This window comes from Fulvia fulva, chromosome 3, assembly GCF_020509005.1.
Source record: "Fulvia fulva chromosome 3, complete sequence".
In the NCBI taxonomy this organism is placed as follows: domain Eukaryota; kingdom Fungi; phylum Ascomycota; class Dothideomycetes; order Mycosphaerellales; family Mycosphaerellaceae; genus Fulvia; species Fulvia fulva.
In genome coordinates this window covers 3,513,289-3,652,217 of record NC_063014.1, presented here as the reverse complement: position 1 = coordinate 3,652,217, position 138,929 = coordinate 3,513,289, and the positions used below count along the sequence as shown (strand labels likewise).

The window sequence follows — 138,929 nt, the reverse complement described above, 5'->3', positions numbered from 1 at the left end:
TACTACCGGAGCTCTACTACGTCTATAGGTAGGGCGCCTTCGAAGGCTTCCTAGAGCTCTTCCTCCTAGGCTACCTCCCCTATTCTTACTACTATCTCGCCCGCTATCTAGAACTACTATAGTAGGCCGGTCCGTATTACTATTCGTACCGCTACTCGTATCCTACGCGCTATACCTATTATATATTAGAAGTCTATAGCCCTAGTCTCGAGGCGTATTACCTACCGGGCTTCTATAAAGCGTAGGTAGAATAGTACGACGTATTTCGGCGTCTAAATACGTCTATATTCGTATAGGCTACTATCTACTCCCGGTACCTTTCGGCGATATAGATAGTCCTTAAACCTAATATATTCCGAGCGGAGTAGTATCGCGACTATTACCTATAGGCGGGTAAGGGCTCGGAAGAGTATTACTCTATCTCGGCTAATAGGTCCTATCTTCGCCGCTACCTCGTCTTCTCGTCGGTACGCTCGTCGCTATAGTAGTTACCCGTTCGGGTGCCTTTCGCCTTTCTTCTAGCGCTCGTTCTAGATTCCCTATATATATCTACGGACCGCGTTCGCTATAGCCTTCCGTTCTTCGCTATTACGGGTAGCCTACGACCCCTTACTATACCTACGTTAGCCCGGGTGAACCGCGGACCTTTAGTATCGGGTTAGCGCGGCTTGGCTTTACTTTATAACTTTGCCGCGCCTCGCGCTCCTCTTTCGTAGTTTCGTAGAATAATAACTCTCTTATTCGGACCCTACGGTACGCGCGCCCTTATAGTTTGTTCTACTACCCTACCTAGATCGCGGATCTAGGTAAGGGACGCGTAATAATAGGAATAGATAGAACTATAGAACTCGAAGAACGCGTAGAGTCGTATTAGAATATAGAATACGACAAGGCGTATAGCGCGTAAGTACCTAGAGAACGTAACGCGGCGACATTATTAGTAGGTAGTCGCCCGCTCGTAGATAGTTAGGAAATAGGTATCGTTACGCCTCCCCTAAACCTAGACAATATGACTTTATAGACAAACGGCGGTATACTACCGCTACTAAAGCCTAAGAGTAAAGGTAAGTAGCGTATATCTCTTTTCCCCGACCTCTCCTCTTTTCCTTAGAGTTAGACATAGGACGATAACCGGCGGGTTATAGTAGACACCGGTGTCGCGCTATAATAGGAAATTGATAAAGCTTACTAGAAAGCCTTCGAGCGAGAAGAAGGTAGTAAGATTAACTTTATAGAACTGTTCGAATTTAAGCTCGAAGAGGACCTAGACGAGGTGTACCTATTACTCGACGAGGTAGAGTATATTCTCGTATCCGAATACTAAAATGTTATACTAGACAAACTTACGACCCTCGTATCTTAGTACCTAAAGACTACCTACGACTTCGTACTATAGGTAGTGAGTATAGCGATCACTAAAGCTAGATAACTCGATATAATAGAGCGAGCTAACAACCTCTAGAACACCTAGTATACTACGCTATATACCGAGTATAACCGTATCTATAAGATACTACGAAGCGAGGAGGCTATAATATAGCAGATAGCCGTAGACCTAAAGAGTAAGAAGGATTATAACCTAGCAAAGTTATAAGAGGCAGAGAAGAAGTATAGGGAGGCTAATAACCTATATAAGTAATTTAGCGAGATTTACGAAAAGGAGAAGAAGAAGGTATAGGATGCCGAAGCTAAGAACTAGGCTCTATAAAAGGAGGTTAACGATCTAAAGACTCGACTCTAAGCTACTAAAGACACTATATAGAATAGAGGTATAGGCCGCTCTAGTCGCCGACCCTCCTACTTACCTCCGCGCGAGACTTTACTCGAGTAGCTAATACGTAAGTATCGTAAAGCTACTAGTAGAGGCGGCGGCGGCGGAGGTAGTAGTAACGATAATAATGACGATAATAGTAATAACGACCGAGGACGTAATAGAAACCGTCTACGACCTAATAATAATAACGGTCGCGACTCTCGAGCGCGTAATACCCGTATATAGACTCCCCTAACCGAACTTTTAGAACGCCTATTTACTATTAACCGTACTCTAATACGCGGTATCGAGGTTAGTAAGGACGTACCTAACCCGAAGTACTTTAAGAACGGTAACGACCCTAACTTCGATAGTTAGTATAGTAGCGTACTTCTTAAGCTAACTATAACTACTTTCCGCTCCGAGGTAGACGGCCTACGTTTTATATATAGATAGACATAGGGTAAACCTTAGAGAAGTATTAAGCCGAGGATCCCCGTGCCTAGATAATAATTATTTAACGAGTTCAAGACTAGTAAAGAACTACTAGATTAGATAACGCGCTAGTACGGTACCCGTAACGAAGGAACTAAGGCTATAGTTAATATCGCTACCTATAAGTAGGAGTAGGGCGAGACCTTTATTACCTTCTACGCTCGCTACTCGAAGCTACGTGCTTAGATAGAGTAGACCGACGAGACTGAGCTAATACTATTTCGTAACCGCCTAAACCGTAAGTACTTTATTAAGACTTTTGGCGATAGGGAAGTAGATAGACGCTTATACGATATATAGGATGTTATTAAGGAATGTACGGTACTAGATAAGAGCTTCTACGAGACCGACCGACTATATCTATAGAAGGAGCGCCTACGTAGTAACCCTAATTCGAACAATAACGGCGTATAGGGCGGTAGTAATACCGTAGGCGCCGTAGCTACTAGTACGACCGCTATAATCGTCTAGCGACTACTATAATACGTAGGTACGAAGAAGAAGGAGGACCTACCGGTTTACTTATAGAACCTACCTTTATTAAACCGTAAGTAGCGTAAGGACCTTAAGAAGTAGGGTAAGTGCTACCGCTACCGTATAGGCTCGTACGTATTAACGAACCCCGAATGCCCGATATATAGTTACAACGGCGACTACCGCCCTCTACGTCTACGAAACAACGCGAACGCTAACCCGAACCTTAGCTCCCTTACTACCGACCTATAGTAATAGGGAAATGGTACGACCGCTACCTAAGCGTAGTAGATAGCGGTTAGTAACTAAACTTTCTAAGATAGAAAGAGTATAAGATTAAGAGATATAGAATGTAAGAGACGGACTATAGTAAGGAGCTTAAGATATCGGTATATATACTCGATAAGTAACAACTGGCTATACACCCTTATATAGTATTACCCGTAACGATATAATATAAAAAGGCTCGCGGCCTTATAGATTCTACCTCTACCTCTCTCTTTCTTAATTAGAAATTTATATATAAATATATAACTCCCTTAATCCCTTTAGTAAAGAACAGACGATTAATACTAGGAGATAGATCGGCTATAGCGTGTTAGATCATATATATAGCCCTTATAGACGTGGTTATCGGCGGTTATTACGAGTAAATACTATACTACGTTACCGACCTCGAATACGATATCGTCTTTAGACTACCGTAGCTCTAGGTATACAACCCGAATATCTTCTAGGAAACTAGCGAGGAAGCGTTTAGATCTAACTACTACTTTGGTCACTATCTATATAATAAGATATCGACAACAGTACAATCTCTAAACTATTTCGGTAGAACCAGACACAATATATAAGCCCTAATCACTATTTAGGGACACATAATAGAACCCTTAAGTGAATTAAGGGTGCTAGGAATATAGCTGGATCTAAAGCTTAGCTAGGGACTATAGGTCAAGAAAGTATAGGCAAGAGTAGACAACAATAGGCAATCAATTGATAGGCTTATAGCCTCTATATAGGGAGCTACATTTGCGAAAGCAAAGGTTATATATAAGGCTATTATAAAGCCAGCTATACTATATAGAGCCTAGATCTAGTTAGCCTAAGACAAGATCCTAAAGAGAATTGTAGATCCTATTAGCAGAGCCTAAGCCTCCTGTCTAAAAAAGGTGCTTAGAGTATATAAGTCAACTCTAATAAGGGTGGTCGAAATGGAGTCTAGCTCCTTACTAGCCAAGCTCTACCTTCACGTAAAGTAAGGTCGCTTTTCTTATCTCGTCTATTAACTCTTAGACTACCTCGTCTATCTCGTCTTTACTATTATAATACTACTACGCGATCTAGACTAGCCTCTCGGAGTCGTCGAGGTATACCTAGATATTAGCCTAGTAGGCCTTTCCCTAGTTTAGCTTAGGGGTCCTCGCTAGTATATATTATATCTATATCGTAATAGAGGTCCTAACTAGTATATAGTCTAACGATGCCTCGAGTTTGTGTTCGATCCTATAGTAGGTTACCGTATAGTAGTAGCTATCTAAGATCTAGGAGAGGTCGATCGTGCCTTAGAGTCCCCCTCTCTTCTAGGTACCTAGGTCCTTCGGGGTATTAAGGGCAATTACGTTACTCGCTATCAAGTCGATTACTTCGTCGGCTATAGGGTACGGCTATATAAGGCTTTCCTAGGAAGGGTAGTATATATCAAAGTCTCCTACTATAATATAGTACCCTTATCTCTTAAGCGTACTGTCTAGGTGTCTATAGACCCTAAGGTCGCGGCTAGACCTCGAGGCTAGCGGTTATATATATAAGTTGTATATCTAAGTACTACCTACGTAGAGGGAGGTAATATCTCCCCCGCCTTCTTCGTCTACGTAGTACACTACCTCCTAGTCGGATTCTAGTATATCCTTACTAATATAGAAGTACGTACGGGGTCTACCGTCGCTTCGTAGGTATGTCGTATAGCCTAGTAACTTATAGGTCGTTAGTCTCTTATAGTACGGGTTAATCTATAGCTCCTAGATTACTAGGACGAAGTAGACGTACGGGTCCGCCTCGTATAGGAAATAGTTCTAGACTATATCCCTACTATAGTTGACGTTATACTAGATAATACTAAGCGTATCGAGGCTAGTTATTATTAGTAACAATCATTTCCTCTATAATGTCCTATGTCCTACTACCTTATACGTCCTAGTCTACGCCTATCGGCTATATACTAAAGGGGAGCCGGGCCTAGTTAGATTCCCTCGCCGTAGCTAGTAGAGTACGTAGCCTCCCGTACGCCCTAGGTTACGTATCCTTTATATTATTCTCGGCCCTAGGGCGCTTATACCCGACCGCCGCTAGCTAGTTCCGGTATAGACTAGCCTTACGGTCGCCGTAGAATCTTAGGGCGACGGTTCTGTTTATAATTGCCTTGTTTTTCGCTAGTTTCCGCTATAGGCATTCCGCGCTATACGATAGGTAGTGCCCCGGACAGTTCGCGTACCGTCTCGTAGTCGATATATAGTCCCTAGACATATAGTCTCCTATATAGTTCGAGCAGGCCTACTTGTTTATATACGTATAGGTTTAGTGTCTATACTATTAGCATTTAAAGCATTAGAGGACACGAAAGGATAAGGAGTGCTTTTCTACTATCTTAAGGCTATATTACTAGATCAGGCCTTATTCTATCGCTAGATCCGCCGCTTTCGCGTCTTATAGCTATACTATTAGCGCCGAGGCCTTCTTACCTTCTAGCCATTTCCTATAGAGCCAAGTCGCCTTCTAGATTAGAGAGTTAAGAGTGACCGGGTTGTCCTCTTAGAGAGTACGTAGGTGACCTTAGTTAGTTAGGTCGAACTCCTTAGGCATATCGTAGACTAGGATCGTAAATTGCTTCGTTAAGACCTTCGCTAATACCGTAACCTTAGATGCCTACTATAGCTATGCCTCTAGGTGCCTCCTAGTAGTAGTAGAGCTAGTATAGATCTATAGAGTACCGTGAGACTAGTAGTTCACTACGACTACCCCTAGTTAATTAATTCGCTAGGCGAGCTCCTTGTTTAATAGCTTCGCTACTTCGGCCTAGTCTTCCTTTACTATAATACGGATTGTAACTATATCGTACGTTAGGCGGGGGCCTAGTATCGAAGCCGCGACCGATACCTAGCTATAGGGGCGTTGATTCCGGGTGGCCTTATTAATCGCCTAAGACGTCGTCCTTATTTCTTATTGCCTTCGGTAATACGATAGTACTAGCGCTACACGTAGCTAAGTGATCATTACCTATAGAGACCGGTATAGGAGCTAATCGTTAGTCTCTATACTTTTTGCGTCCTCTATAAGTTACTACTAGTTATCTTAGGGGAGCTTTGCCTATAGAGCCGTAGGCGCCGGTAGTACTATAGCCTAGGCTACTATTGCCTAGGAGTTGCCTAATATAGCTAGGCACCTCCGCGGCGTTTGGGGCTATAGAGCTAAAGAAATAGGGTGAAGAGAACTTCAAGCTATCTAACTTAAATAAGGTAGAACTCCCTTAATTCTAGGGGTAGTAGCCTACTTTATAGATCGTTAAACTCTCTATTACCCTATCAAACGACCTTCCTCTTTCTACTACGCCTTTCTGAACCCGTAACGACGCTCTAAGACGTAATAATACCTATTATAAACCCTGTCTCGTCGAAGTTATAGATGTCCTAGTTAAGGATACTATACTTCTCCTTTATATTACGTATAAGTAAGAACTACTTCTCGATAACGTCTAGATCTTCTATTAGGCCTCGCTAACGATCGTATCTACGTGTTATACGAACCTTTAGCTCACGATACCGCCTAATAAACCTGTCTGTCTAATTAAGACTAGCGGGCTTAACACCCTTCGCTTATAGTAATAAATCGGCTATTACTCGTATACTAGCCTTTAATAGCGGGAAACCTCTAAGATCTAGCTCGTGTATATACTTAAGTATCACCCTCTCTTCTAGCTCTATAATCTTCTTCGAATTAGGCTCGTAGTCACCCCGAGGAGGTCGTCTATTTAATCGATACCCTAGTATAGTTCGAGACGCGTCGTATACCTTTATAGCAAGTCGATTCGTAATTGTCGCGTCGCGTTTCGTGGCCTAGACAGCTAAGGTCAGTTTGGCCTCGTTTGAAGACAATATACGCTATAATAGTAGTTATATAGCTATATCTATAGAAGTGGCACAGTTCTTAGCGAAAGTGGCCCGCTCGGTAGTATAGCCCGCTCGGTAGTAAAGTACGTTACAAGTATATAATTACTAAAAGCGAGAGTATTTTAGGTAAAGCCGCCTTATATATAGCGGAACGCGTACGTCTAGCGGAGGAGAGAGGGAGGGTAATATAAAGGGCGAGCTCTTAGATCTCAGTACGGGCTAGGCCCGTACTTCCGACCGTAGACTTTATCGCGGGGCTCGATAGTTCTCATACTCTCTCTATATCGAACTTACTATATACTATAACGCTAGCCTAGTTAGACTCGACGGAGGAGAACTATCGCCTCCTTAGAGATAGGTATAAGAAATACGAGGAGTAGGTAAAGAAGTATAGCACCCGGTTCGCCCCTAAAAAGTACTAGCTTAAACACTTTAGTAAAGCGACAACGTACTATAATATTAAGGCCGCGGTAAGAATCTAAGGACACGAGACTAAGCTATTAGCGGAGCTACGAGTACTAGGGATCTAGCTCGACCCGAAGCTAAGCTAGAACGTATAGATTAAGAAAGCCTAGAGTTAAGTATAAGTTAACGAAGCCTCGATAAAGAGGCTTACGGCGTCTATATAGCGAGTAACATTTAATAAGGTAAGGGTAATATATAAGTCGATCGTCAAACTAGCTATATTATACGGGGTATAGATCTAGGGGACAGGAGGCGTAGGTAAGCCGATCCCGAAACGGATAGAGTAACCCCTAAATAGGATATAGGTAGGTAACCTACGTAGAATACTAGGGGTATATAAGATAACGTTAATAAGTACGGTAGAAATAGAGACGGGAATACTACTGATCGGCTAATATATCCGGGGAATAAGAATTTAATACGCGGTAAAGACGACAGATTACCTAGTATAAACTACGATCTAGAAGGTAAAGAATAAGAGAGAAAGCCGCTACCGGAGAGGGGCCGGACATTAGATAAGCTAAAAAGAGGATGACCTTACTACCTTTACGGCCGTATAGATAAGCACCGAGTAGCTAGTACGAAAAGAGGAGGAACGTAGGACTCGCTAGGCCGGCGGGAGTAAGGCTAAGACCTAAAGCCTAGCGGAATAGATAGTAAGCTACCTATAGGAGTAGGACTAGAAAAGGAAGCCCCCTAAGACAATAGGCCCGATAGTACTCCGAGCCTTCTAGAGACACAATTACTAGGTATATAGGGACCTAATAAGGGCCGAAGCAAGCATAGCGATCCAAATCAGGTCCAAGTATATTAGATTAAGGGTCTACCTATTTAGGAGACGCGTACTAGATATCTAAAGCCTAGCCTACTAGTATAGCTACCTATCGTAAAACCTAGAATATATACTACTACGATGCCCGTAGTAGGCGAGTAGTAAGGGAAATTAGAGGTACTAAGCGGAGAGGAGAGACTATAAAGTTAATTATTAGGGACAAAGGTAACATTCGCCGAATCTCTCGGTAGATATTATAGTAGGGATACCTCTAGTAGTTTAGCCTAGCTAGCGAGACGGAGGAGTAGATAGATAAGAGGCGGAAGTTAGAGGGGTTATATATAGGGTAGTCATTAGGGTAGGCCTATAACACTAGTGTACCCTTAATAAGGGAAATCTAAGATAAGAACGAGGGGGAAAAGATAGGCGGGAAGGAGGAGGGGTTTTTACTAATACGGTTTCCCCTCTATATATACGAAAACAAGATAGTATAGCTATATAGGCCAAAGGCCCGATTACTATATTAAGCCACCGTTATTACTATTACCGTTATTAAACGCGTCGATACTATCGATCTCTGCGCCAAAACAAGACATATTCGAAAGCTCTTATTAAGGCCATTCTAACGATATACAAAGCAGGCCACTGCCCCTAGGACTAAGGGAGTTCTACCTCATTCAATCTAGATAGCTTAAAGCTCTCCTCACCCTATTTCTTCAGCTCTAAACGCCGCGGAGGTGCCTAGCTACATTAGGCAACTCCTAGGCAATAGTAGCCTAGGCTACGGTACTAACGGCGCCTACGGCCCTATAGGCGAAGCCCCCCTAAGACAACTAGTAGCAACTTATAGAGGACGTAAAAAGTATAGAAACTAACGATTAGCTCCCTTACCGGTCTCTATAGGTAATGATCACTTAGCTACGCACGGCGCTTGTACTGTCGTATCACCGAGGGCAATAAGAAATGAGGACGACGTCCTAGCCGATTAGTAAGGCTACCCGGAATCAACACCCCTATAGCTAGGCATCGGTCGCGGTATCGATACTAGGCCCCCGCCTAACGCACGATATAGTTACGATCCGCATTGTAGGAAAGGAAGACTAGGCCGAAGTTGCGAAGCTATCGAACAAGGAGCTCGCCTAACGAATCAACTAACTAGGGGTAGTCGTGGTGAACTAATAGTCTAACGGCACTCTATAGATCTATACTAGCTCTGCTACTACTAGGAGGTACCTGGAGGCATAGCTATAGTAGGCATCTAAGGTTACGGCATTAGCGAAGGTCTTAACGAAACAATTTACGATCCTAGTCCACGACATGCCTAAGGAGTTTGACCTAACTAACTAGGGTCACCTACGCGCTCTCTAAGAGGACAACCCGGTCACTCTTAACTCTCTAATCTAGAAGGCGACTTGGCTCTATAGGAAATGGCTAGAAGGTAAGAAGGCCTCGGCGCTAATAGTATAGCTATAAGACGCGAAAGCAGCGGATCTAGCGATAGAATAAGGCCTAGTCTAGCAATATAGCCTCAAGATAGTAGAAAAGCACTCCTTATCCTTTCGTCTCCTCTAATGCTTTAGATACTAACAGTATAGACACCAAACCTACATGTGTATAAACAAGCAGGCCTGCTCGAACTATATAGGAGACTATATATCTAGGGACTATATATCGACTACGAGACGGTACGCGAACTATCCGGGGTACTACCTATCGTATAGTACGGAATGCCTATAGCGGAAACTAGCGAAAAACAAGGCAATCACAAACAGAACCGTCGCCCTAAGATTCTACGGCGACCGTAAGGCTAGCCTATACCGGAACTAACTAGCGGCGGTCGGGCATAAGCGCCCTAGGGCCGAGAACGATATAAAGGATACGTAACCTAGGGCGTACGGGAGGCCACGTGCTCTACTAGCTACGGCGAGGGAATCTAACTAGGCCCGGCTCCCCTTTAGTATATAGCCGATAGGCGTAGACTAGGACGTATAGGGCAGTAGGACATAGGACGATATAGAGGAAATGATTGTCGATACCGATAACTAGCCTCGACACGCTTAGTATTATCTAGTATAACGTCAACTATAGTAAGGATATAGTCTAGAACCATTTCCTATACGAGGCGGACCCGCGCGTCCACTACGTCCTTACAATCTAGGAGCTATAGATTAACCCGCACTACAAGAGACTAACGACCTACAAGTTACTAGGCTATACGACATGCCTACGAGGCGACGGCAGACCCCGTACGTGCTTCTATATTAGCAAGGATATACTAGAATCCGACTAGGAGGTAGTGTACTACGTAGACGAAGAAGGCGGGGGCGATATTACCTCCCTCTACGTAGGTAACACCTGAATACACAACCTATATATACAACCGCTAGCCTCGAGGTCTAGCCGCGACCTAGGGGTCTGTACACACCTAGACAGTGCGCTTAAGAGACAAGGGTGCCACATCGTAGTAGGAGACTTTAACATATACTACCCTTCCTAGGAAAGCCTTATATAGCCGTACCCTATAGCCGACGAAGTACTCGACTTGATAGCGAGCAACGTAATTGCCCTTAATACCCCGAAGGACCTAGGCACCTAGAAGAGAGGGGGACTCTAAGGCACGATCGACCTCTCCTAGATCTTAGATAGCCACTACTATATAGTAACCTACTATAGGATCGAATATGAACTCGAGGCGTCGTTAGACTATATACTAGTCAGGACCTCTATTACGACATAGATATAACGTATACTAGCGAGAACCCCTAAGCTAAACTAGGGAAAGGCCTACTAGGCTAATATCTAGGCGTACCTTAATAACTCTAAGAGGCTAGTCTAGATCGCGTAGCAGCAATACAATAGTAAAGACGAGATAGACGAAGTAGTCTAGGGGTTGATAGACGAAATAAGAAAAGCGACCTCACTTCACGTTCCGCTTACCTAATTAACGATATAGTCTAAACTATACTAGACGCCGGAGTGCACTACGGTAGTAAGAGAAGCAAGGAGAGCCCGCCGGGTATAGACGAGCAGCTATAGCGAGGAGGCCTAGAACGTATATAGGGAGGCATACTAATAGAAGAAAGCTATAATACGGAGGGAGAAAGCAGTCGGCTAGAGGGCTATAGTAGAAGAAATCGCCGGTAAGCTAGAGAGGATATAGAAGCTAGCGAAATGGGCCCGACAGGACCCTATATAGGGCCCCTCCTTCTCTATCCCAGCGCTACAATTGCCTAGTGGCCCGGTTAGCGACCCCGAGGCTAAGGCGCGTCTACTAGCTAGCAAGTTCTTCCCGCCCCTAGTCGAGGCTAATCTAAGCGACATAAATAGCTCTACTCCCCTAGCCCCTAGCATCGCGGTCTAATAGGAGGTGTCCGAGGGAGAAGTTGTCGCTATACTAAGGAAGTTGCCGGCGAAGAAAGCCCCGGGGCCGGATAGGATCCCAAACGAGCTACTAAAGAAGTGTAGAGATCAACTAGCCCTAGTAGTTATAGCGATCTTTAACGCCTGCCTATAGACCGGATACCACCCGATAGCTTTTAAACAATCGACGATAGTAGTCCTACGTAAGCCGTAGAAGGAAGATCATACGTAGGTAAAGTCGTACCGCCTAATTGCGCTCCTTAACACTCTTAGGAAGGCGCTTAAGAAGCTAGTTATAACGAGACTCTCCGAGGCGGTAGAGGAACACTCCCTACTCCCGGACACCTAGATAGGTACGCGCCTATAGCGATCGACGCTATCCGCGATAGAACTTATTACCTCTTAGGTAAAGGCCATCTAGTATAAGAATAGGGACAAGGTAGCTTCCTTACTTAGCCTAGACATATCGGGAGCCTTCGACTACGTGTTATACCCGCGGCTACTCTACATCCTAAGGTCGAAAGGACTCCCTAAGTAGCTTGTCAACTTCGTACGGTCCTACCTCTAAAACCGCAGTACGTCGATCCTAGTCGGCTAGTACAGAAGCCTATTTCAAGCAGTCTATACTAGAATCCCGTAAGGCTTAACGCTAGTACCTATTCTGTTCCTCTTCTTTATAGCGACGCTACTCCTAGCCCTAGAATCCTAGAACACCGCTGCGAGCGGCTTCGTAGACGACACAAACATCCTAGCGTAGTCTTCCTCGACTAAGGAGAACTATAGGCTACTAGAAGAGAAGCACAAGATCTACGAGGACTAGGCTAGGAGGCACGGGGCTCGGTTTGCCCTAGAAAAGTACAATCTGATACACTTTACGCGCCGGCTACGGTTCTACAATATACAAGCTTCTATCTAGATATAGGGGCACACGACTAACCCGGTAAATCAGCTTAGGATCCTCGGACTATAGGTAGACCCGGCGCTACGGTAGAGGAAGCACGTATAGGCAATATTACGGAAAGCTAAACAGAATATAGTATTATGCTAGAGGCTCACTACGTCTATATAGGGGGCGGACTTCCGGTAGTCACGACTTCTATATACGGCTATTATACGGCTAGTCCTTACCTATAGCAGCCAAGTGTAGTCCTTAGGCGAGAGGGCCTACCTATCGAAGGGACTCGTCGCGCCGCTAGCGAAGATTCAAAACTAATGCCTAAGGAAGGTCACCGGGGTATATAAGTCGATACTAACGAGGATGCTTAAGCACGAGACCGCTATACCGCCGATCGACCTATATATCTAGGGACTACGGACCTTCTACTTAGGCAAGTCGGCATAGTACCTAGTATAGAAGGTCATCGCTAGTGTAGTCGTAAGGGCCCGCGAATCAGTACTAGCGTATAGGGGCATTCGACCCGGAAACGAGCCGAACTACCGGGCAAGGGACGAACAGCTATTAACATAATAGGAAGGTAAGAAATCGTTTGTAGAGCAACTATAGAAAGAGAGGTGGAACAACTAGGTTGTAGGGCATAGTGGACGCCCTTAGCTAGCGGGACAACCTAAGGAATAGTCAGCTATAAAATCCGCGGTCAAGCACCCCCCGAAGCTTATCTACTACCGCCTTACGAGGGTATAGAGTAGCATAGCAACCCAACTACGAAGCGAACACATCGGCCTCTAGGGGTACCTATTATAGAGGAAGGTTCTAGGATACACGAATACTAGCTGCCCCTACGGCTATCGCTCCTAGAACGTACGGCACGTACTCCTCGTCTGTCCGAGGTGGTCGCTAGGAAGGGGGGAGTGGATAGTAAAGGCGAGGAACCGGACGATTAGGGCACTTCTTAACAACGCTAAGGACCTACGGCGCATTACGAACTAGATACTAGAGAAGGGCTGGCTAGAACAGTACCGCCTAGTAGGAGCAGTATAGGAAGAGAGGACACGACGCAGCGCGACGAGACCGGCTAGGAGCGGGGGCTAACGGGGTAGTGACATAGACTACGTACGTTCAGAGGGAAAGCTAATCTAGATAAGGAGAAGTTAGGGGCGGGAAGGGTTTTCACCTATTCGGGTTTCCCTTTGTACATAACAATAGATATATACCTATATAGGCCGGATAGGGTCCTAGAACAGGGGAATGACAAATCTATCTATATAGGCCAAAGGGCACTATAATAGTATAATGAAATATCTATCTATCTATATACTATAACGAACCTTAGTATATACGTTATTTACCTCGTAATACTTATATAGAAATAGACTACCTACTAAAGTAAAGTAGAACCTGCCTATTAAGCGGTACGTAGTAATATTATCTACCTATAAGGTATTAATATAGCCCGTAAAGTTAAGGTCGTAGTTACTACCGCCTTAATATCTTATACTTAGGGTTAGTATACTAACTAGATAGTCGATAAGCTATAGTACGGCGGTATAGTATTTGTCTATAGGATTTACTATATAGCGTAATAGTAATCTAATTACGTAGTAGGCGTCTAGCCGTGATATTATAACGGGCTATAGCGTCTTACTAACTACTTACTAATACGACTTCTTAAATAAAATAGATACGATATAGTCTTCTAGGGCCTTAGTCGTTATTACTACTCGAATATAGCGAGGATCTATAGGTATCTTCGGTAACTAATAACCTAATAGGCCGTACTTCTTCTTAAGTCGGTCGAGGTGAGCGTCTTATACTATATAAATAGTACGCTCTTCGCGGTTACGGATAATACGTATACTAAGGTAGTAACAAAGATCGCTAAGGTCTCGTATCTTAAATTAGTCCTTAATTAGTATAATAGTCTTATTAAGGAGAGTTATATTACCTAAGATAACTATTATATTATCTACGTAGATAATGATAATCGAGCCGTTAGTATACTTAAATACGTATACGTCGCTCTATAGAGGTTTAAACTAGAGAGAGCGTAAGAACTTACTAAGGTCTTAAAACTATAAGAGTAGTAACTACTTAAGGCTATAAAGCGCTCTTACTAAGTAGCTAGTAAACTATATCCTTACTACTCTTATCTTCGAAGCCGTATAGCTATTTAGCCTATACCTTATAGTCGCTTATTATAGCGGTTATAAAAGCGGTAATAATATCGTATTACTTATACTCTAGATTATAGTAGGTAATAAGTACGAAGAGGTCTCGTAGCGTAGCTAGCTTTATAATAGCTACGTACGTCTTGTTATAACCCTTACCTTAAATCTATATATAGCCCTCTAGTATCTAGATAGATAGATTATTTATTCGCCTGTTTTAGTACCCTATAGCCTATATAGGTCTCTCGCTATTTAGGTCTATTTATGTAGGTAGGAAACCCGATTAACGGATAAAAACCTCCTCGTCTTTACCCTCCTCGTCCTTTCCTGTCTTGTCCTTTCGTTCTCCTTCCTTTAGGGTACGCTAGTATTATAGTTATTACCCTATAACTACCTTGCCCGTAACCCTAGTAATGTCCTCCTCTCGATTCCCTTTCTCCCTTCTATTTTTCCGGCTCTTCTCTCTCTCTCCCTCCTCTCTATCTACCTTTCTGTTTCTAGTACTAGGGAGAATTGCTCCAGGTAGTCCTCGTTAAGGATCTATCTTGTTACTCTCCTTATATTTTATCTATTCTAGATAATAGCCTAGTATTACCTATCTCTTACCTTCGCCCTCTACTAGCTTCTCCCTTTTACCTACTTAGTACAGTTCAGTACTATATACTCCGGGTTTTAGGATAGGTAGCTATAGGGGTAACGTTTAGAATCGTATCCTAGGACTCTTCTTTAGTATAAGTATACTCTTAGCCCAATATACTTAGAGCAAATCTAGATAGCTATACTTGCTTCCCACCTCTTTAGGTCTTTGTAGAGAAGGTAGTTATACCTCCCGAAGGTCCTAGCCGCTAGTAGGTCTCCTAGCCTTACCGGTTTTTAGTTCTAACGCGTTTCCTATAGGTGACCTACGATCCTTTCTACTTAGCTTTGCTTCTTTTTCCCTTTGTCCCCTATGTTAGCTTGCTCCCTTAGAGCTTCTCTCTGTTCAAGGGCTACTAGGATTTCCTATAATGTTTTTAGGTCTGCTTCCTTCTATAGGATTATATATAGCCGGTTAGGTCTTCTCCTCCTCTCCTACTAGGTTCTTATCCTTTAAGTAGCTACTTAGATAGTTCCCTAGGCTGGGTATACTAATGTCTTCTCTACGTATTGACACCTTATGCCCTAGAGGTACTCCCTAATAGGGGCTGTACCTGATTTCATTTCTATTGTCCTATAAGGGGTTGACTTATATACCCCTAGTACTCTCTTTAGGTAGGCTACCTACGCTCTATTAAGGGGGTCCTCAATTCTCTTCGGGATATGTTTTTCCGCTACCTAAATTGCTACTCTATATAGTATTACGGGCTTGACAATAGCCTTGTATATAGTCTAGGCCTTTGTAAAGGTCGCCCCTAGGTTAACGTAGTAAGTCTCTCGATTAATTATCTATTAGTATTCGCTCTCGCTTACGCTTTCTTTACTTATAGTCCCTAGCTAAGTTTCGGGTCTAGCTATATCCTAAGGACTCTAAGTTCCCTTGTAGGATAGGTCTCGAACCCCTAGATATTTACTAGTACTACTAAGTTATGTTTTGTCTTTACGTTACTAAAATAGATAAGTTAGTACTTGTCCGGTACGAATTTCGCCCTATACTCTCTTACCTACTTTTCGTATTATCTATATCTCTTCTCTAGAAGTACGTAGTTTTCCTCTATAGAACCCGACTACGCTAGGATATTTCTATTATCTAGAAACCCCGATACTAAGGTATTTACTACTTCTAGGAGTAGGGTCAGGTCGGCTATAGAGAGGAGGAATAGAATTAGAGAGAGTATAGAGCTCTATAGGATGCCCGTATTCGTAATTAGGGTCTACGGGGCTTTAAAGGACCCTAGGAGGATCTAGGTTGTTCTGTCCTTAAGGAATGACTATATAAAGTGTACTATCTAGGCTAGGATGCTTTTTATTCTAAGGATATATAGGAGCCTTACGTAGAACACGTTGTCGAAAGCCCCTAATATACCTAGTAAAAGTAGTAAGGCTACCTTGTTATTGCTATAGTGCTAGATGTGTCTAATTTGCTCTATGATCAGTTCGACTACTATAAGGGTAGACCTCTTTTATCTCCCCCCTATTTACGTTGCCGGGAGGAGGTTATGTTCTTCTACTATTCCGGTAAGCCTTATAGCTACGACCTTCTCTAGGAGCTTCCCTAGTATATTTAGCAACGTAATTAGTCTATATAACTTCAACTTAGTATAGTCTTCCTTTTAGGGTTCCCTTAGGACGTAAGTTAGTAATTGCCTAAAGGCCTTTAGGTAATACTCCTACTTTATATAGATAGATAGATAGATTTGTCATTCCCCTGTTCTAGGACCCTATCCGGCCTATATAGGTATATATCTATTGTTATGTACAAAGGGAAACCCGAATAGGTAAAAACCCTTCCCGCCCCCGACTACTCCTTGTCTAGTTTAGCTTTCCCTCTGAACGTACGTAGTCTATGTCACTACCCCGTTAGCCCCCGCTCCTAGCTAGTCTCGTCGCGCTACGTCGTGTCCTCTCTTCCTACACTACTCCTACTAGGCGGTACTGTTCTAGCTAGCCCTTCTCTAGTATCTAGTTCGTATTACGCCGTAGGTCCTTAGCGTTGTTAAGAAGTGCCCCAATCGTCCGGTTCCTCGCCTTTGCCATCCACTCCCCCCTTCCTAGCGATCACCTCGGACAGACGAGGAGTGCGTGCCGTACGTTCTAGGAGCGATAGCCGTAGGGGTAGCTAGTATTCGTGTATCCTAGAACCTTCCTCCATAATAGGTACCCCTAGAGGCCGATGTGTTCGCTTCGCAGTTGGGTTGCTATGCTACTCTGTGCCCTCGTAAGGCGGTAGTAGATGAGCTTCGGGGGGTGCTTGACCGCGGATTTTGTAGCTGACCATTCCTTAGGTTGTCCCGCTGGCTAAGGGCGTCCACTATGCCCTACAACCTGGTTGTTCCACCTCTCTTTCTATAGTTGCTCTACAAACGATTTCTCACCTTCCTATTGTGTTGCTAGCTGTTCGTCCCTTGCCCGGTAGTTCGGCTCGTTTCCGGGTCGAATGCCCTTGTACGCTAGTACTGATTCGCGGGCCCTTGCGACTGCACTGGCGATGACCTTCTATACTAGGTACTGTGCCGACTTGCCTAAGTAGGAGGTCCGTAGTCCCTGGATGTATAGGTCGATCGGCGGTATAGCGGTCTCGTGCTCAAGCATCCTCGTTAGTGTCGACTTATATGCCCCGGTGACCTTCCTTAGGCATTGGTTTTGGATCTTCGCTAGCGGCGCGACGAGTCCCTTCGATAGGCAGGCCCTCTCGCCTAAGGACTATACTTGGCTGCTATAGGTAAGGACTGGCCGTACAATAGCCGTATATAGAAGTCGTGACTACCGGAAGTCCGCCCCCTATGTGGACGCAGTGAGCCTCTGGCATGATGCTATATTCTGTTTAGCTTTCCGTAATATTGCCTATACGTGCTTCCTCCACCGTAGCGCCGGGTCTACCTATAGTCCGAGGATCCTAAGCTGAGTTGCCGGGTTAGTCGTGTGCCCCTATATCTGGATAGAAGCTTGCATATTGTGGAACCGTGGCCGGCGCGTAAAGTGTATCAGATTGTACTTTTCTGGGGCAAACCGAGCCCCGTGCCTCCTAGCCTAGTCCTCGCAGATCTTGTGCTTCTCTTCTAGTAGCCTACAGTTCTCCTTAGTCGAGGAAGACTACGCTAGGATGTTTGTGTCGTCTACGAAGCCGCTCGTAGCGGTGTTCTGGGATTCTAGGGCTGGGAGCAGCGTCGCTATAAAGAAGAGGAACAGAATAGGTACTAGCGTTAAGCCTTGCGGGATTCTAGTGTGGACTACTTGAAATGGGCTTCTGTACTGGCCGACTAGGATCGACGTACTGCGGTTTTGGAGGTAGGACCGTACGAAGTTGACAAGCCACTTAGGGAGTCCTTTCGACCTTAGGATGTAGAGTAGCCGCGGGTATAACACGTAGTCGAAGGCTCCCGATATGTCTAGGCTAAGTAAGGAAGCTACCTTGTCCCTATTCTTATACTAGATGGCCTTTACCTAAGAGGTAATAAGTTCTATCGCGGATAGCGTCGATCGCTATAGGCGCGTACCTATCTAGGTGTCCGGGAGTAGGGAGTGTTCCTCTACCGCCTCGGAGAGTCTCGTTACAACCAGCTTCTCAAGCGCCTTCCCAAGAGTGTTAAGGAGCGCAATTGGGCGGTACGACTTTACCTGCGTATAGTCTTCCTTCTGCGGCTTGCGTAGGACCACTGTCGTCGATTGTTTAAAAGCTATCGGGTGGTATCCGGTCTGTAGGCAGGCGTTGAAGATCGCTGTAACTGCTAGGGCTAGTTGATCTCTACACTTCTTTAGTAGCTCGTTTGGGATCCCATCCGGCCCCGGGGCTTTCTTCGCCGGCAACTTCCTCAGCATAGCGGTAACTTCTCCCTCGGACACCTCCTGTTGGACCGCGATGCTAGGGGCTAGGGGAGTAGAGCTGTTTATGTCGCTTAGATCAGCCTCGACTAGGGGTGGGAAGAACTTGCTAGCTAGTAGACGCGCCTTAGCCTCGGGGTCGCTAACCGGGCCACTAGGCGATTGTAGCGCTAGGATAGAGAAGGAGGGGCCCTGTGTAGGGTCCTGTCGGGCCCATTTCGCTAGCTTCCACATCCTCTCTGGCTTGCCGGCGATTTCTTCCACTGTGGCCCTCCAGCCGACTGCTTTCTCCCTCCGTATTATGGCTTTCTTCTGTTAGTATGCCTCCCTGTATACGTTCTAGGCCTCCTCGCTATGGCTGCTCGTCCACACCCGGCGGGCTCTCCTTGCTTCTCTTACTACCGTAGTGCACTCCGGCGTCCAGTATGGTTTGGACCATGTCGTTAGTTAGGCAAGCGGAACGTGAAGTGAGGTCGCTTTTCTTATTTCGTCTGTCAACCCCTGGACTGCTTCGTCTATCTCGTCTTTACTATTGTATTGCTACTACGCGATCTGGACTAGCCTCTTAGAGTCATCGAGGTACGCCTAGATATTGGCCTAGTGGGCCTTTCCCCAGTTTGGCTTAGGGGTTCTCGCTAGTGTTGCGTTGTATCTGTGTCGCAATAGAGGTCCTGACTAGCATATAGTCTGACGACGCCTCGAGTTCATGTTCGATCCCACAGTAGGTTACCGTGTGGTAGTGGCTATCTGAGATCTAGGAGAGGTCGATCGTGCCTTAGAGTCCCCCTCTCTTCTAGGTGCCCAGGTCCTTCGGGGTATTGAGGGCAATTGCGTTGCTCGCCATCAAGTCGAGTACTTCGTCGGCTATAGGGTGCGGCTACATAAGGCTTTCCTAGGAAGGGTGGTGTATGTTGAAGTCTCCTACTACGATGTGGCACCCTTGTCTCTTGAGCGCACTGTCTAGGTGTCTGCAGACCCCTAGGTCGCGGCTAGACCTCGAGGCTAGCGGTTGTATATATAGGTTGTGTATCCAGGTGCTACCCACGTGGAGGGAGGTAATATCGCCCCCGCCTTCTTCGTCTGCGTAGTACACTACCTCCTAGTCGGATTCTAGTATGTCCTTGCTGACATAGAAGCACGTGCGGGGTCTGCCGTCGCCTCGTAGGCATGTCGTGTAGCCTGGTGACTTGCAGGTCGTTGGTCTCTTATGGTGCGGGTTAATCTATAGCTCCTGGATTGCAAGGACGTGGTAGACGCGCGGGTCCGCCTCGTGTAGGAAATGGTTCTGGACTATATCCTTACTATGGTTAACGTTATACTAGATAATACTAAGCGTGTCGAGGCTAGTCATCGGCATCGACAATCATTTCCTCTGTATCGTCCTGTGTCCTACTGCCCTATGTGTCCTAGTCTACGCCTATCGGCTGTGTACTAAAGGGGAGCCGGGCCTGGTTAGATTCCCTCGCCGCAGCTAGTAGAGCACGTGGCCTCCCGTACGCCCTAGGCTACGCATCCTTTATATCGTTCTCGGCCCTAGGGCGCTTGTGCCCGACCGCCGCTAGTTAGTTCCGGTGTGGGCTAGCCTTACGGTCGCCGTAGAATCTTAGGGCGACGGTTCTGTTTGTGATTGCCTTGTTTTTCGCTAGTTTCCGCTATAGGCATTCCGTACTATACGATGGGTAGTGCCCCGGACAGTTCGCGCACCGTCTCGTAGTCGATGTACAGTCCCTAGACATATGGTCTCCTGCACAGTTCGAGTAGGCCTGCTTGTTTGTGCACGTGTAGGTTTGGTGTCCATACTGTTGGCATTTGAAGCATTGGAGGACACGAAAGGATGAGGAGTGCTTTTCTACTATCTTGAGGCTGTATTGCCAGACCAGGCCTTGTTCTATCGCTAGATCCGCCGCTTTCGCGTCTTGTAGCCATACTATTAGCGCCGAGGCCTTCTTGCCTTCTGGCCATTTCCTATAGAGCCAAGTCGCCTTCTAGATTGGAGAGTTAAGAGTGACCGGGTTGTCTTCTTAGAGAGCGCGTAGGTGACCCTAGTTAGTTGGGTCAAACTCCTTAGGCATGTCGTGGACTAGGATCGTGAATTGTTTCGTTAAGACCTTCGCTAATGCCGTAACCTTAGATGCCCACTATGGCTATGCCTCTAGGTGCCTCCTAGCAGTAGTAGAGCTAGTATAGATCTGTAGAGTGCCGTTAGACTGTTGGTTCACTACGACCACCCCTGGTTGGTTAATTCGTTAGGCGAGCTCCTTGTTCGATAGCTTCGCAACTTCGGCCTAGTCTTCCTTTGCTGCAATGCGGATCGTAACTACATCGTGCGTTAGGCGGGGGCCTAGTATCGATGCCGCGACCAATGCCTAGCTATAGGGGTGTTGATTCCGGGTGGCCTTGCTAATCGCCTAGGACGTCGTCCTTATTTCTTGTTGCCCTCGGTGATACGACAGTACAAGCGCCGTGCGTAGCTAAGTGATCATTACCTGTAGAGACCGGTAAGGGAGCTGATCGTTAGTTTCTATGCTTTTTGCGTCCTCTATAAGTTGCTACTAGTTGTCTTAGGGGGGCTTCGCCTGTAGGGCCGTAGGCGCCGTTAGTGCCGTAGCCTGGGCTGCCATTGCCTAGGAGTTGCCTAATGTAGCTAGGCACCTCCGCGGCGTTTGGAGCTGAAGAAACAGGGTGAAGAGAGCTTCAAGCTGTCCAGATTGAATGAGGTAGAACTCCCTTAGTCCTAGGGGCAGTGGCCTGCTTTTTATATCGTTGGAATGGCCTTGATAAGAGCTTTCGAATGTGTCGTGTTTTGGCGCCAAGTAAGTTATATAAGGTTCTTATACTAATTAGGGCGGTCCTTTTACGGAAGGAGCGGCTTCTTCCTACTTTATATACTAATAAGGAAGGAATCGTATTTAGTAAGCTAGCTACGAGATAAGGTAATAAGTCTTAACCGCGCTTTCCTACTTACCTAGTACTACCGTATAGCCTCGTTTCGAGAGGTTAGCCCGGAGTAAAAGCTTCCCTCTACGCCCTCCCTCCCTATTTACTCCTTAAGCTAATATCTACCTCTATAGGCCTAAGCCCTTTAGTGCTCTCTATTGACCGATATACGCATCCGTCCTCTCGGGCTATATAGATAGTGTTAGCCGTCGCTACTAGTATATACTACGCTCTAGGTTTTAACGCCCTTCGCGTTACCGTAGCCTATCTCTAGAAAGCGGCCGTCTATACCTCGTAGGTTTGCTCGGGACACACACTACGCCGGGTAGCGTACTCCTTACGTTTCTACCTACTAACTAATATAAAGTTCCTTATTACCCTACCCTCGATCCTCCCCGATTATAGAACCAATCTACTTATATTATACGTCTTTTCCCCGTCCTAATAGCCGTCTTTTCCTTGCTTAGGCTATCGTCTTTTCCTCGTCGCAATCTACTATATTAGACTAGGTACGTTGTGTAGCGGGATAGGTAGTGCCTTAGGCAAAACCCCCGTTCCTATACTAGGTGTTTAATAGGCCCTTATAGGCTTCGTCGCGTGTCTACCTACCTACCGTATTACCCGCTAGCAAACACTAGATTGTTTCGTAGTCCGCTCGACGCCGTCGTATAGTCCGCTTAGTTATTGTTCTATAGTCCGCTCGTCTAATGTTCGTCGCTTAGCCCGCTCGGTTTACGGTCTCCGGAGGTAAAAATTCTATACTTATACTAGAGGTGTCCTGTCGAGCGTATAGGCTACGGTTCCGCGCCCTTCTTATAAAAGAAGAGGGACTCGCTCCCGATATAAGTACACGCTCGTTAGATAGTTTTCATACCCGTTTTACTAGTAGTCCTCTGTTCGCCGCGGCTTCGCCTACGTTACGCGCCCGTCGCGCCTACGACGCTCTAGCGTAAGAATACTTAGCTCTCTCGTAGTAAGACGAGAGGCTCGTAGCCGACATTACGTATAGGTAATTCTCGTCGTCGACCCTATAGCTTATATATTTATTATAAGCTAATAGAACTAGCAGGTATTCTTATCGAGTAAGTTACTAATAATAGTATCTAGTATACCTTCCTTAACCTTATAGTTAGAAGTATATATCTCTTTACGCTTTACTATAGCCTATATCTTAAAGAATAGTAAGACTTAATAGATAAACTAATAGATAGCTTAGTAAGTAGAAATCTTTAAGTTAGTAGTACTTAGCTTATAGAGCTTAAACTTAAAGTCGTTAGTAAACTTCTCGATATCCTTACTATTATATTTAAGTACTATATATTCGGAGAATAGTATATATTTAGTAGATACCCCTTCGCTAGTATATTTCTTCTTAAGATAGTCCTATACGTCCTTAGATATCTCGTAACTAACTAGTAGCTATTAGATAGTTTAAGAGTAGTTAGTATAGATAAGGAAGTTAGCTAACTAGTCCTTCGAGTCCTAATTATCTTTAATATCTTCGAGTAACTTACTAGTAGTAGTATTAGCTATAGAGACTATAATAGGTCGAGCGCGGTCGCTATTCGTATATCGCTATACCTTATTAGTACCTAATACGTTCTTTATTATATATAATGTTAAATAGGTACGAGTTACGTAGTAGTAGAAGACGGCAGATTATACAAAAGACGAAGAAGGACCTAATAGGATAGCGTGTATCTATATATAGTATCGCTAGTATTAGTGTAGGTAGATACTAAGTGTCCGGATGTTTACTAGCCTATAGGCTAGCAAACCCTAGTTACGTAATCTAGTTATATAATATACCTACACCTATATACTTGTCCTACGGCCTATATATTCTTAACATATAACTATATTAAGTAATTATCCTTACTCTTAAGCTTAGAGATATTAGTAACGAGGTGTAGGGGCGCGCGTACTATAGGGTCCGAACGAGATAGTTATTGTTCTACGAAGCTACGAAAGAGGAGCGCGAGGCGCGGCGAAGTTATAAAGTAAAGCTAAGCCGCGCTAACCCGATACGGAAGGTCCGCGGTTCAGCCGGGCCGACGTAGCTATAGTAAGGGGTCGCGGGCTACCCGTAATAGTACCCCCCCTCTCAAAACACGCCTTAGTCCTCTAAGCGTTATCTACCCTATAAGGCTACTTACCTATCGAGCTCTATAATCGCGCGAACGCCTAATTATCCTCTAGTACCCTATCGTTATCCGATAATATCGTATTCGCTCTATTAAGACTATCCTCGACCGGCTTCCTTCGAGAAACATATTACCTAGTTAGCTAGCTTGCCCTAGACCTAAGTCTGTCTTCGGCTAGTACTCGCGTATAATCCTTATAACTAAAGTTAGGTATTATTATAGGCTCTATAGGCTCTACTCGAGTATCGGTATAACTACCGGTACTATCGTAGAGCTAAGGGCGGTAGTTAAGACCGGAGACCCTAGTTATAATAGTAGGCTTTCCCGTAACCTAGCTAATATAGCGGTGCGTAGTAAACATATACGGAGTAGATTCTATTAGAGGTAAGGCTCGAGGCGACTTATTCGTAAAGGTGTCTTTCGGAATAACCCTAATCGTATTAAGCCCGAGTACCTTAGTAGCTAGTAGGGACTAGTTAGATAGAGCTACGAAGCCTATAGGCGTAGACAACTCCGGCCGGTTATAGTAAAAGTCTATAATAGCGGCGGCTACGTGTTTAAGTATGTCCTCTATAGGTTACTAGGTCTTACTATCCTCCTCGTTCTAATATCTAGCCTATTTCACCTTATACTATATATCTACCTTACGCTTATACCCCTTCTTTACCTTACCTACCCGCTTACGGGTATATATATTAAGGATCTTTTCTACCTCGTATATATACGTAGGTACTACTACTATATCGGCTACTATATTAGCCTCGATAGTATTAGGTTCGATAGTTATTAGTAGTAGCGGTACTAGATACTACCCTTTAAGTAGTAGGAAATCGGGGTGGTCGGCTCGTTATAGTAGTAAGGTGTAGAAGTAGTTATTAAGTCCTACTAGAGCGTCTAATAGTTTTAGTCGATAAGAGAGTCTAGCCGGTATGACTTCCGTAATCTAGTAAGGGCCGGTATATCTCCTGTCTAGCTTCTTAGATAGTCGAGTCGTACGGATGTTCTTAGTACTAAGATATACCTAATCACCTACCTTATAGTCTAGAGGAATGCTTCGGTAGCGGTTTGCTACTTCTACTTAGAGAGCTTATAACATTCGTATATTCTCTTAAAGGTGCTTATAAAGCTCGTAAATTCGACGTATAAAGGTTTCTACTAATCGCGTATCTAGTCGCTAGAGAGTGGTTAGTCCTCCCTCCTTTCTAGCGTTTAGATCAACTCGCTCTATAAACTTAGGGTTATAGCCTAAGGTAGCGTAGAACGGCGACACACTAGTAGTCTTAGATAGGTGATTATTGATTACAAACTAAGTAAGGTATAGCTATTCTACCTAGTTATCCTATGCCTTATTAGTAAATATACGAAGATACTGTTCTATCGCCTAGTTAGTACGTTCTAACTGTCTATTAGTTTCTAGGTAATACGAAGGACTTAGCTTACGATTTGTACGGAGTATCTTATAGAGTTTCTTCTAGAAGGTAGTAACCTACTACTGACTACGGTCTAATATAATAGTATTAGGAAACCCGCGCCGACAGAATATATATTTAAGGAAAAGCCTTGCCGTATTCTATACTATTATTGCGCTAATAGGGATCAGCTCGACTTCCTTAGTAAGCCTATCGGTAACGGTTATAATATTATTATAGACTATACCGTTAAGAGTACTATCTAGGAGTCCGATAACGAAGTCGACTATAATGTATTTCTAAGGCCGATCTAGAACAGGAAGTGGCTATAATAATCCTAGTGGCTAGGAGTATAGAGATTTTGTTATACGGTAGGTACGGTAATTCGCGGTATATCTACGTACGGATCTCGCTAATCTAGGCTAGTAGAATTCACGTATCACGAGTTTATAAGTACGAGCTCGTCCTAGATAGCCTACTACTAGAGCGTTATAGTTTATCTTAATTATCCTAGTCTATAAGGCTTAGTCATTTAGTACCTATAAGCTCTAGCCGTCGTATTAATTTCGAGTATATAGTAGGTCACTCTCTACTTTATAGTGTACTAGGTAAATCTTCACTCTCTATAGTAGTATAGGAGTACGGTCTTTCTATAGGTCCTTAATCGCGGTCATCGGTTACGTACGCCGTCGACATTCGATACTCGAGTTCGGCTTCCCGCTAACTTTTACGTATCGCCGGTTATTTAGTAGGCGTATCTCGTTCTATAGGTATAAACTCTTTAGCTTTAGGGTTTCGCTATACTAGTTCCTCTTCTTCCGGCGTATCTTCTACTATTACCTATAGTAAGGCGATCTTAAGGAATCGCTTAGGAGGTAGTAATGTCTAATACTAATACTAGTTCCGAGGGTCGTCTACCCCCTACGGAAGGTCCTAGCTACGCCTCGTTAGGCTATCTAGCTTTATACCTTAAAGTCCTAGACGGTATATTATCTTAAAGTTAAACTATAATAAGAACTTAGCCTAACGCGCTTCGAGCCGATTTAGCTACTTTGTCGTTATAAAGTATTCTAGGTTCTTATAGTCGGTATAAATCTTAACTAGCTATAAGTCCTTATTATCTACCTCGTAGGCGAGCTCGGGTCTCTATTCCTTAAGAGCCTTGATAATAGCTAACAGTTCCTTATTATAGATTTTATAATTGCACTCCTATAGACTTAACTTCTTCGAGTAGAAGGCTATAGGATATAGTACACTATTCTCGTTATACTACGAAAGTACGCCGGCGTTTATAAAATCTAAAGAATCTGTCTCTACTACTATTTCCCTACCTAGTACGTAATGTACGAGTATGCCGGCTCTACTAAACGTAGCTTTCAAATTGTTAAAGGCTCGTTAGTAATCTAGTGACTATTGAATCCTTCTGTTCTTATAATTGCTTAGTCCGTCCGACTTAGTTAGGTTTGTAAGAGGAGTAGCTATACGCGAAAATGCTTCGATAAACCGCCTATAGAAGTTAGTAAATCTAAGGAAGGCCTACATATCCTTTAGGTTCTTAGGAGCTTCCTATATCTAAATACATTCGAGTTTCTCGGGGTCTATCTCGATGCCGTTAGGGGTTATAATTAGCCTAAGATACTTCACCTTCTATTAGTAGAATTCGCTTTTGTCGATATCTACTATAAGTCCTGTATCGTATAGCTTAGTAAGAACCTTCCGCACGTGTTTAATGTGCTCCTCTAAGGTGTTACTAAAGATAAGCACGTTATCTAGGTAGGCCGATACAAAGTCGTCTAGGTGTTCTTATAAGACCTTGTTAATATATAATTAGAACGATACTAGTCCGTTATATAAGCCGAATGGGAACACTAGACACTCGTAGATACCGTATCGTGTCGTAAACGCCGTTAACTACTCGTAGCCTTTAGCGATCCGTAACTTATTAAAGGCTACTATAATGTCTAGCTTCGTAAAGTACTTCTTGCCGTATATACGGTTAAGCGTCTCTTATATTAAGGGAATCGGATACCGGTTCTTAATAGATAGATATTTCATTAAGCTGTTATAGTGCCCTTTGGCCTATATAGCTATGCTATCTTGTTTTTGTATATATAGAGGGGAAACCGTATTAGTGAAAACCCCTCCTCCTTCCCGCCCGTCTTTTCCTCCTCGTTGTCGTCTTAAATTTCCCTTATTAGGGGTACGCTAGTGTCATAAGCCTGCCCTAATAACTACCCTATCTATAACCCCCCTCGCTTCCGCCTCTTGTCTATCTACTCCTCCGTCTCGCTCGCGAGGCTAAACTGCTAGAGGTATCCCTACTGTAGTATCTACCGAGAGATTCGGCGAATGTTGCCTTTGTCCCTAATAATTGACTTATAGTCTCTCCTTCCCGCTTAGTGCCTCCAATTTCCCCTGCCTCTCGCCTACTACGGGCATCTTAGTAGTATATGTTCTAGGTTTTACGATAGGTAGCTATACTAGTAGGCTAGGCTATAGATGTCTAGTACGCGTCTCCTGAATAGGTAGGCCCTTAATCTAATGTGTTCGGACCTGATTTGGATCGCTATGCTTGCCTCGGCCCTTGTCAGGTCCCTATATAGCTAGTAATTATGTCTCTAGAAGGCTCGGAGCGCTATCGGGCCTATTGTCTTAGGGGGCTTCCTTTTCTAGTCCTGCTCCTATAGGCAGCTCGCTATCTATTCCGCTAGGCTTTAGGTCTTAGCCTTACTCCCGCCGGCCTAGCGAGTCCTACGCTCCTCCTCCTTTCGTGCTAGCCATTTAGTGCTTGTCTATACGGCCGTAAAGGTAGTAAGGTCATCCTCTTTTTAGCTTGTCCTATGTCCTACCCCTCTCCGGTAGCGGCTTTCTATCTTATTCTTTGCCTCCTAGATCGTGGTTTGTACTAGGTAACCTATCGTCTTTGCCGCGTATTGAATTCTTATTCCCCGGATGTACTGGCCGATTAGTAGTATTCCTATCTCTATTTCTACCGTGCTTGTTAACGTTGTCTTATATACGCCTAGTACCCTACGTAGGTTGCCTACCTATATCCTGTTTAGGGGTTGCTCTATCCGTTTCGGGATCGGCTTGCCTACGCCTCCTATTCCCTAAATCTGTGCCCCGTATAATATAGCTAGTCTGACGATCGCCTTATACATTACTCTTACCTTATCGAATGTTGCTCCCTATATAGATGCCGTAAGCCTCTTTATCGAGGCTTTATTGACTTGCGCTCGACTCTAGGCTTTCTTAATCTATACATTCTAGCTTAGCTTCGGGTCGAGCTAGATCCCTAGTACTTGTAGCTCCGCTAATAGCTTGGTCTCGTAGCCTTAGATTCTTACCGCCGCCTTTATATTATAGTGTGTTCTTGCTTTACTAAAGTGTATAAGTTAGTACTTTTCAGGGGCGAACTGGGCACTATACTTCTTTGCCCACTCCTCGCATTTCTTGTGCCTATCTTCGAAGAGGCGACAGTTCTCTTCTATCGAGTCTAACTAGGCTAGAATGTTTATATTGTCTACGAACCCCGATACTAAGGTTTACGGAGAGGTAAGTAGGGGGATTAGATCCGACATAAATATTAGAAACAGGATAGGGGAGAGAGTAGATCCCTAAGGTATTCTAGTCTCTACCTTCACCGGGTCGGACGTATACCTCCCTAGGACTAGGTATGTCGTCCGTTCCTAGAGAAAGGAGTAGACGAACTTCGTTACCTACTAGGGGATGCCTTTCTATTATAGGATATATATTAGCCTTTAGTATAAGACGTTATCGAAGGCTCCTACAATATCGAGGGATAGTAAGGACGCCGCTCGGTTCCTACCGTAGTACTAGAGGGTCTGAATTTGCTCCGTAATTAGCTCTATTACTATTAGTGTCGATCGCTAGCTTCTTCCCCCTATCTATATTGCTAGGAGTACGTAGTTGTCCTCGGTAAGCTACGTAAGTCTCTAGGCTACTATCTTTTCTAGGACCTTCCCTATCGTATTTAGAAGTGCTATTGGTCTGTACGACTTGGGCTAAGTATAGTCTTCCTTCTATAGCTTGCGTAGCACTACTATTATAGACTCTCTGTACGGCTTCGGGTAATACCCTAGCCGTAGGTACGCGGTAAATAGGTTTATAAGGCTCGGCGCGATCTCTTCTCTACACTCTTTTAGTAGTACGTTTAGTATCCTGTCTAGGCCTAGGGCTTTTCGTCCTTTTAGCTTACTTATAACTCCTGTTACTATATTAGAGCTAACCGCCCAATCTATGTCTAGGGGTTCCGGGTATATACTCGGGTCGATGTCCGTAAGGTCTGCCTCTACTTACGTCGAAAAGAAATGGTCGGCTAACGCTTTTGCCTTACCCCGGGGCGTAGCCTAGGCAATCCCTTCGCGGTCTACGATTAGGGGGAAGTGAGGGGCTTGTTGCTCTTTAGGTAGTCGTGCCTATTTAGCAAGTCTCTACATCTGTTCCGGGTTTTCTATAACGAGCCTAATCGTCGCTCTCTAGTCCTATAGCTTATCGCGTCTTATCTGTGCCTTCTTCTCTTATGTCGCGTGGCAGTATTGCTCCTACGTCTCTTAGGTGTGCTCCTTCGTCTACTGTCGCCTTGCCCTTCTAGCCTCCCTTACCTTCGTAGAGTATTTAGGGGTCTAGAAGGCCTTCTACTACGTTAAGGGCCGGAGTAACGGCGTGTATTGTTCCGCTACTTGCTATATAACCGAGGTAATCAGTTCCGCTACTTAATCTAGCTGAGCTGTCGTCTCGAGTTCTCTATACTATAGTAGGTTCGCTATTAGGAAGCCTCTTATATCGTCCTAGCGTGCCTTCTTCTAGTTACGGCGTAGTTCGTTTACTAGCTCCTCTATCGCCTTCACCCCTAGCGTCGTTTAGAGAGGGATATAGTCTAAGGAGGCTTCTAGCGCGTAGTTCGGTCGGCATTAGACTAGTCTCTCTTCAAGTTCTCGTAATAGGAAGTATAGGTCGATCGTGCTTATACTAGTACGGGCCTTCTACGTCTCTATTCCCTTTAGTATTACTAAGGCCATTCCGTAGCGTACGGTTATGTCTAGTAGCTTCCCCCCTAGAAACGCGTATAGGGGAGTGAATTCGAGTCCCTACTATAGGTAGTGGAGGTTAAAGTCGCCGAGGAGTACTTACTTCGTGTCTTAGCTTAGGGTCCGCTCTAGGTAGGCGAGGGTTCCTAGTTCCCTACTCGTCCGACCCCGCGGTAGCGGGTTATAAACGTTATAGATCTAGATAGGGCCTTGTGTCGTGTCGATCTAGATTGATGTTATGTCTCCTAGCTTGCCCTACTACGGTAGTATAACCTTCTACGACTCAAGGTCTATAGTCTTACTTACGTATATATATGTCCTCGGGATAACGCCTCGTTAGCCCGCGATTACGGTATAGTATCTCCGGTCATTACAAGTGGCTAGGAGTCCTACGTAGGGGTTGATCTATAGTTCCTATACCGTAATAACGTAGTGCCGTAGCGGGTCTAGCTCTTATAGAAAGTGGCGCTAGACCTTGTCCCTACTTTTGTTTACGTTGTACTATACGATAGTAATATCGTCGTATAGTATTATTCGTTATCCGTAAGGTCCATTTCTGTGCTAACCTACTATGTCTCCTAAGCCTATATCTCGCTGTCCGGCTAGCCCTAGGGCCGCTAGGGCGCCCTAAAGATTCGCATTTAGCCTAGTTCGTTAGTAGCCCGGTTAAGGTATCGAGGCCTATTAGGAGGTAGATACGTTTACGGTTAGGTTCCCTTGTTCGTCTCTTCTACCCTCTTCCTTTCACTCGGCTCGAAGCCCCTATATACGGTAGGTCCCTCCTACTATCGTTAGGGGTACCTAGCTAGTATAGAGATCCTTGCTTGTCTCGCTCGTTCTTGTGCTACTATTCTAGCCGGGCATTGGCTTAAATACGCTAGGTGCCTTCTACCGTAGTATACGCACCTACTCTCCTTTTTTGGGCATTCCCTTCCCTAGTGTAGGCCTACGTAGTAAGGACACCTTAGGGTCTTCTCCCCGTAGTTTAGGGCTATATAACCGTACTGTTAGTATTGGAAGCATTATAGTACCCTATAGCTACTCTAATAGATCTCCGTATCTATTCTCTCGTAGTTCTAGAATAGCCTATTGTCTAGTATCTAGTTAGCTTGTTCCGCTGTCTCTACCTAAATAATAAGCGATGAATACGTCTTTTCTCGGTCTACTGTCTTATATAGCTATGCCGCCTTCGTTAGTCGTACTCCTAGGGAGGTGTTCTAGTTCTATACTTAGAGGTGGGGAAGGTCTTCGACCTTAAATGTCCTAGGGACCCCGTAGGCGATAACGGTATACTATTAGTAGGAGACTCGTGCCGACTTCGCGACTTTAGTAGTCCACTCCTTATAGGTCTCTAGCTTTCGTCTATTAGACTCTTATACGGTCAAGAGTCTTACTACGCCTATTGCCTCTACCCTCGCCCTAACTACCTCCTTTTGGCCGATTCTGTCGACAATCTCCTTGCTTATTAGGGCTGCGATTTCTTGTTTCTCCGCCGGATTAGTAATATATAGGCGTACCGCCTTACTTGCCTTCGGAGGGGGTTAATTCCTACCTACTACTACTACTGCCTATATAGTTAGTTTCTAGGCTGCCCTCTATATTACTTATTAGATTGTCTTCGGGATTTGGTATAATAGCGCTTTTAGCGCTCCTAGTAGCTATGCTATAGTGTTCTTATATGCCCGGGCTAGGTGTTCGTCATCCCCTAGTAAGTTCTCCGCCTCCGTATATAGGGTCGTCTACGCTATATTGTTTGTCGTTAGCCTCTACTTTCTATATAGTGGGCCTTAGCTTGTGTCCTAGGTTTTTTCTTAGTTTGTTCCCCGGTTTGACTCTTAGTATAGAATGTTCGCAAGGCTATAGCTCTCGTTAGTTGCTATCCTTCGCTATTGTTCGGGGTTGCGCTTCCTAATTAGGCAGTTGTCCTCCGTAACTCCGCAATTCTAGGGTCTGCCTTTAGGGGAAAGGGACCTCGGTTTTAGGGTTTTTTGTATTACGATTACGCCGCCGCTAGCGTAGGCGGGTCGCTACTGCTTGAGTAGATTGCTCGTCTTAATAAGGGCTGTCGATTAAGGGCTAAAACGTATCCCCTAGTAGAATATCAATTGGAGTCTACCTATTTAATAGGTTATAAGCCCGAGCTCGCTTACCGGTTCTTAATAGTAATCGTATTCAATCCTCTAGAGTCGATATAAACACGTAGCCTACCTCTAGGCTTACGTACTACTAGTACTAGTATAGGAGACTAGCTCGTCTTTTGCCCTACTTTCCGTACCTTCCCTTTAGATATTTACTCGTCTAGCTATTTCTTAACTACCTCGTTCTCCTTCTTAGCTAGGCCGTAGGGCTTGCGGTATAGTGGCTCTTATAGACTATTAGGCTTAATATAAATCTTATGATCTACGCCTAGTCGGTAAGGTAGGAGTCCTTTATAATCCTTAGCTAAGAAAGCGTCCGTAATATCGTAGTATATTGGCGGTAACTTCTCCTTCGGGTTGTAATTAAACTGCTTGTTTAAGAATTGGTCTAGATTATTAGTAGCTATTACACTTAGCTTAAGCTCTCTACCGTTGCTCTTACGCCTAGTAGGTATGATATAGAAGCACTTAGCCCTAGGCCGGTGCGCGTATATCCCCTACGCGCGTTAAGAAACGCCCTAGTAGTCTACTTCTTTATCGTCTATATCTTTTAGGTTATATAATAAGACGTCTAGCTCTACCCCTCCTACTATAAAGCTCGCTACTTCTCTAATAAAGGGCTCTAGTCCGTACCGTATTAGTGCCTACTTCTTCTCCTTCTCGTAGATCTCGCTAAACTACTTATATAGGTTATTAGCTTCCTTATATTTCTTCTCTAGCTCTTATAACTTAGCTAGGTCGTAATCCTTCTTACTCTTAAGATCTACTACTATTTTCTATATAATAAGCTCTTTACTTCGTAGCATCTTATAGATACGGTCGTATTCGGTATATAGCGTAGTATACTAGGTGTTCTAGAGGTCGTTAGCTCGCTCTATTATATCGAGTTATCTGCCCTTAGTAATCGCCGTGTTAACTACTTATAGTACGAAGTCGTAGGTGCTCTTCGGGTGTTAGGATATAAGGGTCGTAAGGTTGTCTAGGGTAATATTCTAGTATTCGGATACGAGAATATGTTCTACCTTATACCTCGTCTAGGTCGCCGCCTAGGTTCTCTTCGAGCTTAAACTCGAATTGTTCTATAAAGTCAATCTTACTACCTTCTTCTCGCTCGAAGGCCTTCTAGTAAGCTTTATCAATCTCTTATTATAGCGCGACACCGGTATCTACTATAACCCGCCGGTTATCGTCCTATATCTAACTCTAAGGAAAAGAGGAGAGGTCGGGGAAAAGAGATATACGCTACTTACCTTTGCCCTTAGGCTTAGGTAGCGGTAGTATACCGCCGTTCGCTATTTATAAAGTTATATTATCTAGGTTCGGGGGAGGCGTAACGATGCCTATATCTTAACTATCTACGAGCGCGCGACTACCTACTAATAATGTCGCCGCGTTACGTTCTCTAGGTATCTACGCGCTATACGCCTTACCGTGTTCTATATTCTAATACGACTCTACGCGTTCTCGAGTTCTACGGTTCTGTCTATTCCTATTATTACGCGTCCCTTATCTAGATCCGCGATCTAGGTAGGGTAGTAGAACAAACTATAAGGGCGCGCGTACTATAGGGTCCGAACGAGATAGTTATTATTCTACGAAGCTACGAAAGAGGAGCGCGAGGCGCGGCGAAGTTATAAAGTAAAGCTAAGCCGCGCTAACCCGATACGGAAGGTCCGCGGTTTAGCTAGGCCGACGTAGCTATAGTAAGGAGTCGCGGGCTACCCGTAATACGAGGTTATTTAATATAACATTGTCTTCCTTAGTAATAGTAACTTCCGGTATTATACTAGTCTACTAAATTATAGGTATTAGTTCTAGATCTAGAGTATTATCGCGACTATATAGTAGTACCTCGAGACTCGAGTCTAATATATCGGTATCTATTAATATAGAAGGACTAATTATAACGGTACCTTAGCTAACGTAAATAAGTAGGAAAGGTATTATAAGTATTATATATTATAGATACTTCTATTAGGTAGTAAATATTAGTATTAGTAAGTAGTTACTTCTATATATAAAAGTAACGAATCTCGAGTTAGTATTAGCGGTAATAGCGAGGTATCGTACGGCGATTATAGTAAGTTAAATGTTAAGATATAGTATCTCAAAGGGAGTCAATAATTAGGAAGTGATCTAGTAGCCTAAGGTATCTATAATGACTTAGCGTATAGGGAGATACCTTCTCTCTCCTTTAGCTTAGATAGATATCTAATACAATCAACATATTGGTTCCTAATATATTACTATATACTCGTGCTATTAGTTAGTTGAAGATTGATCTCTTACTCTACTCCGCTACTATCTACCCGTACCTGTTCAATAGGTTATAAGCCCGGGTTTATGTAGGAATAAGAGCAACCTATATTAGTACAGGTTACTTATATCCCTTGCTATCGTAGTAGAAAACATCTAGGAATCAGAAGTCTACCCCGTCTATCCTATTAAGGAGCTTAGTTCGATACTAAGTAATAGGTAACCTAGACAAGGACTCTATACGGCTTACTTAAAGCCAATACCTTGAAGATACTCTATAGGCAGAACTGTATCGAGATACTATTAAGAAGGACTTCATGTAAGTCATTTGAAGCTCTGCTAGGAGAGACAGACCTATGTCCTAGCCCCGAGACCTTACACCGCTCCTTCTTTACTTTACTAAGTAGGCCTTAGTATCTATACCTACGAACTTTCCTATTCTATACTAGAAGCCTTAGTAGGATCTGAGCTACTACCTTAGAACATACACACCTTGTTTCATTATATCTAATTTATTATAGATTTATACTAAGAGAAGATAGAGGAGAAGGGAGGCAAAATCCCAATTCTTAGGAGGGACAATTAGAAGAGATAGTTTAACCTTTAGAGATATAAGATAGAGAGCTAATTAGCATTCTTTACAATTAATAGCCTAATAGAAGTGTCTTTTAACAACATTAAGGGCAAGACTCTAAAACTCTAAGAAGAGGCTATAACTAAAGAGATCCTTAATACGCTAATATAGACAAGACATAATGTAGTATATAACTTCAGTATCCTTAGTAGGATTATAGAAGAAGATGAATTTGAGCTTAAGGGCTTATATAAATCTAGAAGAGCTACTAAGAAGTAGGTATATCTCTAGAACAAGTATAGCCAGGTGCTACCAACCTATATACATAAGCTTATAAAGCAATTTGTGACCTTTAAGATAAGTGAAGAGTTCACTATTAGATCTGTATAGACACACCTAGTTTCTCTTAGAAAAAGGATTGCTAATGTTGACCTAGAGGGTCAGCATTATAGGAAAGCTAATATAAGGATGACCTAGCTCTTAATCTCACTGCTACCTAACTACTATATAGCTAGGGATACTATTATAGCTTAGCTAAAGATAGATTATAAAAGGACCTTAAAGATCCTTAAAGCTTAAGAAGCTAGGTTAGATCCCTCTAAGGCTAAGTATAGTATAGTAGCCACCTAGGTCAAGCCCTTAGGTCTAGTAAGACCACTCTCCTGCCTTCTCTATAAGAAGGATCATCTGATCAAGGACTACCCTAGTTTGCCTAAGGTAAGAAAGGTCTCTAGATCTTATTCCTAACTACTATCTTCCTAGAATATAACATATATCAAGAAGAAGAGAACTCTACTACCCACTTTAAGGAGGACACTAAGAGAGAAGTCCTCTATAGAAGAACTTAAGAAAATAGTGAAGAAACTCAGCTCTAACATACTATCACTCTAGAAGAACTAGGCCTAGTCTTATACCTCTAAAGTAAAGAAGACTAGAAAAGGTTTTTCCGCCCAAGAGTCACGTGACTTATACAGCTCATCCCTAGAGACAATGTCTAATGATAATAAGTATGATGAAGTGGCTTACTTAACTATAGAAGTCTAAGGCAAGTTCCCCTCGTTAGAGTGGTTACTTAACTCCTATACTTCATCCTATATAACTAACTAAAGCTACCTCTTGAGATCTATAACTCCCTTAATAAGGAAGAAATAGATCAAAGTAGGAGGTGGGTTTTTATTAGCCACTTATATTAGGAATATAGAGATGAGTAGGAGAGCTAGTAGAAAAGTTGTTTTAGAAGATGTCCTACTTATACCTAAGCTAGGAGTGAACCTAGTTTTATAGAACTAGTTTAGCAAGCAGTTTAGTGTACAACCTCTATCATTTTCTCTTATTTCCCCCTCTAGTAAGACTATTGTCTAGACACTGCTCCTTAGAGGGGTTCTATTCATTAATAAGATTTCTCCTCTCCTATAAGAACGGGCACATTACTCATTATATGCACTACTAATAGGGAATGCCTTTATGACTGCTTAATTAGAGACCAACCTAAAGTAGTAGGAGCTTTAGTATAGAAGATTTATATACTTTAGGAAGAATTTGCTCTAGAATCTTTATAAGGTAATAGACTTAAAAGAACCTATTCCTATCCCTAAGGATAGCTTTCACTAGTATAGAGTATATTTAATAGCAAAGATAAAGAAGTACAAAGGCAAAGTTATAGAGAGAAGACCTAAAAGACTTGCCCTTATATCTATTGACATATATAGCCTACTACTAATCTCAAGACTAGGATTCAAATACTAGCTTAAGATTGTTAACAACTTCTCTAGGAAGAAGTGGACCTTTCCTCTTAGGAAAAGAGAAGATACTCTAGTTGCTCTCTAGAACTAGAAGATCAAAGTAGAGAGGAAATCATTAGCGTAGCTAAAAGCAGTAAGACTTGACAATATAAAAGAACTTATTGTATTAGTAAAGTAGTAGGAGAAGGATTTAGGGATTAGGCTCGAGCCGACTAAGGTATACAACTCTCTACAGAATGGACTAGTTAAGAGGTCAATACAAACCTTAGAGGACTCTATAAGGGCAATGCTTAAAGAGGCTAAAATGCCGGTTGAATTTTGGCCTAAAGCACTAGAGGCCCAAACTTATATAAGGAACAAACTGCTAAATGGCCTAGATTACGATAGGTTTAAGGTTTTACTAGATAAGGCTTTTGATAGTATCAAACCGACCATTAACCATTTAAAAGTTTAGGGATACAAAGCTATTGTCTATATAGACACAAGATCCTAACCTAAATAGGCAAGAAGTGACAAGCTAATAAATAGGGGTAAAGAAGCAGTGTTTATTAGTTATATTAAAAATATAGCTAAAGCCTAGCTCTTTTAGGAACTAGACATAAGAGCTGTTAAACAACATACATATATAGACTTCTTTAAGGACTAGCCTAGAGGTGATATAGGTCTTAATGTTCTAACATTAAATCTACTAAGCAGTGCACTAGCTAGGAAGCCCTTAGGAAGGCCGAGGAAGAACGTATCCTTAGGACAATCTACCTACTATTTAGGCGTCTATTAGAGTACCCCCGAAATAGATCAGCTAATTAAGAGCCCTAAAGTCGCTTAGCCGAGAAAGCTGTTTATACAACTTCCCTAACCTCCGGAGAACGTAGGGGAATTTCAGAAAATCGATTAGCTAATTAAGAGAAGCTCCCTAGATCCCTAGGAAATAGACGTTACTAGGTTTTAAGTGACGGTCCCTAAATCATCCCTTAGAAAGAGAAAGGCTGACTATAATGTTAAGGGCTATGATATGAAACAGAAAGCCCTAAAATCTATAGTCCCTAAGCCCGAACTAACTACTAAAGTAGGAGAAGCAATAGACCTCTTAGAGAACCTTACTGCTTTTCACTAAGCTTTCTTTATAGCTATACAATCAGTAGACAGTTCAATACTATAGGATAGCGAATTCCTAGAAGAAGTTAAGGAAATGGCCTTTGTAGTAACTATAGAAGCTATTATATATAAGTAAGAGGTCCTAATTCTAGAATCCTACAAGGATGCTATAAATAATAAGAAATGGGGACATCTTTAGAAGGAAGTAATCCAAAAGGAACTAGATGCTCTATAGAGTAACAACACCTAGGAAAATTCTGTTCTACTAAAAGGAGTAAATCTAGTTACATTAAGATAGGTCTTTGATATTAAGAGAAGCATTAGTAGAGCTATTGAAAAGTTCAAGGCTAGACTAGTTATAAGGGGCTTCTTACAGAAGTTTAGTATTGACTTTATAGAGACATTTGTACCTATAGTAAGACAGGACACCCTTAGAGTGTTTATAGCTATTGTGTATAAGAAGGATCTTCATCTTTACTAAGTGGATGTGAACAATACATTCATAGAAAGCACCCTCTATAAAGACATCTTTATGTTACTACTACTAGGAGTTGAGCTTCTACTAAACATAGTGTTCAAAATCCTTAAAAGCTTATATAGACTTAAGCAAGCAGCTAGAGATTAGAATCAACTCTATGTATTAAAGCTTAGAGAGATTAGATTCACATAGTCAGAAGTAGATCTATGCCTACTTATCTATAAGAAGAGGGAGATCATAATCCTTATATATATAGATAACATTCCAATTGCTACACTAAAGTTAATAGATATTCTCTAGTTCAAAAGAGAACTTAGTAAGATCTTCAAGATCAAAGATCTAGGTGAACCTAAAAAGATCCTTAGCATAAGAGTCACAAGGGACAGGAAGAGAGGAATCCTAAAACTTGACTAAGGACACTTTATTAGGGACAGCCTAGCTAAGATAGGAATGAACTATAAGAAGGCAGCACCTACACACTCACCTATAGACAGCTATAAGGCCCTCAAACCTTCAAGCCACATAGATAAGAGGTGTGACAAGGCAGAGTACTAGAGTATCGATAGTACTTAGATATAGCTAGTAACAATTATAAGGGTAGACATTGCTTTTGCCCTAGGAAGGATGAGCTCATTTATAAGTGACCTATCCACCTACTACATAAAGGCTTTGAAGAAGATCACTAGGTACCTAAGATTATACCCTAATCTAGGACTTTAGTTCTTAAAGTCTAGAAAAGGACACCTTATTAGATACTGTAATTCTGATTATATAATAGACAAAGTAGACAGAGTCTCAATCCTTAGGTATATCTTCTTCCTCTATAGGGCACTAGTTTCTTAGATGAGCAAGAAGCAAAAGTCTGTAGTAACATCTATAATAGAGGCTAAATATATAGCTATAAATATATATACGAAGCAGTCCTAATTCCTAGCTTTACTACTAAGAGAAATGGATTGCCTAGAGTTAGTAGGAGACTGTTCCTATTAACTAAGAATCACTAGAAACTAGGAGACTGTATCAAATTTGAGACTAGTCTAATTAAGAGGTGACAATCAAGCTGCCCTCACCCTAGTAAAAGATATACATATTTATAACAAGTCGAAGCACATTGACATTGCCTATAACGCTATTAGGAAACTTTAGTAGAGGAGGCTTATTGCTATTAAGTACACCCTAACCTCTAAGATAGTTACAGACGGCTTTATAAAACCAAAGACTAGTCTATACTTCTAGAGGTTTATAAGCTAGCTGAACCTATTATAAAAAGGTCTAAGTACTATTAATAGGAAGTGAGTAGACTGTAACCTCCTATACGAGATAAGTAGGAGTGTTAAGATGTAGTATCTCAAAGGGAGTTCACAATCAGGAAGTGATCTAGTAGCCTAAGGCATCTACGATGACTTAGCTTATAGGGAGATAGCTTCTCTCTGTCGCGATCCGAGCGTGCATATAGGCAACATCCTATTATTAAAACTTAAGGCCACGTACGCTAAGAATTAGGTGACTAATTAGTCACCTATAGCCTCTTTAAGAGTAACACTTATCTATTCTAGATAGACATATATAATATATAACCTGCTTTTGAAACACCCTATATAAGCCCGTACAATAACTTCCTACACTTCTAACGTAATAGTTATAAGCCCGATTAGCGCTTACTAATATTCGCTACGATAAGGAAGCCCTAAAGTAGAGTTTGTATCGTTATAGCACTACTACTATAACTAGTATAGTAGTATCCCCTAGGCCTAGTGAACCCGCGTAGAACTTTTACTAGCCTACAACCCATTTTATAGTTATAGCTACTACCGAGACGCCGGTGACTACCGGTGCCCTACCTTAGGGTACCGTGGTTCTAAAGAGCTATAACTAATAGGACAAGTTTGACCGTTAGCTAGAGCTCTACGTAGAGTCTTTAAATGTCTAGAAGTATATAGATCCTTACTAACTAAGTAACGAGCTAATAGAGCCTACTTACTTAACGTTTAAGGAAATCTAATAAGCGTATACGGTACGAGACGCTATATTAAGAGATCTTATTAAGCTACGACAAATAGACGTAGACCGAAGGTAATGGATATACGATATCTTTACTACTACACGATCAAAGCTCATTACCTACCTTATCCGTACGACGACAGAGCTAGGGCAAGAGCTAATGTACGGCTAGAACACCCTTAGAGCGAAATACTAGGCTCTTAAGGATTAGTATAGTCTAGACGATATACTACGTAAGCGGTAGCTTACGCTTAAGCTGTCTAGGCTTTAGAAGGCTAGCGTACGTAGAATCGATAACTAGTACTTAGACTAGTTAGTTTTGTAGACTAAGATGCTTAAGTATAACTACGCCGAGTACGACGACCTTAGTAGACACTTCTTACTTGCTATTTAGTAGAAGTAGGCTCTAGCCTACAGTGCTTCTCTATATAACGAGTAGAAGCGTAACAAAATATTACTATAAAAGCTTACTAAGCGTTACCTCGAATAGATACGCGATACCGTACTAGTAATAACTAACGGTCGATTAGTCTTCGTAACCTTCTCCGGAGAAACCTTAGTAGAAGCAGAGGATGAAACAGCACCTATAGGTACTAGTTAAAAGGAGGGTGACCGTAGTAGTAGCCGTAGTAACAACCGTAGTAATAGCCGCGGTAATAAGGGTCGTAGTAGTAGCCGCGGCAACAAGAATAAAGACAAGGACAATAATAGGCTAAGCGGCTACTAGAACATCACCGGCGAGCCTAAGGACACCTGTTATAAGGGCCTGTTCTTATACGATATAATTAACCCCGACAAGCGCCTAGTAAAGGATTAGCGCTTAGAGTAGTAGAAGAAGTACTAGAAAAACTTTATTAACTACTACTTAAGCGACGACGGCGAGCGTCTGCTTAGCGTGTTGAATCGTAACAATCGTAAGGACTAGGAACGTAACAAGGCTATTACTAATACGAAGAAGGTATTACTAAGCGATAAGGGCTTTATTGGCCTTACTATTCCTTCTAGCTCAATTAGTAAGTTAAGCGTCAACTTTAGGGATTGCTAGGTATATAATAACTGTTCAGACACTTATATAATCAATTATTATGACTAGGAGGGTATAGAGTTTATTATAGAGCGCCTTACTACCTTAGAAATCTAGGCTAGAACAACTACCTTTCTAATTATAGCGTTAGGGCGTGTTTATATATTAATTAGGGGCCATTTATTCACCTTACTAGATGTGGCTTACTGCCTAGGCTTTTATATAAACGTCATCTCTTATATACGTATAGAAAGAGCCGGACTCTAGTAGTACGGACGTAGTAATTTAATATAGTACAACGATACTAAATTGATAGACCTATACCGCCCTACTAGTACAATCCCTTTCTTCAAGGTGGTCATACTACCTAAGTTACCTATCATTTACTAATAGCCTATAAAAGAGGGCCTAGTACTACCGAAGGTCACTAAAAAGATACGTAACGCGCACTTTATTAGTACTATTAGTAGGGGTGCAAACATCGGCGATGAACCTACTAATAGCGTAGTATCTCTAACTACTTAAGAGGATAGTGACCGTACCGTTCTCGTAGTTATAAACAGTACTAGGGGCACTTAAGGTATAGCTACGTCTAGTAGGACCCCTATTAAACACCGAAAGCTCTCTAGCCGCTAGTAGCATCAAATCTTGGTCATATTAGCGCTAAACGTATTAAGTAGTTGCCGCTTAGAGTTAAGGGGGTGATTATTAACGATAGTCTAAGCGCACCCCTTACTATACATTATAGAGTATATAGGCTTAGTAAAGCTTATAAGGTACATAATCGGTCTTAGCCTATTAAGGTGATGACCCTATACGGCTATATAGCTATAGACTTAGTAGAATTTACTGTCGCCTATAACGGTAATAGGTACCTCGTCTACTTCTACGATCTAGATACCTATAGACACTTCTAGTTTACTATTAAGAACAAGGATTAGCAATCGGTATTAGCTTGCTTTAATAGCCTACTAAGCTTTATCAACTTTATTAGTCGTAGGTTCGTATACTTCTATAGCGATAACGAGCCCGCTATTAGGAAGGTGTTTCGCTTAGTCATCAATAACAACAAGATTAAATAGTACGTAACCGCGGAATACGCGCCTACGTAGGACCTAGTAGAAAGAGCTAGAGCTCTAATTATTACTATAAGTAGAACTATTCGTATCTACGTACGATTACCGGAAAAGCTTTAGCTAGAATATACTATAGTAGCGGTATATATCCTCTAGCGATCCCCTATCTAGTTAAAGGGCTAGAAGACCCTATTCGAATTAGTAATAGGACGAATTCCGAACGTAGGTCATATAGTAGTATATAGCTCCCTTATATACGTGTTTATCTATAGACTAGATTAGCCTAGTAAGAGCGAGAAACTCTAAGAGAGAGCGCTTATAGGCTACCTTATAGGATACGACTCTACTAATATCTACCGCGTATAGGACCTATCAAAAGATAGGGTTATACGAGTTAAGGACGTCCTCTTCGATAAGACTACGTTCTATAACCTATTACGCCTAATAGTAGGGTATACGACCCCTATCGAGAACATCGTAATAGCGGAACCGGCTAAAGAGCCTAAATAATACTACGACCTATATGTCGCTTATCACGAGTAAGACATAGTATAGGCCGAGGGGGTAGAAGAATAGGCTTAGTAGCCGTATACCTAATAACCTCGAGACGCCTACTAAAAGCTCCTTAGGTAAGAACTATACTAGCCGTAACACCGCGAGTTAGTAATATATAACTAAAAAGACCAGCAAATCGAGCACGTAATAGATCACGTGACTCAAGACAATATATAGTAGTTAGTACCTAACACTACTAACTACTACGGCACCTTATAGTAGTAGATAATAGATGCCCTTACCGTAGAAGACCGTAAGGAGATTATAGGCAATACGGACCCTAATCGCGAGCTATATCTATTCATATTTATACTACTAGAAGACGCGTTAATATATAACGCGTCTAATATACTACTCTTCCCCCTAGAGCTAGAGCTCTACACACTAGAGGAGTCTAACTATATAGTTATAGAGAATAGAAAGCGCCTACGAACTGTCGCGATCCGAGCGTGCACATGGGCAACATCCCATCATCAAAACTTGAGGCCACGTACGCTAAGAATCAGGTGACTGATTAGTCACCTGCAGCCTCTTCAAGAGCAACACTTGTCCATTCTAGATAGACACATGCAATACACAACCTGCTTTTGAAACACCCTATATGAGCCCGTACAATAACTTCCCACACTTCTAACGTGATAGTTATGAGCCCGGTTAGCGCTCACTAACATTCGCTGCGACAAGGAAGCCCCAAAGCAGAGTTTGCATCGTCACAGCACTACTGCTACAACCAGTGCAGTAGTATCCCCTAGGCCTAGTGAACCCGCGTGGAACTTTCACCAGCCTACAACCCATTTTGCAGTTATGGCCACTACCGAGACGCCGGTGACTACCGGTGCCCTACCTCAGGGTACCGTGGTTCTGAAGAGCCATGACCAATGGGACAAGTTTGACCGTCAGCTAGAGCTCTACGCAGAGTCTTTGAATGTCTGGAAGTATGTGGATCCTCACCAACTGAGTAACGAGCCAACAGAGCCTACTCACTTGACGTTTGAGGAAATCCAACAAGCGTACACGGCAGGAGACGCTACATCAAGAGATCTCATCAAGCTACGACAAACAGACGCAGACCGAAGGCAACGGATGTACGACATCTTTGCTGCTGCGCGATCAAAGCTCATTACCTACCTCATCCGTACGACGACAGAGCTAGGGCAAGAGCTAATGCACGGCCAGAACACCCTCAGAGCGAAATACCAGGCTCTCAAGGATCAGTATGGTCCAGACGATATGCTGCGTAAGCGGCAGCTCACGCTTGAGCTGTCTAGGCTTCAGAAGGCTAGCGCACGCAGAATCGACGACTGGTGCTCAGACTGGTTAGTTTTGCAGACCAAGATGCTTAAGTGCAACCACGCCGAGTACGACGACCTTAGTAGACACTTCCTACTTGCTATTCAGCAGAAGCAGGCTCCAGCCTACGGTGCTTCTCTATACAACGAGTGGAAGCGTGACAAAATGTCACTACAAAAGCTTACTGAGCGTTACCTCGAATGGATACGCGACACCGCACCAGCAACAACCAACGGTCGATCAGTCTTCGCAACCTTCTCCGGAGAAACCTCAGCAGAAGCAGAGGATGAAACAGCACCCACAGGTGCTGGTCAAAAGGAGGGTGACCGTGGCAGCAGCCGTGGTGACAACCGTGGCAACAGCCGCGGTGACAAGGGTCGTGGCAGCAGCCGCGGCGACAAGAACAAAGACAAGGACAACAACAGGCCAAGCGGCTGCTGGAACATCACCGGCGAGCCCAAGGACACCTGTCACAAGGGCCTGTTCTCATGCGATGTGATCAACCCCGACAAGCGCCCAGCAAAGGATCAGCGCTCAGAGCAGTGGAAGAAGTACTGGAAAAACTTCATCAACTACTGCTTGAGCGACGACGGCGAGCGTCTGCTTGGCGTGTTGAATCGCAACAATCGCAAGGACCAGGAACGTGACAAGGCTATTGCTGATGCGAAGAAGGCATCACCAAGCGATAAGGGCTTTGTTGGCCTTACTGTTCTTTCTAGCTCAATTAGCAAGTTGAGCGTCAACTTCAGGGATTGCTGGGTGTATGATAACTGTTCAGACACTCATGTGATCAATCATCATGACCAGGAGGGTGTAGAGTTCATTGCAGAGCGCCTCACCACCTCAGAAATCCAGGCTGGAACAACCACCTTTCCAATTGCAGCGTTAGGGCGTGTTCATATGTCAATTGGGGGCCATTCATTCACCTTGCTGGATGTGGCTTACTGCCCAGGCTTTCATGTGAACGTCATCTCTCACACACGCATGGAAAGAGCCGGACTCTGGTGGCACGGACGCAGCAATTCAATGTGGCACAACGACACTAAATTGATGGACCTACACCGCCCTACTGGTACAATCCCTTTCTTCAAGGTGGTCACACCACCTAAGTCACCCATCATTTACCAATGGCCTACAAAAGAGGGCCTAGTACTGCCGAAGGTCACTGAAAAGATGCGCAACGCGCACTTCATCAGCACTATTGGCAGGGGTGCAAACATCGGCGATGAACCTGCCAACAGCGCAGCATCTCCAACTGCTCAAGAGGATGGTGACCGCACCGTTCTCGCAGTCATGAACAGCACTGGGGGCACTCAAGGTGCAGCTACGTCCAGCAGGACCCCCATCAAACACCGAAAGCTCTCTGGCCGCCAGTGGCATCAAATCTTTGGTCACATTGGCGCTGAACGCATCAAGCAGTTGCCGCTCAGAGTTGAGGGGGTGATCATTAACGATGGTCCAAGCGCACCCCTCACTGCACATTGCAGAGCATGTGGGCTTAGCAAAGCTCACAAGGTGCACAATCGGTCTCAGCCCATCAGGGTGATGACCCCATACGGCCACATGGCCATGGACTTGGCAGAATTCACTGTCGCCTACAACGGTGACAGGTACCTCGTCCACTTCTACGATCTGGATACCCATGGACACTTCCAGTTCACCATCAAGAACAGGGATCAGCAATCGGTGTTGGCTTGCTTCAACAGCCTGCTGAGCTTCATCAACTTCATTGGTCGCAGGTTCGTATGCTTCTACAGCGACAACGAGCCCGCCATTGGGAAGGTGTTTCGCTCAGTCATCAACAACAACAAGATTGAATGGCACGCAACCGCGGAATACGCGCCTGCGCAGGACCCAGCAGAAAGAGCTGGAGCTCTGATCATCACCATGAGCAGAACCATTCGCATCCACGCACGATTGCCGGAAAAGCTTTGGCCAGAATGCACTGCAGCAGCGGCGTACATCCTCTGGCGATCCCCTATCCAGTCAAAGGGCTGGAAGACCCCATTCGAATTGGCAACAGGACGAATTCCGAACGTGGGTCACATGGTGGTGTATGGCTCCCTTGCATACGTGTTCATCCATGGACCAGATCAGCCTGGCAAGAGCGAGAAACTCCAAGAGAGAGCGCTCATAGGCTACCTTGTGGGATACGACTCCACTAACATCTACCGCGTATGGGACCCATCAAAAGATAGGGTTATGCGAGTCAAGGACGTCCTCTTCGATGAGACCACGTTCTATGACCCATCACGCCTGACAGCAGGGTACACGACCCCTGTCGAGAACATCGCAACAGCGGAACCGGCTGAAGAGCCTGAACAATACTACGACCTGTATGTCGCTCATCACGAGCAAGACACAGCACAGGCCGAGGGGGTGGAAGAACAGGCTCAGCAGCCGCACACCCAACAACCTCGAGACGCCCACCAAAAGCTCCTTGGGCAAGAACCACACTGGCCGCAACACCGCGAGTCAGCAACATATAACCAAAAAGACCGGCAAATCGAGCACGTAACAGATCACGTGACTCAAGACAACACACAGCAGTCAGCACCCAACACCACTGACTACTACGACACCCTGCAGCAGCAGATAATGGATGCCCTCACCGCAGAAGACCGTGAGGAGATCATGGGCAACACGGACCCTGATCGCGAGCCATATCCATTCACATTCACACCACCAGAAGACGCGTTAACACACAACGCGTCCAACACACCACTCTTCCCCCTAGAGCCAGAGCTCTACACACCAGAGGAGTCCAACTATGCAGTCACAGAGAATGGAAAGCGCCTACGAACGGCCTACTTCCACCATGCACTGCACCAGATCATGGTCGCTAATGTAATCATCGGCCAGATGTCCGGCATACGACCCAGAACACGCGCCTATCGCGACAAGAGCGATCGAAGCCCTACACGAAGAGGCAACAGCCCTCTAAGGCGTGTCAACACCACTACCTCCATGCACCGCGATGACCTTCCGCCCGAACCTTCTAACTACCGAGCCGCTATGAAACACCGCTTCTCCCAACAGTGGATCGAAGCTATGGCCAAGGAGTTTGCCAAAGCCCTGGCAACAGGCACATTCAGATGGGCAACAAAGGAAGAGAAGGATCAGGATGCTCAGCAAGAGGAGGGACTTCAGCCACTACTGCCGCTCAAGTGGGTGTACAAATACAAACTGGACGAGCACGGCATGCTGAAGAGCTTCAAGGCTAGGCTATGCGCAAGAGGCGATTTGCAAGGAACACACTTAGACACATACGCCGCCACACTGCCAGCAAGCATGTTCCGCCTCTGCTGTGCTATGGCCGCGAGCTTCGACCTAGAAGCCGAACAATTCGATGTTGTCAACGCCTTCCTGAACTCGGACCTGCCATACACCATGTATCTGCAACCACCTCCTGGAATCGACAGGCCATCCCATGGACACGCCCTCAAGCTGGTCAAGGCCCTCTACGGTCTGAAGGAGTCCCCTTTATTGTGGTACAACTCCCTAACCGAGACGCTGGCCTCCCTTGGACTAGTACCCCTGTCGGACTCCGAATGCATCTACCATGACAACAAGGTTATGTTCTTCTTTTACGTTGACGACCTGGTTATGCTCTACCACCGCAAGCACAAGGCCCATGCTGCCAACATCAAGCAGCGGCTGCTTGCCAAGTACGAGATGCACGAGCTCGGTGATCTCTCCTGGTTCCTAGGAATCAAGGTTACGCGCGACAGAAACAAGCGCTTGCTGTGGCTCTCTCAAGAAGACTACATTGAGAAGCTAGCCGCCAAATTCAGCATATCCACGAATGCACGCAAAACGACAGTGCCAGTAGATCAACACCTTGATTGGACCGTTCCAGAGGGTCATCAACCCACCTCTATCGCCATCCTTGCGTACCAACAACGTATAGGATCCCTCAACTTCGCCGCCACACACACGCGGCCTGACATCGCCTTTTCCTTGTCCATGCTATCGCAGTATCTGACCAAGCCAACTGAGACACACCTCAAGCTTGCAGATCAGTGCTTGCGCTATCTCCTGGAGACCAAGAACCTCTGCCTTGTATATGGCGCCAGCAAACACATCACTGGCCTTCACAGCCAACCAGAGCACCTCGGTAGCAACCACGAGTTCTTTGGAGCATCGGACGCGTCCTACGGCATGAATAATGACAGGACCAGCTCAAATGGCTGGGTCTTCATGCTGTTCGGTGGACCAGTGGATTATAAGGCATCTAAACAAATCACTGTCACCAAGTCCTCAACAGAGGCTGAGCTACTCGGGCTTTCGCAAGCCGCCTCAGAGCTCATACAGTGGGAACGAGTCTTCGCTGAGATACACCTTCAGTTCAATCAGCGCACCCACTTGTACTGCGACAACACGCAGACCATCCGCCTTGTCAACCAACAAGGGCAAAAGCTTGACACGAAGCTACGCCACGTTGACATCCACCACCACTGGCTCCGACAGCGAGACCAGCGCGGAGACATTGAGATCAAGTATCTCAGCACCAACGACATGCCTGCAGACGGGCTGACCAAGCTGCTTCCACCACAGAAGCACAAGCACTTCGTCAAGCTGCTCAATATGGCTGAGGAAGGCGTGGACCCACGCACCTCAGTGCCCTCTGCAGCCGCATCAGGAGGTAACGGGCCAACAGACGCCTGAGAAGCCCGCAGCAGCGGCCTCACCTCATCTCGAAACGAACACCGAACGGCTTCATCTTTACGGACACCTCTCTGGAAGCGCCAGCAGGCGCAAAACACGGCCACCAGCAGCGACCAATGCTGAAACAACGAGGCCAGGGCAAAGCATCCACCATTCACCGGTGCGGCCCTGGCACCATCATCAACAGGTGTTTCTCGGACTCCCATTGGCTAACAGCGCAAGGGCGAGAAACACCCCTGTCACCAGCAGCAGCGCGTCCAATCAGAAAGCGAGAAACGCCTCCAACTTGCTGCTAGCTACAACACTACCACCTTGTCACCACATCATCCGCTGCTTTCGCACCTCACACATAGCACACACTTGCCCAAAACAAAAAGGTGTCACCACCCTGAGGTGATGGACCTTTAAAAGTGCAGAAAGCAAGGCACCCCGAAGGTGCCTTTTCAACTTTCCGATACCGTTGCTCCGGTGTTACCCATTGGAGCCCCATTACACCTCACATGGTGCAAGCTCTGTCGTAGACAGCCCAGTGCATTGCGCCACTGACTAGTATCTCATACTCCCCAGGGGCAGAGCGAGCTCTCTCACCATTCGCCGGAGCGAAATAACTTGGCACAGAGCAATTATCGGACAATTCAATAAGTTGAGCGGACGACAATATATGTTTAAGCATACGATAGGACTAAGGCTACCCCTGGATTGAACTCAGGACCTCTGATGTTTGCCGGTGGGTGAGATGATTGCACACTCAAGTGAAAGTCCGTGCAACGGGACCATCACCTGAGCCATCTCACCGGCAACAGTCACACATTCTATGCTTTATTATATAGGTAACAATGGCAGCAGTGAAAGTGAGGAATGAGGGAAGGGGTACAAAGCTCACCTCACTCACCTCACCTCACTTCACTTGAAACAGCTGACTTACCCTCACTGCAGCAGCAGCAACACCGAGGGCCTGACGTCACTGCCATAGATAGGGGGGGTAGTTATGACAGGGTGCACGCGATCACATGGGAATCAGCTCATTCACTCCAGCGCACGAGCTGAGGGGTGTGTCGCGATCCGAGCGTGCACATGGGCAACATCCCATCATCAAAACTTGAGGCCACGTACGCTAAGAATCAGGTGACTGATTAGTCACCTGCAGCCTCTTCAAGAGCAACACTTGTCCATTCTAGATAGACACATGCAATACACAACCTGCTTTTGAAACACCCTATATGAGCCCGTACAATAACTTCCCACACTTCTAACGTGATACGAACGGCCTACTTCTACTATATACTATACTAGATCATAGTCGCTAATATAATTATCGGCTAGATATCCGGTATACGACCTAGAATACGCGCCTATCGCGATAAGAGCGATCGAAGCCCTATACAAAGAGGCAACAGCCCTCTAAGGCGTGTTAATACCACTACCTCTATATACCGCGATGACCTTCCGCCCGAACCTTCTAACTACCGAGCCGCTATAAAACACCGCTTCTCCTAATAGTAGATCGAAGCTATAGCTAAGGAGTTTACTAAAGCCCTAGTAACAGGCACATTTAGATAGGTAATAAAGGAAGAGAAGGATTAGGATGCTTAGTAAGAGGAGGGACTTTAGCTACTACTACCGCTTAAGTAGGTATATAAATACAAACTAGACGAGCACGGTATACTAAAGAGCTTTAAGGCTAGGCTATACGTAAGAGGCGATTTGTAAGGAACACACTTAGACATATACGCCGCTATACTACTAGTAAGTATGTTCCGCCTCTACTATACTATAGCCGCGAGCTTCGACCTAGAAGCCGAACAATTCGATATTATTAACGCCTTCCTGAACTCGGACCTACTATATACTATATATCTATAACCACCTCCTAGAATCGATAGGCTATCCTATAGACACGCCCTTAAGCTAGTTAAGGCCCTCTACGGTCTAAAGGAGTCCCCTTTATTATAGTATAACTCCCTAACCGAGACGCTAGCCTCCCTTAGACTAGTACCCCTGTCGGACTCCGAATATATCTACTATAATAATAAGGTTATGTTCTTCTTTTACGTTAACGACCTAGTTATACTCTACTACCGTAAGTATAAGGCCTATACTATTAACATTAAGTAGCGGCTACTTACTAAGTACGAGATATACGAGCTCGGTGATCTCTCCTAGTTCCTAGGAATTAAGGTTACGCGCGACAGAAACAAGCGCTTACTATAGCTCTCTTAAGAAGACTACATTAAGAAGCTAGCCGCTAAATTTAGTATATCTACGAATATACGCAAAACGACAGTACTAGTAGATTAACACCTTAATTAGACCGTTCTAGAGGGTTATTAACCCACCTCTATCGCTATCCTTACGTACTAATAACGTATAGGATCCCTTAACTTCGCCGCTATATACACGCGGCCTAATATCGCCTTTTCCTTATCTATACTATCGTAGTATCTAACCAAGCTAACTGAGATATACCTTAAGCTTACAGATCAGTACTTGCGCTATCTTCTAGAGACTAAGAACCTCTGCCTTATATATAGCGCTAGCAAACACATCACTAGCCTTTATAGCTAACTAGAGCACCTCGGTAGTAACTACGAGTTCTTTAGAGTATCGGACGCGTCCTACGGCATAGATAATAATAGGACTAGCTTAAATAGCTAGGTCTTTATACTGTTCGGTAGACTAGTAGATTATAAGGCATCTAAACAAATCACTATTACTAAGTCCTTAACAGAGGCTAAGCTACCCGGGCTTTCGTAAGCCGCCTTAGAGCTTATATAGTAGGAACGAGTCTTCGCTAAGATACACCTTTAGTTTAATTAGCGTACCTACTTGTACTACGATAATACGTAGACTATCCGCCTTATTAACTAATAAGGGCAAAAGCTTAATACGAAGCTACGCTACGTTAATATCTACTACTACTAGCTCCGATAGCGAGACTAGCGCGGAGACATTAAGATCAAGTATCTTAGTACTAACGACATACCTACAGACGGGCTGACCAAGCTGCTTCTACTATAGAAGTATAAGTACTTCGTCAAGCTGCTTAATATAGCTAAGGAAGGCGTAGACCTACGTACCTTAGTGCCCTCTATAGCCGTATTAGGAGGTAACGGGCTAATAGACGCCTAAGAAGCCCGTAGTAGCGGCCTTACCTTATCTCGAAACGAACACCGAACGGCTCTATCTTTACGGACACCTCTCTAGAAGCGCTAGTAGGCGTAAAACACGGCTACTAGTAGCTACTAATACTATAGACGATAACGAAGCTAGGGTAAAGTATCTACTATTTACCGGTACGGCCCTAGTACTATTATTAACAGGTGTTTCTCGGACTCCTATTAGCTAATAGCGTAAGGGCGAGAAATACCCCTGTTACTAGTAGTAGCGTACGCACGCGATAAAAGTAGCGCGTCTAATTAGAAAGCGAGAAACGCCTCTAACTTACTACTAGTAACAATACTACCACCTTGTCACTATATCATCCGCTGCTTTCGCACCTTATATATAGCACACACTTGCCCAAAACAAAAAGGTGTCACTACCCTAAGGTGATGACCTTTAAAAGTATAGAAAGTAAGGCACCCCGAAGGTGCCTTTTTAACTTTCCGATACCGTTGCTCCGGTATTACCTATTAGAGCCATATTACACCTTATATAGTATAAGCTCTGTCGTAGACAGCCTAGTATATTGCGCTACTAACTAGTATCTCATACTCCCTAGGGGTAGAGCGAGCTCTCTTACTATTCGCCGGAGCGAAATAACTTAGTATAGAGCAATTATCGGACAATTTAATAAGTTAAGCGGACGACAATATATGTTTAAGTATACGATAGGACTAAGGCTACCCCTAGATTGAACTTAGGACCTCTAATGTTTGCCGGTAGGTGAGATAATTATATACTTAAGTAAAAGTCCGTATAACGGGACTATTACCTAAGCTATCTTACCGGTAATAGTTATATATTCTATACTTTTTATATAGGTAACAATAGTAGTAGTGAAAGTGAGGAATAAGGGAAGGGGTATAAAGCTTACCTTACTTACCTTACCTTACTTTACTTGAAATAGCTAACTTACCCTTACTATAGTAGTAGTAATACCGAGGGCCTAACGTCACTACTATAGGTAGGGGGGGTGGTTATAACAGGGTGCACGCGATTATATAGGAATTAGCTCATTCACTCTAGCGTACGAGCTGAGGGGGTGTGTCGCGATCCGAGCGTATATATAGGCAATATCCTATTATTAAAACTTAAGGCTACGTACGCTAAGAATTAGGTGACTAATTAGTCACCTATAGCCTCTTTAAGAGCAACACTTGTCTATTCTAGATAGACATATACAATACATAACCTGCTTTTGAAACACCCTATATAAGCCCGTATAATAACTTCCTATACTTCTAACGTGATACTCTCCCCTTTAGCTTAGATAGACATCTAATATAATCAATATATTAGTTCCTAATATATTGCTACATACTCGTGCTATTAGTCAGTTGAAGATTGATCTCTTACTCCACTCCGCTGCTATCTACCCGTACCTGTTTAACATTAAATATACTTATATTATCGAATAGTAACCTTATATATAGTAGTATATAGCCGGGCTTATAACTATATGTTATAACAAATGTATTAAGATAGTATATAGCGAAAGGAAGAAGAGGAATAAGCTTAGTAGGTGAATGCCTGAGGCACCCGTGCATGCCTACGTCATAACCCTGCCCCAGCCCAGTGGCATGAAGTGAAGCATGCGTGGTGTCGTGAAGCACGTCGTCCATCTCGCCTAGTGAAGCGTGGTGCGGATCGTGGACAATGCGCAAAGTAAAAGTTGATGGCCATCTCATCAAATTGTGGCGCACCGCTCGCAGGTCGCATTCGCGTCTGGATGAACGAGAAGGATTGTGGCGGTGTCTTCGCTTCCATCACTGTGACATCTTGGCCCCAGTGACTATGTCGACCTGCATGTCACACGTCTGTAAGCCGGTCGTAGAAGATGACCAAAGAGCTCGTGCATCGTGTGCGAGCCTGGAAGCCCAAAACGCGCACTGGGTGCAGGACATGCCGGTATGAGCTCTCCCAGGTCTCCTGAATGCACGTATGCCTTCCTGCTTACAAGGCTCAGGGAGCGTAGAGTCAAATGCGATGAGAAGCGGCCAACCTGTCAAAAGTGCTCCGTGTCGCGTCGTGACTGCCAATGGTTCGAAGCCAACGAGCCATCTTGCTCCTCTTCAAAGTCCCAGTCCCAGTCGCCAGCAAGCAGTGACACTGCTAGCCATGGAGTCCTGATCCCGATCCCCCGGAGACGGACACCGATTGCAGACGATGCTCCTCGAGATGTTCAGCCACACTCACTCGCCATCGACCTAAGTCCAGAGGAGCGTACGGCAGTCGGCTTCTTCCTATGTCGCACTGCACGCGATCTTGGTTACTCCTTCCCTTCTGTGCAGTGGATCAACCTAAGCATTCAACTCGGTTCGCAGGAACCTGCACTACGCCACGCGATGGCTGCATTAGGGTCGATGCATCAAGCTCGGAGGTGCTTCACCCACACCTCGCTCGTGCCTGTGATCGATGCCGGTCGCTATAAGCAGGCTCTGAACTCGTACAGCAAAGCATTGTACCACCTACAGCGACGTATGGTCTCTTCCACGACCGAAGACAAGAGTGTACGAACGACTATTGTGCTCTTAAGCTGTTTGATGTTCTTCTGCTTCGAACACCTGCAAAGCGAAACTGCTACTGCTTGTCTGCACATGCAGAAAGGATTCGACATCATTGCAGAGTCGAAGTCAGGTGGCGGGAATGGGGTTCAGATCAAGCAGCATCTCGACCAGACCTACACCTTGTTCAATGGCTTTCAGGGCATCGACCTCTCTGTACAGCAACGCCTGCATCGATCCAGACAACAAGCCTCGCCAACCTTCGTTTTCCGTAGATTAAGCCATTTTCCATCATTCTCAGAGGCCAATGACTATCTGAACGATCTGGAACGGGCTCGACTCAGCATTCGACGAGAGCTGCTCAGTCAAGCAGGCGAAGCCCTCGATGTGATGGAGCTTGGCACCATGGATGCCGCAGCTGCCCTCTGTATGCGCCATAGTCTGAGCCGAGTGATCGACTTATCTCCACGGCCAGACATCCTTCAGAATTTCCAATCCTTACAATCTGGCTACGAACAATGGTACAACGCCTTCTGCCATGCCGATTCCGACCTTGGCGGTGATGAGGACAGTGTGACTCTCCTGCGCATCACGTTTCTGACCAGCCGTTTCAATCTTGCTTCAAGCCGAGACACTGATGAGAGGACGTCGGATATGTTCGAAAACGACTTTGCTCAGATTCTTGATCTTGCAGAGAGATGCTTACTGGTGTAACCATCTACTGCTGATGCGCCCAGCAGTGAGTCTGCATATCTGAGCAACACAGGCTATGCCATTGCTTTGAGTACAGACGTACTCGCTCAAGTATCACTCTGCGGCTTCAAGTCAAGACGGACCGAAACCAGAAAGCGAGCGATGCGATTGCTAGTCAGTGCTAACAAGCTCGAAGGTGTGTACCAGAGCGCCGTCTTGGCAGGCTTCATCCGCAGACCAATGGATCGGGAAGAGGCTTTGGCTCGTGAGCTCACGGTCACGGCTCCATGCGAGAACTTCACCGAACATGATATACCTGCGCAGGCAAGAGTTGCGGATGTTGTGTTCGCACAAGTCGACTATCGACCCCGTTGCATCAACATGATCGCAACTCGTTACATAATGGATGATAGCGGAGAGCCCGCCATCGAGCTCACTGAGGACATGTTCGACATATTTGACGGGCACGACATATCACGGAGGTCGCTTCTGGTGTCGCTGGCGACCCCTTATCCTGCAGACTTCGCGTCGACTTCTGCAAGCGACATGGCAGGCATGCCTCAGCAGATCGACTTCACCAATGGCGGGTCTTCAGCACACCTGTTCCGCTCTCTCACGACAGCTGTATTCCTGCCACATCCAGCCGATGCCGAAATTCCTAACGCCACGGCATCTCAGTCGACACCTCTACACAATATCACGAACATAGTACTCAACAACGGTCTCAAGCGGCAATTCAAGGATTACAGGTCAAGCCCGTACGTCAGCTTCACAAATGGCTCAAGTCCGGCCGCTAGACCGATGCATGTACCACCATTATCAGGATATGGAATGCCAATGTGCTGATCGCTCAACAGAGGTCCAGTGGACAGTGTCCTTCGTTCCCGCGGTAATCCATCTTATGTCAGCTACAAGGCTGTTCGCATGTATCAAGACCATCTCCACGGCTCATGCGAAGGGCAACCCACTACATTGAAACAACAGGGATGGATGATGAACAGAGAGTAGGACACTTCGAGGCCACCGCTGGAGCAGCAACCATGAGCATGAAACGCATAGGGAAATACCGAGCCGCCAAGCTGAAGCAGCAGCCATCGGCGACGAGCGAAGCTTGGACGATCTCTGTCGCGGATGTCTTTGAGAACACAACTCAACACTATGCAGCTCCGAGAAATCATCTTCACGGGCACAGACACGATGCAAATGGGGAGCTAGATGACTCCAAAGATGATAAAGTGAACCAATTAGACAGACGCACACGTGTTGAAAAGAAACCCCCCAGAGTTGTACGAATGTTGTTCGTGGTGGTCGATGAGATGTATTGATCAAGCTAGGGTAACTCTCAACTTCGTTCAGGGGTCTGCGGACAACGAGAGGGTAAGAATAAGTGTGAATTCCTTTGATGGTGGGCTTGCTGCAGGACAATGGTTTGTACTCCTCTTTGTTCTTGAATAGCACCAACAATGAGCACCACAACGTATATTTATGCTTCCTACCTCCATCCATGTCAACCCCATACTTCCACTCTCTCGCTAAACCCCACCATGACAAGTCTCAACGACCTTCGCACTCGTCTTTCGCAGGCCGAAAGAAAAGCCGAGTCACGCAAGGAAGCCTGGGAACAAGCACAAAATGCCGAGGAAGAGGCCCGCAACGAATGCTTCATGGATCCCTCAGATGAGCAATGGACACAAGCACGAAGAGCAACTAGGAGAGCCTTTCTGGAGGTCGACGACGCACTGAAGAAGGTTAGGCTCATAAGACTTGAGATCGCACAACGACTCATGTCCATGCCATGGGCAGATGACATTGAAGAGAATTGGGAAGCATATGGCACTGCGCCGCCCACAGGAAGCCGGTTCACCAGTGCTAGTTCCTCTTCGCGTCGACGCGTACCCGCTGCGCCAACAGCACGTCCGACTGTCACGTCCTTCCAAGCTAAGATCGACCAGTGGCGTGTTGACTGCGAGGCCGCTTTCGCTGACTACGCTAACATCAAGGTCTTCCCTGCTCCTCCTACTGACACGAAGTGTTTCAAGCAGGCGTGTCGAGTAGAGAAACGCGCTCTTACCGCCTGCAGGTGCCAGATCCGCCACGCATTCAGTAGCGTTCCAGGTCTTGATTTCAAGAAGGAACGAATCGCTTGGCATCCAGATAGGTTCTCACCGTGTCCAAAGGGCAAAGAAGAGTTCCAAGCGATGGCCAAGGAGGTCTTCGTCGTGGTCGACTGGATGTATCGCCAATGGTAGGTCGGTTTTGAGGTTGTGTATTGAGCAGGCGTTAGGCTTTAGGCGCTCAGTGTATTGCTTCTCGATCGCGAGGTCGCTCCGGTAGGCATAGACAATGCGATAGTTGTACATTAAATTATTTTCTCAATGATGACACAATCTCGGCAAGCGGATGAATTAGGCAGTGCAGAAAAGTTCTGTCGTTGTCGAGTAGTTCGCTCTTTCCTCATAAGTGTCGATCATGCAAACTTTGTCACATGCAAACGCCACTCTCGCAGGGATGCTGTGACAACTGTGGCGTGAACTCTGCTCCACAGGCGGCTGTTCCGCACCATCGCCATTTTCCTTCCATATCGGCATCAAACACCGTCCATCATGGAGCCTCCCAGCGCCAATGATGAGACTCCGACCATCGCAAACGCCATCGCCGTAGCCTTCAGATTCGGCAGAGATGATGGCCTCGAGACCGGAATTGTAGAGGGCAAGATCTTCCAGGCAGCCAAAGAGTCTTCACACATGACCCTGCAGATCGTAAACCTGGCCCAGCAAAAAGAGCAGTTATCTGCAGACCTCGACAGTACTATCGAACAGTTTCGCGCTTGCGTCGATGCTCAGGTGAGCCCCTATGGTCGAGTGTCGGAGCATCACTGACGGAGCCACCTAGACATGGCAGCAGTTGAGGGAGAGGCTGTACCAGCTTAATGACGAGGTCACAAGAGTTCTTGCCAAGATGATGTTCGTTAAAGAGCAGTTGGAGAGATTTGAGGCTGAAGCCGGGGTTCTGAGAGATGAGGTCGACAATTTGAGAAGTGACCAGCAGACTCAGGTATCTCGATCACATGTCCCACATCTTTGTCATACTGACCTTGGCCCAGAACACATCGGATGCCAGCAACACAGAGGCCGCATAGCAGCAACAGAGTGACATCCGGCGTGCGCATCATCACCACAGACACCGGACCTCCAAAACATACTATGGCCCGAGTCAGACGACTGCCAGAATGTACGATTGCCTCCCAGGCTTGGTCAAACAGGCATCAAGGCCACCTTCATTTCATCTTCCGACCTAGAGTAACACCTGCTATGGCCACGCAAATGGGCAGCGATATCGACCATTCTGTCGAGTTTCCGAGGCTCTCTTACACCTCATCATAAATTTTCTATTGTCACACTCCCGCCTGATCCATCCATGGATATCAGACACGCTTTCCCCAAAACAAAGTAGAGAAATGCCGCCCAGTCTATGCTCTATTCCAGCAAGTGGTCCGCTGTCCGTGTTGCGCCCATGTTAACCCACTGCCGCTTACTTTGACTCGATCTTCTCCTTTAATGACGATGCCTTGACCTTGTCAAATTTTGCTTGCTGGAGCTCGAGATCGTTTTCCGCCTCTGACATCTCTTGTGCGGCTGCTTGTTGCGACTTGGTCAAAGCAGATTCTTGCTTCTGCTCTTCATCCTTCTCGTCAATGTTCTCCTTGTCGTCGACCTGTTCTGTCTGGCGACCAGCTGCCTTCTGCTCTTCGGTCTGCTGGTTCTCCTCCTGGATCAGCTCTTGCTGTTCCCTGATGACCTGCAGTCTCTGCTTGTTGGTGGTAGCACCTTCGGCAGTGTGGACCTCGAGCTCAATCTCGTGGAAAAGCTCATCTGGAATGCTTGAAAGGACAGCTTGAAGTGCGCCGAGCAAGCTGTCGAACTCGGCCTCCTTGCCCTGTGCATACATGAAAGCATTGCTGAGCACAAGAAGCGTGCTTGGAACACCATACTTGAGTCGCAAGTCGAGCCAGAGCGTGAGATCATCACGCAGGCGACCGGGGCTCATGCCGTGTGTGCGCAGACCACGGGCAGCGCAAGCCGTCTGAAGTTCTGGGACAGATAGCGATTCAACGCCTTCAAAGCTGATAGCCTTGTCGTCGCGCTTGATCTGTCGCATGCGGTGCCTGATTGTGTATCGCAACATGGTGTCGGTGCCGAAAGTGTTGAGGGCCATGTACTTGCAAATGCCCACAAGTTGTGGTCTCGATAAGTTGTCCAGTGTCAGATCGTCCTTGAATAGCTTGCAAACCTTGATAACGTCTGATTTCGTAGGCTCCTCTCCAGTGGCACGGATCTTCCGGAAGAACTCAGTAAACTCCTCCCTTTGTGCTGTCGCTGCTGAGATGGGCAGACCGGACTCCCTCATCGTCTGGCGCAAGAACTGAGAAACCTCCTTTCGTGAAGATCTCAGCCTGGTAGCTTTCGACTCCTTGCTCTTTGCGTTCTCGTATGTCGAAGGAAGCATGTTCGGGAACAGCCTCAGTGCAACGGGAAGGAGTAGTTCGGCGAACGGAACGATCACAAAGACGGAGAATGGCACCAACCGACCCAGATCCTGGACTGTTCTCGTAAGTTGACGATGTTCTCTTCGGGTCAACTCGTATCCAGCTGCCATCTTCAACGCCAACTTGGACGAAATCCTGACCTCGGTCGCCAACAGCTTGGTTCCATCCCAGTAGTGTTGCGCTTCATGTTTTACCTTCTGCCAAAGTGTCATCTTCTTCTTCTCTTCCTTCTTTGCAGCCACTTCCTTCTTGTTCGCCTTGTCTTCCGCTGCTGTTTGGGATGCGAGCTCATTCAGCGCACGCTGCTCTGCGGCCTTGGTTGGGGCGGCTTCGGAGGGTTTGCTCGCAGAGATGTCGCCAACCGCGTCTGCTTCGACTTGGGCCTCGTTGGACAAGGACGACTCCTTCTTTTCCTTGGGCAGAGGTTTCTTTGCCTGTTCGAGGTTGAAGCCTGGTGGCGGATGCCCCTCTCCTCCGCGCGGCGATGTGTCTGTCGATGCGAACTTATGCGGGACCAAAATGGCTACTGCTGGCATTTGTCTGGGTAGCCGAGCGGTGGCCCTCGAGAAGGCAGCTCTGTTCCCATGGCGTAGCAATAGGGGCGCAAGCTGCGCTGAATAACGTGAATTCATCATGCTGACCGGCAGCTGCGGATGATGCTGCGAGAGACGATACTGTGCACAGCTGTGGTAGTAGTAGTAGTAGTAGTAGTACAGTCAGGCAGAAAGGTAGTGGGTGTTGAGGCTGTTGTGTGAAAGAGATGCTGGAATGGACGCTGTTGAGAGAAGATGTTCTCAAACTGAGCTAAACGTCAGCGACAGGGACAGTAGACAGTACCAGATCACCAATCACATCGCCGAGATGTGCTGCGGGCCGAGCAGACACGGTCTCGACTCTCCGCCGTCCGGTCTCCGATGAGCTTGAACATCAAGCACTTTATGCACGACCGGTCGCTGCAGCAGATCTGATAACGTGGTCGTGCACTATTTGTATAACGTTACGATCATGCCGATCTCGTTGTCTGCACTACCGATCATCGAGACCAGACCACTGCAGACACAAGGTCGTGCTTGCCTCTCGTGCCTCGGTTAAGTTCTGCTCATGTTCGGACGTGCCCGCATATCCGGACAAAGGCACGTGAAAGGGTAATGCGGAGTACTGCCACGGCCCACGAGCTCAACGGCTACGGCTCTCTCCAAGCACCCCTCACACACCTACTTCACCCACCGACTCACCTTACACACACATCCCACCTGCTCCTCCCACCTCCTACCACTCTCCTCACACCCTACATCACTATGGCGCTGTACGATAGAGGCTAGCCCTCTCCAACGATACCGGGCTCAAGAGTCCTCAAACCTACGATCTTCACCCAACGCCGCCCACCCATAACCCACGAACTGATCGCGTGCCTACCATTCACCTGTAGATATCTTTCAACGACACTTTGGCCTGTCACGATACCACGACCGACGACCAACGATACGACATACCTTAGGCGACGAAGCCGCACTATCGCCTCGGTCCGGCCTTATCAGTACCCGTGCTATGACAACCTCACGACTACGAAGAGCAGCTCGCCTGATCCTTATTGGAGCGCCTGGAGTCGGCAAGGGAACACAGACCGATCGCCTGTTGAAGCGCTTCCCTCACCTGTCTGCGATCAGTTCGGGTGATCTGCTACGAGAGAATGTGAGGAACAAGACCCCGCTTGGTAAGCTCAACCCTTGCGCAGCTAGATCGTGTGAGACCGTACTGATTCTGTTGCAGGCATCCAAGCGGAACACCTCATGAAGACCGGCGCTCTAGTCCCCGATAGCATGATGCTGCGCCTGATCCGCAACGCTTTCACCACTAAAGGCTGGTTGGTACCAGAGTCAGGCCTCAAGCCATTCACTGTCAACTTCGACGCCGCGACAGCAAGCGAACCAATCCGTCAGGACAGCTACATGAATCTCCCACATCAAGAACACTTGGACACCGAATACCGATACTCCGAACATCCAGATGCCTCCTTCATCCTCGATGGCTTCCCACGAAATGCCGCCCAGGCCGCGCAGCTCGAGAAGATGATCCCAGTGAACATGGCAATCCACGTCCACACTCCGGCTGATATCATTGCCGAGCGCATGGGGAACAGATGGGTGCACGCTGCGAGTGGGAGAGTGTACAACACAACCTTCAATGCGCCAAAGGTCGACGGCAAGGATGACATCACTGGAGAGGCATTGATTCAGCGCGACGATGATAAGCCTGAGGTGTGGAAGGCCCGGTTGAAGACGTTCGAGGAGAGCAGCAAGAGTCTTTTGGATCACTATGAGAGGAGAGGTGTGCTGTGGAAGGTCAGTGGTGACAGCAGCGATGAGATTACGCCGAGGTTGTTTGAGGAGTTTGGGAGGAGGTTCGGTGCGTAGAGCAAATGCTACCAGAATGTGACGATCGGAGAGCATTCGGGGAATTTCGTGTACATGTGGAACGAGTAGTAAGGTTCCGCTCGACTACTGTAGTCTTGAGCGACCAGAGCAATGGTAGCAAGCATTGACAGCTTTTATTTGCGCCTGTATTTGATGTGTAAGTGTTCGCCGAATCAGTATGCAGCCTGGCTACAGTCCTGGGCATAGTTTTTACAACCCCTATTCTTCCACCTTTCCTCATTAGGAAGGATGTATCCACTGCTTGGCGTAGCTCACCACCTGGTGTGTCCTCCATTGTTGGCTATTACTGCCTCGCAGCGTTCTCGCATACTCTTGCATATACGTTGTATGTCCTCAGGTGTGAGCTTGGCCCATTCAATCTTGATAGCAGCTATTACCTCATCTCGTGTTGTAGGAAAATGAGCACCTACCCTATGCTTAAGCAGAGCCCATAGATTCTCAATCGGGTCGAGATCTGGTGAATTGGCTGGCCATTCCATAAGGTGTAGGCCCTTCTCCTTGAATAGACTCACTGTTGCCTTCGCCTTGTGGATTGAGGCGTTGTCTTGCATAACAATGCAGTCCTGCGAGCCTGTTGACACTCGCTGCTTCTCAATTGCCGTGTGGATAAGAGGGACAATCTGGCTGCGATACACCTCACCGTCGACAGAGCCCTTCTCGAATGTATGGACTTCCATAGGTCCATCTGCAGAGATATAGCCCCATATCATACAGGCTGAGAACTTGCGGAAGCGTGCTGTAAGACAGTGTTCGTGATAAGCCTCATCTGCCCTGCGTGTCACATAGACCTGTCCGAATATTCCACACCTGAATGAAGCTTCATCTGTCCAAAGGACCTGAGCGCACTGTTCCACTGTCCATTTAATATGAGCCCTTGCCCATCGACGCCGTGCCTCCTTGTGTTTCTCAGTCAACAACGGCTTGCGTGTTGCGACATATCGTGAGAAGCCCTCCTTCTCAAACGCAGCTCTTACTGTCCGGACGTCGCTAAAGATGCCCTCTATCGCGGCAATCTGTTCGTATCGCAGGCGGCGGCTATTAGCATCAGTGGTGGCTCGATGGACAAGTCGCTAACGCTCGGAGGTGTTGATCACAGGTGGTGGGCCTCTCGTCTTCGGTGTGGAAGGTGGCACTCTTTCAAGCCATGAGATTACTGAAGAGACAGAGCCTTTGTTAGTGTGAAGGGCGTCTGCAATCTGCTGCAGCGGCCAGTGGGCGTGTTTGTGAAGAGACCACATCTCGCCCTTCTCGAATTCGGTAAAGACGCGTCCCTTCGGCATGGTGGCGAGAGATAGCACGTGTGTGAGTGTGTGGATAATGAGATTGAAGGTAGCATCACCTTCTGAGATGGACATGGATAGCCGGAAGGGGTTAGCGTAAATACAGGGGTTGTAAAAACTATGCCCAGGACTGTACAAAGCCGGATCGCCAAGCGTCCTTACACCCGCCACGCCCTGTACAGGTGTCCGCCAAGTCATGCTCAGCATACCCGCAACGTAGTGATCAAACAGGCTCGGTCGAGGCTTGAGCCGTTATCGTCGCTCGTGTATGCAAATCTAGTTGTGCTCGCGTCAGACGCCGCGCCGATGGACCTCGAGCTCGACAGAGAGGACGGAAATGTTGGCGTATTTGGTACGATAGCAGGCATCAGCGCCGTGCTCGTGAAATTCGCAGGCTTCCACTTTTGCGGGTGTCGCTAAACGAGCTTTGGGATCGTCATTCTGTGTGAGGTTGGCCCTGGCACAGTCCAGCAAGAAGGCAGCAGGGTGATCTGCTTCGGAGCAAATATTGTGCCCATTTGACGATCTGACCACACGATCCACAACAAGTCTGCGTATCCTCGCTCCTTCAGCCGTCACCTCGTAGAGCGACTTTCTGTTCATTTCGTTAGGTACGGTGACTATTCCCTTGACCGGACGGGACATCGTGACGGCAAGGGCATCGCAGAGTGCGTCCTTGAAGTCACGATCGAGCAACATGTCTCCCAGGTGATAAGCTTTGATCAACAGCCCGTAGTCGAAATGCTGAACTGCGTTCTCTCCATCGTCGTTGTCCATCAGGATGCGCCGTCCGTGAAGCCAATTCAGCCACAAATTGAACACTTCCGGGCCATGCTCAGCCAAGTCGATCTTGCGTGTCTGACCTTCGCGCCACTCTTTCTTCAGCGCCGCCTTGAAGAACTTGGAGTTGTCGCACAGCAGGTCCTCATTGACGTGGAACACTGTGGCAGGGTCACCGACTTTAACGATGACGGGTTTCGCAGCGAACCTGTGTTGATTGAGTCAGTCCAGATCAGACATGAGATAGTTTGGACCGGACTGGATGATTTGTGAGCGCGGTGCGGAGCGTGATGCACCGCTTGTCTCTGGTCCTTGAGGGTGGTCATAGCGACAGATAATCAGGTCTGCATTGTATGTGCTGATAAGGAGTGGTGTGTCAGCTTCGACTCGCGGCGAGTTCAAGATGTCGGTCCGCGAGAGGTGACGGGAAGATGAAATCAACTTGACTTTGGAAGGGGCGCAAACACCACGTGTGCGCGCCGCACATCCTTGTCTCCTGCAACGCCCCTTCCCTTCTCCTCTTGCTGATCCACTCCAGACATACACTTCACCCTCGTGCACATCCACTTTCCCTCCTTCTTCCGAAGTAAAACAGCTCGATAATCGACCTGACCACTCCATTGGGAATGCCATGCGCTTCAGCGTTCATCAAGACCTCCGCGCGGCCACTCTTGTTCTCAGTCGCATCAGTCGTGAGCTCTCAGATCACGGTTCTGTAACCAGAAGCATTGATGGCAATGTCTCGCCGGAAGCTCAGGAGATAAGCGAGGTTCATAGGATGTGAAGTCTGCTTCTCCATGCCTTCAGGTGGAGCCATTGGATCTGCTCGACGTTGAAGTCGCGCGAGAAGTGTGACCAGATAGGTGAGGTGACGTCGAAGTTCCGTTGATTGCAGGCCTTGACGGCGTTGCAGACGACTGTCTCGATGTGTTGTCGTTGCTCGTCTCGTGGCCAATTGATTTCGTGTCTCAGGTCACTGAAGGCATAATGCGAGCCGTCCGTAAACTTCACTTCGACCGATGCGAAGGCTGTAGTACTGGTAGAGAAAGACAAGCTTGGGATCAGCAGACGTCCGGCTACATCGTATTTTCAGATCGATGTTGAGCTCCTTAAACCCCACAACTTCGAGCTTGTTGTTCCTCCGAAGCGGCATCAGCTGTAGAGTCTTCAAGGTGCATTTGGGTGCGCCGAGTCCTTCGTTGCACTGGATCGACGGGGCGTCGAAATCTCTCAAGCGGGCTGACTGGCAGCTTCTTCCAACATCGCGGGGACATTGTTCCCTCAATGCACGGTTGGGAATGTAGGGGTGACCTATCAAAGCTCTTTGTCACTCTTCGTAAGGTCAGCTTGAGTCAATACAGAAGTCCAATCACTGTGAAATTGCTGAAGGGTACAAGCCCGCATGCAAGGCTTTCAGCAAGGCAGACTTGAGCCCAGACGTCGTGGCTCCCTGGTCCCCTGCGGGCGATCGACAGCATGCCAAAATCTTTTCAGCAAGACACAGCAGCCACGTTCGATCCAGCAAAAACTTCAGAAGAAGCGATACGAGACCACGTCGAGGAGATCACCAGGCGTACCTACGACTTCATCAATGGAGCTGCTCTGGAAAGTGACCTAGTAATGTACCACATCTCACCGAGTGGGATCAAGACGACTGTACCCGGTGGGAATAGAAGACTGAGGATGACGAGCCAGTCCGAATTCATGCAGGGTGTATCTTGGATTAGGACTCAGTACCCGAGCTTCCATATCGAGGTAGAGAGTATGGACGTGACTCTTCACAAGCAGTATGTCTGGCTTAGGACTGCTGGGCTGCTGGAGGTCTGGGCAAATTGTGCATCGACTGGAGGGCCAAGGTATCATGACAGCACTAAACGATACGTCAATGTCTTCGAGTTCCGCTTCGGGGCGGGTAGGTGCGTTTGCACGAAGGAGATGGCGATCGATGGAATGCCAGGAGTTGCGTGATTGACGCACGGTCGACACTGGTTGGTTCAAGGTCCATATTCAAGTCGTTGTCCGGGTCAATTGCTGTGCAATAAGTAACATTAGCAACACATCTCTCAGCGGGACACGGTCATATGGGTTTGCATGCGTTTCTTGACATACCTCTTCTTCGAGCCGCTCGAGGCCTTACGACTCAACGTGGCACCTAGACGTCCGTACATATCGACACCCATGAAGACCGCTGCGACTAGTCAGATACTATGCATTGGCTGAACACACAATGTCTTAAGACTTACATAGAGCCAGATATGGCACATACAGCTTGCCTAGCTCGATCTTCTCGGCATTCGAGAAGCCGCTCCAGCTCAGGTAGTCTGCAATACAAGTCGCAGTGGTAATCGCGGTCTGCACTGCATATGCCAGTAGATGTACGGGCACCTTTGGGTCATCTTCGGAAAGTCTATTAGCTTGCGTTGTGATCAAGATGGAGTGGGACGTACCTCGCAAAAGTGCGGAAAGTGCCCACACGCTCAACGGAAGATGGTAGAAGAGCTCCATCCACATGTACAGGGTGAACCAGGCAGGCGGACTGACGAAGAATTGGTCTCGATAGGTTGTGATGTACCACTGCCGCAGGTCGATCATGAATTGCGGCTTGATGGAGGGAGGATAGAGCGGCGTGATATCGACACCTACACGTCACGTCAATGAGAATCCATTTGGGAGGACACCACGAATCTTACAGAAAATGATGGGAATGTGTATCAGAAAGAAGATGAGGTACGCGATGTCGCGTTTGCGGGACAAGATTGACGTGGCCATAACGTTGATGATTTCGTTGCTATCGCGTCGCAGATGAAGTTCTCAAGGAGACTTGTTCAAGTGGAGTCCTGATTGCCTTGTCGTCCAGAAGATGGATGCATGTGTATTATTGTAGGAAAGGAGGTCGCGAACGAGACGGCAGATTGGACCGTCTCAATCGAGACTTCTTGGCGCAACAAGGGCAACTTCAACATCAGATCCTGGCTCTCTTCTCAGCCATACATCGGCACGGAACATCTCCTCCCATCTCGACTCGGGGACAGACTGAAACTGCGACATCTAGTAAGTACGGATCGGCCGGCATTCTTGCGGCTTGAATACCATAACACTTGCATGAGCAAACGCCTTTTGTCCACTGTGCGGATGTTCACAACAGACTTCAGCAAAATGTCAGCCCATACTATCGCAAGCCTTGAACGCATATCGCGTGAGAAGCTGGCTGAAATGGTACGAGCTGAGGACCCAGAGCTTGCTATCATCGACGTGCGAGACAGCGACTATATCGGTGGTCACATTCTCGGCTGCCAGAACGTGCCAACCAACACTCACGATTACAAGATGCCCGAGCTGGTTCGCACTCTCAGAGAAAAGGATACAGTCGTCTTTCACTGTGCACTCTCACAGCAGCGCGGTCCGTCGAGCGCTCTGAAGTATTTGCGGGAGAAGGAGCGTCTGAGCGACGGGGACAGCTCGTCTCAGCAGAAAGTCTATGTATTAGACGGAGGTTTCCAGAAGTGGCAGGAGAAGTTTGTGCTCCTTTCATACTGTCAGACCATGTCGCTAACCATGCGTTGCAGGTATGGAAAGGACACAAAGCTGACCGAAGGCTATGTCAAAGACTTATGGGAAGAATACTGAGCAAACCCCGTCATGTTGCAAGACCATACTTCTCTTGGAGCGGTGAAGAACTGTCTGGAAGAGCGAATCTGATTGCTTCAGAAACATTGCTCTTTTGTGAACGGAGACATAAGAATTAGCACGCAACGGTCCAGAAGCTGAATTTTGCCCCGAAGTTCGGTCTACTGAGAGCTGGGCACAAAAGGAAGATGGAAGCAGTCCAGGTTCAATTGCCAGATCCAGAGCGAAAAGAGACGTATGCTATTTTGGTGCATGTAATGTCAGGCAGCTTGTCTGGAAGTGCATTTGGCCAGTGCACCGGCATACGATTTTTGTTTCCTGATGGCTCGTCACATATCAAGGTCTACGTTCCAAGAGGCGTATACGTCAACATGTACGATCGATGGCCGCCTATGTCACATTCCAGAGACTGGTGCATGGACGGCATGATGAGTCCAGCCGGGCCAAGGTTGTTTGTAGGTGTTGGGCAGGATTGCAGTGTGAGCATCATACGGACAAGATCAGGTGCAGTAAGTACGGTGCTCGAGTAGCGCACAGAATATCCTGCGCATGAGTGTAAAACATGGGCGCGAGCTGACATAAAACACATTATTAGTCGCAGCCTATGATATCTGTACCTCTACAAGATCAGACAGGCGACTCATCCCAGCCAGGCACCTCGTCTGCAGACCAACCAGGCCAATCTCACACGTTGGCTGCATTCGGCTCGATCGATGTACCACAGGTCACAGTATCACCGTCGCGTCCGGGTGTAGGTCCCGCGGATGTCGATGGTATGCTCGCTAGGCTGAACCGGACACTTGAGCAGGCGAGCTCATGCCACAAACTGGCGCGGGCCCAGGGTCAGAGTACGCGTCTAGCTGAGATCGTAGGTCGATTGCAATCATTGGGCTGCCGCTTCTTTTGAGCGAGTAGATGCTTCACAATGTATGGTGACCGACAGTACACTGGCATCGTGTGTTGCGTGCTGGACTACCTCAAGGTAGCATGCAGTCTGTTCTTTTTCTTGTCAGCTCCTCAAATTTTGAGGGCACATAGCAACGCCTCAAACGCACCAGCGTACTACCTGCGTGATCGAAAGTGATAGCTAGCATACCTCCCGGGCTCGTAGTACAGCCTAGACGCTCAGAAAGTGGGAGGTCGGTAGAACCTTGGCTGATGGGCCGTTTCAACCTGTGAACCACAATATCCCGACCGGTGCACCCACCCCGATCTGCCACAGTATTCTTTGTTCTAAGCCGCCTGACCATGGTCGATAGGGCGTCTCCTGACCGGACCGGAGCCTGAACATAGCTCAGTCGCACGTGAATGCGTGGCTTAGTCGCTTGGCAGGGCCCACATCTTTCCTGCTTGAGAAAGATCTTCGGCGTTATTGTTGCTCTTGCCATCCACATCATCGACCTTGCATTTTTCACTTGACATAACATTACAACTTGCGTCGACCTTTCTGTCTCAAACACGGCTCACACTCTGATTCGTGACCCTTGTCACACCATACCCGCTTAATCCGCATCAGAAACACTCTGCATCTACACGTCAGCGCCACAAGCTACAACATATTCGTGACGACTTCAAGACTACATTGCTGAACATCTTTTGGACCCTATCCGCGTCGAGGTCCGTCCTTTGGGATATACATCGGTTTCTGGATCGCCACCCATCATGGCAAACGATCAAAAGTTATTGAAGCGTGGTTTCGATGGTGACACCGTCACCCCTATACGATATCACAGCCCGCCACGCAGACCAGAGGAACAGTTTCCACCGGAATTGATCCGCGACAGAGCTCGAGGGCACTTCGCTCCTACGCATACCCCACTGGATGCTTGTGCTGCTCAGGACGAAGCTCTGGGTAAATCGAAAATACTGGAGGCTGCCGAGCAAGCAGCAAAATTGCCACGAAGAGACAGCGGTGTGAATACCGACGCAGCACAAGAAGTGAAAGCTCGCCCGGAAGAATCTATGGCTGAAGTAGCTAAGCCAAAGCTGAGGTGAGCTCGTCTTGTCCCACTCTCGGGGTCTGGGGCCACGAATCTGTTCAGTGGCGGTCGATCAATCGTAAACAATTTTGGCTAACATAGGAATAGTTCGCCAAAACTTGTCATCAGAGCACCACGGCCAAAATCACCAAGCAAACAAGAGGTAGCAGTCAAGTCACCTACATCTTCTCTCGCTAATGGGAGATCTTTGACAGCCACCCCAACTGTAACCGTCAGATCAGCCACGCCACCGCAGCAAAGCAATATCACAGCGGCGTCATCCATTGCATCATCAATGTCTCCCGAGCATGGTAGCTCTGGGCGTCGCAAGTCGTCTAGAAGAGGCGCAATTCGAGATGATCTGAAGATTGACGGAACTGCCGTGCTTGCAGCACAGGCCCCTGAGTACGTGAAGCAGTACCGCGATGCGAAGGGGAAATGGTACGAAGTCATCGGTGCTATAGAATGGCCCACCTGGGCTGTTGATGAGAGGACGATTGTCAAACAAGCTCAGTCTGGAAGGCGTCAGAGCGCGTATCGGAATCGCGACGTCTGACGGATCCATCACACTACACTACAAGTCTCACTGTGCGCACATCGAACCAAGACCAAGAACGTACAGTCTTACTCTGTCACTCTACGAGCTTGAAGGGCTCAGTAGCCTTTCTGCTGGCCTTCATGATGTCCGAGGTCAGCGACAAGCCAATATCGGGCCCGCGAGCTACGATGCCGAAGCACGGCCACAGTAGTGATACACAGTCTCGCATGGACAGACAAACACAAGGGATCGAGAGCACCTGGACCATCGGGGCGAATAGTTCTTCGCCGTCGTCCAAAGCTGCCACCACAATGAAGTTGGGTGGAAAGAAGTCGACCCGTCTGTCGTGTGTTGACGAGCCCAGAGAACCCCACCGACCAGCAAAGCCGGCATACCTCCAGACCAGAGGGGTAGAAGCATGAGAGAATCCTGGCGCGGCCACTGCTGGTTCCTTGCTTGTTATGGCTCCGGTGCTGGACAGAAGCAAATGCTACTCGTTGCGTGGAGGCGAGCGAACGGCCATCAGCTGCAGATAATTCTTCGGGCGGCAGAATTTCAGTTTCCCCGATCTCCTGTCCCACACCAGGCTCTCTTCTGGCTCGTTCTTGTCTGCCACGGTGTGAGATGCCGATACCATGGCCATACCCCGTCGATATCATCTCAATATGGCTAGTGCAGACCGTGGTCCGAGATCGGAGATTAGTCGTGCTGACGTCGCTGCACCAGCAAAGATGTTTCTTCTCATACACTTCACAATGTACCATTCAGCAGTGGAGAAGGCGCCAGATCTAGCAATCGACGTTTTAGCAAGCTCATGCTCGCATTGTGAGGGTGTAGCATTTTGCAGTCCCATGCGGTAGTAGCCATTACAGATAGGACGGATCATTAGGAAAACCATCCACCATGGCAGCCTTTGCGTAAGCACATACAAAGAGCAGGAGGAGATTGATAGAGTTCATTCAAGAGCCTGACAGCAACACATTGCAGCAAAGCTTCCTTCGGCCACGCTTCCTACGCAGCCTTCCGCCCAACGTACCCTTCCAGCCTCTACGACAAAGTCTTCTCCTACCACCGCGGTCCCACAAAGCTATGCCTCGACCTAGGCTGTGGCCCGGGTATAGCTACCCGAGAACTGTCCAAACGCTTCGAAAGAGTTATCGGTACCGACCCTTCCGCAGGCATGGTCAAGCAAGCACAAGAGGGAACACCTGAAGAGCAGTATTCGAACGTTGAGTTCCGTCAAGGATCTGGCGAGAGCACGTCGTTCCTCAAAGACGAGGAGGTAGATTGTGTGGTAGCTGCACAGGCCGCGCACTGGTTCGACTATGCTAGACTGTGGCCCGAGATGAAGAGGCTTGTGAGGAAGGGCGGAACAGTCGCGTTCTGGGGCTATAAGGATCATGTCTTCGTCGACTATCCCTACGCTAGCAAAGTCATGATGGAATCTGCCTACTCTACACATCCCGACAAACTTGGTTCCTACTGGCCGCAGCCTGGTAGGACATACCTCCAAGAGCAGCTACACGTGATTCAGCCTCCTGCTGAGGAGTGGGAAGATGTACAGAGGGTTGAGTACGAACCTGGCAGGGAGGGCAGGCATAGTGGAGAGGGCACGCTGTTCATGGAAAAGACCACCACTGTGAGCCAATGCAAGGAGTATGTAAGGACTTGGAGCTCGTACCATGGATGGAAGGAGACGCATCCGGGGCAGGAGGCACGGGCGAAGGGCGGGAAGGGGGACATTATGGATCAGATGTTCGATGAGATTGCGGAAAAGGATGAGCAATTCCGGGATGATGGGAATGAGGTTGATATTGAGTGGGGTTCTGCTATCGTCATGGCAAAGAGGAAGTCACACGCATGAACGCAATACCAAGCATGTCAACCCGAACTCCTAACGCCGCGACCATGCTGCCCAGACCAACGAAAAGAATTCAGATACTCCGATCCATCCAATACAACCCACCGCCTGCTCCAAATCTCTAAGCAAACCCATTCTCAACCCGCTCCCCCGGCGCCGGAACCTGCGCATCAAACCCCCTCAATATAGTAGCAACATATCTCTCAAATGCGGTTAAGTGCACGGCAGCAAGCACCCCCTCCCTCCCCAAAACACCCACACTCTCCCTCCACACCCTCTCCGGCAACGGTCCAGACCCCGCACAAAGTTCCCTCGCCACACGATACGCCGCCTTATCCTCCTCCGAAAAGCTCTGCGCATACAGGCCTGCCCTCAGGGAGTCCAGTTCATTCCGCGTCAAGCCTTGCGCCTGCGCGAGTCGGCCGTGGACGTAAATCTGGAACGCGCAGTTGTCGTAGGCTGCGACGACGAGGGAGATGATTTCGCGGGTGCGCGGCGTGAGGCCGGGGAGGGCGGAGAGGGCGGAGCAGAAGTCTAGGTATGCGCGGCCGATGTGAGGGGTGTGGAGGAGGATGCCGTAGGTGCCTACCAGGGCGTCGGTGGAGGGGAGTTTCCAGGTGATGGTGCTGGAATCAAAGGAATTGGTGGCGTGGTCGGAGAGGGCGTGGTAGAGCGCTGAGCGTTCGGCGTTGTGTTTGCCAGTCAGGGTGGAGGGGTGCATGAGACCCAGGCGGTTCAAGGTTGTGGTGTCTGGGTTGCGAAGTGGTAGGTATAGGGTGCTGTAGTGACTATGGAAGGATTGAGGATGTGGCAGTCATACATTGTTCGGAAGGACATGGCTACCGCGTATATACTCGTATGCTGCGGTGGTGGTCGTCGCCTTTCAAGTCGATCTAGACTCAAGGCCATTGTTGTCGTCCCGCACGTAGCCTGGACTTCGCTCAGCTGAGGCATTAATTGAGACAGAACCGTATTTGGGCGCTTGCTGTGCCGCTTCTGATACTGTCGAAGATGTGCGCAGACAAGACCTGGATCTGGCACTTCTCGCACGTTCGGCGTCGACATAAACGTGTTATGTCAGGTATGTGCATGCGCCTCGAGCCTCACGGGCGAATTTGTTGGTGCGGTAGCAGGCGAGTTGAGGACAACAATGTTGTGTGGCATGCCGTGCGATGCGAACGGTACACATACCGATACTGCCGGTGTTGTTTGGGGTTGCATCCTGCTCTGCCATCGAGAGGGTGACGATCTACTTGTCCCTGTCGGTGAAGTCGGCCGGCAAGCATGCATGATGATCAAAGACTCGGCACTAGCATGCAGTGTATGCCAGCACCTTTAAGGGCAACGGGAAGAGCAGCGCGAACAGAGCCACGGATGCATCTCTGTCAGCCATGGGCCAATGTGGCGGCAGGGAGTTGCGCTGGGACGGTTGCGAGATGCCGGGTCAAAGGTGCAAGCTGATCCTCCACCGTGTCAGCGAGAGCCAGATAGACGACCTTGTAGAACAATTCGACTCGGCCTCCAACGAAGGCCGAATCGACTGAATTGCTGGCGGAGTCGGGTTCAGTCACCTTCGCCGACGGTCGGATTTTCGTGCGTTGACGAGATGCAGTGTTCGAAGGATGCGAACTCTCAAGTAGCTGAGCGCCACTATCAGTCTACCACCGGGGTCGGAGGTTGCCTAAGCGAGGATTGGACTCATTGCTGATATGCACTGCAATAGATCAGTACGGCCTCATCTACTATCTCCCATGCCTCTTGCTGAGATACGCTTGCGCAGCTTTCTCCATGACCGCCTTGACGTCTCTCGCCGGCAACTTCTCCTGGCGGTCATAGGAGTACAGGCCATTCTGTTCCTGCTCAATATCTGTGAACTGCGTCCACACAATTCCACAGACATGGCCTTCTTTCACTGTACCCATGACGAGTCCTTCAACACGCTTGAGGAGATCTTGAGCGTCGCTGGCAGTGGTAGAGCCCCAATTCCCCTTCCTGGAATCATCGTTCGACTTGGCAATGTTGACACCGCCAAATTCTGTACACATAACTGGGGCGCCTTGGACATGGCGCGAGCCTTCATCTTCGATACCGTTCTTGCCATATATTGGACCAAGGAACATTGGACGTCCTCTACCGATAATCTCCTTGAGCGACCGAGATCGTTCTGCCATGCCATTGCCATCTGCATAGTCGTGAAACGAGCTGATGTCAGTCAACACGTGCTCCCAGCCGCAGTTGTCGTTGATAGGTCGTGTAGGGTCGTAGGTCTTGGTCATGTAATACAACGAGCGGATGTGATCTCTTTGTCGTTTGTCGCCGCCAAGGTCTGTGTAGCCCCAGCTTTCGTTGACTGGGGTCCATGTAACAATCGAAGGATGGTTGATATCGCGCTTGACCATCTCCATCCACTCTTGGTCGAAGCGCTTCATGTACTCGACGCTGAAGTGGTAGCAGCTTGCCATCTCACCCCAGACCAGGAAGCCCAGGCGATCGGCCCAGTACATAAAGATGGGATCTTCAACCTTCTGATGTTTGCGACAGCCATCCATCCCCATTGCCTTCGACAACTCGATGTCACGTTTAAGAGCAGCCGAAGACGGCGGAGTCATGAGGGTATTGGGCCAATAACCTTGGTCGAGGAAAAGGGCTTGGAAGTGGGGACGTCCGTTCAGTCTGAAAGTTCCATCGCCGGTAGTCCAATCCAGTGACCTCATCCCAATGGTCGTCTTGACTTCATCCAGTAGGCCGTCTCCGGCCCCAAGGAGACGGAGTGTCACGTCATATAGAAAGGGACATTCTGGCGACCACAATGCTACACCATCTCGCCAACAGCGACTATCATTTTGAGGTGCGGCACTCAGGAACTCTGGAGGCAGCATCTGCGTATGCTGCTGGGTCAGGCGAGTATTTACGTCAGAGAGGCGTATGAAGTCTTCGTCACGAGGAAGTTCGCCTCGTCCAGTACCGACGATCACGCCTCCAATACTCGTCTGCACTTCGATCGTTAACGGCTGACCAACTCGCCTGCCAGAGACACAGACCCGCGCGTCTAAGATGCCTCGCTCGATGTTCGTAGATCGTAAGATTGTGCCATAGCTACCATCCACAATGCGAGCAGGAGGCACGGCCTCTAGCGAAACAGACTGCCAAACACCACTGGATGGGGTATAGAAGATACTTTCGGGTTGAGGTCCCCAGTACTGTTTGCCGCGCGGCTGCGTTAGATGAAACGCTGAATCGAAAACCCGTATAGTCAGACGTAGTGGCAGCCCACTCAGGAGGGTGGCTTCTGTGAGGTCGAGATCGAAAGGTACATGGCCACCTTGATGCTCCCCAACATATTGGCCATTGAGCCAAACTTTGGCGTGGTAGTCAACAGCCCCGAATCTGAGTAGCAATCGATAGCCTTCCGACTTTTCTTCTTGGCTACGAAGGTCTTCGACACGACGCTCGTACCACAGCACTTGATGCACGCCACGCTCGTTGATGCCTGATGCCGGTGCGTGGAAGACATACGGAACCTGTATTGTGCGCTTTCCGTGCTGTGGCAAACCATTCTGATGCGTGGAAGACATACGGAACCTGTATTGTGCGCTTTCCGTGCTGTGGCAAACCATTCTGATGCCACGCTGCCAGAGAGCCCAGATGCTCGTCGTCGAACACGAAATCCCTGGTTGCATGTCACATTATAATGACTAGCATTGGAGTGGAACGTCCACACCATGGTCCATTGAGACTCTCCCAATGCAAAGCAGTACGCGCAAAGTCAGGACGAGGGTATTCGGTTGTTGTCGAAGCCATTGTGTCGTTGTTCAGTCTTGGGCGACGAGGCAACGGTACTTGAGGAGGCTGTGGGCCCGGTTGCTGCTGCATTCCAGGATTGTATGGTCCTTGCTGATATGAATCTCCCAGACATTGCTCGAGCAGAAGATGATGATGCTTGGGATGTTCATGGTGGCCTTGGTGCCTGACGAGACGCGCCTCGGTTGGACTTTCCTCGACGAATTTCTCGACGTCCACTTGATCTTTTGCGACAAGCAATCCTCGAAACACATGCGGCAAGATGTTCGCAGTCAAAGGGTGGAGCGTGGATGCGAGCTCGCTGAAGCCTCAGACGCAGGTCTTCCAGTCGAACGCAAATGGAGAGGGAGGCAAGAAGAGGAAGCGGGATCACCGCGAAGCCCAGACGAAGAAAGAGAAGAAGCGACTGAAGCGGGAGCAAGATGCCATCAACGATCCGAACAAGGTCGCGCTGGGTGAGAGGAAGCCGAAGGGCGGAGACGAGAGTGGGGATGCAGTGGAAGGAGGAGGCGCCGAGGATGCTACACCACAGGACGATGCAGAAGTCGACGAGGCAACGGCAAAGAAGAACAAGAAGAAGGAGAAGAACGAGCGCCAGCAGAAGCAGAAGTCCGAGCAGCAGTCTATCAATGACAAGGCTCAGCACGCAAAATCCAAGGATGCGCCGAAGAGCGACAGCAAAACGGCATCAGCGGTTCCAGCAGTACCCTCTCTACCCACTGGCGCAAAGCTCACCCCGATGCAAGCGGCAATGCGACAGAAGCTCGTATCAGCACGATTCCGACACCTCAATCAGACTCTATACACTGAACCCTCGGCCAAGGCTCTGCAACTCTTCGCGCAAAACCCTGAGATGTTCGACGACTACCACTCAGGATTCCGCCAACAGGTCCAAGTCTGGCCACAGAATCCCGTCGACACCTTCATCTCTACGATCAGAACACGCGGCAAAGTCCGAGTCTTCTCCCACAAGAAGACCTTCAAGGACCAGAAACGGAAAAGTGGAGGCGCAACAGAATCCGAGGCGGCACCAAGTGGCGACATAGCAGCGCTGCCACGAACACAAGGAACGTGTATTATCGCAGACATAGGCTGTGGTGACGCGCGCCTTGCACAGACGTTAAAGGAGTCCGGCGACGGCCAGAAGCTCCAACTCAAAGTCCTCTCCTACGACTTGCACTCCCCGTCCAAACTCGTCACAAAAGCCGACGCCTCATCCCTCCCTGCAGCAGACGGCTCCGTGGACATCGCAATTTTCTGCCTAGCGCTCATGGGCACCAATTGGATTTCCTTCATCGAAGAAGCCTATCGGATCCTCCACTGGAAGGGCGAGCTCTGGGTTGCCGAGATCAAGTCCCGCTTCGGTCGAGTAGGCCGCGCGAACAAGCCGGTCGAGCACAGCGTTGGTGGAAAGAGGAAACAGGCTGTGCTGATGAAGCAGCACGAGAAGAAGAAGAAAGAGCAGGAGGAGGTCAACGAGGAGCAAGCCCTAGCAGTTGAGGTTGATGGTGTGGAGACGAAGAATGAGGAGACTGATGTGGGAGCTTTTGTGGATGTACTACGGAGGAGAGGGTTCGTGTTGAAGACTGGGGAGGCGAGTATTGATTTGAGTAACAAGATGTTTGTCAAGATGGACTTTGTGAAGATGGCGCAGCCGACGAAGGGGAAGAATTTCAAAGAAGATGCAGCGGGAGCGAAGCCGGCGGAGAGATTCAGGAAGACGAAGGCGAAGTTTCTGGATGAGGATATGGATGATGTTGCGACGGAGGATGAGGCGAAGACGTTGAAGCCGTGTTTGTATAAGATCAGGTAGTGCACGATGGTGACCTGCATGCAAGGATATTGCTCGTAGGGCACGGCCGTCTCTGGACATCAACTTGCCGGTATCACCAGCTCGTAATGCCCCTCAGTTCCTCAGCATGACTCTTCTGCCAAGGATGCAATACTTCCACCTCCCTGATAAGCGCTTCATGCCCCGGACTCCTCGCCTTGATGTCAAGCTGGACCGCTTTCGGCTGACTCACAAGCCCAGGCTCGAATTCGAGGAGGGTCTCAATGACTACGCCATCGTCATCAATCGCCTTGCAAATGTTAAAGACAGCCAGTGCCCGCGAGATCGTGAGGAACAGAGTCTGGTCAGCCATTAATTTCCCAGGGCAAATACGTCTCCCGAAGCCAAAGACGAAAGACCGTGGATCTGTCTCTGGAGACGGGCCCAGAAAGCGGTCCCGGTAGAAGGTATTTGCATCAGTGTAGACGTCAGGATCTCGTCCGATAGCCCTGTTGAGGTATGTCAGCTCAGAAAGCAAGTGCTATGCAGTATATCCACGTACCAAAGATTGGCGATAACATTGGCTCCTTTCGGAATATCGCAGCCTGCACAAGTCCCGTTTGCAGTCATCAGATGTGGAATCCCTGTTGGCGCCACAGGATGCCAACGAAGGGTCTCCTTGATCAAAGCTTCGACATATGGCAAGTTCTGACGATCGTTGATGCCAGGTAATTGCTGAGTTCCCACGGCTTCGTCGATTTCGGTCTGAGCTCGCTGCTGTATCTCGGGATGTATAGCCATCAGCACGAAGAAGGCGTAGAGCGTACTGACGGTCTGGCTGATTATTAGCAGCAGAGCAGAAGTGAAAGGAATGAATCATCTCACCGTATCTGCAGCTCCCGCATACAACGATCCAGCAGTCCACAAAGCGATCGTCTCATCCTCAGCACTCATGTTATCGGCAGCCTGCTCGTACACGGTCGATAAGAACGAACGTTCATGGCTGTTAGTTCTCATCTGCTGCTTGACGAAAGCAGCAGGCCTGTGTACGACCTCATACAGCGTCGCATATGGTAGTACTTCGCAGTCTTTCTGAAAGACGTGCCAGGGCACCAGTCCGGCAGGTATTTCACTGCAAGCCATTAGCATGTGCAGTTCAAATGAGATGTCGTGGTATCGCACGGGCAGGCACCAGATCTACAAGCCAGACACCAGGTTGACCAGCATGACCAGCCTGCCGGAAAGCTTCGTCTACGACCGTGGTAAGAGGATCCGGTGGGATGGAATGGATGGTGTAGCCGTAGGTCATCCGTAAGATGATGGCAGCGGCCTCTCTGAAATGACAGTGTGAGTGCTATACCACTCTATTTATGCTGGGTACTCACGCTCTGACATGCTGGAAGAGATGGTCCGGATCTTTGAGGACTCGCGCGAGGAACCGGTGAGTCTCGCTGTCTTGAATAGGGACGAAGCGAGCTACGTTTTGAGGCGTGCCGATGGTCGAATGGAACAGTCTCCTTCCTACTTTCCAGCTTCGACCAACTGGCAGGAAGCCGAACAGCCCACCCCAACCGCACCTGTTGAATGATCAGCGGTTGTCTAATCGAGTAGGCGGGTTCTTAGCTGTGGACATTTGACTAAAGAAGACCTGTTGGAATCGATCAGCGCTGATCGATGACTGCTTCTCCAGTAGCTCAGTCGCCGTAGAAAGGTTGTTCAGAATGACCATCTCATCGCCGAAGACAGACAAGTAGCTTATTGGACCTGTTATGTGTCAACGTCTTGGCATGTAAGGGACAGGTCTTCCGCCTTACCATAGATAGGTGCATGTCTCAGCCAAAAGTCCCAGAGACAAGTGTTGGCTGGTGGTAGGTCAAAGAAATTGCCGATGATAGGCAAGGCCTTCGGACCAGGCGGCAGTCGTGATGCCGTCCGATGTTGCAGTGTTGCAACTATGAATGCGATGCCAAGTAGAAAGAGCACTGCGACTGCTAGATAAAGCATTGTTTTGGAAGATAGTGGGAAGGAGGAAAAGAGAGTGTTGATGCAAACATCTTGACGTGCATGAAATGATAAGTACACGTGATTCCGCCTCGAAATGCTGCCCTAGCGGAGGTATAGTGGTGTGAAATGCCGGGTCAGCGTGTTGAGGGCTGATCCTGAGCTTCCATGCAGTGCGACCGCCGAGCTCTATTGTTATAAGGAGAGGAATTATCGATCTCCACGCCTGTACGCCTGCATGTGAATCATTGAGGGGGATCCGGTCTTGAACTCGGTTGTACACGATGCCTCCCCGCTACTGCGATCATGGTCCGCATGCATCATGCTTCTCTCCTGGCTGTGCGTCTTTGTGCTTGGCCATGAGCATCTGTGATATGACAGCAACCAGAAACAGCTCGGCGCCGGGTATAGAAGTACAGTAGATGCGTGGTCCAACGAACGCTGCAAAGAGGGCGCACCATGAGAACACACCAGGATGTGAAGTGAATACCAAGCGACTGTTCATCGAGTGAGTCTATCACGATCTACCAATAGACGTATACGACGGTAGAATTGATCGATCTGCAGACATGGTCAGATCTCTGCCAGCAGGCTTTCACATCACTTACTGTCCGGTGGCAGATGGCCTAGTCTGGCAAGCTCAAGTGCATAAAGATGCCAGATATGCCGGTCTCCGGGAGCAACAGGCCACTTGCCATCGTCGACTACAGTAGCCAGGTGCCGTCAAAGTCCATCGTGATCGTGATCGTGTCTAACTTCCTTGTCAGACCGAGACACGACAACCACGAGTGCAGCACATGTGCCTGCTGCAATAGATCATGCTCGGGTCAAATGTGTGTTGTCGCAAGTGATGGTGCTTCAAGCTTGGCGTGAAGCCAACCTCTTTCATGGCGATGCAACGATCATGGGCTGAACGCCAACACAGAGTACGGAGGGTGGTGCGATCGGAGAATGTTGTCGTACAATAGATCCGAAGCTTCCTGGTGGAGTCGACTGCGGGCCTGCTGAGACCAACTCGATGGCTGATGGCTGATGGCTAGACCTGGCGGTCTTGCTTCAGAGAGTGGCTTCCCGTTGTTTGTCGTGCCGTGACAACGTGACATGGCAACGCCGGCTGTGGAGTCTGGTGAGAAGACTGCTGCGTTGATACGTGCATCGGTGAGCATAGGTCTAATCGAGTGGATAGATAGTCAGTATCTTGGGACGCAGCTCAGCCAACAGCTGCAGTGGACGTGAGTGCGAAATGTCTCGCGATGCTGCACATTCAATCATGTCCGGTCGCTTTCCTAACGGCAAAGAGATACCTCTTGGTGGGATTCTGTGGCAGATGGAGAATGATGGCGGAGGGAAAAGGACGAGGAAGTGAATCGTTCCAGGCATTCACCATCGGTGTCTGCCGTTAGCGCCTCTTGCAGCGGAGCCACTCAGAGAGCAGCATAGTCCATGCCAAACTCTAATCGCCACCATCTCGCGCGAACGCGACTTCGACGCGATTCAATCTACTGTAAATCTCCTTGCGAACATCCACAGCAGCAGCAGCAGGAGAACAGTACAGCACACCGCAGCATGGGTGCACTAAACCTCGCAGAATGGCAGAAGCTGCCAACAAGCCTCTCAGAACTCTGCATCAACACAACTCTCCGCTGTGGCCAATCCTTCCGATGGCGCAAGAACGATGCAGGCGTCTGGTCAATGGCCCTCCATAACCGAATCCTGTCCCTCTACCAGGACCCGGAGCATCTATACTACCGCGCAATCCGGCCCTCCCAATCCCCTCTTCAGGCACCTCCCACGCCACCATCCTCCAAACCACCATCAATCCCCGAGAACGACAAGGACGATGATACTCTCGACCTCTTGAAGCATTACTTCAATCTCAATCTCAACTCCACAAGATTGTATGAGCAATGGAGTGCATCCGACTCCAACTTCGGCAAGAAAGCACCGACATTCACAGGCATTCGAATCATGAACCAAGACGCCTGGGAAGCGCTCATCGGCTTCATCTGCAGCAGCAACAACAACATCTCCCGCATCTCCCAAATGGTCCACAAGCTCTGCATCCACTACGGTCCTCTCCTAGGCCACCTAGACGACCACGACCACCCATACCACGACTTCCCCACCCCTGCAGCCCTCGCCCAGGACGGCGTAGAAGCCAAGCTCCGAGCGCTAGGCTTCGGCTACCGGGCGAAATACATCCACCAAACAGCACAAATGGTCCACGCCAAAGGCGACGCATGGCTAGACTCGCTCCGGAATCCAGAGTGTCCTATCTTCGGCATTGAGGCAGCGCCAGCTGGTGACTGGAACGTCTCAGGGCGAGAAGGCTACCGTGCCGCCCACTCAGCCCTCCTAGACCTCCAAGGCGTCGGCCCCAAAGTCGCAGACTGCGTCTGTCTCATGGGTCTAGGCTGGGGCGAAGCCGTGCCAGTCGACACCCACGTCTGGCAGATTGCGCAGCGGGACTATAAATTCGGGAAGGGGAAGCATGCGAGTTTGACGAAGGCGACGTATGATGCCATTGGGGATAAATTTCGGGGTCTGTGGGGACAGGAGGCGGGGTGGGCGCAGAGTGTGTTGTTTACGGCGAATTTGAGGGCTTTTAGTGAGCAGCTCAATGCGAAGGAGGAGAAGGTGGAGGTAAAGGAGGAGGTTACGGTGAAGTTAGAGGAGGGGGAGACGGTGGTTGAGGATGTGGAGAGGAGGGAGAAGGTTTTGCAGAAGGTGGTTAAGAGGGAGCGTGAGGAGGAGGAAAGGCAGGTGCTTGAGGTCGAGGAGAAGGTCGTGAGGTCGAAGCGGAGGAGGAGGAACTGAAGGAATAGTCGTCTTCTGTTGCAATGCATATGGCCTAGAAATACATGGATGGAGTGTGCATCGCATCCTTATGATCGAGCCAAGCCTGGCTACTGGCGAAACCCCAAAACACCATGCTGAAGTGCTAATGATCACAATCTGCCCGTCATCTCTGGTCCACGGCCTCGTCACCGCTCCTTCACACCTCAAGCCTGCTGCTTCGCCGCCCACTTAAAGATCTTCTCCGTCTTCGGCGTCAACATCCCACTAGGAAGATCTCCCTTTGGCACAGCCAGCAAATCCTTCGGCGAGAGCGAGTCTCTCCTCAAATTCGGGTCCTCCATCGCCAAATTCTTCAACTTCTTGTCCAGCTCCCCAGCATCCAGATCCAGCTTCGAGTTGGCGCTCCCCGCCACACCATTGCTCGATGGCCCCTTCGAGCCCGTCTTTCCACCCTTCGAAGCAACAGCCCCATCCTTCGCCATAGCACCTTCCCGCAAGACAGCAATCACCTCCAGCATCTTGTCGCAATTCAAGCCCCTCGCCTCGTTCTCCTTGGCGAGCTTATACGCCTCATTAAGATACGTCATCGCCTGGCCCGGACTGGCCTGCGTGGACAGAATGTTATACGCGTAGACCTGCGTATCCGCCTCAGCGTGCTTGTTCTGCACGATCGAAAGACACAGAGCCCGGCAAACTTCATGCTGGCCCTGATCTCTCGCTTTCATCGCATCGGTCAAGGCCTTTCTGCTATCGGTACGCGAGCGCTGGATCACCTTCGCCAATTCCTCGAGATTCGAGACGTACTGGTCGCCTGCAGCTGCGCTGGCGCGTAGAGACTCGAGGGCGCGGTTGACTGCGTCGAGGTTGGGGCAGTGGCGGTCACCTTTGAGGTCTTTCTCGAAGAGGGCTTGGACCTCTGGGGTGCGGGGGCTGGCTGTTCCGGATGTGGCGACGCTTTTGATGCCATTGGCTTTGACGCCGTGGGTCTTGTGGTGGTGGAAGAGGTTGTTTGAAGACATCTGCTGCTTCAATTCCGTGAGGATACCAGATCCTGTACGCTTGGGCGCGGGTCTCTCTTTCTTTGCAGTGGAGGTAGGATCTGGAGTCGGCGCGGCTCCTGGTCCGGTCTCGAGGCTGTTCTTCACTTCTGTGCCTTTGATGCCACCTATAGGTGGAGTTCCATCAGGGACCGGCTTGAGATCCTTCAATGCTGGGGTTGGTGCCTCAAAGGTAATAGATCGTGGTCGCTCGGGTTCTGCACTCAAACTCGCATCCGGCAACTTCAGCGACTCTCCGCGTCCATGATCGTCAGTGATGGTTATGCTAGGTGTGGAAGCAACAGAATTGACCCCAGAACTGCTCGGAGACGCCATGCTAGCGTTGTACTAGATGCACTAGCTCAGATCGTCGGGATGATGCCCGACAGAGTGTCTCAATAAGCTGCCGCGTCGGATGTGGTTGGTTTCGGATGGCAATCGCCAGGGTAGAAGTCGTGAGCGGTGACGTGGAGGTGTAACAAACACACAAGCGCTTGTCTTGATGAAGGTTGTTTGTGCACGATCAAGTGCTTGCCAAGCCGATGGGAAGTGCTGTGTTGTGGCTTGGAATGATGAAGCTGCTCGTGCTTGTGATTAATAGTCCTTCATAATCCTTCACTCCAGAACGCCAGAACAACGCCACGTGCCACACGCCCCTCACTCTCAAGTGAAGCTCGAGTGAGGTTGCTGTGAAAGCTGTCAGGTACGGAAATTCTATTGTTCGCTAACCACTGGTAAGGCTCCACTTCGGGTCCATAAGACGAGGGAAGTTCGCGGCAAAGGTCAGCTTGTGGAAACTTCTCCATGTCAGTAATCAGACTTCCTCCAATATCGGTGGCAGCTGCGTGCTGCAGATGGAGTCAGCCAAGCCTTGGCTGATGTGAGGTGATTTTGTTCTGGAAGAAAAGCTCCAAACATTCCGGATTCGTGATCGTTATCGATACCGAGAGACACGAGTTCTTTGTCCTTCACCGCCAGACAAGAACAGTACAAGAAGCGGGATGGGATGCTGTCGTTTTTGATTCGCTACCTACCGAGGGGAAAGTGTTGACCACAACGCCTGTCTGTAGCCATCCTGCTCGATCGACCTGCCACATTGACTGTGCAGCTCTTCTCAACTCAAACGCCTGGAAATGCTATGCAGTCCGTTTCATCGTTTCATCATCATCCATCAGCCGTAATGTCTGGATCCTGTCCACTGGAACAACCATGGGGTGACTCTCCTAGAGATCATTGTACCCAAGGATCCTCTTCTCCAAACCCTTGTCTGCGACAGCCCACGTCCAAGCCCTACCCGCCTCGCCAAAGAACAACGATTCCGGCGCCGAGCTCTTCTCAAGCATGCCATCCTTCTCCATCGACTTCATCTCATGTCCAGTGGTGTAAGTCAAGAAATGCTCAAACTCCTTGTCCTCGAGACACAGCGCGTTGCCAGAAATACCGTGGCATAGGCATGGCTCTTTCGTGAGTAGTCCGCGCTCCAGCACGCACTCTCTGCCCTTCTGGATCGCTTTGTCGATCTTCTCCTTCAAATTCGGGAAGTAGTGGCGAATGCTGAGCAGGGAGTTGACGACACCTGGTGCGCCGTGGCAGACTTGTACCAAGCGATCACGCTCGGGAGGGACGCTGGAGGGGAAGTTCCCGCTGTCGTATTGGTACGTGAGAAGTACGGCGAGGTCTGTTTCCATCTTCTCTGCGTACTTTGGAGGATTTGTGAGCACGACTTGCGTGATGATGCCGATGAGACCATGGATAGCGCCGATGTATGCCTTGCCATGCCATCGCCAGGGTCGAGGGGAGTCGAGGATGGTGTCAATTACATCGTCCTGGGTGTCTGTGATAAGCTGCAATGTCTTCTCGTCGTCGATGAAGCTGGCCTTGACCATACGCAGGAGGTAGAGGTATCCAGCTCGGCCATACAGCAGCTCATTCTCAGTGTCGGGGTCAATCGCTTCCGCCGAATAGTCGCATAGATTCGCAACCATGTCCGCATCTTTGCTGCTTGCTGCTCCGATCGCGAGAAGACTCAGAATATCATCTGTGATTCCACACTTGCCCGCCGAAGGGCCTGGGTATTGCGCAATGTTGTCTTGGGCTTGTTTGAGGTAGGCGGCTGACCATGTTCCTAACGCGACGCTTTCGATGACGAGATCTGGGTACATTTGCTGGAGGACGAGGAAAGTGTAGGCGACACTGACGGGGCCCTTGAAGAGGCCGCCGCCAGGCTTGATCTCGGACGGAGGGTGTTCGTTGACGAGTCGCGTGAGTGATGCTTCGAGCTGCCGACGAGGATCTATCTAGCTAGTCAGTCGTTGTACCATTGGCAACATCAGCACAGGTTGTGTTCGTACCTCGCCGAGCCAGCGGCGCATCGTTCTTGAAGTATCGCGGCGGCATCGTGACTGAGCGTTCAGTTTGGTCGAGGTGATAGGCAGGTCATGCTGCTGTTGCGGTCGGTGTGAATTGTCGGCGCGGACTCGGTTGTCGCAGGTGTCAGGTGGAAGGAGAGTGAGTAGGAGAAGGCTCAAGTAAAGTAGGTAGTGCAGGAAAGGATCATGGGGATCTCCTTAACGATCGTGTTGTAGTGGCCTCACATGCAGACCAGGTATGCCTTGCGACTCATGAAGCTCAACACGCATAGCGACGTCACTCACCGAGCTCACATCACGGAAGCACTGCCGCACGAGCAGCAACAGTTCTCGTGATATGTGCTTCTATTAGATGCGAATGCAATGCAAGGATGATTCTCGTCTTGAAAGAGGAGCCGACAGTACAGCAGCCACGGGAGCAGGGTCCTCGTGAGACCAAGCTGTTTCAACTATACATTATTTCGATAGTGCCATCTTCATAAGGAGTGAAACGCCCACAATCTTGCTCGCAGAGCGCTGCCGGGTCTCTATACCATTCTGTAGTGCTACTACAACTTCTGCAGTGGAGTACGCCACAACTCCTTTTGTTGAGGCACAACCGCCTGTGCAATGCTGGCCAAGCACTCCTTTCTATTTGATCCTGTCAAGTCTAGCTCTGTTCACAGCGATCTGGTCGTCGACCTTATCGGTTTTGCCGATGATGCGGTCAATGTGCTTGTTCTGGCTGTCGATTTCATCGCCCATGGCCTTACCAAGAGCATTGAGCGTTCGAGCACCACGGTGGATGGCGTCCAAGTTGTCGTCAATCTCGTTCTCCATCTCATCGTCTTCGCTGTCGGCCTCGAACTGGTACTTGGCGCGGTCCGCCAAACTCTTGCTATTGTTCTGGCGTACGACGTTGCCGTTGATGTCTCGTGATTGTTGCTGTTGTCGGGCTGTGCTCGAGTATGCATTAGCTCTGGTGGCGTCGGCCTGCCTGCGCTCTGCTTGGTGTTTTTCCAACGCGATGGCGTTAGCTGCCTGTTCGCGCTTGTTGGCTGTGAAAGGGTTGGCAACATGCACCGCGAACATGGATCTGTTCAGGGTCTTGAGCTCGCGAGCCTTCTCCTCGGCAAGACGGTTCTGGTTGGAAGCCATGTCGAGGTTTCGCTCCGTGTTATGGATGCGCTCGCCTTGTGCTCCCAGTCGTGCCAGTGTTTCACGTCCTGTCTGCTCAGCTTGCTCGGCAATGCGACGAGCGTTACGAGTGGAAGAGACATCCTGCTGCTTGATGAAGCGGATTTCTTGCTTCGCGGCCATGACATCTTCCTCTTCTTGTTCTTCGGCCGTCAGCTCTCGTGGTGGACCTGCACCGTAGCCTGTCAAGTCGCATTGTTAGCCAAGATCGCATCATCCGATCTGCGTCCGATAGCCTTACCTCCTGGCATTTCCGTTGAGTCATAACCACCAGTGTTACTGTAACTCGCACCACCACTTTGCTGCTGTCCCTGAATGTCCCGGGCCGGTTGGTTCGCCCGTCTCGTCGCAGCATCACCAAAGAGAGCATTTCTGCCAGCGTCCGTGCTCATTGTCTCGTTGCTGTTCGACCTGCCCAGGCCTCCATAGCCACCCGCACCATGTCTCGAGCCCGAGCTGCCGGTGCCGTAAGGGTCGCTGCCATACCCTCCAGCTTGGCCGTACGAGTTGCCGTTATTCTGGTATCTGGGAGGTGGCTGTGATCCCCCATATCCGCCTTGCGGTACCGGGCTCTTCTCGTAGCGGCTTGGTGCCGGACCGTTGCCAGGGGAGTAGCCTGGGGGCTGCGACTTGATGTCTTTGCTGTCGTTCAGGCTCAGACTGCCGAATGAGCTTGTGGGAGGTTGTGTGAGGCTGCTTTGACTCCGCATGTATGGGTCATCCTGCTGTGCCTGGCTGGCATACGGGTTCGCATTACTCTTAGCATATGGGTCATTCGCAGGCGGTGGCACGGCGTATGGATTGGAGGCAGCGGGTGCTGGAGACCCTGATTTCTTCGAGCGACTTCCAAAGAGCGACTTCTTCTGGCTGTCGAGGTCGCCGTCTTTCTCTTTGTCCTTCCTGCTCCACGGTGCCATGATGGCAAATTGTGACTTGTAAAGGTTTGTGTAGAAGCGAGGCGTGCAAGTTGAGTTGTAGACAGAGTGGAGGTGAGGACTGGTCCCTGATCAGCAGCTAAAGCGGGCGCAGCAGTAGCGCGTTGCAAATGGACCTGGCTGCTGCTGATGAAGGACAAAGATAGATCACATGCTCGCCAGGCAGCACAATATGCCAGCATTCACGATTTCCATGTACGTTCGACGAGAATGTGCGTTTGCTAATAGTAGCCTTTCCTATGCGACACTACGCACACGTGCTATGCTCAACTATGGTACAACTACTTTGACCGCGCTCGCTTCGCGCTGCGGATACAGAGAAGCACCTTGTGCGCAATACACAACACCTTGATCGTTCGCGCGAGATGCTTCAATTCTCACGCACCCACGCTGGCTCGTCTCCTGTCTCCTGCTTTTCAACGCCTTCGCTCATCACCACTCGCCGAATCACTACCACGCATTGACGTCGAAGTACTCTTCGGCAAAATACGTGACCACAACAGTACGGTCGGCGAACTTCCTGCCTGCCAATGCCGCCAGTGCTTTTGCTGCACTTTCTGGCGACTCGTACTTGAGGTAGATCTTGCCGATGCCGTTGCTCTGGCGAGAGCCGCCGGTAGGTCGAGGCATCTTGACGTCGAGTAGGGGACCATACTTGGCGCACTCTTCCTTGACATCCTCGAGGATTTCTGTTCTCCATTAGCGACCGATCGTGAGCTGTAAACATAGAAACATGGAAAACTTACCATCGGCCTCGTCCGGGTCCATCAGCTCCTCCGGCGTGATCATGTTCATCAGTGACAAGACGCGACCACCCTCGCCATCGGTTCTGGCCGTACCTGCCATCAAGCTCATGGCGTTGACACTCATCTCGCCGCTAACCTGCTGAATACCAACACTGGCAAGCCTGACCTTCATGGCGGCATCTCCCAACGTCATGCCGTTCAATGACTCCACCGCAACCTTAGTAGAGTTTGGATCTTTGTATTCGCAGAAGGCGATGCCTCGAGACTCGCCGGTGGACGAATATTTCACGAGGACGAAATTCTTGAGCTCGCCAAAGGAGTTCAAGAGCTCCTTGGTCTGGTCCTCGTCCACATAAGCCGGGATGTTAGTGATGGAGATTTTGTTCTGTGTGTCTGGCACGACATCAGAAAGTACACCAGCGTCGTTCTCGGTGTCATCGGTCACAACTGGTACGATGTACTCCTTAGGCCTCTTGATTTCGAGACCTCTGGCGCTGCCATTCTCGTTGCCGTTGGTGACCATGGCCTCTGGCTCCATGTTGATGCCGTCAAAGGCCATGGCGTTCGTTGCATCTTCAGGTGTCTTGAACTCGAGCAGGGCGTAGGTTTTGTCCTGACTCAGCTGAGCTGAGATACAAGGATCGGCTCCACGGGTGACGTTCAAGCCATTGAGCTGCAGGTTGAAAAAGTCCATAATGCTGTCTTCGGTTGCGGAAGCTGGGAGGTTATAGATCAACAGACGCTTGGACTGGCGAGCAGTAGATGGCTTCAGCGCTGTCTTATTAGCTTCGCCACCAGGTTGATTCATGAAGGCCTGCAACTTCTGAGGGTCCATTGGCTGCTGTCTTGGTGCACCTGGCAGCGGGAACATGCCAGACAGCTTAGCCTGCTCGGCAGTGACATTCTCATAACCAGGAGGCTTGATATCCCACTGTGTCAATCGGCGCTTCCTCTCCAAGATTGAAGTCACTTCTGTGAGGTCTGGTGTAGGCTCCTTTGGCTTGCGTGGTGGAGGCGAGGCGCTTTTACGAGCCGTTTGGCGCTCGAGCTGGCGCATATCATCGCGGTCGCGGCCACGATCTCCGCCCCCGCCGCCATCGTCTTTGCGATCACGGTTATCGCGTCGTCCACCACCACGTCTGTCGGAGAACAGGTCATCGCCTCCACCGCGATCTCCACCTCGTCGGTCCCTACGTCGATCTCCGTCGTCGTCTCTGCGTGCGTCCCTGCGAGCTGATCCGCGGTCTCTGCCCCAATCTCTATCATCACGCCTGTTGCCGCCTCCGCCGTCGCCACCGCCGCCAGAATATCGGTCCTCCCGCTCTCTCTCTCGGTAGCCTCGACTTGAGGAGTAGCTGTCTACCTCGGGGCCATCACGACGGGACCTACCATGTGGAGAGCGCGAACGTCTGCGGTCGCGCCGGTCGCCATCGCGGTCTCGTCGTCGGTCGCCGCCTCGGTCGTCGCGAGAGGACTGCAGTCTCCTGTCAGACATGCTGATCGCCTCTTATGTATGTCTGCAGGTGCAGGTGCAAGCTCTTACGTGCGTGTCTCGCGCTAGTCGGCCGCGTTTTGATGGCTGCGTGTCAGTGAGGAGGTCGAGTCGCGGTGTGGGTGTTGCTGTGGTTAGAGAAGACCGCGGGTGGTAGCTTATACGCCGCTCATCGAAGCGGGTGGTGTGCGTGTGGGTGGAGGGATGTGGTACGAGCGACGGACAAGATGCTGCTCGTGGTTCTTCATTAGGAGATGTCGCTGGTGAGCTTCAGAGAAATCGAGCTCCAGCCCAGTCACGTGCTGCAGCAGACGAAGGTTTATCAGCTCTGAGCCTACCTCCTTTCTCAGGCGCTTGGCTCAAAGTCCCTTCAATGCTTGATGGTGCGGGCGAAGTTACGTTGCGAAGCTGCAAGCCGGCTCTCATCAAAATTTCATGGCTTAGCCCCACACGGTCTGATGATGGAGGCAATGCTGGGACAGTCCTCGGTCGCTGCCCTGCACTTGAGAAATATCAATGTAGACGAAACTAACTTGACGTTCATGTACGCGTCAACAATGTTCATCTGCAATCAACACTACTATGGCTGCCACGGAATCAGATCAGAGCCCCAATGGCAACAGTAGCTCATCTACCACACAGAAGCGACAGCGCGCCAAACAGGCATGTGAGCCTTGTAGGCTGCGGAAAAGGCGATGCGATGGAAACCTGCCGTGTAATATGTGTACACAGTTCGAATACAAGTGTAAGTCATCCAGGATTCATCGTTGGATTCTGCTAACACCAGGCAGGTTACTTTGGTCGGCCTCGTCATGATCACGATATGCAACCTGTCGTTGCTGACTATGCGAACAGAGAAGCACCCCCGAAAACGCAGCAAGTTGGTCGAACAACATGCTCTCACCGACGGTCCAGACAGTCCGGAGCACATCAAGGCTGAGCTCGGAACCGCAGAACAGCCTTGCGCGGAAGATGTCGTCAAGATGCGATCAATGGAGGCGAATTCTGGAATAGCATTCACTCGATTATTAGGCCAACGACTCGATCCATCAAGTGGCCCTAAGCTTTTTACTTTTGGCTGGAATCTGGGCAGCAGTACATACGCCCCACCTGTTGCTCCTCTGGTGACAGACTACTTGGACCAAGACCAGATGTGCTCGTTAGCGCGGCTGCACTTTGCGAATGTGCATCCTATATACGGCTTCCTCGACAGGGACTGGATCATGAAGAATGTCTCACTGCGTTGGTCTCACCCCGAGCTGTGCCAAGTACCTGATCACATGCTTTGCGGCATTGCGGCAGTGGGAGCCCTGTTCTCGGCCGAGACAGCTATCATTGCAGTGTTGCCAAATTTGCCTGATATCGTGGAAGCACAGAAAAAGGCCTTGGAGAGCACGAGTACTATGCAACCAGCAACATTAACGGACGTTCAGTCGTGGATCTTGAGGTGCCTGTACTTGCGAGCTACTGACCATCCACACGCTACCTGGATCGCGACTTGCACCACAATGCATCTCGTGGAAGCAGTCGGGCTACAGTTCGAAGTCAGCAGTTCTGTCCTGCATCCTGCGGCCAATGACGCACACAACGATCCAGAGATCCGACGGCGTGCGTTCTGGGTCGCGAGAATGCTGAACTCGTGGGTCAGCTTCGAATACGGACGAACTCGTGTGGCGTTGCGTGGCATCACCGCACAACTTCCTGCATATCGAAAAGGCGACTATACCCTCGACTACATCAATCTGTACAGTATATCATGCTGCCTGGATCCCGAGACATCGGACAAGGCTGGTCAATGGGAAGACTTTCTCGATAGACTAGACGCTTACGAACCGAAGCATGATGGCATTGCTCTCTCGAAAGCAAATCTTGGTCTTTGCGGGTATCGACGTCTACGCTTATCCAATCCAACCCTGTCGACCGAGATCATCAACAAGATTATCAACATTGGACTGAGAGGTCTAGAAGCGGCGAGACGAATGGCCGAAAGAGGTTTACCCTGGTGGCACGTTGCCAACGTTCCGTTCCAGGTCATCTGTGTCTTCCTGGCAATGGATGGTAGAGAGTCTCTTTCGCATCTGGCCACTGCTATGCGCACGCTAGAGTTCGTCGTCGAGAAGTTCCGCACGGTCGCGATGAAGGAGGCACTCCGAACAGCTCGTTTCCTGGTTCGACTTTCCAAGAAGCGCAAGGATGAGGATTCCGAAGTGCTCGGGCTCAGTCTTAAGAAGCACTCAGTGGATGGTGACCCGCATCCCGAGAACCTGAAGGCCCCTCAGCAGCAGACTCCGCAAGTCAATGGCACAGCGCCGGTACCTGTGGAAGAGAACGCAATGACGGTATCTAGCAACGAGGACTGGAATCTGGATGTGCTGAACGATACTCAGTTCGACTGGAACTACTTCTTGACTCACGACATGCCAGCCTTCAACACATTCGCACCGGATGGGACAATGTAGCGTGCGACTAAGTTTCCACGACGACAATTTACCTTCAAAGGTACCCTGCTGCGCCGTTGCATTTCAGCAACACGTATTAGTGCCGAAACGGCGAGGCGCTGATTGGCGTTCAGTATTTTCTTGTCTTGCGTGTTGGAAGCCACGTCAAACGACGATCCTTCGACTTCGATACCCTCATGCTGCAGATTGTGATTGGATTGGGTCACTTGCGGCCCTGGACGCATCGCGGATGTGGAGAACGGCACGGCTGTTGCGGAGCTGTAGCCTCATGGCCATATAAGTGAATGACATGCAGAGACATGAGAACGATCGCATCTCCCAGATCAGCAACATGCAATCATATCTACAACGTCTTCATATGAGGGAGCATGTCCGCCAGCAGCATCGCAACAAGCAGGATTTGTTCTCGAAGAACGACTATACACTAGCAACACGGACCGAGACCATTAAGGTACGATGGGAAGACGGAGACGATAATCACAACCCTCGCCATTGGAGCTGGTGGTCGAAAGTGGGCTATACGACCTGTGTAGGACCGACGGGGCTGCTGACCAGCGGTGCTTCTGCATCCAACTCTGAAGTTGTCCCCCGGGCAGTTCAACAATATGCACCCGGTCACCCCGACTCTGCTGGGACGATTGACATGCACGGCACCCAGATCGAGCTCATGGCGACTTCCCTGTACCTTTGCGCATTCGACCTGGGGCCGATCGTCAGTGCCCCATTCTCGGAGACCTTTGGTCGTAACACAGTCTGCATTGTAAGCCTCGGGTTCTTGCTCGCGCTCGCGCCACTCTACTGGATCTATGCATGCACAAGAGACAGACACAGCAAGGCACCGTGCGGCCGAAAGAGCGGCCGGTATTCGCCATGATGGGAGCTCCTCTGCTCCCGGTCAGTACACTGTGAATAGGCTTCACCGCGAAGCCTAGCATCTCTTTCTGGTGCCCCCTGATCGCTAGCGTTGTCTTTGGCTTCGCAAGCATCACGATCTTTATCTCTTGCTACCAGTATGTTATCGATGCTGACGAAGAGCACTGCTCGAGTGCGCTAGTCGGTATGACTGTCACGCGATATACTGCGGCGGGTAAGTTGCATTTTCTCCATCCCTCTACACATTCTGTCGGTCCAAGTCTGTGCGGAGGCCGTGTCTAAGTTTTTGACGTTGCTTAACAACGATAGAGTCTGACTGGTCCGGTCTGTCGCTGCATGGCTTGCACAGGCAATTCTGTGAACGCAATCCAGCTTAAAGCCCTGTAATCAGGGTAGAGACTTTTGTGTACGAGTTCGCAAAGGGATAGGTACTGCTCTCAAGTGGAAGCTGACAGCTTTCAGCGTTCATGGCTCATGCAGCTGTGCCAATGTATGAGAATCTTGGCGTTGAGCATAGTTTGTTGTGGACGGGAGTTGTGGCTGCAGTACCTATGGCTTGTATACCGTTCGTTCTGTATTGCTATGGGCCTTGCGTCAGAAGCAAGAGCAGACATGCCGTGTATAGGGATCACGTTTGAGCTGTCGAGCACGACAGACACCGTGGGATGCGGCACTTCCCATTGCGGCTTGGGTCGAACAGCACAGCTCGAGCAGAGAGCTACCTCGGTCCCGCAATGCGCCACAAAGGTGGTTCTCGCTCGACAGGTCAAGCATATCCTCATTTGTGCACCGGTTCATCGTGTCGAAGTACAGGGCTGTACATCGTGATCGGCTGTCTTGGCAAATTGACACGCGGACGGTGGAGGTGGCTGGTCGTCACCTCAAGCGGCCGACGAAACGATGCTATCATCGATAGCTATAAGGACATTACTCGAGGCGAAGTCGTCTACAGACATACAGACGGTGCTAGCCACCGTGCCCTTGACGACAGACTCCGCCTCGAGCACAGTGTTCGGCACATACGAGTTACTCGAACATGTCCTCCTAGCACTTCCATTCCACGACCTCTACGTCTGCCAACAAGTCGCTCGATCATGGCGAGACGTAATCCACAGATCGAACAACATCCAACAAGCAATGTTCCTCCTAGCCGATGGTCCACCACTGAAGCCAGTAGACGATACGTACAACGTCTTCGGAGGTCGAACACGAGCGCTCTATCGTCCAGCGCCTGTGCGTCTTAACCCTGCTGCCGAAGTAGTCGGTCTCTACAACCAACCCTCGGGTCGAGGTCATCGCCTCCCACTCGCGACATTTGGCATCTCAGACCAGAATGTCTTTCTCAACTTCGACGTTAAGGGTATTCCAATCTATGAGACTAAGATTTTGGCTGCAGATGCTTCGTGGAGGAAGATGCTGGTCACGCAGCCGCCGATTGTCGCGGTCAACTTTGACTTCATTCGGAGGGAGCCGCATGGTGGATCGCTAGACGCGTATAATCCTACGGGCGTGACTTTTGGGGATCTGCATGATTGGAGTGTGAAGTTGGCAGAGGAGTACTGGCTTGAGACGGGTCATGATCCGGAGTTGAGTTTTGAGAGTATAAGTTTTTGTCTGTTTCATCCTTTCACTGAAGATGGGCCGGAGGAGGCGTGGTAGTGGTGCACTTATAGAGGGTGGAGGGTGAAGGGATCTTGATGTCGACCGTTGAGAGCGGAAGGCGCCGAATGAAGGCGCATGTGAGACGACGCCGGTCTGCCGGCTAGCGAGAGCTATCTTCGAGCAGTGACAACAACTCCTCGCGCTTCATATTTCACAGAGAGAAACACGAAACTACGCAACGCCCGCAGCTTTGCGCAACATGGCTGCTCCTACCTCCACCACGCAGAGCCCCGGCGACAAGGTCTCCAAGACCACAGAGATCCTCGAATCAATCCTACTAGAGGTCAACGACATGCAAACCATCCTCCTCAGCCAACGCGTTAGCAAGAGCTTCAACGCCACCATCCATGGTTCCTTCAAGCTCCGACGCATCCTCTGGTTCGAGCCCACACCATCAGCAGAACAGGATGAGAGCTTCCCCAAGATCAACCCACTTCTCGCCAAGTGCCACACCAACGCCAACATACAAGTGCTCACCACCGGCATCATGGCTCAGAACCGCACCGACATGTTAGGCAACTACAACTACGTCGAGGTCCGCGTCATGGCCAGAAAGGACGAGAGCAGCTGGATGCGGATGCTGCCATTCCAGATCGAGCTGAAGGGCAAGTGGGCATTGGCTTGTCCTTTCGTTTGTGACGAGCGTGAGGGACGTGAGCAGCCGGCCAAGTGGACCTTCCGTGATGAGAAGGATGACATCTGGTTGGCACCGGAGCATTCCGAGGAGTACGTGGGCAAGGGTGTGTGGATTACGAAGTGTACAATGCTCGGACAGGTGAAGAAGCTGATGACCATCAGAGAGATGTTCGAAGCTGCGGACAATGGCGTGGTGGCGGAGCGTGAGCCTCGACTCAGTTTGTAGCAGCGGGCGGCGCGGCGGGAGATGGAGGACGACAGCGATGACAGTGGTTGAATGAGGAGGCTTGTTACACTGATGGAACCCTTGATGGAAAGAGCGGCTGATGACACTACGAGTTGCTCAAAACAAAGTAGTGTCGTGGTCTATACGAATGAAAAAGGACGCTCTCCTGAGCACTTAGCTGCATCGACTACCAATGCTCCCTTTCAGCACCTTCGTCAGCCTCAACGACCCGTAGCAGGCCTAGTAGCATCATCCGCGGCATCCCCAGCAAACTTCCCCAGCGGATTCTGCAGCGCTCCACCAGCAGCGTCACTCAACCCTCCCTTCAGCTCCTCCAGCTCTTGTTGATCCGAGTCTGGGACCTTGCCAAGCATGTCTTTCGTCACGTAGGACGCCTTGTTCTGGAATGGCGTTAGTATACATCGCGATGAGGGAAGGTTACTGAACGTACCTCTCCCATCGTCTCCAACGCCTTCCCCTACAACTTCCTCTTGGTCTCGGGCGATAGGCCTACGACATAGACATAGCCCGCAAAGACTGCGACAAGCACGAGAATCGTTGAGGCGATGATTGTGAAGGAGGTCATGGTTGCGTAGTGTTCTGTGTCGTTTTCAGGTTGTTTGGGAGATGAAGCGATGATCTAACAGAAGGAACTGAACTTATACCATACCGCTACACACCTTGCCTGATGATGCTCCCTTTAGGTCACAGTATCACAAACCCGACCTCCGGTACAACACATGCCACACGGTGGCACTTTCCAAGTTTCTGTCTCGTGCGTCCAGCATCGTGCGTGCCGCACCATCCCTGTCTCGTGTCTCATGCAGGTGATGTCAGCGGGGCATGGGTTTGTGTGGTCCAGACTCGTCACGGTTGCAGGCCAGCTATAATAAACACGGCTGAACACTTGCTTGACCTCGCAAGCATTCATCGACCCTACCAGACTCCCCAAGCAACTAGCAAATCGTTGCTTTCATCCAAGTCTCCTCTCACAATCAATAATTTGCATCTCTTGAAGCTCAAAATGTCCTACAACGACAGCTATGGCGATGATCGCCGAGGCGGCGGCAGAGACGAATATGGCTCGGATCATCGTCAGAATGAGGGCGGATACGGCGGAGGAAAGGATTCGTATGGCGGGCGTCAAGAAGGCGGCTATGGAGGTGATCGTCGACAGGAAGGCGGTGAGAGCTACGGTGGAGGCCGCCAGGAAGGACGTGACGAGTACGGCGGAGGGCGTCAAGGTGGCCGTGACGAACATGGTGGCGGTCGTCAGGGAGGTCGTGATGAGTACGGCTCTGGTCGACAGGATCAAAGCTACGGCGGAGGAGAGTCGTATGGCTCAGGCGGAGGAGGTGGTGGCTTCGGACACCAATCAGACCACAACAGACCAGAAGGCTCATACTCGGAAGGTCAGCGTTATGGCCAAGGCCACGGTGACTCAAGTGGCACCTCATACGGCGGCGGAGGTGCATACGGCGGGGCATCGAACGACTTCTCTGGCGCTGAGCACGAAGCTCGTCAGCATGCTGGCAACAGCGGTGACTCAAGCCTCTTCAGCACAGCTCTCGGCATGCTCTCAGGCAAGCACCAGCAGGTGCAGAATGAGGGCTTCGATGAAGAAGACGCTGTGAGACAGCACCGGAACTTCTATGGCGGAGGCGGTGGGCAGCAGCAAGCCAGCTCTGGTAACCTCGGATCTGCGGCAGCGATGCAGGCATTGAAGATGTTCAACGGCGGTGGTGGATCCAGCAGTGGACAGGGCAGCAGTGGAGGTGGCCAGAATGCTTTCATCGGTATGGCCATGGGTCAGGCAGCCAAGCTGTTCGATCAGCAGTCAAGCCAAGGCAATGTCCAAGGCAACAAGCAGGACGCTGTGGCTAGTGCCGCCCAGATGGCATTGAAGATGTACATGAAGAGCGAGATGGGCGGTGGTGGTTCCTCGGGTGGATCTGGCGGCGGTATGGGAGGCCTCATGAGCTTGGCCAGCAAGTTCTTGAAGTAGAAGCCTGCTGTTAATGGACAGGAGGTGCAGCAAAAAGTGCAATGGTCTCTAGGCATTGGCATGGAGTGATGATAGCAAGACTACGACATGGAATGAATCATGACTTTGACGATTTTCCACCTCATCGATGCCTGCAAGGTATTGAGATGTGTCAAGCATTGAATGTTACATGTAGGGTTGGTCGTGGGTAATTATTCCATGTTGTCGATGTCCCAAGGAGTGCAAGTGAGTCGCGCCTGAACCTGGACGCGGCGATGCCCAGCGTCATCAGAGACGGGACACGACCAACTACATGTACATTCCCCAATAATGATAGTGCTATCCGATGATGGTCCAGTCGCGTGCAGCGAGTGGGCAGTTCGCGACAAAGAGCAGCAGGTCGGCGGCCGTCACCACCGCAGGATCCCATCATGGCTCGCATGGCCAGCACGCGATCGGAGAAGAAGTTCGAGTGGCATCACGACTCAACCACGTCAATGCTAACCCGACCTTCTTCCAGCCGCATGCCAAAGCACACAGCAGCGTGGCCACCCACCACCACGAGCGAGGAGATGGCCCGCCGCCGAAGAGGAGGAAGCTGAGCATCCGCACCACCAACACCAACACAAACACCTCCACCCACTCCGGCAAACACACCCAAACAACCCTCGACGCCTTCGCCTTCGCCCAGCCCAAGCCGCCGAACCAGCTGATCCGACACGAGCCACGCGGTCAGATTGCAGAGACGATCAATGGCGTCAAGAGCACACTGAATGTCCGCGACGACGAGCTGTTGCCGCCATCCCCTAGACCGGAGCTGCGCAGGACACGCTCCCCACAGCCTGCACCGCCCGCGACCATATCAACTCCAACACCACAGAAGCCCGTCAAGAAGGATGATAAGCGAACATTGCGCTCGGCAGACGATGGACCTAGGCTGAAGAGCGAGTTGGCAGTCTACTTCCCCAACTATGAAGACATCATATTCGATGCTCCACAGGAGGAGGAGTTTCTCAATGCTGATACCACGCTGTATGTGACGGACGATACAGCCAAGCCTGAAACCGTCTCTCCAGCAAAGTCGAGCAACAATGCTGCCAATGGCCGGCGAGTGTCAGTCAACGGCACAGCTGGGACACCTTCCACTCCACAACGCAGTCTCTCCAACCAGTTCAATGGCAGCTCCAGCGTGAATCTCGACTTTGTGGCCAAGAACATTCCCGATGACCCCGAAGATCCTCTCACCGACGAGCACTTCCTCAAGTCGCACAAGCGAGCAGAGCGGAAAGAGAAGCAGCTGCGGAACATCGAGAAGGAGCGAGCTATGCATGAGAAAGTCCAGCTTGACAAATTATTAGATGGTCTACGGGGACACGACTGGCTGCGAGTGCTGGGCATCACTGGCGTCACAGAAAGCGAAGCCAGGAAGTACGAGAAGAAGCGTGACTACTTCATATCTGAGGTAGAGGCACTACTCGACAAGTTCAAGCAATGGCGAGATCAAGAAAAGAAGCAACGTGCAACCAAAGAAGCCGCCGTCGCAGCTCGTGAGGTCGAAGAGGAAGAAGGCGATTCGACCGAGGGCAGTGTCGAACCACCGAGCAGCGACCTCAACGCTTCAGCCGCAAGACAGCTACAACAAGAGACCATCATAGCACTGAAGAAGTCTTCCTCGATGGCCAGTCTGAAAAGCAAAGGCAAAGAACGAGGCGCCACTTCACATCCATCTCAGCCAGCGACACCCACGACGGCACCTCCACGTCTTGCGCCGCCTCCGCCACCTGCCGAGCCACCTTCACCCATCACCAGCTTCTATGCCAAGCGACATCTTCGAGATGCAGCTCTTAGCAAGACCAGGCATGGACGTAGTATTACAGCATTTGGTCATCCCGTGCCAGAGATGCAGGAGAAGGACTTTGAGCTTCCTGACGATTACGTTAGCGAAGACGTGCTCAGGGCGAATGCACGAGAACGCAGAAGGCGGAAGCGGGAGAGTGCTATCAATGCCAAGGAGAAGGACGGGTCATGATTGATTGTTCGAGTAACTGTATGGAGCATCGTATGGCGTTGGGATATGCATGCTGGGGTATGGGGTGTACTGGTGCAGGCAGGGACTTTCGTGGTGGGAGCTCAACTCCTTTACAATGCATGCGATGACTGACTATCGTATTCTATGGTAGCAGCTTAGTGAGTGTAGATACCACCTCTGCTCGAATCCTATCACACGCAGCCACCATTCTCATGGCCGTAGGTCTTCATCACCTTCGTCATCTGCCGAAAAACGTTAGAGGGTGCGAAAGTTGCAAGAACGCAAAAGAACAGCCATCCTTAGCCCACCGATTGACAGCCACATACACGACGGCTTGCGTGCAATGGCGTTCATGGGCTCTGCCAAGTATACCCATCGACCTCGGGTTTGGGAATGCTTACCATTGAGCTAAGGATGCTGTCGAACGTCCACCTCCTGGAGCTATATATGTACGGTGAATTACTCCGACAGGGACAATTATGTCAAGAATTACTACGACAGGGACCATTATGTATTTCTTACTCCGACAGGGACCTGCACGGTATCCATATTACTGCCACAGGGACCATTATTGCCACATCGTCGCATTCTCACCCCAACCTATTTAACCTGCTCTCCCATTCCAGCAGAGCACGTTAAATGAGTTAGGGCAAGGCCAGAAACGCATGGCCTTGTGAAGGCGAATGATCGTGAGCTACTGAGCCATAAGCAGGTTAATCGTGGAGGTGAATGAACGAGAGGCACGAGCAGGGCAATGAGACGATGCGAGCAGGTTAATAAGACAATGCGAGCAGGTTAATGACACAATGAGAGCAGGTTAATGAGACGATACGCGGCCAAGAGAGTTCATTCGAGCAGAGCAGAGACAGACAGACACACCCTAAAGCTAATCACAATCCTTCCCTTGGTGGCGGCACTAGGCACACCGATTCACAGCGTCGACGCGAACGCCGACAGCAGAACGACTAGCCACAGAGTAACGCCAGCACCTATCACTCGTGTCACCCTCGGCGACACGGCCAACACAGCGACGGCATGGTGTTAGGCGAGCTTCACGAAGCTTAGGGCGCTCTATGATGTTGCCGACGTGCGTAGCTTCACGAAGCTCGCCAGCAGCGTTCTTATTAAGATAAGCATTCAGCTCGTAAGCTGCCCACTTCGCAGCAGACCACGACCACCACTTGCCAGCGACCACAGGTCGCCTGCGAGTGACTTTCGTCGTACCCGCAGGACGACCTCTCTTCTTCTTGGGAGCAGGCAGCGGTGCGCTAAGACATGTCAGCTTCGAGGTCGTGAAGGGTTGAGAGAACGACAAGCTTGCTTGTCGTGTTCGAGGCTGAGGAGTGAGACTTACGCAGAGGAGGGACTAGCCGTGTCGTCTTCGTCGTCGTCGTCGTTGGTGCTAGCAATATGTCAGATCGTTGCTCGATGCTCAACGTGAAGTGTCTTGATCAAAGCCGAGGACATGATTTGACATTCATGTCGTGGCCGGAGCCTATGTCGAAGTCGCCGCCGCCGACTTCATCGTCGTCGTTGTCGTCGTTAGGTGTGCTAGAAACATGTCAGATCGTTGCTCGATGCTCAACGTGAGGTGAGTGCCTTGACCAAGATCAATCAAGACACGAGTCTGACTTACATGTTCTGGCCGGAGCCACCGACCATGTCGTCGTCATTGTTGCTAGCAGCATGTTAGATCAATGCCGAATGCACAATGCGAAGCAGCTCGACATACAATTGCTGGCCGCCAGCGGTCCAGTCGTCGTCGTCGTCGTCTCTGCATATAGTTAGTCTCGTGTCGCAGAGCCAGAGCTTGCATCGCAGAGCCAGAGCTTGCATCGCAGAGCCAGAGCTTGCATCGCAGAGCCAGAGCTTGCATCGCAGAGCTTGCATCGCAGAGCTTGCATCGCAGAGCTTGCATCGCAGAGCTTTGTCTGAAGGACAAGACGTACTGTGTGAAGCCAGCATCGTTCTGCTGGTGTTGCTGCTGCTGTGCTGGTACTGGTGCTGGTGCCGGTGCTGGTGCGGACTTGCGAGCGGCGTTGGAGGCGAGCTGCCTTTTCTGAGGGGGCTCGTGCACTTCAATCTGCGCGCATGTGTCGTGGTTGGTGAATGAGAAAGTGGTGTCGGGCAACAGTCTATAGCAAACACGGGAACAGAAATATGACCTTCTACCTTCCAGCATATGCAGGCTGCACCTTTCCGCGCATGTACATGAAATTCTTACAATACCTTGTTCGTATTGATATCTGGAGCCGTTTTTTTCAGATTGTGCATATCTGGTGTGGTTGTGCTGCGATTCAAAATGCGAGTCTTGGTGAGATTGCTGGTGAACAGGATTTTGACCGATTTGGCTACTTTGTCCTCAGGCGCTACGCCAGACCCTACCCCGCCCACATTATACCAGATTAGGAAAGAAGTGGGTCTGAACCCGAGTGCGCCTGAGGAGGAGGTAGCTACTATCGTTAGCATGATAGCACAACTTCAGGACCTTAGATGCACATACGGAGCGCTACGACCTAAGCTAGCGAAGATCTAAGTAGCTATTACGTTACTTATTATGTCGCTCGTGTAGTTCTTGTGCTTGCTATAGTGTTGCGGGTAGTTGTAAGAGGGTGTATATAATAGTATAGAGAGCGAGCAGTATAAAAGGTGTAGCCGAGAAGATAGACATCGCTAGACAATAGCGTGGCGTAGGTTATTGTGTATATGAGGGTAGGGTATAAGAATAGGATGCGAGAATAGGATGTAAGTATATAGCCTCTTTGCTACCTACGTTACGACAATAGCAACGCTCGATTGTAGGGCTAGCAGGCTCGGCGATTATATACGTTATAGCATTGCCCTGTCTAGTATGATTTAACCTGCTCCGCAAGGACAAGTGAGCAGGTAAAATTATACTAGACATAGTGCCTATAACTACATAAGGAATAAGGAATAAGAACGCCGAGGGAGGGCTATAAGCTAGGCGATCAAATGTATTATGCTACTTCCCTGTATTATATAACCTGCTCACCTGTTCTTGCAGAGCAGGTTAAATCGCATAGGGAAGGCGCCTATAACTGGACAAGGTCTAGGTAACAAGAGAACGAAGTAAAGTACGGTTATATAGATATAGCTATTAACTCTCCTTTGCCTACCTATGCTACTTGATTTGTTGCTCCTATATCGCTTTAACCTGCTCTACAAGAACAGGTGAGCAGGTTAAAGCGATATAGGAAGCTCTACCTGGCTATAGTACTTCATTTGTGTCGTTGGCGATAATGGTCCCTATGGCAGTAATATGGATACCGTGTAAGTCCCTGTCGGAGTAAGAAATACATAATGGTCCCTGTCGTAGTAATTCTTGACATAATTGTCCCTGTCGGAGTAATTCACCGTATATATGTATGTTCTGTCCGAAACTCGACAAGGTGACATCCACGTTGGGTTCACTGGCATTCAAAGAGATCAGAGCACCACCTTAGACCGGATTTGCGTTCCATACTTCTATCCAATGTATGCCGAAGGACAGGAAGAGGCCAAGAGAGCGAGGTACTTGGTCGTGGTTACAGAGTATTGTGCCGTGGGCTTGATTCGAACGTTGGATCGAAGAGTATAGTGGAGTGGGTCTGACTCAGGATGGCCCGGGAGGCATCCGAGGCCGCCCATTGATCGAAGAGGCTGAGTAACACGTGCGGTATTCTCAAAGCAAAGCAGGAAGGGCGGTGATATGTATTACAGCCTCCAGAAGCGCCACAGAGCAGCTGCCTTGCATTTTGCGGCTCAAAGGAGGTGACTCTGGTGAAACATTCGCCAATACCTTGGTTTCTACCTGGAGTCCGGAATGACGCCAGATTGGCGGCGCTGATAGACTTCGCATGATGCACAGGATGATGAACCTGACTGTCAGTCATCAGTGAGGCAAGGCTGCAGTTGTTGAATCTGTCGGAATGAATCATGTCGAGAGAACTTTACATGAACATAAACCTAGCTTCTTGGGCTGGGAGATCACTCTTGGTGTCTCAAGCGGCGAAGATTTCATACTTGTCTAATATGCGTGGCGGCCAAAGCTACGATTCTGGATCACCGTATCCTGGAAGACGTCTCGTCAATTCCAGCGCCATGTGCTGCTTGTGTGAAAACACGGCAGCCCTGGAAGGCTGCCACCCGCACTTTTCACATTGCTTAGATGGAACACGAATCAGGAGAGGACGTGTTCGCTCTCTCCTGTTGCTTCGAATGTTGATTGTTGAGGAAGAAAGGAAGAGGGCTGGCCGAGGTGTGAGATTCTTTTGTCTTCCCTTGGCCGCGGCCGCGTCTCGCGACTCGCGGCTTGTGACTCGGGACTCGAGAAAGGTAACGTTAATCAAAAAGAGAACCAATTGTGTCGTTTGTTGCCGAGATTTGCAGTAGCATGTGCTTTCAGAGCATGTGATGCTTAGCTTGATGGGGTTTAGTCATGCTGTGAGCATATGCTAGGTCATGGAACAGACCGAATGGGATTCGCACCTGGCCAAGCGTAGACGACGGTCAATAACAAAATGTCTCGCTAATCTCTTCACGAGAGTAGCATTATGAAAACTGACTAAGACAGTATTTTATAAGTCGCGGTGCCTACTTCTAAGCGCATACGTAGCTTCTCGCACTTCATGCATCCAGCGCACCCAAATTTGATCAGCAATTATGAAGATTTTCCTCATGGCACTCAGTCTTATCAGCGTTGCCATAACATTGGCAGTTCCAGAGCCGGCAGCAAACGCAGCGTCGAGCATCATCAAAAGAAAGTCCTGCCGGAACGCGTGTCTGTCCTGTGGCTTCTCATTCAAGCTGGCCAAAGGAGATTGCGAGAGTCGTTCTAGCGCTCGCGGCAAGATTCCAGCACTGATTGACGATGCAGGAACACTGCAACTCTGAATAGTGCATATTGTAGGAAGATGGCGATTAGTCGGTGGGATTGTCGTAACGATTGCCGGGGTTGGAGGGAGCCATGTACAGCCACGAGACTGTGATTCTGAGGCCTGCCTGATTGTGCTCAGGGTCATTCGTAGAACAGTCCCCAGACGCTGAAAATGAGTTGACAGCAGATCCGACAATGCATCTTGAGAATGGGTACGAAGGCGTCTAGGTTACGTGTCAATCATCAATATGCTGGTGCCACAATCTTCTTGGCAAAGCAGATGGTGGACGGAGCCATCGAGGCAAGCTTCTTGACATAGTGACACCACGGGAGCAATGGAATGTCTCCACGATATCGCCCAGTGTGAGCCGCAAGGGTCTCGTTGGTTGCAGTTGCAGAGAACATGCCACGTGCAGGAAGTAGTCACTGTTCGAGCATCAGGTCGGAGGCCTTATGTGAAGTTTGAGCAGTAATTTTCGTGAGATATAACCGGATCTTGAAGTCAGTATTCGTCGCATCATAGGCTGTTCTAATGTGTTATGGTCTGGTTGGGTCGTCCACGCAAAAAGGCAGGTGAGGTCGTGTTTGGCTACCTCGGCACTCCGAGGGACGCCGGTCTGCGACCTCACTTCTCGGAAGTCTCCTTCATCTGGTGATACATCCCATATGATCTCGAAGATACTGTGCTACCTTGCCCAACCCACATCGCGAATAACACTTCAACATCCGGGAGAACGACAAAGTCATCCCGATGCATACGATTGGTGCCGGCCGTCGCTGCCAGATGGAGCTGATCCACGGCTGATATGCATACAGGTCCGCACGCCATCGACAGGTGCACAATACTTCATCCTCAAAGTGAGCAAAGAGTGAAAGAAGACATCCGACGCGCTTGGAGCAGAACATGCCACACAATTTGTCCACCGAACGCGAGAGAGCTTCCGATGATCTGCCAAGCCAACCAGATTATTCACTTTGCACCTTTCTCCGCTCGCTCATTGGACACATGCTTCGCACGCACCAATATATATGTCGGCAATTCCTCTGCTTTTGCGGCTGATTATGCTGGTGAACGACCCGCACAGGCCAGCAGCCAGAGGCATAAGTATTTTCATTTCTCACACTCTCTTTCTTCCGTAGCTCTCTTGTCAGTCACCACCCTTCCCCTACTGTCGAAGACAACACACTGACTCTTCACAGTGCCTTTTGGCTTAGATCAAGTCAGTATACCTATAATTTTGCTCGACTACCTCTAACTAACGACTTTGTAGGTGTAGTATCTGTTCTTTTCAGTTTAATCTCTGAAACGAGTCTACGGACTCATTCAAGATTATTCTTATTTTTGGCACCAGTCGAGTGGCCGCTCTGCTTGCAGATGTCGCTCGGCACAGTGTCCTTGGTATTGCACTGCCTCCAAGTGACGCGACCTTTTCATCAGATTGTCTAAAGCATTTCGCTAAGGCCTGAAGAAGAGAAACGATGTACAACCTAGTCGACCGCCGACTTGATCGCTCGCCGACCTCACCACCGACCGACTCACCTGCTGTCTGAAATGGCAGGCGGCATACACACGAGGCTCCAACACACACGAGCCAGCCGCTCTCCGAACCGTACCGGAAGATAGGTGCAATGAGTTCATTGAAGAGGGAGAAGTCACTGGACACTGGCTGGTGAAGGCATGTGCATGGAGATGAAAACTCTGCCGCCCTTGACTTGTTCACAACGCCATGTCTAAGACAGCCGTCATGACAGATACCAGCACACAGCTCTATGGTACTGGAATACTAGACAATGGCTTGCCATGACGCTGGCACATCCAGTCGGGTCAGCGAACAAAGGTGTCGTGGTGCAGCGAACGTGGTCTATTCGCGTTCCTTTGTCTGATATATCCAGCTCTACGAGAAACAGACTCGGCGGACGTCTCATTTCGTAAAGACAAAGGAAAGTCCATAATAGCACCTTACCTCGAAGCAGCATGGAATCGTCCTCTCCTCACTCTTGCAGGTATCTTCACGCACACAGCGACCACAACCTCAAACTACGCAGGCCGTAGACATTCCACATTCCACCCAACCTCACACAACACATCATGGCACCCTCAACCCGCGGCAAAGAAGCCCTCGAAAAGAAGATCGCCACGCTCCAACTCCGCCTCGCACCTCTCGTGCCCCTTCCTGGCGGCCTTCCACCCCACCCCGACTTCCCAAAGACCCTTATGGCCTTCCACCTCCTCACCGAAGACCAACTCGACAGCATCGCCCACTACTACCACCAATCAACCCCCGGCCCTTTCACCAACAACTACCCCGCCAACATGAATTGGGACAAAGAGTTCCTCGCCCGCCGCGAGTCCAGAACTCCAACTACCCCATCCGCACGCGAACGCCGTCACAGCAAGCAGCTAAGCCAAGAGGAGAATATATGGCTGGAAGACTTGATGAACACTGTCGAGGACTTGCAGGCTCCGACGGCGAAGGAGGGAGAGGGAATTGCGAATGGCAGTAATCCTTATGCGGGCTTGACGGAGAAGGAGAGGATTAGGATCAAGAGGAGGAAGGTGGGCAAGTTCATTGGACTCGTGGGAATGGAAACGCCGGTGGAGGAGATTGCGGGACGGATACAAAATAGCCTGGACCGCGCTGTGGAGAGGTCCAGAGAGGAGTTGAGGAGGAATGAGGAGGTTATGCTGAGGAGAAGGAAGATGGCTTGACACATGTAACTCTTGAAGACCTCATTTGCTTCAGTTCTGCGAATGCCAGCGCTTGCGATTCGAGTGTACGGTACACACAGCAGCACAGTTAAATATTTTCACAATCCGTCCTCCAAACCCATGCCCCGTAACGTTCTAGTCTTCACAACCCACCACTTTCCCTCGCCATCTCTCCTCCACTCCGTAACCGCTAACCCTCTCCGTACAGTCCCCCGCGGCGCATTCCATGTCTGATTGTTCAGAAACACATGCGCCTTGCCGGTGTTGCAGTTGCACTGTACTTGCACATCTACCGCTTGGATCGCATACTCTGGAAACTCGTCCGCCGTCGCTTGCATCCACGCAAGCCATTCCGACAAGGACCGTTTCGGGAATCGGTTTCCAGTATGTGTATAGTCGGCTGTGTGGTGCTTCGTCCACGGCGGAGAGGAAGGATCGAAGTTGTGGGAGTTGAGGGCGTCGATGAATGAATTCGTTGCCGCTGTGATGAGGTTTACAGCTTCTTGTTGTTCTTGTTCCTTCAACGAGACGAAAGTCTTCTTTAATGAATGTCGTATTGGTATGGACGGCGTTGGCGGTACTAGACTGAGCATGATGTGTCTGACAGACCAAGGCGCAAGGTGGTCGAATTCGAGTTCTGGACGACTTCATCTGATCATTCTCATGGTACTGCCTATATGTTCAGCGTAGTCCGGAGTCTCCAGAATGGTAATTCAGCTCGCATCCTTCAGGCTGTACTGCGGAGTAGCGAGACCATTCAACAGCTTTGTACAGAGCTGGAGGATGGCTTATACAGCTTGGCATTGCGCATGTTGACATGGGTGGTAGCAGGCGACAGCTTAAGGTATGTCTAAGCCCCAATTGCTGCGATTCTCCACTAGACGACTAGTCTTACTTGCAGCGGAATAGGAAGAAGACATTCTGGATCTAGTCTGACACTACGCTTGCTCTGTTACATCTCTCAATATCCCACAGTCTTGACACTTCTATGATGGGGGAGCACCCATGCCGGTATCGTTATCTCCGCCTGGTCCACCACCCATGTGGGAGTTCTCGTTGGCGACACCGCCAGTCTTGTAGATGGCAGCAGCAGAGCTAATGCTGTCGTCCGCGGTTGGGTCGATACCAAGGCGGACCCAGGCAAGGATGCCATCAGCAATGTTATCTGGGTTGACATAGACGTACTCGACGAAGGGGTCCATGTCAGCGGTCTCCTGGATCAAGATGCTGTCATCAGCGTTTGTGGTAAGCTCTTGGGTGTTGGTGTTGTATGGTGCAGTCTCAGAAACGGCAGTGAGCAAATCCTGTCAAGCAGAATGTGTTAGCCGTGATCAAGAACCTTGTAACGAAGTAGACATACCTGGTCGAAGAAGATCTGACCGACGTGGGACGCAGAGGTAGTCTGGTTGCTACCGAGCAGAGTGCCGTTTGTACGAATAATGGTCTCGTTGGTGTTGTGTGTCAGGATGTGGATGTGGGGAGCACGGCCGGTGTAGTGACCTGGGGCGATCGTCTCGAACTGAGCAACGCCGTTGAAGTCGGTCTGCTGGATGCCACGGAGGGCGGTGTTGTCGAGATTGGTGGTGTCAGCCGAATTACCGTTGCCAGATGCGCTGACGCTGGAGTACACACCAGTAGCGTTGCCTAGTCACATATGAGATCGATATTCGCTGGAGGTACGAGGGATGCTACTTACAGTGCCATACATCCATAAAGACCGCGGGAATCGGCTCGCAGGTCGACGTGTCGATGATCAGGACATCCAAGAACAGTGGTACACCGGCCTCCCCATCCGTTTTATCGCTGCGAATGAGCTCGCCGTCCACATAGTAAGGACCCTGGGTAACCTCAGGCTGCAGGGCACAGCTAGAGTTGTCGTCGAAAAGCTCAAGCTCATCGGCACCAAGGGTGACGTCCTTGTCAGACGTGTGGGAGATATTGTAGGTAGCAAAGTCGCGGGCAACGAGCTGAGGAAGGTTCCTCTTGACGCGAGCCTTATCGGCCATGGCCTGGCGACGAGCGATGGAGTTCTCGAGGTGACCACGCTTTCGGAGCTGCGAAGCGCAGTCACGAACGGACTTTGGGCTGCGGGTGCGTAGCCAGTTGCCACGCTCGGCGGCCTCCTGGGCAACGTCGTGCCCCGGGTGAGCGAGAGCGCCTTCCATGACCATCAGGCCAACGGCCAGAAGTGAGAGGACTGGGGCCATTGTGATTGGTGTAGTGAGTTGTCTGGTATAATGAGAGACTGTTGGAGCTTGTGGAATGATTGAGAAGTACGGCGCTGGAAGAACCTCGAATACTCGACCTCAAGTCCACTGCCTTACCTCACCTGCCGCGCAATGCTATCCGCTAGCTCGAAGGGCTGTATCTTCCATAGATGCCAAGCAGAGGTTGATGCGTTTGCGCAGACCACATTTCATGTCGACGTTGCGGACTCGACCCGCTTGCGTAATTGTCAGTAGTACAGACTGAGCATTTCGAGTGATTGTCATCGTTGGCGTGTCGACGGGCATGGCAATGATCGGTCTCCTGATTCGATGCTCAAGTACAACCACTTTACGCTATGGCATTGCTGAGACATCGTCGTGTGGCTAGAATGCATAGCCTGCATGATCACACAGACTAGGGCTCCTCGGTAACTGCCAGTGGCTCTGCGGTCGTCAACAGCATCATTCCTGTTATTGCGAGTGATCGATACAGATCTTGGCAGAGGGCAGTCGTCCTCCAGCGGTTTTGAAACTTCATGCAAACGTGCAGTAGCCCGGCTGAGGTGGTCCGAACCACATGGCCACGAAGCAAGATGTAACGAGAAGTCGTGGAGAACTTCGTTCCAAACTCTTTCCCATGTCCCGTCGGTTCTCCGCGCGATCGCGTGCTTCATTCTTATCATCTGGGCAATATAGTCCGGATTGCGCCAACGTCGGTGTGAAGGCAGGGCAGGTGGAACTGGTAGATGGGAGTCGTGGTATCGTGCTGCGAGAGACAAATTTCGTCGAGAAGTGCAACAAGAGATGGATCCCGCTCAATCCCAGCTCGAATTCGGATCCCGAAGGTCGGACGTGAAAAGCGTATCGGACTGTCACGCCAGCAGAACAAGACAAGGGAAGCACAGTCATCTTCAAGTGAGCGACACCTGATCAGAGATAACACAGTCAACATGACAGAACGACATCAGATCAAGTAGTAAAGCTTCTTCGTATTGAGGAGCTACCGCATAACGCGCTTTTCGCGTGTCCCATCGTGTTGCTACAGTCCTTGCTGTTACAATCATGCTGTTGCGCACCAAGCGCCAGCCCAATGTTGCCTCACTTTCCCTCCAATGCTCTCCTGAATCGTATGTTAGTATGTTTGTCTACCTTTCCTCGCACACTACTACTGTGCGTTGGCAGATCCCTCTCGAACGGGACCTACGCCTGGAATGGGACCAATGCGCTGGTCCCAGAGGCAGTCGTAGTCAAGTGTGAACTCCTTGCGCTCACGGGACCATCTGTCGTTGTTGAAGAACAAGTAGATGCCACGCTCGACCTTCTCGCTAAGGCGGACTGGCAGGATGCCGCCGGGAGCGCCGTTGGTGTGGTCGAATCCGCCAGCGAGGCCAGCTGGTCCACAGTCCTGCTTGATCCACTGGCGTATGACTTTGTGGTAGCGCCACTCGCGATTTGCGAGCTCGATGGCGGCCAGCTCTTGCTTCACGTCGCGAACCTCGAAGTAGAAGATGTTGAACAGAGTGTCTGCAAAGTCATGTTAGCGAACGACAATCCGATGTGATGTACTCCTTCTATTGACCTACCATCAGCGAACGCTGCCATCCTGCTAGCACTATCTGGGACATTGTTGACGTAGTACGCTGGTGGGACTTGGAAGTCAGGGACTGGGTTGCGGCGCGAGCTGTCGAATGAGCCACCAGAGGTCATGTCTGGGAAGACGTGGAAGGTCTTGTAGATCGGCTCGGTCGAATCTAGGTCGAGGCCAAGGTTGTTGATGTCTACGCCCGCCTGCAGTGTCGCCCAATTGCGTTCCACGGTTGGAAGAGTAGGGTCCACTGGCTGACCAGCGGCGATGGCGCGTCCAGCCTCTACTCTGGCGATGTAGCCTTGCATGCCATAGCGCTCTTGTTCGGTCATGTCTGCCCATCTCTTGACGGTAGCGTTGGGCTGTGTGGACTGTGCATTGTCGCTCTGAGATGGTAGAGAGTCTGGGGATGCCGATGGTATGTTCGAACCTATTGGAGCCTGCGGCATCGATGAGTAGGAAGTCTGGGCACGTGAGTCAGCAACAAGTCGGACGTAGGCCAAGAGGGAGAAGATAGTGTCCGAGAACTGGACTCACATCGCGACTGGCCATTGTATGACTCTGCTGGCCATTTGGGTGTGGGTGTGCGTCTTCTGGCGAGCCAACGCTGCTACCGAGTCCGTTGGTCTGCGTCAATCCGTTACCATTGCCGTTGATGAGGTTGGCTGACAGCGGATAGTCATCGCCACTGCCACGGTCATTGGACTGCTGCTGAGAGCGCTGTCCGTCGAACTGGTCGATGGACTGGTGCGATGGCGCAGTCGATGGAGCGCGTGGCTGCTGTGGAGCTTGTTGCTGGATCGGCGGCTGGCGTATGACGTTGTTGATATTTCCGCCCCATCCATTGTTGCTGTTTGGTGGTTGGCGTGGGCCACCGGCGAGGCTTGGAAAGTCACTATTGTTTTCACTGTTAGTCACAGCATTCCTTCTAAATACTGCAGTAGGCGGACGCCAATGGAGTTTGACATGGTCCGCGTCAAACGTCAGGCGAGTAGCAGCAGGGTCCCGATAGATAGACCGCTTCCGGCTGTGTGGAGGTGCCATAGTGGTAGTCTGCGGTCCAGTCCAGTCCAGATTCAGGCAGCAGCAGCAGAAAGGTGATGGTAGACCAGATCCAATTGGTCCGAGCAACAGCGGTGGTAGAGCCAGTGGTTGTGGTCGGGTTGGTGGTTGGATGTGTTGTTGTCATCGAGTCAAATTTGGTCGTGTGGTCGAAGAGAACGACTTTTTGTAGGCACCGAGTTTCAAAACATCACATCACGAAAGTGATGGTCGCGTGATGTTGCTAGCGCCAACCGTCGACATCGCACCTCTCACTCTCAAGGTCCGGCACCGCTACCCTTGAATCATTTCTTCGAGCCGCTGCCTTCGTCGTTCGTCCTCCGCGTTGTCCGAATGACATGGTCAATCCCGCTGGTCCAAGGATGATGTGGGTGTCGGTGTGTTGTTCAAATCTCGAGGGGTCTGTCGTTTCTGCTGCTGCTGCTGCTGCCGCCGCCGCCGCGGTTACTCTGCCTGACATGTCACATATGCACTGCACTCACCTCATATCAATCGGTCCCTGCCCTCCGCCGCCACCCATCACCTGGGCAAAGCCTGACAGCTGTCCCGGTCTTGCCTGCCCCAAGCCCGGCGCACCTCCCAGACTGCCAAACGCACTTCCTGATGGAGCACCGAATGCCCATCCTGCGCCTGCATTGCCATTTCCCAGGCCCGTCTTTTGCGTATTCTGTAACCGTGGCACTTGCCGTGAGTTCTGCTGGGTGCCGTATGTGTTCATGTTCATGGATCGCAGGGACTGCGCTTGGCTCCCTGCTTCATCGATACCGCTGTCAGTCGCTGTGTCATTTGTGGTGTGGAGCAAATCGAGGGGAGCGTCGACGAAACGCTTCTTTCTGCCGCGCTGTCGGCGCCGTTGTGGCTGCATCTCGCTAGCCATCGTGCTTGGGTAACTTTGGAGACGCTGCACTTCAACGCCGATTGTGTGTGTGCTAAGGTAACCCTCCTATGCGCGGAGAGCGGCAGTCGGGAACGCGAAATGATCTCTCACTGCCACCTACCGGAGCGCGCATTCATTTCTGTGTGTGTCCTTCACTTGCTCCTGCACCCCCGCGGCCACCGACTGCTTGCTTCACTTCACCGTCGCATGCGCCGCCTTCTCCTCGCGCTCTATTTCGTGGGATCGAGTCGCGCGATAACTGGCAATGCTTCGCTCTGCTTTTCTTCGTCTCGACTTGTACAGGTTCTGCGATGGTGGACTCGAGTGGGAAGGAAGGTGGAAAGGCTAGCTTCGGCGGCCAGAAGCTCGCATGAGGTGCAGGTGCGACAGTAGCGTCTCAGATAAAGTTCGGACCCATGCACACGAAGCCTTGGCCAACGGCCCCACCCATACCTCCTAGTCTCTGACCTTCACTCCAATGCCACAGTCAACTACGAGTGAATGCAACGTCGCCTGGACATGTACTAAGCCGAGAGGAGTACGCAGAGAGTGTTACTACGCGACAAAAGTCGCTTCACGGCTGGATCTCCAGTACAGCAACAGAGAGTCGTAGATTCATACGTCACAGCTTACACCGACCACTCTCCAAGTCTTTCAACTCGACCTTCGCCACGGCTCTTCCAGACAAGAGCCCAAACTCCCTGACATCGTTCCAGTCTGCCGCAGACTTCCAGCCCCACGCCTTGTCCTTTTCTGGTCCATTGCTCTCGCCGTGCAAGATGTTGAGCATGTACTTTCCGACCACAGGCATGAATCTAGCATGACGTTAGCAGTCGTTTTGAAGTGCCCGGAAACATTACTTACTTGTAGCTATGAAAGCTGCCGCCGAGCGCCAAGTAAAGATTGTCCAGCTTCGCATTAGGATGTTTGCACATGAGCAGATCCTCCGTGGGAGTCTGCGTGTCATAGCATATCCGCCAGTAGTCAGGCTTCTTGCCTCGTACATATTCCGGCAAGACTTTGCTAGACATGATGGCTTCCGTCTCACGTTTGATCGAGTCTGGCACGTTGTATTGATCTACTTTCGGAACCGAAATCTTGTGGCCAGACTTCGTAGTGGTTGTGTTGGTAAAAGTTGTCCTCGAGTTGGAGACCTTGAGCAGTTGATTCTCTTTCGACGGTGGGAAGATCTCGCCATTGCCTCCGTACACGATTACGGGCATCTTTGCTTTGGTCAGCTTTGCTGTCTCGTCGACTGACAGTCTGTAGTATGCTGAGACGGTGCCTGTCGCTCGGGCTTGGGTCTCGATCCGGTCCTTGTCAGCAATATCCAGCACATCCTCGATGGGTGACATGAGCAGACTAGTCCATGCTCCTGTGGCCAGTATCACTTTGTCAGCCAGATAAGTCCCCCCATCCGCAGTGCGTACACCCTTGATCCGTCCTGTACTGGAGTCATAGAGGAGCTCCGTTGCATCTGCTGTGACCCGTCTCACTCCACGTTTCTCGGCCGCTGTGATGAAATTGTGGGTGGCTACAGCAGCATTGACCCATCCGGATTCGGGGTTGAAGTACGCATGTGTGAAGCCTTTAGTCTCTGTCTGGCTGAGAATACCATCGAATCGATTGCCAAGTTCATTCAGTTGAACATCCTCCGCCCAGTTCGAGCCTCGTTCTGTAAAAGTCTCGCAGATCCGGCTAGCAATGTCACTGCCTTCTTCATTGAACATGAACCAGCCGACTTTGTTGAAAGTTGGGCCGAGCTCGCCGGACCAGAACCAAGGGTGGATGGACTCATGAGCTAGATTGCAGTATAGCTGGTTGGGGTAGTCCGTTCGTATGACACGATTGATATCGATGGCTGCAGCTGGGTAAGGTGGTGATGGCGAGCGGTCTATGACCGTGACCTTCGACGGATCTTGGTAGACATGAGCCAGATGGTAAGCGGTAGAGACTCCAAAGGTGCCTCCACCGACGATGAGAACGGTTGGTTCGTCCTTGCCTTCGAAGGGGTTGTCCCGCTCTATACGCTTGATTCGTGGCGCAGTGCCGCTAGGCTGGACACGACCGTCCGGGTACTTGTTTCGCTGGTTGATAACAGTATTGGTACTCATGGTAAATACTCCGTCCCAAGCGCCTGGCCTCGATATACGCGCTCAGTCAAAGATGCAATAATGCGTGGGGTAGCAGGAAGTCAGGTCATACAAAGACGGGGCAAAGGAGGTACTTCTCTCAATCAATCTTACTCTTTACGCAGCTCGAGACTTGTATCCTTTGGCATCGAGCGATTTTGTACGACATGGTTGTCAAAGCAGTAAATGTTCGGCAATGCCTAGCCATTCGAAGAGTGTCGCGTGAGGGGTTCAGCAGGCATGAGGAGAAGCTGGCAGCTTGCGCAGCTTGCGCAGCTCGTGTTCCTTGTCGCTGAAAGGATTGCTAGGTACAGGATGCCTCTCACGGGAAGCTTAGCAGGATGCAGGGTCCGTGACTGGATGGAACAGTCGCTGTGTGATTCTACCGATGCAGTGGTCGCCGTGATGATCCGACTCTCCGCAATGCCGGACAAGGATATCGTGGAGTGCTCTGACGATGCGGCTGATGGTTGTTTTCGAACAGTGTGAGGCGGACGCTATCAACGACGAACGTCCCGACGGCATCAGTCGCGACTTCACTCTTTCGCAACGTTGTTGTTACATGGTCCACTGTCCGTATCCATTGGAAGCCATCTGCATCGTCTAGAATACCATCCAAAAAGCCTACAGTCTGGCCAGAGACAGCCGAAGCGGCGTGAGCATGGCGCCGTAGGGACTGGCCTCCGGCTGAACGCACGCTCGACTTGCGCACGAACAGTGGGCCTTACTCCAGGAAGCAGATCAAAAGAAGCTATGGAAGATTCGTGTATTCTGTCGTTACCTGGCGCGCGATTGCCCGACGGCTGTGTAGTGGCCGCGTCGACCTGAAGACTTTGAACCGTGGTACAAAGGCTGAGATCGTGTCGCGAAGCAGAGCTGAAAGGAGTGGTGCGACGACACTCTCGGAAATGGATACATGGCACACGGTCCCTCTGCTCGAACGATTGAATGCTCTGTGTCGGACGCCAGCAGGCTACGCTCCGACTCATGCCCTTTATAGCGTAGCATACGGGCGTCGTGATGGAGACAGAATCCTATCATTTGCCTCGAGCCATTGGAACGTGATCTCAGCCATTTGGTATTAATGACCGGCCTTGTGGTTGCACATACGATGTGGCTTGGCTGGCTTTTCGCATGAAGCCGATGACAGCGCCCCTTGCTGAAGCCCTCTCCCACACCACTAGCTCAATATGGGGCAGTTTATGAGCACTGCCACTATTGTCAACCGTATGGACCGATTCTTAAGAGTCATATGGCGACCTGTGTCTCCTGTTACTAGTTACCATTCTTTCCAGTAAAGTCGTGGCAATGCTGGAGCACCCATCCAAACAGCTGATTCGGGTCGTTGAAGGCGACGGTCTTGAGCAGGCAGTACAGCGCAAGAAAGGTAAGTTGTTGGTCTACCAAAACCAAGTACTAGGCTGATATCGCTCACTTCCAGTTCGACCCGCCGAGGACGGCTGTGACTATAAGCCTTTGGCTCTACGCAATGGATCCCTGCTTCGGTCGTCTTATTGACTCTAGGCTGGATCGTGCTACTGGAATATGCACTCTTCAAGCTTCCCGATGGCAAAAGTGATGATACCTCGGGTCTTCTCGCAGTCTCAAATGCTCGAAGAAGAGATCTACAGAGCAATCATACACGAAGGATCTGGTATTCCCCGTCCCACACTCATGTCACCAGCTCCGCCACATCAGACGGGAATTCGACAACGTTCGAAGCGATCGTAAAGGTGAGCTGTCACTGACCGTATTTCGAGCAGTCGTTGACATCGCTTAGACACTAGCACACCACTCGAATAGCTCTCTCCAGCTAGTGACTGTGGCGACCTACAATCCCAAAGTCTCACATATATCTGCTGTCACCGATATGATGACCACGTACTCGTCGAGCGTAGATCTTTGGATTCAGAAAGAAGACTGTGCTACCTTCAACTGCGGATGGCGCTTTTTCCACACCTGCTGTTACCTCCGGACAAGTAGAAATGCACCAGCAGTCGATCATCCTCGGACGACTAGCGCACCGGTGGCGTCGGAACATCTGCCGGTCCATGTGGTAACGAGATCAGATCCTTCGCCTGCGAGGACGTTGCGCGCGAGTGTTCTGACAGCTATCCACTCCACGACCACCGCTACCGCCCAGGCCTGCCGGGATGATCAAGCTCAGACAATGACGACTGGCACGCAAGCCAGACGCGCATTCATGATCCCGCCTCATTGCTACACAGGTGACTATGTTCGCACGCACAAGAGAGATCTGGCTCTGGTTGGACTAGGGAGAGCCACTTCGATCGAAGGAACTAAGGCTATCTCCAGACGCGATGTGAACAGCACGCTGCCTTTGTCCAACAGCACAGGGCTCGTCGGCCCCCCCCGATGACATGTCCCACGAGTGGAGTCCGGCACAGATATTCGTGGGTAGCTATTTGGCCGTACTAATAGCGGTTGTCTACCGCATCATCATCTCTGTCGTGACCAACAGTCTGAGACTGGTCGAGCCATTTCGCCAGCTGAGTGAGCCAAACGAAGCGCTCGCGGACCAGGCACTGTTCTCGTCATGTCACGACCAATTGGCCATCGTCGGCATCCTCCGTGCAATATCAGGTCGACGATGGGTTCTCATCTCGACATCAGTCGCCTCGCTGGCCGCCTGCTTACTGCCAGCTTTGGCCTCTGAGGCCGTGATCGCAGACACAGATTGGGGCTGTGCATATTCGCTACTTGCGAACCCCAACCCGTGTCCCGCTCGTGTAGCAATATCTCCAGTGGTCATTCGAGCTACCCAGGCGATATTGCTGATCAACGCGGCAATCATGATCGCAATGCTAGCCACTTTGTCCAGCACCACCACTGACCTACCAGGCGACCCAAGCTCGATTGCCGCGGTCGCACAACTGATAGGACCCGACGTGTCTGACTTGATGTCGGACGCCGCGGTCGACAGCAAATCACAGCTTCGGCACCGTCTCGAAGGCAGGCTGTACAAGCTGGGGCGCTTCGGGAGTAAAAATGGCGCTTCGCGCTACTGCATACATGTCCATGCTACGAAGAGCGGGATGGTTGATTCCGTCACAACGACTACTCCAATGGCCTCGACATACACGGCGATCAAGAATCGATACTGGACGGTCGCAATCATTACGATCATGACGCTGCTGGCTGAGCTGCTGAGTATCCTGATCGGTAGCATACCATTTGCACCTGGTCAGACCTACTACCAGTACCGCCTCGCCTCTTACCTATGCATGAGCATTCTCGGTATCATGGTTCTGGGTGTCGTCGTGCTTATGATAGGCCGGTGGCACGAACCAAAGATACCGTTCTTGCCTGATGTGCTTGGTACGAAGATGTACTAATTGGCAGGATCACGTTTGTTGGATGAAATGGGAGAGGTCGATCGCCGCGCAAACGCGACCCTCAACGCCAAGTACATCTTCCGTCAAGCGGAGCAAGCAGACGGTAAGACGAAGTGGATGGTGGACGCATCCGATGAGACTGTTGATTCACCTTGACGGGCTCACTCACCATGCATCCTTCGAGAGCGGCCTAGCTCAGAGCCAAAGTCTGGGCTTGCAGGATCGCTCCTTTAGATAGTCTTGTCGAACTCGTCCGAACTGTAAGAGACCACAGACCCATCCGACGTGTAGCCAGCGTCCGCCTCGTCAATCCTGCTCGGCGACTCGTGATCGTAGCTGTCTCCATCTTCCGAGTCGTCCCATTCTATCTCTTCGTCAAGCAAGTCAGAGAAGTCGGGCAGCTCACCGCCATACAGGATGCATTCTTCAATAGTGTCACACATCGGATCGTCTTGACTGGCTTCACCGGGGATACCAAAGTGAAGATGAGGCGCGCCCGACTCAAGAAACGAACCGCGAAGCTTGATCTTGCGCAGCTTTGGTAGCTTTCCGCCTATCCGTCGGAATGCCGACTCCCATTCGCCAGCCACGAGGTCTAAGTGGGAGAGCGATAATCTTCGGAGGGACTCTTTGTGACGCAGGAGTAGATCTACGAGATCTCCTTCGGTCGTTTCGAAGTCTGACAGACCGAGCTCTCGCAATTTGGGCCATGTCTTCTCGGGAATGACATCTCTCGTCCTCAGAAATGCCGGACCACCTGCCAGCATGGGCATGATCAGCTTCAAGACACGCAACTCTGAGGCGACACCAAGCCATGTCTTCAGGACGCCATTTCGAATCATGAACGAAGCCTCCTCGACGATCTCTTCCTCTCGATCAGGCAGTTCGTCGTCACAGCATCCAATGCCTAGGCGGAATTCCTTCAAAGTGCTCATGACATCGCGCATTGAGCACTGGTTCAGCTTCTCTGGTGTGAAGATACGCCAGGTCACTTCGTCCACGGTAAGTCGTTTTGGCCTTCTTCCAGATTGAATCAGGGCGTTCATGACGCTGAAGAATTGGTCAACGCCAGCATTCAGATTACTCGCATCGCCGCATCCCGGGAAGCGCATGCAGTCTTTGAAAGCTGTTCTTTGCATGTCGGTTCCTCCTTTTTGCTTCCGTGCCCCAGGGTAAGAGTAATCTCTTCGAGCTTGGAGCATGCTCGGAACAGCTCAGTAAGGCATTCTGTGTCAAAGCCAGCATCACGAATTCGACGCTGATCGTTCACGGTGTCTAGATAGAATTTGTATGCCTCCCTGATCTCTTCCCAAGTGTGCTTCCCTTTCTTTCGTTGATCATATCTCTGACTTGCACGTTTGAAGGCTCGTTGGCTGCGTTCGTCCCACCGACCATTCCAGGCTGGCCACTCGTGATAGATGTTGTAATCGGCGAACGGAAGGCAGTCGGAGCGGTCAGAGTCCCATTCCTCGTATGGCATCGGTGGTGTTCGAAATCGCTCGGCTTGGAAGTAAAATGATCTGACTTGCTGTGAGAGTGCTGCATGCTGTGCAATCTCTTTCAGCCGTTGCAGGCGGTCTCTCTTGTACACACATATGACTTCTTCGAGCATGTGCTCAGCACCGATCTTGCTACATCGCACACATGCTGTTCGGGCAGTCAGGACGTCTGGAGCGTCGAGGAAGCTGAAGACGTGATGTAGAAGCTCTGCAGGTAGGCGTAACATGGCTGGCTGCAGCTGCATAGATGGCTCTGAGTCGATCGCCATGTCCATACTGGCTCTACGATACTGACGTTCGGTGTCGTTGGGACAATGTCGGGCAGACGCGTGGTGCAACCGGAGCGCGGCCACTTTGAAACACCAAATCACATGATGAGTAGGATATGGTGTGTCTGAAACTGCCATGACCTCGGCTGCAACTGCTCCACTCCTTCACCAACATCAACTCCGGCCAACACTCCATCTACCAGCTAAGTCACGCGATAGAGAGATTCTGAGCCGTAGGTAGTTTCCTTCTTCTTTCTTGGCATACCAGTTTCTTTGCCTGTCCTTGTTTCTGTACCTAGGAAAGATGGTGTTGTGGAAGTCTGATCATCCAGATCTGGACAGTAGGTCTTCTTGCAGAAACCATCGGCTTATGCTCATCGATCACAGTCCCAACCAATGTCACGACCTGGCAATGGGTCTTCGAGAGTGGAGAGTACTTACCTGTGATATATGCACCAAAGGATCATGCCTGCTACGAGAATGCCATCACGAAGGAGAGGTTGTATTACTCAGAGGTCAAGGAGAAGGCCACTCTGATGAGCTCCGCCTTGATTCGGCAGTACGGTCTTCAAGTTGGAGACACAGCATCGATCTTTGCTGGTAACTCGATTTGGTACCCCGTTGCACTTTGGGCCATCATCCGAGCCGGTGGACGTATCAATGGTGCCTCTCCAGGATACAACGTGGACGAGATGACTCATGCCCTGAAGACCGCAAAGACGAAATTTCTCTTCACGCTTCCCGGCTCTCTGGATGTTGCCCTGGCTGCGGCTGAGAATGTTGGGATGCCTAGGACGCATATCTTCCTCCTCGAGGGCGAACAGCAGGGCTTTACAAGCATCCACCAGCTGATTGAGACCGGCCCATGGGACAATGCCGAGCTATCGTATCGTATACCGCCAGGAAAAACCAACAAGGAAGTATGTGGCTATCTCAACTTCTCCAGCGGCACGTCTGGCTTGCCCAAGGCGGTCATGCTAAGCCATCATAACATAATCGCTCAATGCCATCAGCTGCGCCAGCTCCAAGTCATTGATCCAGGCGAGCGATATCGTTGCTTAGCAGTGACTCCTTTGTTTCACATCACAGGTCTGGTCCGTTACATCCACTACCCAGTCTTCATGAACGGCGACTGCATCATGCTTCCATCATTCAGTACGGAGTCTATGCTGCAGGCAATCGTCACGTATCGCGTTCCGGAACTCATTCTGGTACCTCCGATCGTCATCCGTATGGTGAGAGATCCCGTCGTGGAAAATCATATGCCCGACCTGCGACGAATAGTGAAGAGATGGTCATCTGGATCAGCACCGACAGCGCCTGAGATCATCCAGCTGTTACACAAAAAGTTCCCCAATACCGGCTTTCGACAAGGTTACGGAGCCACGGAGTCTACTGCATGTATCTCAGCCCACCCACCGAGCCTTTTCGACTACAAGTATGCCACTACAGCTGGCAAGCTCATGGCGAATACAGTAGCAAAAGTCCTCGACCTCAACGACCCTAACAAGGAGCTTGGCCCGGGTCAAACTGGTGAAATCTGCGCCAAAGGTCCGCAGATTGCCATGGGATATTTGGATAACCCTACAGCTACAACAGAGACGTTCGACGAACAGGGCTTCTTCCACACAGGCGACGTGGGTAACATCGACGACGAACGTCTGCTTCACATCGAAGACAGAATTAAGGAGATGATTAAAGTCAGAGGACAACAAGTAGCACCCGCGGAGCTCGAAGATGTGCTACAAGGTCACCAGGATGTGGAAGATTGTGCTGTGCTGGGCATACCTGACGACTACTCGGGTGAGAAGCCCAAGGCATATGTACTTGTTCGAGACGGCATCACACCCAGTCGAGAACTTGGAACGCAACTTCTGAATTTCGTGAAGGAGAAGAAGTCTTCGTATAAAAGGTTGTTGGAGATTGAGTTCACGGATAGCATACCGAAGTCGCCAACTGGGAAATTGCTCAGGCGCATCTTGAAGGCGAATGATCGGGAGAAGAGTAGAGTACGAGGCTTGATCGTGAGGGAGGAGAAGGCTAGACTATAGATTCCTCTTTGTGCTCTACCGATTTGGAACACATGTGGCAGAGTACAGCACCTGAGGTTCATTTGGATGCTGTGGCTTCTCGGTATGTCGCCACAATGACACACGCGCTCCAAGCGCGATCGTGTTTAGATCTAGATGTTGTGGCTGGCGGATGAATACGAGTTCTCTTATTTATATACTCGACCGAAGTAAAAGATCGCTTAGGAAACTAGCGAGAAGGAAAGTAATTAAAGTCGCTCTCATCAAGGCCATTCCAACGATATACAAAGCAGGCCACTGCCCCTAGAATTGAGGGAGTTCTACCTCATTCAATCTGGACAGCTTGAAGTTTTCTTCACCCTGTTTCTTCAGCTCCAAACGCCGCGGAGGTGCCTAGCTACATTAGGCAACTCCTAGGCAATGGCAGCCCAGGCTACGGTACTGACGGCGCCTACGGCTCTATAGGCGAAGCTCCCCTAAGACAACTAGTAGCAACTTATAGAAGACGCAAAAAGCATAGAAACTAACGATCAGCTCCTATACCGGTCTCTATAGGTAATGATCACTTAGCTACGTACGGCGCTTATACTATCGTATTACCGAGGGCAATAAGAAATGAGGACGACGTCCTAGGCGATTAGCAAGGCCACCCGGAATCAACACCCCTATAGCTAGGCATCGGTCGCGGCATCGATACTAGGCCCCCGCCTAACGTACGATATAGTCACGATCCGTATTATAGTAAAGGAAGACTAGGCCGAAGTTACGAAGCTATCGAATAAGGAGCTCGCCTAACGAATTAACTAACTAGGGGTAGTCGTAGTGAACTAATAGTCTAACGGCACTCTATAGATCTATACTAGCTCTACTACTACTAGGAGGTACCTAGAGGCATAGCTATAGTAGGTATCTAAGGTTACGGTATTAGTAAAGGTCTTAACGAAGCAATTTACGATCCTAGTTTACGATATACTTAAGGAGTTCGACCTAACTAACTAAGGTCACCTACGTGCTCTCTAAGAGGACAACCCGGTCACTCTTAACTCTCTAATCTAGAAGGCGACTTGGCTCTATAGGAAATAGCTAGAAGGTAAGAAGGCCTCGGCGCTAATAGTATAGCTATAAGACGCGAAAGCGGCGGATCTAGCGATAGAACAAGGCCTAATCTAGCAATATAGCCTTAAGATAGTAGAAAAGCACTCCTTACTCTTTCGTGTCCTCTAATACTTCAAATGCTAATAGTATAGACACTAAACCTATACGTATATAAACAAGTAGGCCTACTCGAACTATATAGGAGACTATATATCTAGGGACTATATATTAGCTACGAGACGGTACGCGAACTGTCCGGGGCACTACCTATCGTATAGCGCGGAATGCCTATAGCGGAAACTAGCAAAAAACAAGGCAATCACAAACAGAACCGTCGCCCTAAGATTCTACGGCGACCGTAAGGCTAGCCTATACCGGAACTAGCTAGCGGCGGTCGGGTATAAGCGCCCTAGGGCCGAGAATAATATAAAGGATACGTAACCTAGGGCGTACGGGAGGCCCCGTGCTCTACTAGCTACGGCGATAGAATCTAACTAGGCCCGGCTCCCCTTTAGTATATAGCTAATAGGCGTAGACTAGGACGCGCTAGGTAGTAGGATATAGGACATTATAGAGGAAATGATTGTCGATAACGATAACTAGCCTCGATACGCTTAGTATTATCTAGTATAACGTTAACTATAGTAAGGATATAGTCTAGAAGCATTTCCTATACGAGGCGGACCCGCGCGTCTACTACGTCCTTATAATCTAGGAGCTATAGATTAACCCGCACTATAAGAGACTAACGACCTACAAGTCACTAGGCTATACGATATGCCTACGAGGCGACGGCAGACCCCGTACGTGCTTCTATGTCAGCAAGGATATACTAGAATCCGACTAGGAGGTAGTATACTACGTAGACGAAGAAGGCGGGGGCGATATTACCTCCCTCTACGTAGGTAGCACCTAGATACACAACCTATATATACAACCGCTAGCCTCGAGGTCTAGCCGCGACCTAGGGGTCTGTAGACACCTAGATAGTGCGCTTAAGAGACAAGGGTACCACATCGTAGTAGGAGACTTCAATATATACTACCCTTCCTAGGAAAGCCTTATATAGCCGCACCCTATAGCCGACGAAGTACTCGACTTGATAGCGAGCAACGTAATTACCCTCAATACCCCGAAGGACCTAGGCACCTAGAAGAGAGGGGGACTCTAAGGCACGATCGACCTCTCCTAGATCTTAGATAGCTACTACTATACGGTAACCTACTATAGGATCGAACATAAACTCGAGGCGTCGTTAGAGTACATACTAGTTAGGACCTCTATTGCGATATAGATATAACGTATACTAGCGAGAACCCCTAAGCTAAACTAGGGAAAGGCCTACTAGGCCAATATCTAGGCGTACCTCGATAACTCTAAGAGGCTAGTCCAGATCGCGTAGTAGCAATATAATAGTAAAGACGAGATAGACAAAGTAGTCTAGGGGTTAATAGATAAAATAAGAAAAGCGACCTTACTTCACGTTCCGCTTACCTAACTAACGATATAGTCTAAACTATACTAGACGCCGGAGTGTACTACGGTAGTAAGAGAAGTAAGGAGAGCCCGCCGGGTATAGACGAGCAGCTATAGCGAGGAGGCCTAGAACGTATTTAGGGAGGCATACTAATAGAAGAAAGCTATAATACAAATGGAGAAAGCAGTCGGCTAGAGGGCTATAGTAGAAGAAATCGCCGGCAAGCTAGAGAGGATGTAGAAGCTAGCGAAATGGGCCCGACAGGACCCTATATAGGGCCCCTCCTTCTCTATCCTAGCGCTATAATCGCCTAGTAGCCCGGTTAGCGACCCCGAGGCTAAGGCACGTCTACTAGCTAGTAAGTTCTTCCCGCCCCTAGTCGAGGCTAATCTAAGCGATATAAACAGCTCTACTCCTCTAGCCCCTAGTATCGCGGTCTAATAGGAGGTGTCCGAGGGAGAAGTTGCCGCTATACTTAGGAAGTTACTAGCGAAGAAAGCCCCGGGGCCGGATAGGATCCTAAACGAGCTACTAAAGAAGTATAGAGATCAACTAGCCCTAGTAGTTATAGCGATCTTTAACGCCTGTCTATAGACCGGATACTACCCGATAGCTTTTAAACAATCGACGATAGTAGTCCTACGTAAGCCGTAGAAGGAAGACTATACGTAGGTGAAGTCGTACCGCCTAATTACGCTCCTTAACACTCTTAGGAAGGCGCTTAAGAAGCTAGTTATAACGAGACTCTCCGAGGCGGTAGAGGAACACTCCCTACTCCCGGACACCTAGATAGGTACGCGCCTATAGCGATCGACGCTATCCGCGATAGAACTTATCACCTCTTAGGTAAAGGCTATCTAGTATAAGAATAGGGACAAGGTGGCTTCCTTACTTAGCCTAGATATATCGGGAGCCTTCGACTACGTGTTATACCCGCGGCTACTCTATATCCTAAGGTCGAAAGGACTCCCTAAGTAGCTTATCAACTTCGTACGGTCCTACCTCCAAAACCGTAGTACGTCGATCCTAGTCAGCTAGTATAGAAGCCTATTTTAGGTAGTCTATACTAGAATCCCGTAAGGCTTAACGCTAGTACCTATCCTATTCCTCTTCTTTATAGCGACGCTACTCCTAGCCCTAGAATCCTAGAACACCGCTACGAGCGGCTTCGTAGACGATACGAATATCCTAGCGTAGTCTTCCTCGACTAAGGAGAACTATAGGCTATTAGAAGAGAAGTATAAGATCTACGAGGACTAGGCTAGGAGGCACGGGGCTCGGTTTACCCTAGAAAAGTACAATCTAATACACTTTACGCGCCTACTACAGTTCTATAATATATAAGCTTCTATCTAGATATAGGGGTATACGACTAACCCGGTAAATTAGCTTAGGATCCTCGGACTATAGGTAGACCCGGCGCTACGGTAGAGGAAGTACGTTTAGGCAATATTACGGAAAGCTAAACAGAATATAGTATTATACTAGAGCCTTACTACGTCTATATAGGGGGCGGACTTCCGGTAGTCACGACTTCTATATACGGCTATTATACGGCTAGTCCTTACCTATAGTAGCTAAGTATAGTCCTTAGGCGAGAGGGCCTACCTATCGAAGGGACTCGTCGCGCCGCTAGCGAAGATCTAAAACCAATGCCTAAGGAAGGTCACCGGGGTATATAAGTCGATACTAACGAGGATGCTTAAGTACGAGACCGCTATACCGCCGATCGACCTATATATCTAGGGACTACGGACCTCCTACTTAGGCAAGTCGGTATAGTACCTAGTATAGAAGGTCATCGCTAGTATAGTCGTAAGGGCCCGCGAATTAGTACTAGCGTATAAGGGTATTCGACCCGGAAACGAGCCGAACTACCGGGTAAGGGACGAATAGCTAGTAATATAATAGGAAGGTAAGAAATCGTTTGTCGAGCAACTATAGAAAGAGAGGTAGAACAACTAGGTTATAGGGCATAGTAGACGCCCTTAGCTAGCGGGACAACCTAAGGAATAGTTAGCTACGAAATCCGCGGTTAAGTACCCCCCGAAGCTTATCTACTACCGCCTTACGAGGGTATAGAGTAGTATAGTAACCTAACTACGAAGCGAACACATCGGCCTCTAGGGGTAACTATTATAGAGGAAGGTTCTAGGATACACAAATACTAGCTACCTCTACGGCTATTGCTCCTAGAACGTACGGTACGTACTCCTCGTCTATCCGAGGTAGTCGCTAGGAAGGGGGGAGTAGATAGTAAAGGCGAGGAACCGGACGATTAGGGCACTTCTTAACAACGCTAAGGACCTACGGCGTATTACGAACTAGATACTAGAGAAGGGCTAGCTAGAATAGTACCGCCTAGTAGGAGTAGTATAGGAAGAGAGGATACGACGTAGCGCGACGAGACCGGCTAGGAGCGGGGGCTAACGGGGTAGTGATATAGACTACGTACGTTTAGAGGGAAAGCTAATCTAGATAAGGAGTAGTCGGGGGCGGGAAGGGTTTTCACCTATTCGGGTTTCCCTTTGTACTTAACAATAGATATATACCTATATAGGCCGGATAGGGTCCTAGAACAGGGGAATGACAAATCTATCTAGTATAGGTAAGTCTAAGTCGAACTTAGAGAACCTTAGATTACGGCTAGTATTAGTATAGAACGGCGAGACGCCTATTATTACTAACACTATATTATTTACTATAAACTTAGCTAATAGAGTCTAATCTAGCTAGTCGTCCTAGGTATAGTTAATAAAGATACGTAGATATTACTCTATTACTTTGTTCGTGTTCTCCGACTATCTATCTATTTCTAGGTAGAACGACGAAGATAGCTTTCGACTAATACTAAGTAGCGCGTATATCCTACGCTAGAATATAGAAACCTATTACGTACTACGATCCGAGACAATATACTTCGGGAGCCTATATCTACTAAACACGTACTTAAGGAATACTAGTACAAATTACTCTACTATTATCGAGGTAATAGGAATGATATATCGCTCCTTAGTTAGGCGGTATATAACGGTTATAATATTCTCGTACGTTTGTCCGTCGACTACGCTTATTCCCTTCGGTAGTTTGACTACGAAGTTATTAGAGATATCCTCCTAAGCGCTAAATAGTACTAGTAGCGGTCTTAATAGCCCTAGGTACTAGATACTAGTGTTCTTGTTCGTACGGTAAGCGCGGTAGGCACGTATATAGCTCTTAATAAATCATACGATACCTAGCTAGGTATAGTTACGAGCTACTAATTTATACGTCTTCTCGTCCCCTAAGTGACTAGCTACTATATAGTCGTAGAAAGACTATATAATACGAGTACGTACCGGGATTTCACCTTTATCTAGATTGTCTTCTAACTCCGGAGGAACGAATAGGCTATAACTACTATATATATTCTTAATATATATTATACCTCCGACTAGGACTATATAACGGTTATCGATACGGTGCTTCCTTAGTAAGGTATATAGATCATCTCGTTCTAGCTATTAAACGGCTTCCTTAGCCTCTAGTTACGTATAGAGTCCTCGAATAGCGGTCGTAAGCGGGGTTATAACGTTATTAGTATATACCGACAACGCTCTAGTAGACGATAGGTTTAGAATACGATCTAGGCCTAGTAATACCTAATGCTACTATTAGTTTCGTAGATTATCTAGGTCTCTAGGCTTCGGTAAGTCCTATAAACGTCGGGTTAAACTATCTAGCTTAGTACCTTAAACTCCTAGCCTATAGACGATCTTAAAGAAGAACTATAAGAGAAACTCGGCCTAGCGAGCTTATCTACGGTTCAATTACTTCGTACTTATAAACTTTTCGAGGTTCTTATAATCGGAGTATATAAGCGTCGGCTTGTCCTTAGATTCCGGGTCTAGTAGATTCTTATAATCGTCGGTACTATATTCGTTAATAGTTAGCTCCGGTCGCTATTCCTCGAAAGCTTATATAATAGCTAGGAGCTCCTTATCGTAGATATCGTAGTTATATTACTAGGGATCTATCTTCTTAGATATATAAGCGATAGGATATAACACTCCTCGCTCGTTACGTTATAAGAGTACTACTACTATTACGTAATCTAAGGCATATATTTCTAGAATAGTCTCTCGCCCTAGGCAGAAGTACTTTATGGTAGGCGTATCGATAGATGCTTACTTTGAGACCTCGAACGCTTATTAATATACTAGAGACTAGTCCTATAGGACATTCTTCCTCGTAAGCTTCGTTATAGGCAAGTAGGTCTTACTGAAATCCTTAATAAACCTACGGTAGAAGTTAGTAAACCCTATAAACAACAAGATATTAGTAATATTTGCGGGTATAGGCTATTTCTTAACGTATTCAATCTTAGCTAGGTCTATCTTAATGCCCTTATTTATGATAATAACACCTAGATAAGTAGTCTCGTATCTAAAGAACTTATTTTTATTAATATCTAACTAGAGCCCGGCGGTATCTAGCTTTCGTAGAACCTTTATAATATATTAGACATACTCTTCTCTTGTCTTACTAAAGACATATACGTTATTAAGGTAATATAACACGATGTTATAGGCAGCCCGCGACCCCTTACTATAGCTACGTCGGCCCGGGTAAACCGCGGACCTTCCGTATCGGGTTAGCGCGGCTTAGCTTTACTTTATAACTTCGCCGCGCCTCGCGCTCCTCTTTCGTAGCTTCGTAGAACAACAACTCTCTTATTCGGACCCTATAGTACGCGCGCCCTTATAGTTTGTTGTACTACCCTACCTAGATCGCGGATCTAGGTAAGGGACGCGTAATAATAGGAATAGATAGAACTATAGAACTCGAAGAACGCGTAGAGTCGTATTAGAATATAGAATACGACAAGGCGTATAGCGCGTAAGTACCTAGAGAACGTAACGCGGCGACATTATTAGTAGGTAGTCGCCCGCTCGTAGATAGTTAGGAAATAGGTATCGTTACGCCTCCCCTAAACCTAGACAATATAACTTTATAGACAAACGGCGGTATACTACCGCTACTAAAGCCTAAGGGCAAAGGTAGGTAGCGTATATCTCTTTTCCCCGACCTCTCCTCTTTTCCTCGGAGTTAGATATAGGACGATAACCGGCGGGTTATAGTAGATACCGGTGTCGCGCTATAATAGGAAATTAATAAAGCTTACTAGAAAGCCTTCGAGCGAGAAGAAGGTAGTAAGATTGACTTTATAGAACTGTTCGAGTTCAAGCTCGAAGAGAACCTAGGCGGCGACCTAGACGAGGTATACCTATTACTCGACGAGGTAGAGCACATTCTTATATCCGAATACTAGAATGTTATACTAGACAAACTTACGACCCTCGTATCCTAGTAGCCGGAGACTACCTACGACTTCGTGCTATAGGTAGTAAATATAGCGATTACTAATAGTAGATAACTCGATATAATAGAGCGAGCTAATAACCTCTAGAACACCTAGTACACTATACTATATACTAAGTATAACCGTATCTATAAGATACTACGAAGCGAGGGGGCTATAATATAGAAGATGGCCGTAGACCTAAAGAGTAAGAAGGATTATAACCTAGTAAAGTTATAAGGGGTAGAGAAGAAGTATAGGGAGGCTAATAACCTATATAAGCAATTTAGCGAGATTTACGAAAAGGAGAAGAAGAAGGTATAGGATACTAAAGCTAAGAACTAGGCTCTATAGAAGGAGGTTAACGATCTAAAGACTCGAGTCTAAGCTACTAAAGACACTATATAGAATAGAGGTAGGGGCCGCTCTAGTCGCCGACCCTCCTATTTACCTCCGCGCGAGACTTTACTCGAGTAGCTAATACATAAGTACCGTAAAGCTACTAGTAGAGGCGGTAGCGGCGGAGGCGGTAGTAACGATAATAATAACGGTAATAGTAATAACGACCGAGGACGTAATAGAAACCGTCTACGACCTAATAATAATAACGGTCGCGACTCTCGAGCGCGTAACACCCGTATATAGACTCTCCTAACCGAACTTTCAGAACGCCTATTTACTATTAACCGTACTCTAATACGCGGTATCGAGGTTAGTAAGGGCGTGCCTAACCCGAAGCACTTTAAGAACGATAACGACCCTAACTTCGACAGTTAGTATAGTAGCGTACTTCTTAAGCTAACTATAACTACTTTCCGCTCTAAGGTAGAAGGCCTACGTTTTATATATAGATAGATATAGGGTGACCCTTAGAGAAGTATTAAGCCGAGGATCCCCGTGTCTAGATAACAATTATTTAACGAGTTCAAGACTAGTAAAGAACTACTAGATTAGATAATGCGCTAGTACGGTACCCGTAACGAAGGAACTAAGGCTATAGTTAATATCGCTACCTATAAGTAGGAGTAGGGCGAGACCTTTATTACCTTCTACGCTCGCTACTCGAAGCTACGTACTTAGATAGAGTGGACCGACGAGACTAAGCTAATACTATCTCGTAACCGCCTAAACCGTAAGTACTATATTAAGACTTTCGGCGATAGGGAAGTATATAGACGTTTATACGACATATAGGATATTGTTTAGGAATATACGGCATTAAATAAGAGCTTCTATAAGACCGACCGACTGTATCTATAGAAGGAGCGCCTACGTAGTAAATCTAATTCGAATAATAACGGCGTATAGGGCGGTAGTAATACCGTAGGCGCCGTAGCTACTAGTATGACCGCTATAATCGTCTAGCGACTACTATAATACGTAGGTACGAAGAAGAAGGAGGACCTACCGGTTTACTTATAGAACCTGCCTTTATTGAACCGTAAGTAGCGGGAGGACCTTAGAAAGTAGGGTAAGTACTACCGCTACCGTATAGGCTCGTACGTATTAATAAACCCCGAATGCCTAATATATAGTTACGACGGCGACTACCGCCCTCTACGCCTACGAAATAACGCGAACGCTAACCCGAACCTTAGCTCCCTTACTACCGACCTATAGCAATAGGGAAATAGTACGACCGCTACCTAAGCGTAGTAGATAGCGGTTAGTAACCGAACTTTCTAAGATAGAAAGAGTATAAGATTAAGAGATATAGAATATAAGAGACGGACTATAGTAAGGAGCTCGAGATATTAGTATATATACTAGATAAATAATAACTAGCTATACACCCTTATATAGCATTACCCGTAATAATATAATATAAAAAGGCTCGCGGCCTTATAGATTCTACCTCTACCTCTCTCTTTCTTAATTAGTAATTTATACGTAAATATATAACCCCCTTAATCCCTTTAACGAAGAACAGACGATTAATACTAGGAGATAGATCGGCTATAGCGCGTTAGATCATATATATAGCCCTTATAGACGTAGTTATCGGCGGTCATTACGAGCAAATACTATACTACGTTACCGACCTCGAATATAATATTGTCTTTAGACTACCGTAGCTCTCCGTATATAACCCGAACATCTTCTAGGAAACTAGCGAGGTGGCGTTTAGATCTAACTACTACTTCGGTCACTATCTATATAACAAGATATCGACAATAGTATAATCTCTAAACTATATTAGTAGAACCTAGTAAACGAAATATAGACTAAAGCCCTTTACTAGCGAATTAGTAGGATTTATAGCCGGAGGGGCGGAGCTAAATATGTCCGTCCTAGAGGTAGATAAAGAGGTAGATTACTAGGAAGTCTCGTAGCGCGTATAGGAGATATACGCGTACCGGCCTAGGGCCGAGTGCTTCTATATCATACCTACGGGGCGCGAGGATAACAATAATAACGATAATAGCCTTAAACTAAGCGCGATAGTAGCTAATGACCTAGATTAGTTCTTTTATAAGTATTTTAACTACAATCCTAAAGAGAAGCTCCCGCCTATATACTACGACATTATAGATACTTTCTTAGTAAAGGAATACGAGGGACTCCTACCTTACCGACTAGGTATCGACTACGAGATTTATATCAAACCCGGTAGACCTTAAGAACCGCTATATCGAAAGCTATACGGACTAGCCGAGAAGGAGAATAAAGCCGTTAAGAAATAGTTACTCAAATAGACTTTAGAAGGTAAGTTACGTAAGGCCGGTTAGAAAACTAGCTAGTTACCGGCACCGGTATTAGTAGTAAGAAAGCCTAGAGAAGGGCTACGAGTATATATTAACTACCGTAGGCTAATCGCTATTACTATTAAGAATCGCTATCCTATTCTATTAATATAGGAAACGCTTAACCGTATATACGGAAAGAAGTACTTTACGAAACTAGATATTATAGTCGCCTTTAATAAATTACGTATCGCGGAAGGGCACGAGTAGCTAATAGCTTTCGTAATACGCTACGGTATATATAAATGCCTCGTATTACCGTTCGGCCTCTATAACGGTCCCGTAACCTTTTAGTTATATATTAATAAGGTTCTATAGGAACATCTAGATAACTTTGTATTAGTATATCTAGATAACGTCCTTATCCTTAGCGACACTCTAGAGGAACACGTCGAAAACCTACGAAAGGTATTAATTAAGCTACGAGATACCGGGCTTACTATTAATATCGATAAGTCCGAGTTCTACTAGGAACGTATAAAATATCTAGGCCTTATTATTATACCCTAGGGTATCGAGATAGACCCGGAGAAATTAGAATATATATAGACCTAGGAAGCACTAACTAATCTTAAGGATGTCTAAGCCTTCCTAGGATATACGAACTTTTACCGTAGGTTTATTAAGGCCTTCTCTCGTATTATATCCCTATTAACTAACCTAACGAAGTTAGATAGGCCTAGTAATCACAAGAACCGTAGAATCAACTAGACTAATAATTACTAGAGGGCATTCGAGGCGTTAAAAGTAGCGTTTAGTAAGGCGGGTATACTAGTATACTATATACCGGGTAGGTAGACCGTCGTTAAGACTAACTCCTTAGACTTTATTAATATAGATGTGCTCTTATAATACGACGAGTAGGGAGTGTTACATCCTATAGCTTTCTATTCGAAGAAGCCAAGCCCCTAGGAGTATAATTACGAGATCTACGATAAGGAACTCCTCGCGATTATTAAAGTATTCGAAGAGTAGCGCCCGGAGCTTACTTACGAAGTAGACGAGGACGGCGATCTAGTCAAAGTGTTTATAGACTATAAGAACCTCGAATATTTTATGACTACGAAGTAGCTAAATCGCTAATAAGCGCGATAGGTAGAATTTCTATTACAATTTAACTTCTAGATTATATACCGCCTAGGTGTATAAGGAACGAAGCTAGACAGCCTAACGAGACGTAGCTAGGACCTTCCGTAGGGGGTGGACGATCCGAGAAATTAGTACTAGTATTAGACATTACTTCCGCTAGAGCGATTCCTTAAGATCGACTCTATACGAGTCACTATCGAAGATACGCCTAAAGAAGAAGAGACGACTCCCCTAAATCCTAAAGCAATCGAGTTTATTCTAGAACTAGAATAGGTACTATAAACATAGCTAGTACTAGCTTAGGAAGTATAGACTATAAATAAAGCCGAAGTCGAAGCTAAACTCGAGTACCGTATAACGACTACTTACGCCCTAGACTAATATTACGGGCAGCCCGCGACCTCTAACTATAGCTACGTCGGCCCGGGTGAACCGCGGACCTTCCGTATCGGGTTATCGCGGCTTAGCTTTACTTTATAACTTCGCCGCGCCTCGCGCTCCTCTTTTATAGCTTCGTAGAATAATAACTCTCTTATTCGGACCCTATAGTACGCGCGCCCTTATATACGAAGTTATCTAGAAACTCCCTTAGTATGTCGTTTATAAATAACTAAAACGTTCCTAGTATATTATATAGTCTAAAGGGTCGACGACGAGAATCACCTATACGTAGTATCGGCTACGAACCTCTCGTCTAGCTACGAGAGAGCTAAGTATTCTTACGCTTAGAGGACTACTAGCAAAACGGGTATGAAAACTATCCGACGAGCGTGTACTCGTGTCGGGAGCGAGTCCCTCTTCTTTCTACGTATAAGAAGGGCGCGGAACCGTGGCCTATACGCTCGATAGGACACCTCTAGTATAAGTACAGAATTTTCACCTCCGGAGACCGTAAACCGAGCGGGCTAAGCGACGAACATTAGACGAGCGGACTATAGAACAACAACTAAGCGGACTATATAACGGCGTCGAGCGGACTACGAAACAATCTAGTGTTTGCTAGCGGGCAATACGGTAGGTAGGTAGACACGTAACGAAGCCTATAAGGGCCTATTAAACACCCGGTATAGGAACGAGGGTTTTGCCTAAGGCACTACCTGTCCCGCTACATAACGTACCTAGTCTAATATAGTAGATTGCGACGAGGAAAAGACGATAGCCTAAGCAAGGAAAAGACGGCTATTAGGACGGGGAAAAGACGTATAATACAAGTAGATTAGTTCTATAATCGGGCAGGATCGAGGGCAGGGTAATAAGGAACTTTATATTATTTAGTAGGTAGAAACGTAAGGAGTACGCTACCCGGCGTAGTGTATGTCCCGAGTAAACCTACGAGGTATAGACGGCCACTTTCTAGAGATAGGCTACGGTAACGCGAAGGGCGTTAAAACCTAGGGCGTAGTATATACTAGTAGCGACGGCTAATACTATCTATATAGCCCGAGAGGACGGATACGTATATTAGTTAATAGAGAGTACTAAAGGGCTTAGGCCTATAGAGGTAGATATTAGCTTAAGGAGTAAATAGGAAGGGAGGGCGTAGAGGGAAGCTTTTACTCCGGGCTAACCTCTCGAAACGAGGCTATACGGTAGTGCTAGATGAGTAGGAAAGCGCGGTTAAGACTTGTTACCTTATCTCGTAGCTAGCTTACTAAATACGATTCCTTCCTTACCCTAGGACTAAGGGAGTTCTACCTTATTTAATCTAGACAGCTTAAAGCTCTCCTTACCCTATTTCTTTAGCTCTAAACGCCGCGGAGGTGCCTAGCTACATTAGGCAACTCCTAGGTAATAGTAGCCTAGGCTATAGTACTAACGGCGCCTACGGCCCTATAGGCGAAGCCCCCCTAAGACAACTAGTAGCAACTTATAGAGGACGCAAAAAGTATAGAAACTAACGATTAGCTCCCTTACCGGTCTCTATAGGTAATGATCACTTAGCTACGTACGGCGCTTATACTGTCGTATTACCGAGGGCAATAAGAAATAAGGACGACGTCCTAGGCGATTAGTAAGGCCACCCGGAATTAACACCCCTATAGCTAGGTATCGGTCGCGGTATCGATACTAGGCCCCCGCCTAACGCACGATATAGTTACGATCCGCATTATAGCAAAGGAAGACTAGGCCGAAGTTACGAAGCTATCGAACAAGGAGCTCGCCTAACGAATTAACTAACTAGGGGTAGTCGTAGTGAACTAACAGTCTAACGGCACTCTATAGATCTATACTAGCTCTACTACTACTAGGAGGCACCTAGAGGTATAGCTATAGTGGGTATCTAAGGTTGCGGTATTAGCGAAGGTCTTAACGAAATAATTCACGATCCTAGTCCACGACATACCTAAGGAGTTTGACCTAACTAACTAGGGTCACCTACGCGCTCTCTAAGAGGACAACCCGGTCACTCTTAACTCTCTAATCTAGAAGGCGACTTGGCTCTATAGGAAATAGCTAGAAGGCAAGAAGGCCTCGGCGCTAATAGTATAGCTATAAGACGCGAAAGCGGCGGATCTAGCGATAGAACAAGGCCTAGTCTAGTAATATAGCCTCAAGATAGTAGAAAAGCACTCCTCATCCTTTCGTGTCCTCTAATACTTCAAATACTAACAGTATAGACACCAAACCTACACGTGTACAAATAAGTAGGCCTGCTCGAACTGTATAGGAGACTATATATCTAGGGACTATATATCGACTACGAGACGGTACGCGAACTGTCCGGGGTACTACCTACCGTATAGTACGGAATGCCTATAGCGGAAACTAGCGAAAAACAAGGCAATCACAAACAGAACCGTCGCCCTAAGATTCTACGGCGACCGTAAGGCTAGCCTACACCGGAACTAACTAGCGGCGGTCGGGTATAAGCGCCCTAGGGCCGAGAACGATATAAAGGATACGTAACCTAGGGCGTACGGGAGGCCCCGTGCTCTACTAGCTACGGCGAGGGAATCTAACTAGGCCCGGCTCCCCTTTAGTATATAGCCGATAGGCGTAGACTAGGACGTATAGGGTAGTAGGATATAGGACGATATAGAGGAAATGATTGTCGATACCGATAACTAGCCTCGATACGCTTAGTATTATCTAGTATAACGTCAACTATAGTAAGGATATAGTCTAGAACCATTTCCTATACGAGGCGGACCCGCGCGTCTACTACGTCCTTATAATCTAGGAGCTATAGATTAACCCGTACTATAAGAGACTAACGACCTATAAGTTACTAGGCTATACGACATGCCTACGAGGCGACGGCAGACCCCGTACGTGCTTCTATATTAGTAAGGACATACTAGAATCCGACTGGGAGGTAGTATACTACGTAGACGAAGAAGGCGGGGGCGATATTACCTCCCTCTACGTAGGTAGTACCTAGATATATAACCTATATATACAACCGCTAGCCTCGAGGTCTAGCCGCGACCTAGGGGTCTATAGACACCTAGATAGTGCGCTTAAGAGACAAGGGTGCTATATCGTAGTAGGAGACTTCAATATATACTACCCTTCCTAGGAAAGCCTTATATAGCCGTACCCTATAGCCGACGAAGTACTCGACTTAATAGCGAGCAACGTAATTGCCCTTAATACCCCGAAGGACCTAGGCACCTAGAAGAGAGGGGGACTCTAAGGCACGATCGACCTCTCCTAGATCTTAGATAGCTACTACTACACGGTAACCTACTATAGGATCGAATATAAACTCGAGGCGTCGTTAGACTATATACT

At 48.7% G+C, this 138,929-nt stretch overlaps 34 protein-coding genes across 34 annotated transcripts; 17 read left to right on the top strand and 17 right to left on the bottom strand.

Annotated features, from left to right (window-relative positions):
- Window positions 1-55,203: 55,203 nt before the first annotated feature.
- CLAFUR5_08345 (uncharacterized protein) lies at window positions 55,204-56,811 on the top strand (the record flags this gene model as incomplete). Its single annotated transcript, XM_047907493.1, has 3 exons — window positions 55,204-55,766; window positions 55,851-56,561; window positions 56,661-56,811. The coding sequence occupies 3 exons, from the start codon at window positions 55,204-55,206 to the stop codon at window positions 56,809-56,811; spliced, it is 1,425 nt and encodes a 474-aa protein (XP_047759701.1).
- Window positions 56,812-57,347: 536 nt separating this feature from the next.
- CLAFUR5_08344 (uncharacterized protein) lies at window positions 57,348-58,052 on the top strand (the record flags this gene model as incomplete). The annotated part of the gene is made up of 1 exon (XM_047907492.1): window positions 57,348-58,052. One exon carries the CDS (start codon window positions 57,348-57,350, stop codon window positions 58,050-58,052), a length of 705 nt encoding a protein of 234 aa, XP_047759702.1.
- A 354-nt stretch (window positions 58,053-58,406) lies between these two features.
- Window positions 58,407-58,942, top strand: CLAFUR5_08343 (uncharacterized protein; the record flags this gene model as incomplete). The annotated part of the gene is made up of 3 exons (XM_047907491.1): window positions 58,407-58,646; window positions 58,696-58,857; window positions 58,907-58,942. 3 exons carry the CDS (start codon window positions 58,407-58,409, stop codon window positions 58,940-58,942), a joined length of 438 nt encoding a protein of 145 aa, XP_047759706.1.
- A 392-nt stretch (window positions 58,943-59,334) lies between these two features.
- On the bottom strand, window positions 59,335-60,984 carry CLAFUR5_08342 (LETM1 domain-containing protein mdm28, mitochondrial; the record flags this gene model as incomplete). The annotated part of the gene is made up of 1 exon (XM_047907490.1): window positions 59,335-60,984. One exon carries the CDS (start codon window positions 60,982-60,984, stop codon window positions 59,335-59,337), a length of 1,650 nt encoding a protein of 549 aa, XP_047759707.1.
- Window positions 60,985-61,897: 913 nt separating this feature from the next.
- On the top strand, window positions 61,898-62,763 carry CLAFUR5_08341 (GTP:AMP phosphotransferase, mitochondrial; the record flags this gene model as incomplete). Its single annotated transcript, XM_047907489.1, has 2 exons — window positions 61,898-62,063; window positions 62,120-62,763. The coding sequence occupies 2 exons, from the start codon at window positions 61,898-61,900 to the stop codon at window positions 62,761-62,763; spliced, it is 810 nt and encodes a 269-aa protein (XP_047759704.1).
- Window positions 62,764-64,355: 1,592 nt separating this feature from the next.
- CLAFUR5_08340 (uncharacterized protein) lies at window positions 64,356-66,107 on the bottom strand (the record flags this gene model as incomplete). Its single annotated transcript, XM_047907488.1, has 2 exons — window positions 64,356-65,052; window positions 66,085-66,107. The coding sequence occupies 2 exons, from the start codon at window positions 66,105-66,107 to the stop codon at window positions 64,356-64,358; spliced, it is 720 nt and encodes a 239-aa protein (XP_047759705.1).
- Window positions 66,108-66,868: 761 nt separating this feature from the next.
- CLAFUR5_08339 (Sigma intracellular receptor 2) lies at window positions 66,869-67,613 on the bottom strand (the record flags this gene model as incomplete). Its single annotated transcript, XM_047907487.1, has 5 exons — window positions 66,869-66,875; window positions 66,954-67,032; window positions 67,088-67,240; window positions 67,292-67,483; window positions 67,535-67,613. The coding sequence occupies 5 exons, from the start codon at window positions 67,611-67,613 to the stop codon at window positions 66,869-66,871; spliced, it is 510 nt and encodes a 169-aa protein (XP_047759761.1).
- Window positions 67,614-67,946: 333 nt separating this feature from the next.
- On the top strand, window positions 67,947-68,471 carry CLAFUR5_08338 (CDC25-like phosphatase; the record flags this gene model as incomplete). Its single annotated transcript, XM_047907486.1, has 2 exons — window positions 67,947-68,359; window positions 68,411-68,471. The coding sequence occupies 2 exons, from the start codon at window positions 67,947-67,949 to the stop codon at window positions 68,469-68,471; spliced, it is 474 nt and encodes a 157-aa protein (XP_047759289.1).
- A 1,662-nt stretch (window positions 68,472-70,133) lies between these two features.
- Window positions 70,134-71,006, top strand: CLAFUR5_08337 (uncharacterized protein; the record flags this gene model as incomplete). Its single annotated transcript, XM_047907485.1, has 2 exons — window positions 70,134-70,462; window positions 70,559-71,006. The coding sequence occupies 2 exons, from the start codon at window positions 70,134-70,136 to the stop codon at window positions 71,004-71,006; spliced, it is 777 nt and encodes a 258-aa protein (XP_047759288.1).
- An 885-nt stretch (window positions 71,007-71,891) lies between these two features.
- Window positions 71,892-72,852, top strand: CLAFUR5_08336 (Trans-aconitate 3-methyltransferase; the record flags this gene model as incomplete). The annotated part of the gene is made up of 2 exons (XM_047907484.1): window positions 71,892-71,905; window positions 71,976-72,852. 2 exons carry the CDS (start codon window positions 71,892-71,894, stop codon window positions 72,850-72,852), a joined length of 891 nt encoding a protein of 296 aa, XP_047759287.1.
- Window positions 72,853-72,970: 118 nt separating this feature from the next.
- Window positions 72,971-73,570, bottom strand: CLAFUR5_08335 (uncharacterized protein; the record flags this gene model as incomplete). Its single annotated transcript, XM_047907483.1, has 1 exon — window positions 72,971-73,570. One exon carries the CDS (start codon window positions 73,568-73,570, stop codon window positions 72,971-72,973), a length of 600 nt encoding a protein of 199 aa, XP_047759760.1.
- Window positions 73,571-74,591: 1,021 nt separating this feature from the next.
- Window positions 74,592-76,529, bottom strand: CLAFUR5_08334 (Beta-glucuronidase; the record flags this gene model as incomplete). The annotated part of the gene is made up of 1 exon (XM_047907482.1): window positions 74,592-76,529. One exon carries the CDS (start codon window positions 76,527-76,529, stop codon window positions 74,592-74,594), a length of 1,938 nt encoding a protein of 645 aa, XP_047759285.1.
- A 383-nt stretch (window positions 76,530-76,912) lies between these two features.
- CLAFUR5_08333 (25S rRNA (adenine-N(1))-methyltransferase) lies at window positions 76,913-78,463 on the top strand (the record flags this gene model as incomplete). Its single annotated transcript, XM_047907481.1, has 1 exon — window positions 76,913-78,463. The coding sequence occupies one exon, from the start codon at window positions 76,913-76,915 to the stop codon at window positions 78,461-78,463; it is 1,551 nt and encodes a 516-aa protein (XP_047759759.1).
- A 73-nt stretch (window positions 78,464-78,536) lies between these two features.
- Window positions 78,537-80,425, bottom strand: CLAFUR5_08332 (Cytochrome P450 monooxygenase ppsD; the record flags this gene model as incomplete). Its single annotated transcript, XM_047907480.1, has 8 exons — window positions 78,537-78,930; window positions 78,984-79,255; window positions 79,307-79,463; window positions 79,502-79,553; window positions 79,604-79,755; window positions 79,807-79,998; window positions 80,053-80,185; window positions 80,236-80,425. 8 exons carry the CDS (start codon window positions 80,423-80,425, stop codon window positions 78,537-78,539), a joined length of 1,542 nt encoding a protein of 513 aa, XP_047759284.1.
- A 1,563-nt stretch (window positions 80,426-81,988) lies between these two features.
- On the top strand, window positions 81,989-83,239 carry CLAFUR5_08331 (N-glycosylase/DNA lyase; the record flags this gene model as incomplete). The annotated part of the gene is made up of 1 exon (XM_047907479.1): window positions 81,989-83,239. The coding sequence occupies one exon, from the start codon at window positions 81,989-81,991 to the stop codon at window positions 83,237-83,239; it is 1,251 nt and encodes a 416-aa protein (XP_047759283.1).
- Window positions 83,240-83,424: 185 nt separating this feature from the next.
- CLAFUR5_08330 (uncharacterized protein) lies at window positions 83,425-84,594 on the bottom strand (the record flags this gene model as incomplete). The annotated part of the gene is made up of 1 exon (XM_047907478.1): window positions 83,425-84,594. The coding sequence occupies one exon, from the start codon at window positions 84,592-84,594 to the stop codon at window positions 83,425-83,427; it is 1,170 nt and encodes a 389-aa protein (XP_047759282.1).
- An 887-nt stretch (window positions 84,595-85,481) lies between these two features.
- On the bottom strand, window positions 85,482-86,655 carry CLAFUR5_08329 (LanC-like protein GCR2; the record flags this gene model as incomplete). The annotated part of the gene is made up of 2 exons (XM_047907477.1): window positions 85,482-86,551; window positions 86,610-86,655. 2 exons carry the CDS (start codon window positions 86,653-86,655, stop codon window positions 85,482-85,484), a joined length of 1,116 nt encoding a protein of 371 aa, XP_047759807.1.
- A 602-nt stretch (window positions 86,656-87,257) lies between these two features.
- CLAFUR5_08328 (uncharacterized protein) lies at window positions 87,258-88,720 on the bottom strand (the record flags this gene model as incomplete). Its single annotated transcript, XM_047907476.1, has 2 exons — window positions 87,258-87,985; window positions 88,045-88,720. 2 exons carry the CDS (start codon window positions 88,718-88,720, stop codon window positions 87,258-87,260), a joined length of 1,404 nt encoding a protein of 467 aa, XP_047759808.1.
- Window positions 88,721-89,188: 468 nt separating this feature from the next.
- On the bottom strand, window positions 89,189-91,222 carry CLAFUR5_08327 (Splicing factor U2AF subunit; the record flags this gene model as incomplete). Its single annotated transcript, XM_047907475.1, has 3 exons — window positions 89,189-89,427; window positions 89,485-90,958; window positions 91,028-91,222. Coding segments are annotated over 3 exons (1,908 nt in total), but the record flags the coding sequence as incomplete, so codon positions are not given.
- Window positions 91,223-91,558: 336 nt separating this feature from the next.
- CLAFUR5_08326 (Transcription factor kojR) lies at window positions 91,559-93,435 on the top strand (the record flags this gene model as incomplete). Its single annotated transcript, XM_047907474.1, is given in 3 exon segments — window positions 91,559-91,643; window positions 91,657-91,721; window positions 91,768-93,435. 3 exon segments carry the CDS (start codon window positions 91,559-91,561, stop codon window positions 93,433-93,435), a joined length of 1,818 nt encoding a protein of 605 aa, XP_047759664.1.
- A 1,773-nt stretch (window positions 93,436-95,208) lies between these two features.
- Window positions 95,209-95,967, top strand: CLAFUR5_08325 (uncharacterized protein; the record flags this gene model as incomplete). Its single annotated transcript, XM_047907473.1, has 1 exon — window positions 95,209-95,967. The coding sequence occupies one exon, from the start codon at window positions 95,209-95,211 to the stop codon at window positions 95,965-95,967; it is 759 nt and encodes a 252-aa protein (XP_047759800.1).
- A 202-nt stretch (window positions 95,968-96,169) lies between these two features.
- CLAFUR5_08324 (uncharacterized protein) lies at window positions 96,170-96,832 on the top strand (the record flags this gene model as incomplete). Its single annotated transcript, XM_047907472.1, has 1 exon — window positions 96,170-96,832. The coding sequence occupies one exon, from the start codon at window positions 96,170-96,172 to the stop codon at window positions 96,830-96,832; it is 663 nt and encodes a 220-aa protein (XP_047759801.1).
- A 221-nt stretch (window positions 96,833-97,053) lies between these two features.
- On the bottom strand, window positions 97,054-97,292 carry CLAFUR5_08323 (uncharacterized protein; the record flags this gene model as incomplete). Its single annotated transcript, XM_047907471.1, has 2 exons — window positions 97,054-97,233; window positions 97,284-97,292. The coding sequence occupies 2 exons, from the start codon at window positions 97,290-97,292 to the stop codon at window positions 97,054-97,056; spliced, it is 189 nt and encodes a 62-aa protein (XP_047759802.1).
- Window positions 97,293-97,856: 564 nt separating this feature from the next.
- CLAFUR5_08322 (uncharacterized protein) lies at window positions 97,857-98,837 on the top strand (the record flags this gene model as incomplete). Its single annotated transcript, XM_047907470.1, has 1 exon — window positions 97,857-98,837. The coding sequence occupies one exon, from the start codon at window positions 97,857-97,859 to the stop codon at window positions 98,835-98,837; it is 981 nt and encodes a 326-aa protein (XP_047759803.1).
- Window positions 98,838-99,162: 325 nt separating this feature from the next.
- CLAFUR5_08321 (uncharacterized protein) lies at window positions 99,163-100,845 on the top strand (the record flags this gene model as incomplete). Its single annotated transcript, XM_047907469.1, has 1 exon — window positions 99,163-100,845. One exon carries the CDS (start codon window positions 99,163-99,165, stop codon window positions 100,843-100,845), a length of 1,683 nt encoding a protein of 560 aa, XP_047759804.1.
- Window positions 100,846-102,296: 1,451 nt separating this feature from the next.
- On the bottom strand, window positions 102,297-103,314 carry CLAFUR5_08320 (uncharacterized protein; the record flags this gene model as incomplete). The annotated part of the gene is made up of 5 exons (XM_047907468.1): window positions 102,297-102,396; window positions 102,482-102,523; window positions 102,578-102,619; window positions 102,795-102,928; window positions 103,075-103,314. The coding sequence occupies 5 exons, from the start codon at window positions 103,312-103,314 to the stop codon at window positions 102,297-102,299; spliced, it is 558 nt and encodes a 185-aa protein (XP_047759758.1).
- Window positions 103,315-107,810: 4,496 nt separating this feature from the next.
- Window positions 107,811-108,431, top strand: CLAFUR5_08319 (uncharacterized protein; the record flags this gene model as incomplete). The annotated part of the gene is made up of 1 exon (XM_047907467.1): window positions 107,811-108,431. One exon carries the CDS (start codon window positions 107,811-107,813, stop codon window positions 108,429-108,431), a length of 621 nt encoding a protein of 206 aa, XP_047759243.1.
- Window positions 108,432-108,529: 98 nt separating this feature from the next.
- Window positions 108,530-109,024, bottom strand: CLAFUR5_08318 (uncharacterized protein; the record flags this gene model as incomplete). Its single annotated transcript, XM_047907466.1, has 1 exon — window positions 108,530-109,024. The coding sequence occupies one exon, from the start codon at window positions 109,022-109,024 to the stop codon at window positions 108,530-108,532; it is 495 nt and encodes a 164-aa protein (XP_047759242.1).
- A 393-nt stretch (window positions 109,025-109,417) lies between these two features.
- On the bottom strand, window positions 109,418-110,638 carry CLAFUR5_08317 (uncharacterized protein; the record flags this gene model as incomplete). Its single annotated transcript, XM_047907465.1, has 3 exons — window positions 109,418-109,735; window positions 109,792-110,075; window positions 110,128-110,638. The coding sequence occupies 3 exons, from the start codon at window positions 110,636-110,638 to the stop codon at window positions 109,418-109,420; spliced, it is 1,113 nt and encodes a 370-aa protein (XP_047759547.1).
- A 1,165-nt stretch (window positions 110,639-111,803) lies between these two features.
- CLAFUR5_08316 (General negative regulator of transcription subunit 2) lies at window positions 111,804-114,299 on the bottom strand (the record flags this gene model as incomplete). Its single annotated transcript, XM_047907464.1, has 5 exons — window positions 111,804-112,162; window positions 112,222-112,687; window positions 112,761-113,118; window positions 113,768-114,035; window positions 114,284-114,299. 5 exons carry the CDS (start codon window positions 114,297-114,299, stop codon window positions 111,804-111,806), a joined length of 1,467 nt encoding a protein of 488 aa, XP_047759248.1.
- Window positions 114,300-114,784: 485 nt separating this feature from the next.
- Window positions 114,785-116,276, bottom strand: CLAFUR5_08315 (L-pipecolate oxidase; the record flags this gene model as incomplete). Its single annotated transcript, XM_047907463.1, has 2 exons — window positions 114,785-114,977; window positions 115,027-116,276. The coding sequence occupies 2 exons, from the start codon at window positions 116,274-116,276 to the stop codon at window positions 114,785-114,787; spliced, it is 1,443 nt and encodes a 480-aa protein (XP_047759250.1).
- A 2,399-nt stretch (window positions 116,277-118,675) lies between these two features.
- Window positions 118,676-119,650, top strand: CLAFUR5_08314 (uncharacterized protein; the record flags this gene model as incomplete). Its single annotated transcript, XM_047907462.1, has 1 exon — window positions 118,676-119,650. The coding sequence occupies one exon, from the start codon at window positions 118,676-118,678 to the stop codon at window positions 119,648-119,650; it is 975 nt and encodes a 324-aa protein (XP_047759249.1).
- A 230-nt stretch (window positions 119,651-119,880) lies between these two features.
- Window positions 119,881-120,789, bottom strand: CLAFUR5_08313 (uncharacterized protein; the record flags this gene model as incomplete). Its single annotated transcript, XM_047907461.1, has 1 exon — window positions 119,881-120,789. One exon carries the CDS (start codon window positions 120,787-120,789, stop codon window positions 119,881-119,883), a length of 909 nt encoding a protein of 302 aa, XP_047759245.1.
- A 933-nt stretch (window positions 120,790-121,722) lies between these two features.
- CLAFUR5_08312 (4-coumarate-CoA ligase 1) lies at window positions 121,723-123,469 on the top strand (the record flags this gene model as incomplete). The annotated part of the gene is made up of 2 exons (XM_047907460.1): window positions 121,723-121,759; window positions 121,806-123,469. The coding sequence occupies 2 exons, from the start codon at window positions 121,723-121,725 to the stop codon at window positions 123,467-123,469; spliced, it is 1,701 nt and encodes a 566-aa protein (XP_047759244.1).
- Between the last annotated feature and the right edge of the window lie 15,460 nt (window positions 123,470-138,929).